General features: G+C 53.7%; 5 protein-coding genes across 6 annotated transcripts; 1 reads left to right on the top strand and 4 right to left on the bottom strand.

Moving 5' to 3' along the window:
• Positions 1-5,229: 5,229 nt before the first annotated feature.
• Positions 5,230-30,285, bottom strand: LOC101407307 (BPI fold-containing family B member 4). The gene is made up of 16 exons (XM_004442467.3): positions 30,180-30,285; positions 29,144-29,206; positions 28,291-28,810; positions 27,229-27,333; positions 26,300-26,443; positions 23,023-23,086; positions 22,520-22,580; positions 21,316-21,407; positions 19,499-19,702; positions 18,019-18,072; positions 15,296-15,466; positions 13,032-13,099; positions 11,553-11,595; positions 10,483-10,546; positions 8,415-8,491; positions 5,230-5,253 (listed from the first exon to the last, which is right to left on the bottom strand). Exons 1-16 carry the CDS (start codon positions 30,283-30,285, stop codon positions 5,230-5,232), a joined length of 1,860 nt encoding a protein of 619 aa, XP_004442524.1.
• A 7,798-nt stretch (positions 30,286-38,083) lies between these two features.
• LOC101407576 (BPI fold-containing family B member 3) lies at positions 38,084-54,912 on the bottom strand. Of its 2 annotated transcripts, none has more exons than XM_004442468.3 (15): positions 54,801-54,912; positions 53,914-54,070; positions 51,671-51,775; positions 51,027-51,167; positions 49,507-49,570; positions 47,605-47,665; positions 46,739-46,830; positions 46,422-46,601; positions 44,630-44,683; positions 42,482-42,652; positions 41,604-41,671; positions 40,353-40,395; positions 39,527-39,590; positions 38,915-38,991; positions 38,084-38,113 (listed from the first exon to the last, which is right to left on the bottom strand). In XM_004442468.3, exons 1-15 carry the CDS (start codon positions 54,910-54,912, stop codon positions 38,084-38,086), a joined length of 1,419 nt encoding a protein of 472 aa, XP_004442525.1. The 2 variants fall into 2 exon arrangements, with proteins under 2 accessions (XP_004442525.1, XP_087301013.1); XM_087444887.1 differs by having other exon boundaries at positions 46,416-46,601.
• A 7,686-nt stretch (positions 54,913-62,598) lies between these two features.
• BPIFB6 (BPI fold containing family B member 6) lies at positions 62,599-74,830 on the bottom strand. The gene is made up of 15 exons (XM_014796806.2): positions 74,716-74,830; positions 73,302-73,401; positions 72,127-72,231; positions 71,516-71,665; positions 71,294-71,357; positions 70,779-70,839; positions 69,902-69,993; positions 68,889-69,065; positions 67,696-67,749; positions 67,143-67,316; positions 66,295-66,362; positions 64,788-64,833; positions 63,944-64,007; positions 63,454-63,530; positions 62,599-62,797 (listed from the first exon to the last, which is right to left on the bottom strand). The coding sequence occupies exons 1-15, from the start codon at positions 74,813-74,815 to the stop codon at positions 62,765-62,767; spliced, it is 1,365 nt and encodes a 454-aa protein (XP_014652292.2). The 5' UTR covers positions 74,816-74,830; the 3' UTR covers positions 62,599-62,764.
• Positions 74,831-81,341: 6,511 nt separating this feature from the next.
• BPIFB2 (BPI fold containing family B member 2) lies at positions 81,342-98,569 on the bottom strand. Its single transcript, XM_004442471.3, has 15 exons — positions 98,461-98,569; positions 96,107-96,200; positions 94,306-94,410; positions 93,272-93,418; positions 91,802-91,862; positions 90,405-90,465; positions 86,236-86,327; positions 85,786-85,971; positions 85,500-85,553; positions 84,764-84,934; positions 84,441-84,508; positions 84,244-84,289; positions 83,422-83,485; positions 82,982-83,058; positions 81,342-81,383 (listed from the first exon to the last, which is right to left on the bottom strand). The coding sequence occupies exons 1-15, from the start codon at positions 98,567-98,569 to the stop codon at positions 81,342-81,344; spliced, it is 1,377 nt and encodes a 458-aa protein (XP_004442528.2).
• A 3,841-nt stretch (positions 98,570-102,410) lies between these two features.
• SUN5 (Sad1 and UNC84 domain containing 5) lies at positions 102,411-119,555 on the top strand. Its single transcript, XM_004442472.3, has 13 exons — positions 102,411-102,496; positions 103,855-103,913; positions 104,124-104,198; positions 105,249-105,315; positions 106,222-106,283; positions 109,819-109,868; positions 111,227-111,261; positions 111,863-111,971; positions 115,904-115,982; positions 116,879-116,994; positions 117,570-117,737; positions 118,254-118,340; positions 119,424-119,555. The coding sequence occupies exons 1-13, from the start codon at positions 102,411-102,413 to the stop codon at positions 119,553-119,555; spliced, it is 1,125 nt and encodes a 374-aa protein (XP_004442529.3).
• The last annotated feature ends 16,408 nt before the right edge of the window (positions 119,556-135,963 follow it).

Below are 135,963 nucleotides of genomic sequence, written 5' to 3' on the forward strand. Positions count from 1 at the left end.
AGAAGAGCGGCCCAGTTAACCCACAGAAGCATCAATAATAAATTGTTGGGGTTTTTAAATCCATTTTTTGGGGGTGGCTTGTAATGCCATAATAAATAACTGAAACAGAGAATTTCCTAGGAATCAGCAACCCCAAAGGCAATTTTATCAAACACACCAGCAGCCCGTGTTGTGCCCACTACTGCAGGCTGGGGGATGCCCTTCCCTTTTCTGAACCTCTCTGGACTCATCTGAAAAATGGGAGGACTGGACTAGAACAGTACTCTTTCTAGCAGTGAAGCCACAACTGGGATTTTAGGTGTGGGGCTGAAGGTCAGGGTGGGAAGGTAGGAAGGAATGAAGCAAACTTCAGAGGCGGTGGGGTCGCTCACAGGTCTCCATGCCATTGTGACAAGACTCTGATGAAGTAGGAACCGGGAAGGGCCTTTGTGACTGCCTTGACTAAATTAGTGTAACAGAAGTGACACAACAGGACTTCCAAAACTAGATCATAAAAATGCCAGGCCACTTCCATTTTGTGCCCTCAGGATGTCACTTTTGAACCCAGCACGTGGACAGGCCATGTGTCGGTGTTCTGGCTGACTGCCACCACCAGACAGGTGAGTGAAGAGGCCTCAAATGACACCAGCCCCCCCATCATCACCCCCAGCTGTTCTTCCAGCTGAGGCCCCGACATCTTGGAGCAGAGATTAGCTGCCCTGATCCATAGAATCTAAATTTGGATTTTGTGCCACTAAAATTGTAAGGAAACTAAAATTGTGTTTTGCGCCACTAAGTTTTGAGATGGTTTGTTACTCAAGATTGGTAGCAGAAACATCTACTAAATGAGCTCTTTGAAGGGCTTCTAGAGTTTCTTAATTGTCAACTCCAGCTGAAGTGGGACATTGAGTGGAGTTACATGAGAAGTCTTACGGCATATCCCGCCATGAAAGCTGCCCCCATCGCTCACACGCAGAGCCGGAATCCCTGCAATGCTGAGGAGCATCGGTGGTTTATCAGGGAAGCCTTGGGATCCTCCAAAGCTGCTGGCGATGCTTAGTACTGGCTCTTCTTATTTTAAGTTTAAAACAACTAATCATTTGGTTTCATCATCGTCAACTCAGGATGCAGTGATGGTTTGATTGACTTCATCACAAGCAGGAGGAGAGGGCAGTGTGGTCCGAGGCCTGGACAATCAAGCCAGGTGTTGAAGACTCTCTCATGCAATCCCATCATGCCTCACTCCTCTGTTAGTACCTGTCACCTCCCCAGAAGTCCGAGCATTCTAGACCATCTATCATCATTTGGACCTTCAATCCCATGCTACTCTGCACAAATTCTAATCTGATCCAGTCTCCTCTCTTCCTCCTTCCCTATTCTTCCAAATCCTTCCATTTTCTCTCTTTGAAAGAATGCCTGAGTGTGTCTGTTGACTTTTGAGAAATCATAACCAGTGGAAAATGAAATGAGTTATTTATAACCTAAAATTTTCCAAAAAAAAGTTTCAAACATCCTTCAAGAAATTGAATAGAAGAAAAAATTAAACTTGTTGAAGGATGTGGGTGCATTTTAATGTCTGAGTAAAGAGTGTGCGGGGCCCATGGAGGGCTGCACCACCCCTCGTCCAGCAGAGGACCAGGGGATAGATGGGGCTGGAGAAGGGGGTGGGGCAGACCCTGCAGGGCCTTGTGGGCAGTGGTGAGGGGTCTGGATTTTGCTTTGGGCGCCATGAAAACCCATGGAAGGCTTCCCACACCTACCCACTGAGTAGAGATGATGAATTCATGAGAATTTACAGAAAGTGGTTTGTTTTTTTTTTTCCATTTTTATTTATTTATTTTTCCCCCAAAGCCCCAGTAGATAGTTGTATGTCATAGCTGCACATCCTTCTAGTGGCTGTATGTAGGACGTGGCCTCAGCATGGCTGGAGAAGCAGTGCGTCGGTGCGTGCCTGGGATCCAAACCCCGGGCCGCCAGTAGCGGAGCTCGCGCACTTAACTGCTAAGCCACGGGGCTGGCCCCAGGAAGTGGTTTTTATATGATAGAAATAGGGACAGCGCAGCCAGGACCCCCAGACCTGGGAATCAAGTTCTGGGATCCCTCTCCAGGCACCGCCCTCTAAGGCAGGACTTCCTCCCCTCTAGCCCTTCCCAGGGCAGGCTGGACAGGAAGTCCTGCCTTACTTCTCTCTGAGCCCCTTCCTCCCTCCCAGGGGCTAGGATTTGGGCATTACCAAGGAGACCAGGAGAGACAGAGGCCTGGATTCTGGGGAGGGGAAGGGTGATGGGCTGTGAAGGCCCTCACAGGGGTCTCTGATGATGTGTTTCCTCCTCAGAGAGGCCTTCCTTGATCATCTTACGGTGCCTCCCCCGTCCCTCTTCCCTCCCTGATGTGTGTCCCTGTTTATTTCCTTTATAGCCCTCAAGACAATCTCAAAATAGCCTCTTTGTTTACTTATTATTTTCTTAGACCTTATTGTTTAAGGTCTGTCTTGTGGACTAGAATCTAAGCTTCAGGAGGGCAGAATTGGTAGGCACTGAATGAATGAATGAATGAATGATGCAGCCAGGAATCCAGTATTGAACAAGACAACCCAATAGTTTAGCTCCCTGATATTTAAGTAAAAATAAAAACAAGACATGGAAAAAGGAATCTTTTTAAAAATTACTAGGAGGAGAAAAAATATCTTAATTGCATAAAACGGACTTCAGAGGCAGCCCTGATGGCCTAGTGGTTGAAGTTTGGTGCACTCTGCCTCAGTGGCCTGGGTTCGGTTCCCGGGCATGGAACCACACCACTCGTCTGTCAGTAGCCATGTTGTGATGGCCGCTCACATAGAAGAACTAGAAGGACCTACAACTAGAATACACAACTATGTACTGGGGCTTTGCAGAGGAAAAAAAAAAAGAGAGGAAGATTGGCAACAGATGTTAAGATCAGGGCCAATCTTTCCCTGAAAAATACAAGAGGGGGACTTCAATATTTCTGCACCCCCATGGGCGTAGAAGCTGGGATCAAATGATTCTGCTACAAAGGCCCTAAACGTGCCCTATGGCTCTAAACTCAGAGCTGTTTGGGAAGCAGCCCCCGTCTTGTTCTGAGTGGGGGCTTCTTGGGCACCCTCTTGCCAACATGCCCCCTCTTTCCTCAGTTAGCTTTGATCAGAGGCAAGGCGTGCCAAAGGCTCACACTTTAGAAATTAGCTGACTGTTATTAACCACAGCAAGCACATATTGAGCACTTACTGTGTGCCAGCCTCAGCGCTAAGCACCTCAGAAAAAATGATCTAATTTAAATATCCTCACACTCATCTTAGAGAGTAATTACAATTATTATTATCCATTTCACAGATGGGGAAATCGAGTTTCAGAAGGTTAAGGGCATCCCCAAGTTAACGAAGTGGCAGATGTAATTTGAGCCCCGTCTTCCTGACTCCAAAATTCTTGCAGTTTAGTGACCTCCTGATGCCAGAGTTGAGACTGGTGATGTCCAAAGCCATCCTGTTTGCAGGGGACCTCTCTGTAGAATGCTGTCTGATTGTTTCTAATATGAAGAGAATGGCTGTCTCCCTCACTGTCCCGCAGAGCCTTAGGGTGGGGGTTAGGGGAGCGGTTACTCTGAGCAGCCAATACGTGGCCAGGGTCCAGGCTTCCTTGAGTGTACAGTGGTTGGGCTTCATTTCTAGAAACCAAGGACATGCTCACAAAGAACTGATTTGGGAGCCTCTCTACTCATTGTCTGGGCTGTTGCATCTGTACCTCCCCAGCTTGGACCTGAAGGCATGAGTTGCCTTGTGTTTCTGCGGAATCTCTACGGCAACAGGAGCCTCGTTCCCCCTCAGCCACTTCTCCAGCCTCACCCACCCGGAAGGAGAAGGGAGAGTGTGGACGACGTTACTTGTGCTCACCAATATACCTGGTTTCCTCCCCTTCCTGGGCACAGGACAGGATCACACTTGCCCTCCCCTTGAGATCAGGCAGGGTCATGTGACCTGCTCTAGCCAATGAAGTGTGAGCAGAGGGGATGTGCTTCTCTTCCCAGCAGAAGTGTTGAATGCTGGTGCGGGACTCTCTGTGCTTTCTTTGCTCTGGGGTCTGCACAGCTTTGGGGCCAAGTTCAGCCTAGGGCTCCCCCCTGCAACTTAGGAACAGAGGCAGTGTGGTGAGTGGTTAGGGTGTGGGCACTAGAGCCAAATCATCACGTTCAAATCCCAGCTCTGCCACTTAGCAGTTTTGTGACCTTGGGCAAGACACTGCATCTCTCAGTGCCTCGGTTTCCCCATCTGCAAAATAGGGACCATCCTGGTACCTATCTCATGGTGTTCTCGTGAGGATAAATGATCGAGTCCCAAAGCCTCAGTGCTGGGCTAACCAGGTAGTGAGCGCTCAATAAACATGAACTCTCAGGAGGATGGGGCAGAAGGGTATCTTTTTTGCTCCTTTCATCTCTCCCCTGGGACTGGGATTCACCCATCTACCCTTCGAGACCTGGGCAAGTCACACTCTGGGAAGACGGAAGAGGAGGGGAAGGGAGAGGGCAACTGAAAGCCGAGAAAGGAGAGGAGACCCTTGTCCTCATGGCACAGGAGTTAGGTTATAAGGCAATCCCTCTGGCAGTGTGAAGTCTGACGATTTTGAACTTGCTGCTTCTGAGTCCTGGCCCTCCCCATGTGCTGAGGAGTGGGGGGGAAACTGAGGCAAGAGGGGTCAGCCAAGGGGAGTGCTGAAGGAAGGCAGTGAGAACTGAATTAGAGCCCCCTCCTCCCCACCTGTGGGGTCCCTGAAGGCATCTCACTTTTTCAGTCGTGAACTGAACCATCCTCTGTCTGGTTGTAGCTACAACTGCCAGGTGTCCCCGGTCTGGGGAAGAGGGGGAAGAAACATCCAGACCCTGAGGGAGGGTCCTCCATGGAGACTCGCCCCAACTGCAGGGAAAGTGGAGTCTTTTATTGAAAGTGTCAAGTACACAGGGTGGACGCCGGCATGGAGTCCGAGAGGCCCCGGTCCTCGAGGTCACCTCCCGCCCCCTGCGGGGGGCTGACGCTGACTGACCGTGGATGGGATGGTTTGCCAGTTAGGGGGCAATGGCTGGATCTTTTCTCGGGGTGGGGGCAGGTGGGAAGAGGTTCAGAGGGCTGGGGAGGGACCGGATTTGGGGGGCTGAAGGGACTCAGGGCTGGGGACTATGTCAAGCTGAGCCCCCCAGGGCTGGTTCTGGCTTCTTCCAGGACTGCATCTCTGCCTCTGGCATTCAGGTGCTCAGCACCAGGAGGTCCTTGGAGGGCAGAATAGAGAACTGGTTAGTGAGTGTGGTTGCTTCTGGCTACACCCTCAGCCAGACAGTTGCCTGCCTTTGGATGGGGCAAGTCACATTTCTGAGAAGCCGTAACTCTGAACAGCAATGACGATTGGGGTCAAAGGGCCGGAGGATCACCCTGGCTGTGTCATCAGCTTTCCCCTGCACAGGGGACCTCGGACAGAACACTTTCCTCTCTGCCTCTCATCTCCTTCTTCCCCCAAATAAGAGAAGCAGGCCTGAGCCCCTCTCTACATTCTTCCAAAATCCAGTTTTCATGATTAAAAATATCTACAACAAAATAAATAATAAAAGTAATTGATTTAACCCATAGAACAAAATAAATACCCATGAGTCCATACTGATATAAATAATTGAGTAAATAAATAAATAGGGGAGAGGGGATGGCTCTTCCTTACAGCAGAATTCCAACTAATAAATGTAAAAGGAATTATAGAAATAGAAAATCACCAGGAGGCAAACACCACAGTAATAACTGTTGCAGGCAAGAACCATTAATGAATGCCAAAACTAATGGGAGAAAGTGGAATGAGAAACAGGACATTTACATGGTCTCAAAGGATCTCCCCACAAGGTATTTATTTATTAGTCACAAAGGGAAAAATAGTAGCAGTGGAGGAACCTGGCAGGAATCGCCTTAACCACACAAAGTCAACATCTCCAGGAATAAGACACAGCATCACTTTAGTGGTGGTCTTGTCAAAAATGTATAACCTCAATCTAATCATGAGAAAACATCAGTCACATCCAAATGGAGGGACATCCCACAAAATGGGCCAGACTCATTGGAAATGTCAAGGTCAAAACCACAAGGAAAATTGAGAAACGGCCACAGATTGGAGGACGCTAAGGAGGAGTGACAGCCAAATGCAAAGTGGGATCCTGGATCCTGAACCGGACTGAGGCCATTACTGGGAAAACTGGTGAATAAGGTCTGTAGATGAGCTCATAGCTTTGTATCATTGTCAATGTCCTGGTTTTGATCATTGTACTCTGGTTATGTACGATGCTAACTGAGGGAAGAGTATTCTGGAAGTCTCTGTATTATTTTTGCAACTTTTCTGTAAGTCTAAAATTATTTCAAAATAAGAAGTTAAAATAAATAGCTAGATGCAAAAAAAAAAAAAGAAGAAGAAGAAAGAGAATAGCTACCATTTACAGAGGGCCTACAAGACCCTCTGAGTCTTCTTTAAACCAGTGGTTCTCCACCTTTCAGACCCAATACCCCGTTTTACATTTTGTTACAGGTATTTGAGTTATCTCCTTTATTATTCCAAAATAAAAATCATAGATTAAATAATCTACTTACACATATATTTTTAAAACCAGTATAATTCCCTTACTGGAATATGAAGGAGAAATAAAATGTAAGTAATTTATAATAAAATAATATGTATTTTGATATGAAATACTCAAGCATGATTATTCAGAAAGAAAAACTCATCCCCACTAATTTCAAAAAGGACCTCCGGTTGGGGAGGGGGCTGCGGTGCTGTCCTGGTTGAGAACCACTGGTGGAGCTGCCTCCATTACGTCAGTGCAGTCTCTACCTCTCACTAGCCGGGCGACTTTGGGCAAGTGGCCTACCCTCTCTGATACTTAGGTCCTTCACCTATGATGGGAGGGCAAACGTCAACCAGAGCATGGTAAGGCCCAAATGCATATAGAACAGGACACAGGGCACCACACGTGCTTGGTAAATGGTAGAGATGATGAGGATAAGGAAGAGGATGATAAATTTGTGCCAATCCCATTCATGTCCCCTAACCCCTTTTTAAAAGTGAATAACAGGTAACACTAAAACGCTGCATCTCATTTAATTTCTCACCACAAACTTCACGAGGTGAGTATTGTTGTTCCCCATTTTCAGATGGGAAAACTGAGGCTCAGAGCAGTACTGAGCTCCTGCTCACGGATGAGGGGAGACTAGGACAGGCACCTCTGGGGACTGTCCCAGGGCCTGCATCTGACCCCTGCCCACACTGCCCATCCAAGGGCACTGCCCACCTCCCTTGACTGTCCCCTAAGGTGGTAGGAGCCACCCCGGGGCTGTGGCCGAAGCCTGCATGAGTGTGAGGAGCCCAGCTCTCTGCACCCTGCTGGAGGCAGCGTGAATGGCACCACCTTTTGGAAAGGAAATTGTTGAGCTGGGGCACAGGCCCATTCCTTCCACTTCTGAGAGTTTGTCCTAGGGAACATCCTGAATCCTGAATCCAGAAAGAGTTTTGTGCCCCGAGATGTTCCCTGAGCATTCTTTATTATAATGAAGACACGGATAATGATGGACACTTCCAGAATTCTCACCATGTGCCAAGGGCTGTACACGGCACTTTACACGCAGAATCTCACGTTATCCTAAAAACAGCCCTATAGGTAGGTACTGTGATTAGCCCCTTCTTACAGAGGAGAAAACTGAGGCTCAGAGAAGTTAAGTGGCTTGCCCAGAGTCATCCAGCTGGAAACTGGCAGTCAGGATTTGAACCCAGCCCGTTGGGCTCAGTGCCCTCATTTGTTCACTCCAGTGCTCTACTGACTCCCAATCAAAGCCATGTTTAAAAATAAAACTCCAGAAAGACTGAATGTAAAACAGCAAAATGTTGTAAGTGGTAATTTCTGGGTTGCAAATATATCTAGGAGGATAAACGTGTGTTTGTTTAATCTTTTCTGTATTTTCCAAATTTCAGATACTGAGCCCATGTGGCTCTTTATAATGGAAACAAGACTTTCTGCATTTGAATCTCAAGGCACCTGCCGTGATGATAATTAGCAATTACTTCAGAAACATTTGCCAAAGGCCCATCTCCCCACTGGCTGGGAGAGCTTTGCAAGGGCCAGGACTGTATGTGTTTTGTTCATTGCTATATCCCTAGCCCCTTGCACATTGTCTGGCACACAGTAGGTGCTCAATAAAAGCTTTTCCAATGAACACTCCCACTCTGGGAAAGCCCCTTATGGCTCTGAGCCTCAGCTTTCCCATCTGTAAGATGGGGGCACTGAGATCTGTCATGAGGACTAACTGAGATGGTGGGTGTGAAATGCTTCATTCAAGGTTTCTTAACAGCTTTGTATTTTTGTTCCTCAGCCCCATCCTTGAAGGAAGAGGCCCCATCTCCCCTTACCTCCAAGACGTCGATGTCCGCATTGCTGAAGTCGATGTTGAGGATTTTGGGGAGAGGGACACCAGAGCCCAGCACAGCTGTGAAAAGAAACCGGTCAGGCATGGTCAGAGTGGCCAAGAGGTATCAGCCTTACGGGAAGACACCAGTATCTGCAAGATGACTAGCCATTTCTTTTATGCCTCCAGACCTCCGTCCTTGCAGTTTCTCCCGCCTGGAGCACACTGCCTCGCCCTTGCCTGCCTGCTGAGCTCCGAGCCGTCCCTGGGATGCTGTTTGGATGTCACCTCCTCCAGGAGGCTTCCTCCACCCAAGGCCAAGCAACTCTGGGCTCCGGCTGCTCCTCCTGAACTCCTCCACCACAGAAATCACAAAATATTGATGCTCTGTCTCTGCGTCTGTCACCTCGCCTCTGCCAGTGAGCTCCTTGCAGGCGAGGACTGTGGCATCACCCAGCCCTGGGCCAGGCACAGGGGAGAGGACAGATGTTTGCTGAATGAGGCGTGGAAGGGTGCACGTGGGGCCCCAGCAATTGACCACTACGGGATGTACTGTTTGTTTTTAGATTGTCGGAGCCTGAGCAGATTGCTGATTAATGTTCTAGAAAGAAAGAAGGAAGGAACGGAGGAAACAAGGGAGGGAGGACAAACTGGAGTAAGTGAAGTTGAACAGACTCCTGACTCCAGCAGAACTTTTCAGAGAGCTAAGGACCTCGTGAATCTACCCCAGAGGGATATGTGCAGTGTTTCCCAAACCTGTTTGGCCATGGAACCCTTTTCTCAGAATATCTCGTGGGACTAATTTTCTGTGGAACCCACTCTGGGAATCATGGATCTAATCCCATCCCTCACTTTTGAGAATGGTAAATTGCATTATACTGAGATTGAAGGACTTGCTGCCAAGGTCACAGCACCTCTTAGTGACCAAGCCAGGACCAGAGTCTCCATCTCTTGCCCCGCAGGTCAGCCCAGCCCAGCCTAGCTCCTGACATCGCCCTCTCCTGCTGGGGAACGTGCATGGGCTTGGTGACCAGTGCTTCCCTGTGACTGAGATTCAGCCTCCTCTGGTGATGGTTCCCAGAATAAGGGTCTGTTTGACATCTAGAGCTTTCCAAATGAACCCCAGCTGGTAGAGGCAACGGCAGCCCCCCTTCATCCTCTCTTCTGTGAAGTGGAAGTGGGGAGAGGGAGGTTGGGGTCAGGTAGCATGAGGGCTTGCGGATTGAGGTTTCCAGGTACAACGGGGTTACTGATGGAGCCTCCAGTGGCCCCACAGGTCAATAAGTAGCTTCCTGATAGCATCCCTGAGGCACCACCAAGAGGTCTATTCTCTTTATGAAGTTGGGTGAGAAAACCCTCTTCGTGATAAGGGGTCAGATTCTGGGTTAGGAGGCTGGGGTATCAGCAAGAGCAACCTTAGCTTTATCTGTGCTGATTGAACTTTTTACAATACTGATGTATTCACATAGTCCCTGGATAAGTAAAAATAAATACACGATTAAAAATAAGTTAGGGACATAACAATGTGAATATAGTTAACAATACAGAACTGCGCACTTAAAAACGATTAAGAAGGTAAATTTTATGTTATGCATATTTTACCACAATTAAAAATAAACATATAAAAAATAAATCAGGAAATATCTTGGACTGTATTGAAAAACAATGGGGAGAGAAGAGTTTAGAAGGAACTATACCCAGATGCGGAGATTAACTGCCTCTGGGGGGGTAAGATTAAAAACGGCTTTTTAAAACTGTTCCAGACTTCCTCAAATTTACATACATATAATTTTCATACATAATCAGAATTTTACATAGATAATCAGAAAAACAAAACAATCAGCCAGATAAGAAAAAAAAAAAAAAGAATATAGCAGAAGCAGCAAATAAGGAAGTTGATGGACCTTTGGGGCAATATTTGCATTCAGAGGCTTAAATAAATAAGCGTAGAATGACGTTCTCAGAAATGTTAATGAGGTAGAATGGCTGTGCGTCAAATACGCCCAACAAGGCAGCAGCCACCGTGTCCCCAAGCCACACGCCCCGGGGGAGACACAGGCACCCGCTCTCACCGTTCATGGCGGGCATAAACGCCAGGTCAAAAATCTTCCCCACCAGCACCTCCATGAGGCCGACCTGCAGGGGAAGAACGAGAGCTCAGCCCAGGCAGCAGGCTCACTCCTTGAGGCCCTGCCCTGTGGCCCGAGAGGAAGCCCCAGAGCTGCCCCTGGAGGCTCTAACAGCCGGCAGTCAGAGCCCCTGTAACTTCAGAACCACCCAGCTGGACAGCTCCGAGGCACATCTGGTCCGCCTGCTCTCTGTCCAGGTGGGGAGGCTGGGACCCAGAGCCAGGCAGCGCTGGTCCAAGGCTCAGGGTGAGGCAGGGACTGAGGGACACTTGGTTCCTCCCGGGAGGCGCAGAGCACATCTAGGGCAGCTCTCTCTCAGGCCACGATGATGTCACAGAAGGCCCATGGGCCTCACAGCCAACACTCCAGGATCCCATCCCAGCTCCGCCTCTGTGGGCCTCTGGGCAGGTTCCCTCACCTCTCTGACCCTCAGTTTCCTCAGCTGTAAAATGGGCCAGTAAGCCCAGCTTGCAAAGATGCAGTGAGGATGAGGGGCAGATGGTGTAAAACAGCAGGCCTTGAGCCTTTTCACAGGTTGTCTCTCTTAACATCTCTAAGCCGGTTTCCACATCTGAAAATGGGGGCGAACAATCCTTACCTCATAGGGTAGTTGTAAAAACCAAATGTGAGCTCTTACATGTAAAGTACCTGCCATGGTGGAGGGCCACGTGGTACTACAGTGACAGGAGCATGGGACTTGCACCCCAGCCCTGCCTCTTACCGGCTCTGTGACCTTGGGCAGGTCACTTAACTTCTCTGTGTTTGACTCTCTTATTTGGAAAATAGGCTAAAAATTGTACCCAAATCGTAAGTTTATTGGGAGAATTAAAAAAGAAAACCTTATTTTAAAAAGAGCTCAATTTACTGCCTGGTGCACAATCTCTGTCGCTCCATAAATATTCATTAATTTCTGATGCCAATGCTTTGGAATTCACAAACTCCCGGGGCTGCAGCCAGCCCCATGGGGATCCATTCCCAGAAGCTCGCACCCTGGACCTGAGCTCGGTACTTACGTCAAAGTTGCCCACGTTTGAGGTTCTGAGGTTGAGGTTGGTCCTGCAAGTGAAGAAAACAGCCTGTTAGAAGAAGTGAGTGCCTGAGAGTCACAGGGGCTCGCATTTCAATAAACGGCCAGAAGCTCCTCCACCAACATCCTCAAGAAAGTTTCTCCTGATCTGGGGGAGTTAATAAGAACCATGCTGGTCTCCACGTATTGAGCACTATGTACCAGACACGATGCCAAGGCTTCATATACCGTATACACAAGGCTCAAATCGTAGCTGTGCCTCCTACTAGCTGTGTGTCCTTGGCCAAAGTACTTAACCTCTCTGTGTTTCAGTTTCCTCAAAATGGGAGGCTACAAGGACTAAGTGAGATAATTTGAGTAAAGCCCTTAGAACCGTGCCTGGTCCATGGTGAGCGCCATGCACGCGTGAGCCATCGTACCTCACTGAACCCTCTCAGCAACCCCGTGGAGGAGGAGCCTGAGGGTCCAGGGGTAACTCGTGGTGGCCACAGAGCTCGGGAGGGAGAGCCCAGGACTCGCACTCGCAGCCTGAGCCTGTGCTCTTGGCTCTTGTGCTATTCTGGGCAGGGAAGCCCAAGGCCTGGGTTCAAGGTTTCGCTCTGCACTGTGAGGGCCTCAGTTAATTAATAAATATTTGTTGTAAGAAGAAAAACACGACAAACTAGGCATACGCTGAAAATTTTACATACAATCTCATTTATCTTGAGATGGGAATAATAACAGTACTTCCTCCATAGGCTGATGTCAAGAATTAAGTGAATTAAGACACATTTAGGGCTTAGCTCAATGCCTGGCACACAGAAAGCATCCAATAAGTAATAGTTATTATTACTATGAGTCCTATGAGGTAGAGACTATTATCCCCATTTTCAGACGAGAACACTGAATTTCAGAGAGGTGAGGTCACTTGGCCTACGTCACACAGCAGAGGTCACGTTAGGATTTGAACCCACACTGCCTGGCTCCAAAGCCTGTGCTTGTAACCATTCGACGCAGCTCGAGGTGAGACAGACCTGATGGGCTCACAGCCCCTCTCTGTTGTCACCGTGTGGCCTGGAGTAAGTAAATCCACCTCTCTGAGCTCTAATTTTCTCCTCTCGAAATGAGAGAAGAATAGCCCCGACTCTGCAGGACCAATGTGAGGCTAAACAAGGTAATACATACAAGCACCCAGTGCAGAGCCTGGCACGGCGTCATCCCCAGCATCGTTATTATTACTGATGTTGTTGTTGGCAGTCGGTTCCTTTTATTGAGCTCACGGCCTCACCCCCCTGCCTGGCTCGTGCCAGTGGTGTTGGCAGTCACGGCCCATTTTCACCTCTGCAGCCTCTTGGATTTACCCAGCCCAACAGCCATGCTGGAGACCACGAAGCCCTCTGTGTCCCCCCGGTGAGCTGGCCCCGGACACAGCAGCACTGAAGAGCCCTTCTGAGGAGCAGGAGCCCGAGGTAGCACACCCCCTTACTTGTCAAGCTTGGCATCGATCATGAGCTTGTCACCCTCCACGGAGAACGTGGCCAAGAGTTCTGTGTCCTGGAGGAAAGGGGAGGGGGTTGAAACGTCACTGCCGTCACTATTGGCCACTGCTGGCTGAGGCCCAGTGTGCCGGGCGCGGGCCAGTTTCTTCATTAACGCTGAGCATGATGACAGGTTCCCTGAGCTCTCGGTCAAACCTCCTCGCATAAGCCGAGACCCCCCCATCAACCCTCACCATATAGTGGAGCCCCCATCCACAGAGGGAAGGAGTTGGGAATAACAAATTGCCCACATTAACTATTGCTCACAAGTAAGTCACAGCAGGGGCTGCGTGAAGGTTCCTCAGAGAGACAACTGTCACAGGAAGCCAGCAACTGGTCGGCTGGTGGGGGTTTTAGCAACTTTCTCTGAGCTTCTCAGAGGGGAGCCCACAGCCTATGAAACCTGCTCCAGCTGAGCCACTGCAGATGGGATTGGGCGTCATGGCTGCCAATCATAACCGCCCCGCCCCCCCCGCCGGAGACGGCATGAAGGGTCCAGACTCAACCCCCTTTCCAGCAGAAGCCTAGTTGTAGGAAAACCCCTCTTTGCTTCCCTGCACCTCCCAAAATAAAATACAATAAGTTGGTCTTTTTTAAAAAAAAAATGGAAGCTCCCAACACATTCAAGTGATGTTATTAGTAGTAACAATAATAACAGTAATTGGGATGATGGAGAAGAAGTGGGGACTCTGATGTACATGGCAGGGACCTATGTGATGTGGGAAATCACTCCATCCTTTCATGAGGAAATGCATCTGAACTGAGGCCTGAAGGATTGGGCCAGATGAAAAAGAGAGTGTGAGAGTACTCAGCAGTGGGAAGGGCATGTGCAAAAGTCCTGGGACAGGGAAGAGGTTGGCAGAGGGAAGGGAAAGAAGGCCAGAGAGTGAGGAGGAGAGAAGACTCCAGGAGGCTGGAGTGGGGTGGGGCCAGACCAGGCTAGTGGGCGGGAAAGGAGTCAGGCTGCACCCCGGGGTTTTGGGGGGTCACAGCAGGGCTCTGAGCTGGATCTAACAAACTTTTGGGCTGTTGATGGAAAAATTTCCACACAATAGGGGCCAATCAACAAGGGACTGGATCCGGGCAGCCGTGTCCACTCCCCGGGTGAGAATCAGCCCTTTAATCTCTCATCGGACACTGCCCAGAAAGGACTCCACACACGCTCCAGCAGGGAAGCCCGCTTGCAGACCAGAGGTGGCCCATTCGGTCTCGAGCCCCGGGAGGGGAGACTGGGAAGACACTGCAGATGGCTCAGAACCCCGAGTGTCTGAATCTGAAGCTTTAACCAGGGATGGGAAAACGGCACTTAACACAGCCTGACACATTCCTCCTATGCGCCCGACCCTGTGCTCAGGGGCCAGGCAGTCATGAGACAGTTCACCTCTCCACCCAGCAACAGACTAGCAGACAAGGCATCGTAGAAGCCAGGTTATGGCTATGAGCAAAGTAAAGCCAGGGAGGCAGAGAGACACCGGAGGGGTGGGGACATTTTAGACAGGTGGTCTGGGAAGACCTCTCTGAGGAGGTGACACTTGAGAAGAGACCTAAGGAAATGAGGGAGGGAGCCATGCAGAGATCTGGGGGCAGAGCATTCCAGGCAGAGGGAACAGCATGTGCAAAGGCTCCCAGGGGGACTGTGCCTGGCATGCTGGAGGAACAGCGAGGAGCTGAAAGGTGACCAGGGGACGATCTGGAAGGACTTGGTGGGACATTGTTAGGGGACTGGCTTTTGTTTCAGGACTGAAAGAAAGCCTTTTGAGAAAGGGAGTAACAAAATTTTAAAAAGATTCCTCTCTATGAAATAATTGTGGAAATTGTATCTGTCCCCTGCGGGGTCCCAGGGACAAGGGAGCTGGTACCATCTGTCTTGTTTCCCTTTTTCCAGCTTCTAGTAGAAACCTAACACATGGGAGGTGTCCGATAAAGATTGCAGAATGCATGACCATACAACCTGGGAGAATAATAACAGGCAACACTTGCAGCCTTCACCGTATGTCAGGTCCTGCTCTGAGCATCTTATTAATGCCCGCTGGCATCGCCAGGTGGTAGAGGAGAAAATCAAGCCCAGAGAGGGGAGTGACTCGCTCAAGGTCACACAGCTAGATGTGCTAAGGACTGAATTTGAATTGGATCATCTGGCCCCAAAGTCAAGCTCATAGTCACTATGGGGGGGACCTCAGGAGACCACAAGGCCGCCCGCACCCCCACTCACCACGTCGATGAGGCAGATGGTGGTCTCGACGTCGTTGGGCTGTGAGACCATGATCTCGGAGGTGGCGAACACCTTCACCAGAGCCTTGTCCTTCTGCAGCGTCACTGAGGGTGGGTTCGGCACCTGGATCCGGATGGTGAGTGGGCGGGACTCGGGGTACTGCTGGAAGACCTGTGGGTGGACACCAGGCCAGGTGAGCGGGGCCCTGGGCAGGGGTGTGCCCAGGGGGCTGCCAGCCGACCTCTAAGCACACAGCACGGGGTCCCACACTGCACACCTTCAGATTCAACAACATCATTTGAGTCCTGCAGACCACATGCAAAGGCCCCAACCCACTGTTGGATTTGAGCAAGAAGGGGCTGCCTCTCCGAGCCTCTCGTATAGGGTTCTCGTGAGGACTAACCGTGATGATGTCGGCAAAGCTTAGCGCTCAATGCCTGGAAGGGCTCAAAACCTGGTACTGAGCGAGATGGGGTCGCCCGCACATTCATGATTTCATTGAATCATCACAACAACTCCCCGGGGTATTTTTTCTCCATGTTACAGATGAAGAAAACGGAGGCTCAGAGGGGAACGGCAGGCAAATTCCCTGAGGCCAGCAGGACTGTTGAGATTCCAGCCCAGGTCTCAGAAGGGCTGTGACTCAGAAGCCCAGGCCCTTTCTCCCCTCCCGCTGCCTCGGGACGCCCAACCTGGAATGAGAAGGTGCTGGATGGGCGTCTCACAGTGAAGTCCAGAGCAAGGCACGGCCTGCCCCGCTGCCTGGACTGGCTCTGGAGACCCACAGTGGGAGGGATCTGACCCTGCTTGCTGCAAACTGATTCTCCAAAAACTAATTTACTAAAGAGACAATTCATCAAATGACCAGTTTCCCATATTTGCTAAATAACTGATTTACAAAACAATTAATTTTAAGGAACACTTTTCTTAAATACATTAAATGAGCATAAATAAATGGGGAAAACCACAAAATTACTTTAAAAAGAAATCCATTTAAATGGAAACTTTTCCACACACAATGCAGCAGAGGGGGTCCTGGTCCTAAGAAGACTGTCCATTTTCTTGAACACATTCAGGGTGAAATTCTCTTGAACAAGCTCTTGGTCAATTGGCAAATCTAGTAAATTCGGCCAACTGACCACTCAGTGGATTCACCTTTTGGCAAATTGGCTTCCAACAAATCGATGATGGTGACTTGGCTTTTCACAGGCGATTTTCAGGATGCTTCCGCTGAGGGGCCTGGCATCCCAACCGTCCCCACTCCAACTTACAGAGTCTCCGAGAATGAGCAACACCATCCTTCACAGGGACTTGAGAGGTCACTGCGGACTCTCTGCCCACAGCAGCAGGAGCCCCGGGGAGTCCACCCCAGCTCTGGTCAGGCCTCTCCTGGTGACTCCACCCCAGCCCAGGTCTCCAGGAGACATTCCTCTGTGTCTCTCCTGAATCCTTCCTGCGGCAGACTCAGCCCCACCTCAAGGCCTGAGTCTCTGCTGTTGCCCAGCTCTGCCGCTGCCACATTGTGTGACCTCTCTGAGCCTCTGTTTCCCCATCTGTAAAATGGGTTGCTCATCCCTTCTGGCCCCATGAATGAGGGGATAATTAGAACCAAACGAACGAGTTGATTCTTAAAAGTTGTCACAAACTGTAAAGTGCAGTGCACATAAGAAGTGGCCCAATAAATAAAATGTCCTGTTGGCAGAGGAGTCCGCCTGCCTCCTGGAGCTGCCACTGTCTGTGACATTAGATAACGGTGCTCTGCCATTCAGCTTTCCACCACACGAGGGCGACAGTGACCATTTCTTGAGTTCAGTCTCCTTTCCCACCTCCTTTGAATTTCACCCAGAAGGAGACTCGATAGGCAGAAAAGAGAGAAAACATGTTTAAAGTGGCTGCAGAGGACAGCAATCCTTCGCACCGGCATAACGCTTACTACGTAAGAAGTTCTTTGCTGCCAGGTGCAGGGTGACAGGCCTGGGACCAGAGCTGGGATCAGAGAGGCCTTTGTTCCACCTGTATACAGCCACTAATCCGAAAAGAGCTCATTTGCTCTTTTTCTTTTTTAAGAGTTTGTTATTATTAATAAGAACAATAATAGTTAACGTTTATCAAATGCCTACTCTGGGCTTAGGTTCAAATCCCAGGTCCACAGCCACTCTGTGAAGTGGGCATTGTTGCCCCATTTTCCAGATGAGAAAACTGAGGCTCAGAGTGACGAAGTCATTTGCCTAAAGTGGTACGGTTGGGTCGTGCCGAGTGGGAACTCAGATTTACATCTGTCTGCTCCGAAGATCTGGCTCTTTCCCTCTAAGCCGCCATGCACCCCCATGTGCCTGGCCCTGTGTCAGCATCTTCACAGGCATTATCTCCTTCACCTCCTTTATCCTCCTAGATGAACCTGTGGAGGAGGAGTTGGCATCCTTTTTTGACAGATGAGGAAGCTTAAGCCTCAGAGATGTTAAGACTCTTGCCAGAAGACACACAGCGAGGAAGCGGCCAGGCCAGGATTAGACCCGTGCAGGTCAGTCCACCGCTGGAGCTCAGCCTCTTTCCACCTCAACCCTCCATGTCCTCCTCTCCTATGGGTCTGGCCTCCAAGCCTTTGTCTCTGCACTCCCCAGGGGGGTCAGAGCAGCTCAGCCTAGTGCCGAGGGCCTTCCCTTCCCACCGGCTCCTGGGGGGAGGGGAGGCTGAGGAAAAGGGGACACACCCGCCTTCCGTACCTTAGGAATCAGGGCTCCCAGCGTGGATGTGGTGAGTGGAGGAAGCTCTTCGAACTGCAGGGCGAGAAGAAGGGTCATGTGAGTCCCTGAGGCTGTGGGGACAGGCTGGAGCTGCTAACGAGTGATTAAATTCCTACACACTCTCAGGCAAGCAGTGGGGGCATCTTCTCCCCTTAAAGACCCCTTGGGAGGGCCTACCTGTCCAACAGCGGCCGCCACGCAGACCACGGTAGCCGCTTTGTGGTTAAGTGCACAGGCCCAGCCACTGAAGCTCACCACAGGCACGCCTTAGAGGGCAGGAGGCAAGACCTGACTCTCTCTCCTCCGAAAACGTGATTCGTTATTAAAACATGGTGAGCGTCAGTGAGTCCACTGCATAACCCAGTCGAGTGCATAACCCAGGCTCCACTGAACGTGTGATTCTGCCCTATCCCAGAACCGCCCGCTCTGTTACTCACTTACCATCTTCCTTAGATCAACTTGCTGTCTAAAACCTCAAATACAAAAAAGTGCAAAGCCAGTGCCACTTGACGGAAAGAGATGACAACACAGATGTCGTTGTCTGTGGAGGGCTGTGGGTGTGAGTCCTGCTCTCTCTTAGTTAAAAAGAGGATGCTTAAAATGCAAGAGAGGGTGACTATACACTGGCCCCACATGGAGACTTTCCTCTTGATGGAATCAAAGATTCACATAATTCCTGTGGTGGTGTTTTGGAGATTATCTTGTTCTTTTGGGATACATATTGAAGTGAAATGTCATGTCGTCTCCAAAAACTCAAATTGTTCAACGATAGATAGATAGATAGATAGATAGATAGATAGATAGATAGATAGATGATAGATAGATGGGTAAATAGACGGATAGGTGGGTGGGTGGGCAGAAGGATGAACGGATAGATATGAAGCAAATATAGTAAAATATTAACTGGTAAATCTAGGTGAAGGATATTTGGGTATTAATTGTACTATTTTGCAACTTTTCTGAAGGCTTGAAATTTTTCAAAAGAAAAGGCTTGGAGAGAAAATAACTGTAGAGCACACCCAAGGGTATTTTATTCTTATGTATCTTTTAGCTACTTAGCATCCACTTAGTATCCACCATACTTAGTATTCGCTTAGTTTACCAAGTGAAAGGGTTGTGAGCATTTATATTGAGATTCATGTAAATGACTATATATTATACTTTTGAAAAAGTATTGGAATAAAATTAAACAGAATTGAGTGGGGAGAAGCTTTCTCCCCATGTGATTGAATGTTGTTTAACGCCATGTCTGTGACTCACCTAGAATCCTCCCAGGCCCCATGCTTTGGTAAACACTGACATAATTGCTACACATCTGTGAACTGGAGATGAGGCAAGGGGTGGACTGTCTACAGCTCTTGCTTTAAAGCGATTTCCCCAAGGCCATGGGGCTAGAGAGGATCAATGGGGAGCTGCTTGCTGCCCAGCCCGCCCCACCCGGGATGGGGTGGTGACTCACCATGCCGTCGGTGATGTCAATATCCAGCGCCCCCTGTTTCTGCAGGAGAGTCAGCACTGAGCCCAGGAAGTTGGCAGAAATGGCCAGCTGGGAGTTGGTGTTGTCGCCCATGGGGGGCAATTCTGGCATCTTTTGCCTGGGAGCCATGGCCGGGCGCCCCAGCGGATAGTCGATGAGCTCCCCTCCAGCCTCCCCAACCAGAGTCTGGGGAAGCAGAGAGGAAAGGGGTCACAGGGGGTGGTGCCGGGAGAAGAGTGAAGGGAGGAGGCCGAAGGCTGGGGTGAGGCACTGAATCTGCCTCCAGGCAGGTTTCTTGGATTAAACCCACTGCATCTGAGTGACTCTTTCGTTTATAGCCCTCAGAAACTCAGTTTGGGATGGAATGGAATCTCTTGCAGTTCCCGCTTTGTGACCACTTATGATTATAGCCGTGGTATATCACCATGTATTTAAATACACGTATGACATAGACTCCCCCCTCCTCCAGCCAGGCCGTAACAAGTTATCAGGTTTATGCACCCGCAGAATATGCATGGGCGTATCTACTCTCTAAAGACCAGACCCCTCTCCATGGCCTATGAAGCACTGTGTGCTCTGCCCCAGGGACCTCTCCACCTCAACGTGAGGCACTCTGCCCCATCCCCCCTCCTGCAGTGCAGCCACCACCTCGGGCCCCCACCATGGCACTTCCCACATGCTGTTCCCTCGCCCACATTCTTCTCTTGTTACGTCCCACTCTTCTGGCAGGTCTCAGCTCAAGTGTCACTTCCTCCAGGAAGCCCTCCGTGACCTCCCTGGGTACATCACATCCCCCAGCTCTAGGCTCTGACAGCCTGGGACCTTCTTTCACAGCGCTCCATTTGAGTGACTCTTGGACGGCCCATCCCCACCAGTAGACTGTGAGCTCCATTCGGCCAGGGATCCGGCCTTGCTGACCACTGCCCCTCCAGCCCCGGCCCAGAGCCTGGCGCACGGCAGGTAACCCACGGCCACCTCCTGAGTGGCCGGTGTTTATGACTGCCCCAGGTGTGCACGTACACATCCTCACAGGTGCTGTGCATGTGAGAGCACAGGTGGGCACCTGCAGTCTGTATCTGACGGCGCACGTGGGGAGGCCCCCGTGGTCGTGCAGCCCAGGGGGAGGAGGTACGTGAGTGTGTGCCGTGCACAGTTAGGGGCCACACTTGGGGTGTGTGGAGCCAGCTCACACCAGCTCACACGAGCAGACTCCATCCATCTCTTCCCAAGTCCACTTTCAGTGACGTCCTGTTGGTAGCTTGAAACTGGCCATGGTGGGAGTATCTGCACCATGGAAATCAGCAATCACTACAAATCAGGACTTTCATTTTAAATCATGGCGAGCCAGTTCTTAATGCTTACCAGCACATTACTGGCCAGATTCATTCCTCCAGCCAACCCAAGCCCGTAGCAGCAGCTCTAGTAGCTAGAAGCCAGATTGCCTGGGTTTAGATCCTAGGTTCACATTTATTAGCTGTGTGACCTTGGGCAAGTGGCTTAACATCTCTGTGCCTCAGTTTCCTCTAAGAGTGCCTGCTTTAAATGGTTCCTGTGAGGATAGGCTGAGTTAGTCTACCTAAAGTGCTAGGAATGTGCCTGGCACCCAGTGAGCGCTTGAGCAGTGCTGGCTGTGGTTGTGTTTTCTAACACGGCCCCTAGAAGGTCCTCATCTAATCAAAAAAGGGTCCTGTTCAAATGTTGCTTCCCGGGCATCCAGCAGAGCCCCGGGGCCTCTCGCTCACAGCCTGGCCTGTGCAGAGCGGGCCGCCCCTGCCTTGCCCCGAAGCCCAGGCACTCACGTTGAGGTCCAGCTCCAGGAATTCCCCAGTCACGAGCGGGAGGCTGGAGAAGGTGTACTGGACGCTTCCCAATATCCCCAGAGGAATCAGAGCTGCAGGCAAAGGTGGGGGTCACGGGGAGGTCCCCCTACCCGCCCAGATGCCTTCCCTCCTTGTGCCCTGAGGGGGTGGGGCGGCGAGGCTCCAGCTCCAGACACCATGGAAAGAGCAAGAATTCTGGGTTCAAATCTCAGCTCTGCCTCTTCCTTGCTGGGTGACCTCAGGCAAGACACTGCACTTCTCTGAACCAGTTTTGTTCTCTGTAAAACGGGCTTATACAACTCGTTAGACTATATCTGGGGGGACAATGAGATCCTGGATATTGATAAGCTTTGTAAACTGTGAAGTGCTGTGCATCAAGGAAGAAGTTTTAGGGTTCCACAGTGTGCTGCTTCATTGGATCTGGCATTTCCCTGACTGCTTATGATGAACAGCCCCACCTTCTGGGCTCTTCATCCCTTGTGCCTGGCCACATACAAGAGAATTTTACCTGTGTGGAAAGCCATCCTCAAACTGCCTAGAGTCCCAGAGAAATGGGAGCACATCAGAGGGCTGCCCTGTATGGCTGTAGGGACTGTGCACTGCACAACTCAGATGCCACCATTATGTTGTGGTCTATACGAAAGGAGGTCCCTGGAGTCATGCAGTGCACGAACTGCACAGCTCTCTGGGGCAGGTTCGCCTTCAGGAATCTTCACCCAGAAATCCTGGATCAGAGATGGTGCTGGAGCCTGGTTCTGAGGACTCGGGCCGTCTCCAGGGTGTCTCCTGGATTCACTCTCTGTCCCTCTGAGGGTTGAGGCCGACCCCCTCATTTTAGAGACGAGGAAGCTGGGACGAGTCTCTCCAAGTCCCCACGGCTGCTGGGGCTCAAACCCAGCCTCCCAACCCAGGCCAGAGCTGTAGCCCCCACCCCGTCCCCCACCCCCACCCATTCTAGGTGGGAAGCTCCTTCCTCTGGGACTTGGGGGGATGTTTGGGGACAAAAGGAAAGGCCAGGTGGCCTCTCTCTCATGGCATCAGTGGCACAGCACTCCAAGGAAGGGTCTGCCACCCCCCACACTGGGCCCTCCTCCCTGGCGTGGCTGTGTCCCGGCGCCTCCTGTGGGGGGGCACAGATCGGGTGCTAGCGGATGGGCTGATTCAGCAAGAAGGAAGGACTTACAGTCCACGAGACCCAGCTGGTCGTTGACGAGCCCCAGCACCACATCCACGATAGGGCAGAGCTGTGGGGAGAGACGCGTGAAGCTGGGTGACCGTGCGGGGGGTGGGGTGGGGGAGCGCGAGTCACAACAATAACGGTAGCTAATGGTTCCTGACGCTCTGTGCTCCTCCCCACAGCCGTGTGGAGAAGGCTCTCTCGTCACCCCCATTTCATAGCTGGGAAAACTGAGACTCCAAGAGGGCACGTGATGTCACACAGGCTGGAAGGGCTGGAGCTGGGTTCAAACCCGGAACCATGCGGTTCTCAGGCTCCCCCTCCTTATCCCATCACTCATCTGTCCCCACGTTCCTCAGGGTCCTCCAGAGCCCCAAGAACAGGCCCCAGCCCCTGGCTCCCTCATCCTCTGGGTCACCTGCATGCCCGCAGGGATGGAGGCCGGACTGTGGCCCCTCGGTCTGGGGGAGTCTGTGCTCCCTGCTCCCCGTCCCGGGGCCAGTTCTTACCAAGTCAGGGAGGACGTTGGCCAGGACTCGGTTCACTAAGTTGTCCACGAGGTTGGGGAGCAGCCTGGGGAGAGAGGAGTGGACGATGGGGCTCACCAAGCTTGTCCACACCTGGAGCCCTAGCCCAGGCTCTGAACAGCTCACGTTCCCCTCGACGTGGCTGGACAGGCTGCCCAGGCAAATTGCTTGGCTTTTCATTCATTCACTCACTAGTCCATTCATCCATTCATTCATTCATTCAACAAACAAATGCTTCCTGGGTTCTATGATGGGCCAGGCCCAGGCTGGGATGCTCCTCATTTTTAACTGCAAGAGTCGCCCCCTCCTGCTCATCTGCCCTTCTGATGGGCTGTTTGCTGCGCCTTCGCGTAATCTCCCCAAAGGGAAAATGAACGTATTACTTTATCCAGGCACCTGGCACAGTGTCTCAATAAATACACGTGCTCAATAAACGTTTGTGGATGGAGGGAAGGAGAAATACCGGCCCGTAAAACGTGCTCATGCGGTCCACGAGAACACGAATTGTGGGTTCTGCAAAGATTGGGAGACATGATCCCTTCCACAGACAGGGAAACTGAGGTCCGAGACGTGACCCTGAGCAGTTCCAGTGCGTCACCCAGCTCTAAACCAGCTCTCCTAACCAGCTAGTTATTGAGGCTTAGACAAGACACACAGAGGGGCAGACAGACAGACTTGTAACCCACGTATTTGTTCCTGAGGCCCTGCAGTGACGAGCAGATGAGGGAAACGCGGCCATCCTAACACAAAGCGCCACTGCCAGCAGCTTGACCCCTTACAAATCGGCCCCTCCACCCCCCTGAACACTGCCCCGCTGGTGCGCCCCCCTCCCGGGTCATAGCTGACCCTCCAAGGCTGTGCCAGTTTGACAAGGCAAAGCATTTCCTTTTTTTTTTTTTTTTAAAGATTTTATTTATTCATTTTTTTCCCCCCAAAGCCCCAGCAGATAGTTGTATGTCATAGGTTCACATCCTTCTAGTTGCTGCACGTGGGACTCGGCCTCGCGCTGGACGGAGAAGTGGTGCCTTGGGGCGCGCCCGGGATCCGAACCCGGGCCGCCAGCATCAGAGCGCGCGCACTTAACCGCTAAGCCACGGAGCCGGCCCAAAGCATTTCTTGAGATAAAGTTCTAATTAGGGGCCGGCCCGGTGGCGTGGCAGTTAAGTGCGCGCACTCTGCTTCGGCGGCCCGGGGTTCACAGGTTCGGATCCTGGGCGCGCACCGAAGCACCGCTTGTCAAGCCATGCTGTGGCGGCGTCCCATGTAAAGTAGAGGAAGTTGGGAACCGATGTTAGCCCAGGGCTGATCTTCCTCACAAAAAAAACAAAAAAAAACAAACCAAGTCAAACAAAACAAAACCCAGAAGAAAAGGTATTAATAAAAATGATGAATTCAACTTCATTAAAAAAAATTTTCTTTTAAATCCTAATTAGGTTGTATCCCCCAAGCTTACAATGCATTTTGGTCTCCTTCTTAAGGGGTCTTATCTTGGTTCCAATTCTCCTTGGATGATAAGGCCCGTGAGAACACACATGCGTGTCTACCTGTGTGTGTGTGAGCATGTGTATGTGTGTGTGTGTGTGCGTGTGTGTGTGTGAGCTCAGTGGATAGTTCAAAGTTAATCTGTGTCTATTCAGGCCACAGGCTATTTTCTCCTTCTGGGAAATTATCCGACAGACACATTGGCCCACATGTGAAAAGACATAGGTAAATGGTTATTCATTGTAACCTTATTTGTTAGGGAAGATGAGAGAAATTGCAGTGTCCAGTATTAGGGGACTGGGTAAATAAACGATGGTTCGTCCAGGTGATGGAATATTACGCAGCTATAAAAAGGTAACAACAAGGAAGCTGTCCATGTTTGGATACAGAAAGATCTCCAAATAGAGTAAACGGAAAGAGAAAAGAAAAGAAAAACAATGTTGAAGTGTGTGCGCCTGTTTGCGTTAAAATGACGGCGGGCAATGAGAACTGCACTCCTCTTTGCTTCTTCCGGACAAAGGAACTGGAAGGAGAATCAAGAAACAGCCAGGATGAGCTTGACGGGAAGGGGGCGGCTGGGAGACGAGATGCGAGGGGAGCTCTTCCCGACTGTACCTTTTTATCACTTTATATTTTCGAACTATGTATTACCGAATATATCTCCTAGTGACAATGCGAATTTAAAAATCTGTGAGGTTTCTGAGTGTTTCCCTCCACCTCGTCTCCTCACCAGACCACCAGGGGCCGGCTTTCTCTGCCTCCACCCACCCTGGAGCAGAAACAAAGACTCAGGGAGGCCCGCATGAAGCAGAAAGTTTTGAGTTCAAGTTACACAATGAGTTCCTTTGCTCCCAAAGTCTAGATAAGGCGAGGGCTGGGGGGACTGGGCTGCGAGATTGATGAGACAGGAGGAGAAGAAGGCGGGGCTAGAGGCCTCAAAGGGAGAAGATGAAGAAGAGTCTTCCATGATGAGGGCCAAGGAATGACGAGAAAGGGACTCAGCTCTGAGCTGCCCTATGTGCCCTCATCTAAGACCATCACCTGGGGGCAGCGTACCAGCCAATACATGACACTTGAAACCTCCCTGGATGGAGGACGGGGACTTGGCCACTGTGGGAGAAGTGTATAGTAGAAAAAACTTATGTCCTAACCAAGGCTGCATTGAACAGAATCAGTTGGGAAATTTCCCTGTGAGTTGGGGGTGATGGACATAAAACCCCTGTTAGATATATAGTCACAAACTCTTAAAATGTGCCAGATTCTTCACTAAGTGTTTTACATTCATTATCTCAATTCCAAAGGCAAGAAGAATTACCCCCATTTCACAGATGAAGAAACTGGAGCTCAGAGAGGGCAACAGAGTTGCCCAAAATCACACAGCAAGGAATAGTGGAGGTGAGGTTTGAACCCCAGGTTGCTTTCAGAGCCTCTGCTCTTTTTTTTTTTTTTTTTTTTTTGGTGAGGAAGGTCAGCCCTGTGCTAACATCTGCCAATCCTCCTCTTTTTGCTGAGGAAGACCGGCCCTGGGCTAACATCCATGCCCATCTTCCTCCACTTTACATGGGACTCCGCCACAGCATGGCCTGACAAGTGGTGCGTTGGTGCGCGCCCGGGATCCGAACCCGCGAACCCCGGGCCGCCGCAGCGGAGCGCGCGCACTTAACCGCTTGCGCCGCTGGGCCGGCCCCCAGAGCCTCCGCTCTTAACCATATGGTTTGCCAAAGACAGACCACTCCACCCCCACAAGGCACCCCACCGCCCGCCGGTGCCCACTCACCCGCGCAGCAGCTTGACTTTGATGCCCCCCAGGAGGGTGTCACACCGCTCGATGACCAGCCGTGGGTAACCCGTGCGGTCCATGGTCAGCCGGGCCTTGGCCGTGATGTTCACCTCCACGGCGATGTCCAGGACGCCGACGAGACTGGAGGAGACCGGGGGGCCAGGGAGACGGAGTCAACCCCCAACGCCAGGCAGCTCAGCCTCCGCCAGCCTGCCCCGCACGTCCCACCCTGCCGGCCCTGCCCCTTGCTGCTCCGGGTCTGTCTTGCCCCTTGCTCATCTCCAGGGTCCCAAACCGGGAGGCTTCCCTGGTCCCTCAAGTGCTCTGTGAACAAGTCTGTCTCCCCCTCAGTCTACGGGAGCTTCTGAGGCTGAGAACAGGGGTCAATAGAAGAACCCTATGTATGAACTCTTGTTTCCACGGTGACCACCCGGTGACCTAGCTTTATAGACACGACCTCATCCCAGGGGAGAAATCAATGAAAAGGCCACGGCTGAGGTCCTCTGATGAGCACCTACTATGTGGCAGGCACTACGTGGGGAGGCATTTCCCTCATCTGTGGCCATAGCCACCTGGAAAACGAGGCGTCATTATGCTCATGACAGATGAAGACACCAAGGCTCAGTGAGGTTAGGGGACTGGCCCGAGGTCACACAGCTTAAAAGAGTCAGGATTCAAACCCAGGCCGTCACCTGACTCCAGCCTCCCAGATCTCGACAACCACACAGCCCGCCTTCTCTGCTGACAGGGACCGCGGACGACCTGAGCCCAAGGTGTAAGCCAGGCGCGTGCTGGGGCCGCATTAGGTCTTATTTGTCCCCGAATATGGACAAAGAGGCTGAGATGCAGGAGGGGATATGAGCCGCCCAAGATTTCCCAGCCAGGACATGGGGCGGCAGGGAGCCCTCCAGGACCCAGGGCGCTACCTCTTCCCGTTGATGGCCACACGCGTGTACAGGTTCAGGTAGACGCCCACGCCGGGCAGGAGCCGCACGGACACCCGCGGAAGGGTCAGCTCCACGATGCGCAGCCTGCACAGCACAGAGGGCGGTCACCCCCGCCGCACGCCACCCCACTCATCCGGGAGTGCCTGCCCTCACATCCCCCTTCTCTGAGCCCCATTCACTCCTCTTGACTCTAAAGAGACCTGAGGTTCATGGATAGAACTTGGAAAACAGGGAAGTTAAAGGGAAAAAATGCCACCACCCATACTCCCACTGCCCGGAGACCCACTGTTTAATCTCCATGTCTTTCCTTTGAGTTTTTCTTCCTGTAAAGATGCCATTCCCTCCGCTTGTCCCTGCCCCTCTTTGCCTGGTTCCCTCCTATATAATCTTCAGCTCAAGGTCCTCTTCCTCCAGGAAGCCTGCCCTGATCTCCCCCACTATACACTTCCTCATTTCTCCGTGAACTTCTTACCACTGTTGTAATTGTATGATGATTTCCAGGCTTCTTTATCAATACCCACATACCCCACCAGCCTGCAGGCTCCAGGAGGACACGAGATGTGTCTTCTCTTGGCTAACCGTGGGGTCATGTCCCCAATGCCAACACAGTGCCCCATACATAGTAGGAACTCTAAGTATTTGCTGAATTAAATAGTGAATATGAGGAGGAGGCTGGGCATAGTTGAAATTATAATATATATGCATAATTTTAAACCCTTGGGCTCTTTCCACTTAAACTATATTCATGTGACCATTCTACGGATGAGGACATCGAGACTCAGAGAGATGAAAAGAAAGGCCCAAAGTCACACACAAATATAGAAGGTTGAGCTGGGACTCACATTCAGGACCATTTAATGACAAGACCCCACATCATACAACTTGGGACTCAAGACATCCTGAGGCCAAGCCCTGAGGTGTACGGGACTCTGAAGACCCTCCCTTCTCCCTCCCTCCTCCCATTCCAGGCCTCTGGGGGTGACCACTCCTGGTTAGAGGTTCATCAGGGGGCTTGATAGGGAGAGCCCAGCCCCTCCTTACCCCGTAATGCCCTGCACAGTGCTGAGGATGCCACCCTCGCCGAGCACGCCCAGGACGCCTCCTCCTCCAAGAAGTCCTCCATCACCTAGGAGACCTCCTCCGCCGAGCAGGCCACCTTGGCCTGACAGGATGCCATCAGCTGCCAGCATGCCCCCCGTGCCCAGCAAACCACCTGGACCCAGCGCCCCTGTGGCTACACCGGGTGGGATCTCTCCGGGCCGCAGCTCTGGCCGTTGAAGCCTGCCGACGGTTGCCACACCTTCTGCTGACCTGTACTGCCCACGGCCCCTGTGGTCGCTATATGCATTCTCGGCACTGCGGTAGTTGCCATTTCGAAGGTCCCTGAGGCTTCCATCAGACTCAAGGATCTCACCGTATCGGTATTTGCCCCCAAGCTGAGCAGTGTTGTCGTTGGTCTCGATGTGACCATACTTGTAACCGCCACCAAGCTGCTTGCCATTGGTATATTTGGGGGGGGGCTCTCGGAGGTGGAAGTCATTGTAGGGAACGCCACTGACACCTCGGGGGAATTCAGTGTGTTTGTAGTCATCGTAGTGGTGTCGGCCACCACCCAAAAGACCACCACCACCACCCAAGAGACCACCACCACTGCCACCCAGCAACCCACCACCACTGCCACCCAGGAGCCCCCCACCACTACCACCACCCAGGAGCCCCCCACCACTGCTGCCGCCACCCAGCAAGCCTCCTCCAACTCCACCCAACAGGTCTCCACCACCCCCTCCACCCCCACCACCAAGCAGGCCTCCCAGAAGACCACCTCCCCTGCCACCTCCACTTCCACCAAGCAGACCCCCCAGGAGAGGCCCACCACCATCACCAGCAGCTTTACCCACGGGCACCTCTCTCAGGGCCGAGTGGAGAGCATCGCTTTGCTGCAGGGCGCCCGAAACGGCTGCGGAGAAGCAAAGGTGTCCATCAGGCTTCTTCCCCCTCTTCCACACCCGGCCCCCAGGCGCCGCCTCGGAGCCCTGCTCGGCTCTCCCGGCCCGCTTTTCCCCATCGGTAAAATGCCGAGGTCAAATGGAGAGACTCCTCCAGACCAATCCAGCCCTGAGGTCCTGGAGAGCTCACTGGCGGCAGGCTGACCTGCTCGCACTTGAACTGGATTTCGACAGCATTCAGCCAAACCTGGTTAGATTTTCTTCATGACCCTCCCTCCCAAGGGCTCCACACTTCGCAGCTTAAAAAACCTACTGCCTCGTGCATTATACCAATGGATTCCTGGGAGATAGTCAAGGCCAGAATTATTGTCCCCATTTGATGCACGAAGAAATTGAGGCCTGTGACACTCAGATAGGAAATGACCTCATTTTTTATTCTCATGCCGGCCTTGGACAGCATTGGGACAGGGAGTGTGTGTTCGTTTGCTAGATGACGAAAGTGAGGTCCCAGGAAGTGGAGGCAGGAATAATTACAGCGCCCACTTTTGAGGCCTTCTATGCAGCAGGAACTGTGCTAAGTTGTCAAACGGTCGTTCCTGTCGTTCTCACATCAATCCTCTGGGTTGAGGACTGTAATTACACCCATTTTGCAGATGAGGAAACTGAGGCTCAGAGAACTCAAGTCATGGACTTAAGACCACACAGTCAGTATTTGAACCCCAGGAAGGCTGACTCCAGGAACCAAGCTCTTAATCACTGCCCTCTACTGCCTCAAGCATCAAGTCCCCAACATGGTGTCTGGCACATAGTAGGTGCTCAGGGAACGGTAGTCAAAAGAAAAGAAGAAACTAAGGCCCAGAGAGAAGTCACCCATGCTCCTGATGTAGAATCTGCCAGTGAGGAAGAGTCCTTGGGGACTTCAGAGTTGGCTGGACTGCCCTACCCGCCCCATGCCACCTCCCAACCCCCACAGGCTGGACTCACCGCTGCTCAGCACTTCTTTGGAAACCCTGAGGACAGTGTTTGTGTCTTGGCGGTCACCACACACAGCCGCCACGGACAGAGCAGCCACACACCATGCCGTCCACATGCTGCTCTGCTTCTCTGCTGAGGAGACAGTGAGTCAGATGCCGTGGCCAGGTGTCACTGCCCTGGCCAGCAGGTGGAGCTAGGCACCCCCTGCCAAGGGTCACGTCAGGACCCTGAGGCCCAGAGACAGGGGAAACCCACCACCGTCACACAGTGGGCAGGGTCCAGAATTCCTGACATCACCTTCTGAGTTTTTCAGACTGAAATGAATCCAGAGACACAAAGCAGACCCATTAACCAAACTCTCCCAGAGCATGGATGTTTGATTATCTCCCAAGATGAAATTTCCAAATGGAGCCTCAGGGAGAGAGCGAGCAGTGAGGATTCCAACCAAAATAGCAAACTAGTAGCAGGCAGGCTCTGGAGAAATGTCTCCAGCATCTACCCATCTATTCACCTGCCCACCCACCCATCCATCCTTCCTTCCATCCATCCATCCATCCATCCATCCATCCATCCATCCACCCACCCATCTATCTGTCCATCCATCCATCCATTCATCTATCCACTTATCCAAACATCCATTCTCCCCCTTATTCATCCATTCATCCATTCATCCACCCATTCATCCATCCATCCATCCACCCATTCACCTATCCACTTATCCAAACATCCATTCTCCCCTTATTCATCCATTCATCCATTCATCCTTCCATCCATCCATCCATCCATCCATCCATCCATCCATCCATCCATCTATCCACTTGTCCAAACCTCCATTCTTCCCCTTTTTCATTCATCCATCCATCCATCTATCCACCCATCCATCCATTCATCTATCCACTTATCCAAACATCCATTCTTCCCCTTATTCATCCATTCATCCATCCATCCATGCATTCATCTATCCACTTATCCAAACATCCATTCTCCCCTTTATTCATCCATCCATCCACCCATCCACCCACCCACCCACCCACCCATCCATCCATCCACCCACCCACCCCTCCATCCATCCATCCATCCATCCATCATTCCTGCCATCTTTGTTCCCATCTACCCATAATCCATCTATCCATCCATCCGCCCTTCTTCCCATCTATCCATCATCCATCCATGATCCAGCCAGCCAGCAAGCCAGTCAGGTATCCATCAATCTATTCATCCATCCACCTATCTATCCTTCCTTCCTTCCATCCATCCTTCCATCCTTCCCTCCATCCTTCCATCGGTCTATCCACCTATCAACACATTCCTCTAGCCACACTTCCATGCAGCCAGCCAGCCAGCAAACACCCTTTCCCACCTCTTTGGAGGAGACAGTTCTCCACCATGTGGTTAAGATGAAGGGTTCTGGATCAGAGCTATCTGGGTTCTAATCCTTAGGCAAGAGACTTTACCTTTTTGAATCTCTGCTTCCTAGTCACTAACACACATATCTGGCACATAGTAGACATTCAGTAAACAGCAGCTGTTGTTATTGTTTTGGGACTATTATTTCAGACCCCTAAGAAGTGGGTGTGGGATGTTGTGAGAGTGGAGGGGTGAAGCATGCATTTTGGGATGGGCAGGTCAGCCTCCAGGAAACTTTATTTTGCTGCCTCTATAACCCTCGCCCACTCCGCTCACTTCATCAGCCCAGTCTACCCATTCACCAGCCTCAGAGAATGAGAGCAGGACATGGCCTCCCATTTGGGCCAAACTCTGAAATTGTTGGCTTATGCCCCCTCCACTTATGCACCCTCCTGCCTTTTCCTGCCCCCACTTCTCTTTAAGTTCACAAAGCCCCCAAGTTCTTTCCTCACTCCTATCAACTCCCAGGAGAGAATCAGAGGCGCTAATTTATACTAGAATATTAAGGACTAATATGTGCAAGAATTTTTTTTTTCTGGCTTCCTCACCTCATCCTAATCCCCTTCCCAGAGAATTCTGTGTTTAAAGAGGGATCACCATCTTCAGTTAAAAAGATGGGCACGAATGGAGGGATTTCTGGCATCAGTAAGCAGCTGAGGAGTCTCAGAGAGGTAGAGAAGTCCCAGGTACCCAACATCCCTGGGAAAGATGAGTGCAGCTCTGTTCACCCATGTAATTGCGTGAGTCAGGCCCTGAGAGGTTCTCCCAACTATGCCCATATTACAGGCAAGACAGCTGAGGCTCGGAGAGGGGTCACCCTGGCAGGTCTCCAGTCTGGGACATTCCTCACTGCCTCCCCGGGCCTCACCTCCCCCTGCCCAGACACTGAATAGAGAAGGGGCTCCTCCTTACCCTGGTAGGTCCCTGACGCTCAGTCTTGAGAGGTCCTGTGCACCTGGCCCTCTGCTGTTGGCTGAATCTGGTCACAGCCTGGGCTTATATAGCATCTGGAGTCTGAGCCCGGACCCAGAGGGGAAATGCCATGTAATTACCGGACTAGAATCCAGATTTGCTCTGCGAATTGGGCATTGAGCCCCAAAACCACAAGGGTTTGCGGTTTATGGCTAATTCTGAGAGTTGTGTTCAGCCCCGGATGGTGTCACCTGAGCTGGGGTTTATCAGCCCCTGGTTTGGGCACATTCCTGGAGACCCCAGCTAGGCCCCCAAATGGGAGAACTGCAGACACCCCCAAATGCATCTGATTTCCAAAACAGGCACTGCCCACTCCAGATGGCCTGGGCAGACAGGACGTGCCCAGACTGGACTCAGCATCAGGCTGGCCCAGGTTCAGACCCGCTCAGCCCCTGACTCCCTGCATGACCTTGGGCCAACCATTTCCCTTCTGTGTGTCTCTCATTATTTCCATCTGTTAAATGGGTATAACATCTGCCTTACAGGACTGATGTGAAAAGAACAAGTAGATGGGCTTCTTTTGACCTGCAGAAGGTTTTCTCCCACTATTTCATTACGCAATGTTCACACAAACAGCAAAGTTGAAAGAATTAACAGCAAACACCCATATACTGTCACCTTACCCCCACCAGCTACATCTGCCATTAACGTTTTCTTATACTTGCTTTATCGCATATCCACCCATCCATCCATTAATCCATCTTTTTTAAAAACATATTTCAAAGTAAGTTGCAGGAAATAGTACATTTCTCTCTAAACACTTCAACACGTATGCCATAAGTTTTTTTTTACACGTAAAATTTACATACAGTGCAATGCACAAATCTTACGTGTTTTTGTTGAATTTTGACAATTATATACAGCCACGTAGCCCACACCTCTATCTTAATAAAGAGCATTTCCGGCACTCCAGAACGTTCCCTCCTGCCCCTTCCCAGTCAATGCCTACTCCCACCCTCAGAGACAGCCACTGCCCCATCCAAGACCTGTGGGACACAGCCCAGATGTCTTCCTTGGCATTCAAGGTGGATCTGCATTCCACATTCAGCCCCACTCCTCTGCTCACACAGTGCTGCTCATTCCTTTCACCTCCCCCAAACCCCCAGTCTCCCTGCCTCTGGGCCTTTGCACGTGCAATCCCTGCCATCTAGAATACCCTTCTCCAGACTTCATTGCTCAAACTCGTGCAAAAATGTCAGCTGCTCTGGAGAGCTTTCTGTGACAATCGCCAACTCTGACTCTCCCCCCGGACCACCCAGGGCCCTCTGCAGCCCATACTGAGGTGCCATTCCTCTGGGCAAACCAAGCCTGCGCCCCACTCCTAGCCCAGCCCAGGCACAGAGGCCAGTGTAGCGAATGAATGAATGAAAGAATGAATGAATGTTCTTCCTCTCCGCTGGATGGGGAGCTCCCTGAGTCCTCCTTGCTTCCCAGCCCCCAGCCCGAGCCTAAGTCCTACCTCCATGTTTAATTGATGCCACCTCCTGCCTGCCCCCACCAGGGCCTCCTGAGACGTCCTCTGGGGTCAGGGGACTCATCACACCCCCCTCAAGGCCTGCTCTCAAGTCGGGCTGAGAATAATGTGTGTTTCCCTGAACTCTGCAAGAAGATGCCTCCTCCCGCTCCCTGGAGGCAATGGGGGCTCTGAGGGGAGGTCTGGTTGATGTCAAGTCCTGCTAAGCTCACTGATGTCACCACCGGCCCCTGGGCCAGCCCCGTCTCTGGGACTCAGTTTCCCCATCTGAAGTGGCTGCATCGGTGGAACAGGTTTTGGAGCTGGATGCTGGGTTTGAATCCTGCCGCAGCTCTCTCCAAGCCTCTGCGTCTTTGGTTTTGAGCCTGTGACTGGAACGGCCCAGCCCCGAGAGGATGTTGTGAGGGTGGAGTGACCTCATCACGAAGGCACTGAGAACAGGGCCCGCACACAGTGGGTGCTCAGGAGGTGGCATTTTTATCCCCGTCATCACAGTTCTCTACTGGCTCCACGTGGCAGCAAGTCTGCGAAAGCCGTGAGGGGCGTGAGGAGGCACGAGGAGATGCTTCAGCCCCGGCCCTGGGCCACTGTATCCTCTGCGGGAGCTGGAAGGGCTCTGGGACAGGGACCCCAAGGGCCACACACACCTGTGTTCTCACACTCCGTCTGCCCTCTCAGCCCCAGACAATCACTTCTCCTCCAGGGCCTCAGTCTGGCCATCTGAGAAATGGACATAATCGTACTTCCCCAGCAGGGTTTGGAGGATTACGTAAGAAACGTCTGGAACATGCCTGGAGGCCCCTTTTGGCTCCCCATTACCTGGCACTTAGTGTGATATAAATGCTTGTTAAACAAGTATATTATCTTTTGAAAGTGAAATACAATGCAAAGAGGACAACTGTGCTTTTCTCCACCTCCTCCTGCCCCCCACCAGAGAGCAGGGATCAATGCACACTGTAAACTGTAGAGGGCGGTGCACACATGGAGGTGGTTACTGTCAGTCACCTGGGGCTCTGTGCCTGTCTTCCGTCCTGAGACCAGCCAGGGCTGGTGGCCACGAGGCTGGCCCTCCCCTGGGCTCCGGGAGGATTAGCGCAGCTCTGGCGCCGGGAGATCACCTGGGCTTAGCGTCCCAAAGGCACCTTTGTTTGGAGCTGGAGGGACCCGGCCCTGGGAGGTGACTCACCCCGAAGGTGACTGAGCCACACAAGGGGCCATGTGGAGGGCTCACACAGGGGGCTGTAGGGACCAAGAAACACTACCAACCCCTCCACTCAGCCCTCGTCCCCTCAGGAACTGTCAGCTCGCCAGGGCTGCAAGGGGGCTGCCCAGCAAAGGGGCTCCCTGCCCGTCTTGTGTCATCCCTCAACCCTAAGTGCAGAGGCTCAGAGCCCGGGCTCTGGAGTCAGGGGGCCTGGGTTCAAATCCTAACCTCATCACTTCCTAGCTGTGTGGCCTTGAGCAATCACTTAACCTCTCTGGGCCTTAGTTTCCTCTGCTATAGAATGAGGGTAAAAAGAGTTCCTAGAAAGCAGGGTTGAATCAAGGAGTCAATGGCATAATGTACATAAAGCATGTAACCGTGCCCGGCACTAAGTCAGCATTCAATTAATGAAGCAAGTATTACGTCTATAGCACAGCAGTGAAAAGTCCGGGCTTTGGAATTAGAGTCCAAAGGATCTGGTTCAAATCCTGGCTCTGCCACTTCCGAGCAGTGCAGTTCCATTTCTCTGAGCCTCGGTTTCCCCATATGTAAAATAGGGTGATAATACCCACTGATGACAGTCGCTATGCAAATTGAGTGAACAAAGGGATTGTCAAGCATCTAACACGGTGTTGAGTATACAGTAAGCACTCAGCGGAGGTTAGCTGCTCTCAGTGCTACTCTGTGCAGCCTGAGGACCCCCCACAATGAACAGATACCATCCCGGACCTTGAGGAGCTCTTAAGGGACCCTGCCTAGGGCGAAGTGAGGCTGGAGGCTGCGTGGCCCTGCGTATTGAGGGATGGTAGGAGTTTGCCCGCACGCTGGGGGAGGGGGGATGCTCCAGGAAGAGCTAAGAGCCATGCAAAGGCCTGGCTACACACGACTGCACGTTTACGGGCACTCTTCTCAGTACCTGACAAGGACCATCTCGTTCAATCCTCAAACAACCTGTGAGTGAGTCCTATTCCCATTTCACAGATGAGGAACCTGAGGCCCAAAGACAACTCTGCTCCCTCCCCATGCTCCAGGAAGAATCGGCTGAGGCCAGGTCATAGGCAGCCTGGAACCCCAAACCTGGGAGTTTGGATGATTTCCTGTTGGGCAGTGAGATCCAGCCGCTGAAGGGCTGTCAGCGGCAGTGACAGACAGCGAGATGAGGTCAAGGTGGGATGGAAGAGAGAAGAGTGGGAGGACAGGGAGGGGCAGCTGCGGTCCTCCTGAGAGATGAGGAGGGTGTGCTGGGCGCCGGTGGAGAGGAGGGAACAGAGGGAGGCATGGCGAGGAGCCAGAAGAATGCGACAAGAGCTAACCGGCACTGACGGCTTCTTATGGGTGAGTCACATCCGGAGTGCTGGTTTACCCCTCAAAACCTACTACCACCATCCTCAAGTTACTGACGAAGAAATCGACGCTCAGAGAGATTGAATGATTGCCTAGGCGGCAGCTGGGATGGGATATGAACACAAGCAGCCAGCTCCAGCCACTCATTTAACCACTGCGCTGTCACAGATGGGCGTCAGGAGACACGGGAAGTGAGCAAGGAGTCAAAGATAAATCCTACATGACACTCAGCAGTAGGCCTGGCATGTAATAGTTACCAATTAATGTAGGATGGGTGGACGGAAGGGGGGAGGGAGGGAGGAAGGAGGGAGAGAGGGAGGAAGGAAGGAAGGAAGGAGGGAGGGAAGGAAGGAAGGAAGCAAGGGTAGATGGATGGAAGTGTGGGTGGGTAGATGGATGGGTGGGTGGATGAATGGATGGATGGGTGGATGGGTGGGTGAAAGGAAGGAGGGTCACAGGGTCATTCTTATTGGTGGACAAACATCCAGATGGGCTCCAACTCTCCTCTGTCCCCCCAGATCCTCTGAGCCAGTTCTCAAAACTTTGTTGGCACCTCTTCACTCAGGTCCACTCATAAGTGCCAACTTGGGGCCATTCCCCAGAACCAAGGAGGCCCATCCTGAGCAGCGGGGAGGAACTCAGGGCTGAGAGGCAGGACCCTCGGCTTCCCATCCCAACTCTGCCCCCGTGTGGCCTTGGACCAGCCAGGTCCCTCTCTGGCTCCAGCTTCTGCACTGGCACTATTATCCATCGGCGTAGCTTTGTTCTGAGGCCCATCCTGAGGTGTGTCCGTGGCTGACGAGCAGCCAGCAGGGACTCCTCCAGGGCAGGGCGGGGTCTCACTCATCCTTGCTTCCCTGGCTCCTTCTCTCCCTGGAAAACTCCTATTCACCCTTCACAATTCAGCCCGGACATCACTTCTGAGAAGATCCAAAGTCAGAGAGACAGAGACAGCCACAGACTCAGAGAGACAGAGTGAAAGATAGAAGCATTTAGAAAAATAGAGAGAGAAGAGGGGAGCGGGGGGGACCCAGGGACCTCGAGGCAGAGACAGAGGAAGGCAGGACAGGACGGGACACAGAGGCTGCCCAGGCCAACCAGGTAAGTTTGGGATGCAGAGCTACAATGACTAGGGCCCAAGTCCCTTCACCTCCCAGAAGCCCCTGCCTGGAGCTGGGGAGGGCACCGGGGGCAGAGGTCAAGGCAGCGCCTGTGACTGGGAAGCAAACGAGCCGGGAGGTGCTGAGATAGACAGTGGTTTATTGAAAGCGCAGGACTTGCACTGAGGCCCGGAGCTCTCTCCGAAGCAGAGGCCTGTGGCTGGCCCTGCAGTCCCCACCTCAGACAGGGGCAGAGCTGCAGGGCCGGAGCACCTGAGTGGGCCTGGGGGGATAAGGGACCCTTATACTGTCACTGATACAGGCTAGAGACTGGGAGGGAAATTGAGGCAGCGTGGGCAGGCGGGCAGGACGCTGGCAGTCGACAGGGAGGGAGGGCGGCCACTTCTCAGCCTCAGGATGGCACGGTCAGCACAACGGCATTCTGCAAGGAGCAACGGCTCTCGGTTATGCCCTCTGAGTCCTGTGCCCGACGCCCCCATCCCCGCAGCCCTCTCTGTCCCCCTGTGCCCTGGAGCCAGCACTGTACCCAGAACGCAGCAGGCACTCAGTAACTGAATGAACAAGCAAATGAATGAGTGATGAATAAATGACGTCCAGTGTGGGACAGGTCACTGACTTTGGGACTCAAGAGACCCAAGTCAAGGGCCATTTCTGCTGCTAATTTACTGTGTGACCTTGGGCCAGAAATCGGACCTCCTTCAGCCTCGGTCCTCATCTGAGAAATGGGTCCAGAACTGCCTGCTCTGCCCACCTCCCAGAGCTCTTCCAAGACTCAGAGTTGTGCTGGATTGAAAAGGACTGTGAAGCCATGTTGATCTTTAGCCAGAAAAAGTGTCACGATCTATTAGCCAGGCCTGCCACAGGCACAGGATGAGGAGAGACCCCACATGTGTTTGCCACCCCTGGACCAGGGGAACTGTGATTCTGTGAGTGAATCTGAGATTCCATCCTCTAGGCCAGACATGTGTCTGGATTTAATAGGAAAGAACTCTATGATTGATTGGCAATGTCTGCCACCGGCAGCTAAGCAAGGAGTGGTAGCACACATGTCATGTATTTGCCATTCCTGAGTTAAGCAACTTGTAATTCTCTGAGCAATTTAGAATACGGTGTAGGGACAGACCAGATGATGAGGCAGAGTGTTCCCCTCATCAGTTTCAAGCAGGGCTCTCCAGAGATAAGCTTAAGGCCCACCTAGGCCACACCAGCATGGGACACTCACCTCTATGATCTCCAGGGCCGCATTGGCAAAACTGACATTGAGAACTTTAGGTAGGGGAATTCCAACATCCAGGTCCACTGTGAAGAGGGAACGGTTGAAAGCAAAGATATGTGGGGGGCCAAGGTGGGACCTGCTGACCCTATGTCACCACTTTCCTTGAGCCAGCAATTTCTCTTCTTGTGGACTCACTTTCCCTTATTGGAAGACTCCTACTCATCCTACTAAACCCAAATGAAAATGCCCCTTTTCTGTGCTGTCATAAGTGGCTCTCCTCAGGTTCTGTCTGTGCGAGGTTGTGTCAGTCCCTTGCACACTCTGGGCCACCTATATCCTAATCACTTGTTTATATGACTATTTCCCTCCGGATTGTGAGCTTGAGGACAGGATCCAGGTCAGATAGCTCTTGGGGCCCAGAGTCTGGCGTGATGTAGGTGCTAATGAACATTGTTTGAACGGAAACCTTGGTGCCTTGGTTTCTGCATCTTAGAAATGGGAATCAACCCCTCTCCAGTCTCAGCGTCTCTAACAGAACAATGGAGAGAGGCAACAGATTCGACAATCCCAAGTTCAGACACTCCACGAGTCCAAGAAGACAGCACAGGCTGCCCATACCGTTGAGCTTCGGCACATACGCCACCCGGACCACATGGCTGAGCCATTCTTCTAAATGGGATGCCTGCAACAGAGCACAGGAGGGCAGGAGGTGTGGCTTCGCAGGGGGCGGCGCACCCCTTCCCAGGAGGAAATTCAGGGGGCCAGCTGTCCCAGCCTCCCCCAAACCTGAGGACACAGCTCCTGGTGGGCACAGGGGCCACTGGGGTGGCTGTCCCCAGTGACCCCAAATGGGACTCTGTGATTCATGCCGGCTTCACCCTGGGCCCCATGAGCTTGGAAGAGCTGCCTTCCCAGAGGAAGGATCTGTGGGGTCTGGAGGGAGGCAGTGCCTGAGCAAGAGGGAGAAAAATGTGCCCAGCTCCAGTAGAACTCCATGTGGTCTGAGCTTAGATTCCTATCAGTTTAGAAACTCTTAGAATGTTCTAGAATGTTCTAGAACCTAAGACCATCACGAGATCCCAGAACCTCAGAACTCTGTGAGAAGCAGGAAACTAAAGGCTCTGTGGGGCTCTGAAATGTTAGAACTTTCTGAGTTCAGGAAACTTATTACTTGCGTGAGGTTCTGGAATTTTGACCCCTTGTGAGAGTCTAGACGTTTACAACTTTGTGAGGTTCCAAGACTTTGGAAGATCATGAGATTCACATTCCTAAGGTGATGACTATTTTACACACACACACACACACACACACACACACACACCCCTGCCCTGATTTTGCCCACTCTGGCTTGTTGGGGCAGAGCCATGACTCATCCCGCCCACTTTCCACCCCCCACCTGAAGACCCTCACCACTGCCAAGCTGCTCACCCTCCCAGGAACTTACGTCAAAGGCGTGGGCAAAGGACGAGGCCAGCTTGACACTGAAGCTGGCAGAGAGAAGACACATGTTGAGGGGCCCTAGCTCCCACCACACCACCTGCTGAGCGGTGCTCTGCCCGACCCCCAGCTCTCCAGGATCAGTAAAGGGTTACAGGCTCAACCCCGCCTCTATCCTCAATCAGAGACTCAGTTTTCCCACCTATAAAATGGACCTGGAGGGATCTAACCTCCTTCTGAGATATGACCACCACCTCTGACTCCCTGGCCCTGGAGCCTCGGTCTGCCTCCCAGCTGTTGGACCCCAGGCACCTGGCTGAACCTCTCTAAGAAGTGGCCCTCCATAGACTGAGCACTGGACACAGGGTGCCCTGCATCCAGCAGGTGCTTGTTAAAGGCAGCAACGCTCTGATGGATCACAGCTGGCCCCAATGCACGTGCAGGGCCAGTGCCTGGACACATATCTCTGTCTCCCGAAGGGCTGAGGCGTGAACTGCCGCCAGGAAGGGGAGACGGACCCAGGCGCTGGGTGAGGCCTTTTGTCAAGGACAGAAAGGGGTAGAGCCTTGCGGGGGGCAGTGGTAGCCTGAGGGGCCTGAGGGGGCACTAAAATGGGGTCAGGTGAGCACTGGGTGCCCACGGCTCAGGACAGGCAGATCCCAGAGGCTCTTGGGAAAGCCCCCGCATCCAGGGCAGGGTCACACAGGCCCCAGGCCACGGTGAGAGCACTGGGCCCAGAGAGCGGAGGCCCAGACTGCAGACCTGCTTCCGGAGACAACCCACTGTTCGAGCCTGGGCTTTGCAAACTGTTAAGTGCCATGCGTGCGCAAGGAAGGACTGTCATCAACATCACCATCTCGGTTACTACGACTATCATGAGGCCTCATCACCACGGGGATGGAGAAGCTAGAGAAATAACCAGTCCACATGAATACACGGCATTTTACAACACTCAGGGACAGTTGTCTGCGGGGCTGATAACTCAGGAGTGTGGACTCCATCTCCGGCGTACGGATTCGTCTGCAGGGCCAGGCTCTGAGCGGGCGCAGTGGAAGAGGCCCGCTCTGGAGCCTGCTTCTCTGAGCCCCAGTTGCCTCATCTGTAAAATGGACCAACACCCTCCCCTCTGCGCAAGTCCTGGAGGCCAGGAAGATGTTGGTAAAACACCTGCCACTTAGTGGATGCTCGGTAAATGGGAGGTGGTTCCAGCTGGTCCCTGACTCTGGTTCCTAAAGACAGGCCCGAGACCCCACGTTACCGTTCCAACGACAGGGAGAGGTGCAGCTTGGTAGCCGAGGGAGCCAGCTGGGCATTTAATGTCATCACCTGCGTGGGAAAAGCAGACGGAGGAGGCGCCTGAACTCGCAGAAGGAGCTGGAGAACAGGTCTGCCTGGGCTGACAGGTGAACTGCCCCCATTGTGCCCCCCACTAAGCCACTGCGGCCCTGCCCGGTGTCAGCATCCAGGCTGGGCTCTGAGGAGGTGACTTGAAGGTTCTGGTGTTCAAGAACCAGAATATTGAGGGCGATCAGTGTTGTATGAGAGGAAGCTCGGGGGCGGAGGGAGCTTGGAGAGACCCTCAGTCCTGCCTGCACTGGGGCGAGGGAAGGCGTCCCCAAGAGGTGACACCTGAGCCAAATCCTGAGTGAGGAAGAGTTACCCATGGGAAGGGGAGAACCACATTCCAGGGGGTGGACCGTGCACGGGCAAAGGCGGGCAGGCGGGGCTGGTCGGCCGCAGGGACTGAGGCTCAGGGCGCAAGGACGGGACAGGCGGAGGATGGGCAGAGGGCACTGCATGGGGCTTGGTCCTGGGAAGCCAGGCAGAGAGGGAGCAGGGGAGGGCCTCCGCCCAGACGTGGGTTTGGGAAAACTAGTAGAGGTGGGGTGGGGGGAGCAGACTGAGGTGGGGGACCAAGAGGAAGCTGGAGGGTCACCCAGAAGATATGGGAGCAACTCCCGAGATGCTGAGGAGGCGGAGTGCACAGGGTCTAAGCCCGCACTTGGGTCTCAGCTCAGGTGGTGACAATGGGGGATGGGACTTCCTGTGCTGGGCCACCTGGGGCCTCCCACTCACAACCCCCCAGTCAGCCCCACTCAGAACCCCAGTGCCAGGCTCCCACCATCGGCCACTCACCCCGTTCAGCTCGAAGAGGGCTTCAGGGGCCCGTTTAGGGGGGTAGGACAGCACGTGGATGTTGGCCGCGATGGAGACTGTGGCCTTCTTTTTCTGGAGCGTGACTGTGGGTGCTTCTTTCACTCGCAGCGAGAGTAGGAGTGGCTGGCCTGCGGGCAACCTCCCCAGGGCCTGAGAGAGGCAGGGGCAGAGCAGGGGGCACGAGGGCAGCTTAGATGCCCCACTAACAAGATCAGGCAGTCAGTCAACAAACACTCACTGAGCACCTAACGTGCACCAGGCACCAAGCTGGGCGCTGAGGTTACAGGTCACAACCAGACAGGCCTGGTCTAGGCCGCCATGCAGCTGACATTCAGGTGGGGAGACACCAATCCATGGAACAACCTAACCAGACTCTTGTCTCCCTCAGAGTCAAAGTGCCCCCGAGGACACACTTTATTACACAATATAACAAAACAAAAAATCCACAGGCTCTGTGCGATCCATCCTTTGCCCTCCTCTCCACCTCATCTCCCACCACTGGCCCCTCATTCTCTCCTCCCCAGACTCACTGGACACTTCGTTGTTCCTCCAACCTGCCAGGCATACCCCCACCTCAGGGCCTTTGCACTTGCTGTTCCCTCTGCCTGGAAATGTCTCCCCAGGTGCCTGCATGGTTCCCTCCCTCCCCTCCTTCAGCCGTCTGCTCAGACATCACCTCCTCGGCGAGGCCTTTGCGGAGCACACTGTTTAAGGCACGCCCCTGTGCTCCTATCCGCCTTCACCGCACCATTCTCTTCCACCTTCCGACACTGTTCATATCCTACTTATTTATTTGTTCCATGTCTGTCACTTCCACCAGAATGGCGGCTCCTTGAACACAGAGACTGCTGTCTACTCGTCACCTTCTGCCCTTCCTGCACGCCCAGCACCCAGCACAGGGCCTGGTACGCAGTAGAGGCTCAGTAGATATTAGTTGACTGACTGAATGAATCACACAGCCAGGAAACTGAGTCTCATACTCATGACGTCAGGGAATTACAGAAGTGCTGGAAACCACGGAGTTATGGAAGCTCAGAATTGCCTGAATGCTGGATTTGGGGGCCAATTCCCCAAGCCCAGCCTCCCAGAGCTGCAGGATAACAAAGACAGGGAACCATCAGATCCCACCCTCACATGTCCACAGATTCTGAAGCCACGGAACAGCCTCGGAACTGAGGCCACTGGGCTCTGACGCTGCGAGAACAAAGGCTTCGGGCTCCAGAGACGAGACACACCCAACCTCCTGGAGATGGAGGGACACGGCCCAGCTTGCCGCATCCGTGGCCCCTGCTCGGCCACCTCTGCCTCCCCCAAGTCTCTCTCCCCCATCTTACAACTCCTCAGAAGAAGGAGGTTCTTCTGAACATCTAGCCCCAATCTCACCCCTTGCCTGAGACTCCTATTCCTTTAGCCCAGGACTCCAAGCAGCAGAGGTCCCAACCAGGGCCCCTAAAGCGGCACTGAGTCACCACCTTCAAGGACTCACAGACTTTGTGCCCCCAAACCCAGCTGTGCTTTCCATCCCCTCTGGTGGAAACCCGGACTTCTGGGCTTCTTTCCAACCTCCGTCACAATCTGCTACTCCATAAGGACCTTGTTGTAGTCATTTCAACTTCAGTATGAATTTGGATTCTCATAGCTGGAAAGCAGCTGGTCCAGCCCCAGTTGAACGGATGGGACAGCTGAGGCCAGGCCCTGCGGTCACATGCTGATTGATGCCCACTAGTCAAACCCTCCTGAATCTTTTCCCTTCTCTTCCCTCCCCAAGGCCACTGCCCTGAGTCTTCTCTCTGGGGACAGAGAAGTCCAAGACCAGGATGAAGCAAGGCAGTTGGAGGGAGGGGGCTCAGTAACCCAGAAGGAAACTCCTGTGCACTGCTTGCAGCAACAGCCACAGGGCAAATGCTGCGCTGACTTCTGGGGCAGTTAATCCCTGGTCCTTCCCTCTCTAAGCAAAATCTGCTGCCAGGAACGGAGAGCGTGTTAGTCATTCACACTTCAGTGTGAATTTGGACTCAACATTCAATCGCAGCTGTCTGGAGAGCTGGATTGAGAAAGATTCTGGGATCTATTCAGGCTCATTGGGAAAGAACTACAGTGATCAAAGCCCAGGAGAGGGTCACTCACCTCAGGGACCAAAGCTGCCAGGTCTGTAGTTGTCAATGAGACGTTTCTGGGAACCTGGAATCAAGACCAAATGGATCGGGGCGTGGGGAGTGAACAAAGAGACAGGACAGGGATCCCTCAGCCCACACAACGCAGTTTTGTCCACACCCCCCCCCCCCCGCACATACACACATCTCTATAGACATTCATGTTCCTTCCACTGGCCAATGATTACTGAGCGCTTACTACCTGCCAGGCACACGCTAAGGGCTCTGCCTGCCTTCGCTCATTTCACCCTTACAAGAGCTCAGAGGTGGGTGCTATGATTACCCCCATTTCACAGATGGAGAACCTGAGGCCCTGCCTGGGGTCATAAGCTGGTAAGTGGTGCCCCCAGGATTTGACCCGGGCAGGCTAACTCCAGGACTTTTAAACCTCTCTGCCAGAGCTCACAATCTGAAGGCCCAGCGATCTGACCCCAGACATTTTGGTCTTTCACCCAAACCGTATTTTCAAAAACTATAAATGTGTTTCCAGTATTTATCCATCAGGAAATTTCATATAAATTTGCCAGTTTGGGGCTAAAATACTGGAAAATCGGGTCACACTGGGCCTGTACCCGCCCCCTTTGGAGAAGTTGAGTGGCTGGCCTGAGAAACGGGGCACAGGCTTCCCAGTTCGCCACAGTCCCTCCAGGCCTGCTTCTCTCATTCCGCTCGTCAATAGCAGCCCAGCCCCGCAGGGGGGCCGTGAGGCTCTGATGCTCCAAGGCCAGCAAATGGAGAAGACAGGCTTCAGCCACCGGAGGGGCACGGCCTCCCCGAGCTCGTGTTTGAGACCCCTGAACCGCACACATCCACTTCTCCGAACAGGCCTGCGCACGCTGCAGAAACACACGGACACTCTCTCCTGGTCAGAAGGATCCCCACACACCCACCCAGCACACAGCTATCGCCTCAAGCGGGTGGACAGCACAGGACGGGGCACCCTCTCTCCACTATACTCGCACACACACACACACACACACACACACACGTCCACAAGCTGCTGAGACACACACATTCCCACACTCAGAGCCTCTGCCTGGCTATGACGCCCCCAGCTACAAGACACCTCCTCCCAGCTCAGAGCCCTGCTCCAACCTCCCAGAGGCCTTCAGAGTGCTCTCTGGGCCACCTACAGGAAGAGAGTGATCAAGCCCTGCTCCCTTGGGCCTGAGCTGCAGGTGGGGAGCCCAGGTGGCTCAGACCTCACTGCCTTTGGAGAGGGCTAAGACCAAGGAAATGCCTCTGGGTGAGGCTGCTGGGGGTTGGGCCTTCCAGACATCTGTGAGGGTGAGAGAGGGACCAGAATGGAAACAGAGGTCTCAGAAGCTTCAGAACAAATGTCCAAGCAACCTTTGGTATAGTCCAACTCTAGTTTTCTTCTCTCCAACTCAAATCTGCTCTTGAGAAAGCAGTAGAAAAGTTAGCCATTCACACTTTAGTGTAAAACTGGGCACTGACTCTAGAAAGGCTCATCTAGTGCAGGAATGGAAAGTTGCCTCCATTTCATACGCCATTTCTGACCAGTTGAAAGTAGCTTCCTGGAGTGCCATGTTAAGAGGGATTCAGAAGCCCCTTTAGAGTTTGGCCAAGTAGAGGGTCATTATCGGTTAGCAATGTCCACCACAGGACAGGAGTGCACACGTACATGCTGTAAACCTGCCCAGCTCTCTCCGATTATACAGAAGAGGGCTCGTCAAGGCTGATCAGTGATGATGTGACTAGGTCACCAGCATTGCCAAGGCCCAGCAGGGCAGGTTCACACTCACCAGCACAGAGGTGATGTCCATGTTGAGGGCACCATTGGTCTGTAGGAGCCCAAATATGGTGTTGAAGAGGTACAGAGGCACGGTCACCTGGGATGTGTGGTCCTCCTTGGGGGGCACTTTGATGGGGTGGCGGGGCTTGGAGAAGTCAATGATGTCACCAGCTACGCTCTTCACAATGGGCTGCAGGGGCAGGAGACAGGGTGTGGCAGGGTCTCGGGGCTGCTCACCCACCTGGCTCAGACCCAGCGTCTCCTACTCGGCCCCCAGTGGTACCCTACCCCACCCTTGCTGTGGGCAGGGCCTCGGTGGGCACTCACGTTGATGTCCAGCTCTATGTACTGGTTAGAGATGAGAGGCAGCGTGGCCAGAGAGAATTCCACAGACCCAAGAGCCCCAAGGGGCACCAGGCCTGCATGGGGAGGGAAGGAGGGAGCAAGACCCCATGAGGCCAGGCCCCTATAACAAGAGCCCCTACTTCCATTTATAGACAGCCTGCTGAATGCCTAGCGCTGTACTAAGTATTCACTCGGGCACTACTGCCATCCCCATTTTACAGATAAGAAAACTGAGGTTCAGACAGAGGAGGTCACCAGCCTAAGGCCACACAAGCTACAGAGTGGCAGAGACAGGATTCCTGTTTCCCATAGCTGGTGCCACTAACCGTGTTGTGGTCCTGCCTCCCTCACATGATGCCACACGTAGAGACGTTTCTGCCCCAAGGTTTCTATTCTCTCCTTATCCTGCTTATGCCTTTTTACACTTTTCAAAGACCTTTTTTGGACATAAAAGGCATCCACGTCTCCATAAGGCTCAGAGAGACTGGGGGTGGCTGCAGCCGTGGTGTCTTGGGTTCCTTATCTAAGCTCCGGGCCTCAGTCATCTTGTCTGTCCAGATAATAATAATATCTGACAGTGCCGGACACATCACAGGTGTTCACTAAATGGCCGAAAGCCCCCAGCAGATGGAAACCTAGATGCTCTGAGTCTCCACGTCCTGCTGAACTGGCCTCAGCCCAGGACTCCACCGTTAGGCCTCCTCAGAGTGGCGGCCTTGTCAGTCCGAGGAAGAAGTGAATGGTCCCAGGATTCTGCCCCGCCTTCTCCCCTTGGTAGCCCACCTGCTGGGGTAATGGGAGGGAGGGGCAGGAGAAGGGGCACGCGGCGGGGTTGGGCCCCCACTTACCCAGCACAGTCCCCAGGAGCTCATTCACCACGCCCAGCCCAGTGTCCACCACGGGGCACAGCTGTGTCGGAGGAGACGGGTGTTACAGGAGGAAAGGGCAGCCCCAGCCTGGCACGGGGAACGGCTGCATTTTCTTCAAATGATTTGCTGCGTGGTCTCGGGAACTGAAGCAAGGCAGACTATGGAGACGGACGGGGGCACACGGTGACAGGTAGGGGAGGGGCTGGAGCCTGAAGTGTCAGAGGGGTAGCGGGGGGGACGGAGGGCCAGTTTCTGAGCCCCCTCAGAAAATCTCGAAGGATGCTGGGAGAATGGGCGAGACACATTTCAGAGGCCAGTCAGGGTTTGGGGACAAGGCCCTCCCCCCGAGGAGACAAAGGCAGCTGTCCCTCCGAGGTCTCAGGCCCCTCCTGCCATCCAGATGGGCACTGGGAGACCTAGAATCCAGACCCTGAAGAGGGGCGCCTCCTCCCCGCCACCCAGACAGTCAGGCTTGGGCCCGGGGCGTCCACTACCCACCCCACTGTGTGTTTACTGAGAACCGTGTGCTGCGGGAACAGGGAGCAAGTGGTTCGGCTTCCAGAACTCCGAGTCTGGGAATCACGGACTCTGAGCCCACCAGAGGAACCTCAGAGGTGACCCAGTGCAGCCCCTTCATTCTACAGTGGCTGGAGAAGAAAGGTGACCTGCCCAAGGTCCCAGCTGTTCTCAGAGAAACAAGAGACGGCTGCCTTTTCTTTCTTTCTTTTTTTTTTTGTGAGGAAGATCAGCCCTGAGCTAACGTCCCTTGCCAATCCTCCTCTTTTTGCTGAGGAAGGTTGGCCCTGGGCTAACATCTGTGCCCATCTTCCTCTACTTTACATGGGACCCCGCCACAGCATGGCTTGCCAAGCGGCGCGTCGGTCTGCTCCTGGGGTCTGAACCCACGACCCCGGGGCCGCCGAAGCAGAGTGCGCGCACTTAACCGCTTGCGCCATTCACTCTTATTTTTAAAACCTCTTTGAGTTACACATCCTGTCTTGCAGCCAAGTGTGTCCGAGACCCCACTTAGGGTCCGGGATTCAAATGCACCTACACCCCCTTGTTGAAATCCGCCTGAGATGGGCAGGGTGGGGTCCTTGCTGCTGGGAGCTTCCCTTCTCCCCAGAGCTTCTCTTCTTATTGGCTTCTTCAAGCCCAGGGCAGTTTTGCCAACCTCAGGCTCCGGGCCCTGGCTACGTCCACAGGTGTCCTTCACAAGGACCCACAAGAGGTCCTGCCAGGACTGCGGGTCAGGAGGCCGACTGCCCTTTACTGGCTGTGTGACCCCAGCGAGCCCCTCCCCTCTCCGGCCTCGAAGAAATGGGGCTTTGGTCAGACCAGCTTTTCTCAAGTATGGTTCATGTCCCCTGGTGGAAGCCAGGACAGCTGGGGTGGGCTGTGGACAGGCTCCTGGATGTGTTTAACTTATGACGTACTAATACACAGGTACGTGCTTTTCTGGACGTGTCTGCCAAGCACAGGGCTCAGTTTAAAATCCCCAAGGGACCCGACTTTAATTCAAAGCTAGTTTGAAGCAAAGCTTTGTTTAAAAAAAGCTTTGTTCAAAGCTAGTTTAAAGAAAAGTCAACAGCAATCCAGTTGGCAAAGACAGAGCAGGGGTAAGAAAGGGACCAGATTTGGGAGTGGGGACTCAGGTCACCAGAAGCTGCAGATTTAGGAGCCAGAGGTCTGGGGACAGAGTGTGCCACCTACAGACTCGCAGGGGCACCCGGAGGCCCGGGGGCCGGCGGGGAGGGATTACCGGGTGGGCGTGGACGGAAGCACAGCCTAATCCTGCCTGGCGCCCAGACCGACTCACAGCTGGGGGAGGAGAGGCCCAGCCCAGGGCAGGGGTGCCTGGCCCGCGGCCCCCACACTCACCAATGCCGGCAGCACCTTGGAGAGTGTCTGTTCCACGACCCCAAAGAGTGGTGCGGGTAGAAGCCTGGGCGGAGGGAGAAGCGGGAGGGTGTGGCCCCCACACGGGGACAGCACCAACCCAGGTGAGGGGCAGGGCCGGCACCGGGGCTCTGATAGCTCCTGTCTCCTCTCTTGACAGGTGGGGCTTGCTGGGCTTTGGAGACCTGAGTTTAAATCCTGGCTCTGCCTCTCCAGGGGACCTGGGGGGATTTCAGGTCCCCCCTCTGTACAGTGCCTGCCTTACGGAGTTGTTGCCGTTGAAATTAAATGGGAATGTATACATGTCTGGTATACAGTCTGCGCTCAATAAATGTCTGTTCCCTTCATCTCCTCCAACATTTGTGGACAAGTGACATTTGGGCCTAGAACACCACCTGGCGTAAAGTGAGGGTTCAATAAATATTTGTTGAATGAATGAATGTTTGTTCGATGAATGAATGAATCAGAGGGTGGTCTGAGGATGCGAGTGCATGTAGGTGGGCTTAGGTCTGTTTGGAGACTCTGAGGGTCCAGAAGGAGGGGTGACGGCAACAGAACCATGGGACACCAACACCATCCTGGGCTCCACTCCCTCCAAGGCCCCCTCTAGCGCAGAGGAGCAGGGTGGAGCCACCGGGATTTAAGGAGCCCAAAGATCCTACCTGGAAACCTCTTTTTAAGGCCTTTCTGGAGACAGGAGCAACCCTGGTTCACCCTGTTTCTGGAGCTAAGCCGGAGCTGTCTGACCACCCATCACTGCTCAGGGCCGCCCAACCAAGATGGGGTGTGGGTGTGTGATCCTGCCTGGGATGTAGAAGCTAATGGGGGTTGACACAAAGTGTGGGGTGGGGAGGGGCAGGTGCCGCTGGGAGTGGGTGCAGAATGCTGAGGAAAAGCCTTGGACCTGCCCATCTCCATCCTTGCCTCAGTCCCTTGCCCTCTCTGGGCCTCAGCTGTCACATGGGAGTGAAGATTCAACACAAGTGCAGGGACGGCCACCGTGTCCTAACAGTTGGGGGAAGAGAGGGATATAAAAGCCATAGAGCCTTCCATATCATCAAATTTAGGTTCTCATTATACAGATGGGGACACCGAGGCCCAGATGAGAGGGGGTTCCCCTGGGGTCCCGCAGCAAGTCAGGGGCTGAGCTGAGTCTCTGATGTGCTGAGAGCAGGAACTGAGACGCCGGCAGATCGAGGGACCAGACAGAGAAGGCCCCTGATCTATCTGGGAGAAGGGCGGCAGGGAGAAGGGGGACGCTCAGGAGTGGGTGGTGCGCGCTGCGGGCTGGGCCGGAGTGCCTGTCCGTGGTGGGTCTCAGTCTGCAGGTCTGTGGCTCGGGTTGATCCGGCGGACCGGCGGGCGGGGGGGGTGACTTCAGGCCCCGCCCAGCCGGCCGCTCCCCGAGACCCACGAGAGGCTCTGTGCGCGCGCGTGCGATGAGCCCGAGCAGGTTGGGGCGCGGGGGGCCGCCCAGCGCGGGCTCGAGCCGGCGGACTCACCCCGAGTGCAAGCTGATGTGGCCCAGGAGCGTGCTGCAGCGCTTGATGATGAGGATGGGCGTGCCTCGCGCGCTCACGCCCAGCGCCACCCGCGACGACACGTTCACCTCGGCCCCTAGCTGCAGGAAGCCCCCAAGGGGGCTGCGAGACCCGGCGCTGGGGGCGTGGCCCACCTGCCAGGCCCCACCCACCAGGGCCCGTCTTAGCCACGCCCACCCAAGGGCAGCCTGGGCCTGATGAGAGGCGAGTTGGGTGGCCCTTTGAGTGGCCTAGTCCTCACGCCCTCCTCTTACCCTCTGCCTCCCTGAACGCCCCCCATTTTGCACGTCCCCCATTTTGCACGTCCCCGCGCCCTCTTCCCCCACCCCCTCCAGTGAGCTCCGGGCAATGGGGTAGGGGTCCCCAGGGAGAGTGAGATGGAAGTCCCTGGGGGTCAATGGGATGGAGATCCCTGGGGAGGGGTGAGGGGTGGGATCCAGGGAGGGAATAGTAGGTGGGAGTCCCCTGGGGAGGAAGTAGGGTGGGAGGAAATAGGGGGGCGGTGGGGTGGGGGTGCAGGGACAATAGGGTAGGGGCCCCCAATGGGGCAGTGGGGTGGGGTGGGTGCGGAGCAGCAGGGTGGAGGTTCCGAGGGGCGCACTCACCCAGAGCAGTGCAGGCCCACCTTGGTGTGCAGGCTCAGCTGCACCCCAAACCCTGGGAGCAGCTTCAGCGACAGCTTTGGCAGTGTGAGTTCCTCAATCTTCAGCCTGGGAGCCGAAGAGAGGGCTGCTCACTACCAGACACCCCCCAGCGCCAGTCCCTTAGTGCCTGGACCACCCAGGGCAGGCGGCACCTAGAGCCTCTCTTGAGTGTGTCCCCCATCCCAGCCCTAACCCATAAAACCAGCTGTGGGCCCTTGGGCCAGTTACTTAACCTCTTTGGGCCTCAGTTTCTTCATCTGTAAAGTGGGGCAATACAAGTACCCACTTTATACGGTTGTTGCAAAGACAAGTGAGATAGTGTAGGTGCAGAAGCTGGTACAGCATATGCTCAATAAATGTCGTAGCATCACCCTCCTAGGAGGCTCGATGAATTAAAGTGTTCTCCTTAGCCCTGGGTCAGTCTCTGGCCTGGATCATTGTCTCCTACTTCCACCCCCTAGGCTCACACACACGAAACCCAGCTAGATTCTCAAACACAGCTCCCCACGGGTTGTTGTTTTCTCTGTCCTCTGAGCCTTTGCCCAGGCTGTTCCCTCTGTCTGGAACACCCTTCCCTTGACTCTCCTTCCACTCTGCATCCACCTTCAGCTAGCTGACTCCTCCCAGCTCTCCTGATTTCAGCTAGGGTGTCCCCTCCTCCCAGAAGCCCTCCTTCCTACTTCTGCAACCCAGGCAAATGCGCTCCTCTGAGCAACTTGAACATCCTGCCTGGGCTGCCTCCGTCACTGCTCTGAGCTCACAGGATCAGCACTGTGGGGCTCTGCCTCATGTTGGGGACTCCTTGAAGCAAGGACAATGTCTAGCTCAGGTCGGAGGCTCCAGCTGCACCCAGCAGGATGATTCCACAGTGGGAGGGGGACTGGATCTATTAACAATAGTTGTTCATATTTATTGAGCATTTACCGCATGCCAGGCTCTATTTTAGCTGCTTCACACAGATTCACTGTCCTGGCAATGAGTAGCTGCTCGTAGTGCAGCCAGTAAAAGCCAGACGGTTCAAATCCCATCTCTACCGCTGACTGACTGCGTGACCTTGGGTGAATCGCACCGCTGCTCCAGGCCTCAGTTTCCCCATTGGTAAAATAGGGGTATTGACAGTATCTACCACAGAGCGACACGACACAGTGACCCTTGAGCAACACCAGCCCTGACCAGCGCCCTTTCCAGACGTCTGTTTGCAGGTCCATCCGTCCCCCCTTTGCCTCCTTTCCTCCTGTACATTGTCCTTTCCCACACCCCGGCTCCCGGCCTTCAGCCTTCCCTGGGGCCTGTAGTTTGACTTCCCCTGATCCACCACCGGCCGTGGACTGGCTCCTGCCCACCAGGGCAGGCAGTATGGCCTGTGATGAAACACCCAGGCCCCCCCACCCATGACCATTCCCTGGCTGGGTGAGCTGGGGCAGGTCCCTTTGCTGCCCGGGGCTTTGATCTCCTCGCCTTTTAGATGCTGTTGATAACAGGACCTACCTCTGGATTCCATGGGATAGTCACTTACAATGCCCAATACAGTGCCACGCACACAGAAAACTCTAGCGAGGTGGTCATTAAGTTATAAGTATTAGCTGTTGTGTGACTTCATTCATTGATTCAAAAATATTTTTCAAGCATCTATTAAATGTCAAGCACTGTTTATGATACTGAGGACACAGCAGAGAACAAGCCAGACAAAGTCCTCGCCCTCCAGGTTTATCATCTAGCAAGGGAGACGAGAAACAAACCAGTGAAATATACGGAGTGAGGGGAGGGATTCATCCCCTGGAGAACCTGAGGGCAGGGGAGGGGACAAGGAGCGGCCCGTCAGGGCGGGTTCGTCGGAGCAGACACTCGAAGAAGAGAAGGAAGAAGAGGAGGGAGGGAGCCACGCAGGTACCTGGATTAGTCCAGAGAGACTAAGCAACTTGCCCCAGGTCACACAGTGAGTAACTGGAACCAAGCCCAGAGCTGGAGCCCTCGACCCCAGGGATGTGTTGCCGCTCCTGTCTGGCCTGGCATGCAGTAGACTCCTTATTTGCTGACTTCAGTCCTGGGTCTCCCTATCTGGGGTTCCCCACGCCACTCCCACTGCCTGCCCACAAATTAAAAAGAGTCCATCTCCCCTCTACTCCCTGAGCAAAGAAAAGACCAGCCTTCCTGTAGGGCACGCGGTAGGTGGGCAGGCAAGAGGCCACACCATGGGGACTCACCCGGAAAGCTCCTCAACGACGCCAAAAACCCCTCCGTAGCCCAGCAAGCCACCTCCTCCGAGCAGCCCCTGGGAGCCCAGGAGGCCCTGGTTCACGCCTGTGACCGTTCCCAGCACGTTCTGCAGAATGGGCCCCCCGACCAGCGAGTTCTGGATGGCTGCAGAAAGCATAGGGGAGGAAGGTTCATTTTACAGACAGGGAAACTAAGGCCCAGAGAGGGGCAGAGACTTGCCCAAAATCGCACAGCAAATTGGGTTTGGGGCCAATAGTGTGACTGGGGCTCCTGACCCTGGGCCGCCCTGGAGCACTGAAAGGGAGGGCAGAAGCAGAGGAGGGAGCACACAGCCACTAGGGCTTGACCAAGATGGAGGAGGCAACCTCTGCTCCTCCTGGGCACCCCTGGCCTGACTCTGAATTGTGAGAAGGGCGAGATGGAAGGGACCGCCTCGTGGAGGTTGGGGCAGACCGGGGTGGTGCTCCTGAAGCATTCGCTGTTCGCGACTGTTCTACAGTCTCCTTGAGACTGTCACTCTGGGCTTTGGGCCCTGGAGGACCACGTGTCTAGAAGAGTTCCCCCGCCCCAGAAATGTGGGGCAGAGACACTGCCCAGCCAGCAGCCTCCCCTGGCCCTCCCCAACTCCACCGCCCCATCCCTGAGGCAGACACAGCCCCCACACGGCCCCAGCCCCCATCGGCCAGTCCACCTCTCAGCAGTGAACTGGTCAGCCCGGCAGAGCCTGCGAGCAGACCTATAACCCCCCAGCTCTCTAAGCTGTTGAGACTCGCAGCCTCTTCTCCTCTGTCCCTTAGAGCAGATGCTCTGAGCATATCCACGGGGTTGTTCATCCTGAGGCTGGACCCCTCACAGACTGCCCACCTTGGCTCACCTTTGCCCAGCTCATCCTTATCGATCCGAGCGAGCGTGCCCACCGTCTCAAGCAGCCCCTGGCATGGAGTCGCCAGACCCCAGAGCAAAAGCAGGGCCCACGGGCCGGACATCGTCGGAGGCGCACCTGTCAGGGGCGGAAGCAGGACCTCTGAGGGGCTCCTGGTGCCCAAGCCTTTCCCTCCCTGCGCCCATCACCCACCTGGGGCCCTCCTGCCCGCCTGGCACAGCCCGAGTCCAGCTGCACTCCCGGGAAAGCCCTCTCCATCCAAACACAAGCAGCGGCTAACACATCGGACTTAAAAGTCCTAGTCCTCTGCGGCCCCGGTGAACCTGGACCTGTCTCTGAGGGAGAGCGACAGAGGCGCCTTCCCTTCCAGGGAAGCAGGATGGCAGCTCTGTTCCCTGGACCTGCTTTCCCACTGGCTCGTGAGGCCACTTCAGAAGGTGTGGCTGGTTGGAGACATACAACGTTTAGACTTGACATGTCCGGTTTCTCTCCTCCCCCACCGCAATCCTGAATGATGTCGAAAGGGATGGGATGGGAGGTGAGAGCATGGCTAACTTACAGTTCCACAGAATGGGATTTTTCTTTATGGAGTTCCATATCTGCCAACCCAATCCCATACCCATCTATCCCCTCATGTCTCCTCTACTTAAACCCCTCAGAGGCTCCCCACTGCCCTTGGGATAGAACCCAGGCTCCTTACTGTTACTCACCAGGTCCCTGCCTGCCTCTTGGCCCTCCTCAGTCTTAAACATGACAAGCCCCTTCCCACCTCAGGCCCTTTGCACATGCTGTTCCTTCTGATAGGAAGGCTCTTCCCTTGGTTCTTTGCATGACTGTCTCCTTATCTTTCAGGTTCTGAATAAATGTCATCTGCTTGGAAATGTCACCTCCTTTACCTTGTCTAAAGAAGCCCAGCTGTCATTAATATCACCCAGAATATTTATTTTAGGGCACTTATCACAATCTGCAATTATGCATCCTGTGTTTGCGTCCTTGTTTGCCATCATCACCAGGCAGGGACAGTGTCTAGAACTTCTCTGCATGATTGTGTGCTGGAGGGGGGGGCATCTGCTGAGGGCGTGAAAGGGGATGGAAGTTCAGCCCCACATCATTCGCCAGCCATTTGCCCTGGCACAGCCTGTGTCCGCCAGGAGAAGGCACCTCTTCCTCCTTTGCACGATGGTACACGTGGGCACCCTATGAACCAGCAACAGTCTTGGCAAGTCTGTCTTTTTTCCCTAAGACGTGTCCCAGAGCAGCTCCCTGTAACCTCTGGGTCTCTCCCAGCAGGAAATAGTCCCACATGGGAAGCCATTGGGTTTCTGTGGCTTAGAGGAAAATGGACCCCCCTCTGGCCCTCTTCATAGAACGATTCTGTCCTCAGCCCACCCATCACTGCGGTTGCGCCTCTCTGGGCCCCAGTTTTCCCATCTGTAAAATGGGTTTTTTTTCTTCCATCATCCTCGGGGTATCCGCAGTGCCCTCCTAGGGTGAATTCCTCCTGTGCCCGTTATTCGGATGGGACAGCAGGATGGTCGCAGGTCAATGGCTGGGGACCTGGAGCTGCCTTACCCACTCCTGCAGCTGCACGAGGGGCAGGTGGGGGTTCCCGGCCTCCTGTCGGCTCCTCCACCCGCTGGGGCCTGGGCGCAGCCCTTATATGCCCATAACGGCTCTGGGGACACAAAGGGGGCACAGCCGCCAGAAATCCGTCAACGTGTCACGCCAGAAGTAAATTGCGGTTTTCCCCGCGGGGCCTGGGCTAAGCCTTCCTTCTGGGGGAGAGTGAAGGGGGAGTAAGGGGGCTGGGGTTGGTGCCCCGGGGCAGCAATGAAGGCGTGGGGGCTGCCTCTGCAGCCCCCTCCCCCAGAGCTGGGGGCAGGGGTGGGGATTCAGCCCACCTTGGGGGTCTCCCTCCAGGGTTCCCCAAGGGCCACTCCAATGGCACAGAATCCGCTGTGCCTCCCCCGTACCCCCAAGGCCCAAGGAGGAAGGAAGGAGCTTAAGGCTGCTGGATCCTCTGACCCTCTGCCACCCCCCACTCAGGCCTGGTGTGGATCAGCCATGGGGCCTGCAGAGAGGAACTCCGGGCGGCCTTGGGGAAGGGACACCACCCACCTCCACCTCCCACGGCCCAGTGTCCCTGGCGCGCCGGAGCAGGCTGCTTTGTCCCCTTCTTGAGGCTGGTGCGGATGACAGTGGAGAGAAATTCATTCATTCATCCATTCATTCATTCATTCTTCAGCAGGAGTGCCTACTGTTTGCTAGGTGCTGGAGAGACAGCATAAACAAAAGAGACCAGTCTGCTGTCCTGAGGGAGGTGACCAGTGGAAATACAACACAATTTAAAATTTTTTTAGTAGCCACATTTTTTTAAAAGAAACAAGGGAAATTAATTTTTGTGTGTGTGTGTGTGAGGAAGATGAGCCCTGAGCTAACATCCGATGCCAATCCTCCTCTTTTTGCTGAGGAAGATCAGCCCTGGGCTAACATCTGTGCCCATCCTCCTCTACTTTATATGGGACACTGCCACAGCATGGCCTGATAAGTGGTGCGTTGGTGCGCGCCCGGGATCTGAACCTGCAAACCCCGGGCTGCCAAAGCGGAGCACACGCACTTAACCGCTAGTTTAACCCAATATATCCAAAATATTATCATTTAACATTTAATCAATATAAAATTATTAGTGAGATACTCTAGATTCTTTTTCTCGTGCTAAGTCTTGGAAACCAACTGATGGGTCACCAGATTTGGCCTCGCCACATTTCAGGTGCTCAGTTACCCCGTGTGGCTATTGGCCATTGTACTGGACAGCACAGCCCTGGAGGGAACAGATGAGCATGTGATACAGTCAGAGGCTGATGGCAGAAATCAAGCAGGGAAGGGGCTCAGGAGAGTGGGGAGGGCGCAGTTCTCAATATGGTAGTCAGGGGAGGCCCCCTCTGGGAGTAGGGGTGTCTTTCGACCCACAGGAGGAGAGGGAGTGGCCAGGGGGATATCTGGGGAAGAGCCGGCCAGGCAGAGGGAAGGGCAAGTACAAAGGCCCTGAGGCAATGTACACCAAGAAGACAGGAGGCCTGCACGGTTGGAGGGGAGGGAAGACATGGGCCGAGTAGGTGACGGGGCCCTTCAGGTTACTATATGGATGTACAGACTTTGGTTTTCATTTGCAATTCTTCTGCAGGTACTGGCTCAGGCCTTGCCTCCTCTGGGAAGCCTTCCTGAACCCCAAACTGGGTGGGGCACCCCTTCTGGGCCCCTGGGACTTCCTCTCTCAGAGACTGTGACATGCGGGCTGTAACCATGTCTCTGAGTGTCTGTGGTCCATCTCCTATATGTGGTCCTGAGCCCCCGCCCAGTGAGATGGGGAGGAGGGATGGTATTGCCTCGTTCACTTCACAACCTCTGAACCCCTGACCAGGCAACCCTCACCCTGACGACTTTAGACACTGAGCCAGGTTACTCAACCACGCCACTTTTTAAAAAAATAAACTTTTTATTGAAATATAAAGCACATACAGAGAAGGGCCCAGATCGTAATTTTCACAAACTGAGTACTCCAGAAGCCCCCTCGTGTCCCCTCGAAGTCCCTGCCCCCCAAGGGTGACCCCTGCCCTGACCTCTGACACAACGCCCAGGACGTGCCCAGGATGCTCTTGAGGCTCACGGGAATGGAAGGCACACGTGTAGGCTCGTGTGTGCGGCTTCCCCCACGCTCTGAGTCTGCAATTCACTCACGTGTGAGACAATGCTTTGTCCTTTGCTGTATACCTCTCCGTCACGTGCACACGCAGTTTACCCATTCTCCTGTCCAGAGCACCTGGGCTTGCCAGTTGTTGGCTGTTGTGAATAAGGCTACTGTGCACACTCTTGTCAGGTCTTTTTGGGGACGTATGTTTTCCTTTCTCATTTCTCTGGGGTGACGAGCCAGCACGGCGGTGCACGCACACGTTCAGCTTTTCTAGATACAGCTGGGGCTCTCCACAGTGGCTCGGCCACGGGGCACTCCCACCCTCGGTCGGGGAGAGTCACTGCGTCCTCGCCAGCACTGGGCACCGCCATTTCTTTGCAGGAGGAGGAGGGAAAGCGAGAACTTAGCGTTTATTGAGCACTTACTGTTTGCAAGGCACTGACGTGTATGAATCCGTATAGTCACCACAGCGACAGTGAGATCAGCGCAATCGTCATCGCCCCTTCTTAAACTCGAGGACAAGGCTCTCCAGGGGAAACTGCTGGCTCAAGTTCACAGGAGTCCAGCCGGGCCGTCTGACTCTAACACTCGCCACTGCCCGGCTGGCCCTGTGGAAGGGAGAAGAATACCTAATTTCTGACCTGCCTTATCTTCCCTGATGCCTTCCAGACCCCACCGCAGAGGAGACTCCAACCCCACCAGCTCCCCAGGCACCTGGAAGCCCCCTCATGCAGCCAAGCCAAGTCAGGGTTGCCCATGGGAAGGGATTAACTCAAATACATGTCTCGAGGCCCCACCTTGCAACCCTGACTCAACAGGCCAGGGGCGGAGGGCCCGGGAACGGGCATGTTAACAAGCCTCCGGGGGCAATCTGGTGTGCAGCCCTGTTGAGAGCCCTGGTGCGGGTGATGGGGAGCCAAGGAGGGGATTAGAGCAGGGAGGGACTTGAGGAGGAGAGATGCCCCTGGGTATTAGCCTCTAGAGTGACGGCTCTGGAGCCAGAATGCCTGGGCTCAAACCCTGACTCTGTTACTCACTGTCGAGTGACACCTCGCAGAGCTACAGTTTCCCCGTCTGCAAAATGGGCTGATATTAAAGGTGCCCCTCCTCACCTGCCTGGTCTGGCTGTGAGGACAGGCATCCTGGAAATGGAGTTTAGGGCATCAAGGAAGGGGTGCCAAGGGTGCCAGAGAAATGCAGACGATGGCGAGACCCCTGGGAGGCCTTCCCGGAGGTACCTGAGCTGAGAGTGGGCTGGGAAGGGAGAAGGCGGGGGCGGGGTGGGCGGTGACTGGTGTGACACAGATGCGGGAGTGTTGAGGGGTCTTCATCTTCCCGGGAGTGGGCTACCTGGCGTCAATAGCTGCGAACCCAGGATCAAAGACCTGGCTCTGCTCTATTCTTGCTCCATGACCTTGAGCCAGTCACACACCCTCTCTGGACCTCGGTCTCCTTAAAGGAGGATGATGCATCCCGCTGCTGAGTGTGGTGAGAAGGAGCAAGGAGGAGACGTGGACTCAGGCAGCCAGGGTTCAAGTCCCGTCTCCACACACACGTGTGCCCTTCATCTCTCAGAGCCTCCACCTCCTCATCTAAGGTTGGGAGTCTTGGAAGGTGAGCAGAGCCCACGGGCACAGATCCTCCATCACTGCCTCCCCTGGGGGTGGGGTCACGGCGCAGGGCTCTCCTTGCCGGCCCAGCCCCCAGGGTGAATCTGGGGTAACTGACCCCCCAAGAATGTTGAAATCAGATTAGAGGTCAGAGCATCCAATCCCTCTCCCATTTCCCAGATGGGAAAACTGAGGTCGAGAAAGGAGCTGTGGCTTGTCCAAGGCCACACAGTGTGCCCCTGGTTGCACCAAGGCGAGAACCCAGGCCTCCTGACTGTCACAGCTTTGTGCCTTGGTTTCCCCCATCTGGGCATTGGGCTGAGGAGGGTGGCACTGAGGCTTTGCATGGCCATGTGAACATCCAAAGGCGGGATTGGAGGAGTGGAGGGGCGTCTCTGGCATGCCTAGGGTTGGGCGTCAGCCACCCACGGATTACCCAGGAGTCTGTATCTGCCAGGCCTGTCTCAAGGCTGCCATTGTCCCAGAGCCAAGGAAATGATGGGTGATAGGATTAGGGCCAACGGTGAGGGACAAGGGGATGGCCCTGGCATCCGGGCCAAGGCGAGGGAGGGTCCTCCCTCCCTCCCCTGCAGCGTGGACGTGGGCCAGGCTGCAACAGGGCCGACCTGTTGGGGCCCCATAGGCTCCAGGAGCACCGGCCTCCGGAGCCAGCCTCCGAACACCCCACACCACCCACAGACACCTGTGTGCCCAGACACGGACTCCCCACCCTCACAGACCCACCCAGACCCCCCGCATACAAAGACTCACCCCCACAGAGACAAAGACATCTGACAGACGCACACACCAATACACGGACACACAGACACGGCCATCACCCCAACAGTTTCCAGGGCTGGCGCACCAACTGATCGTAGGAGGACCCGATGTACAGTTTTTTTTCAAAGTTATAAATTTTTTTTTTTTACATTCTAGCAAATGACAATGATTTTCAGGGTCCGCTTAGAATACATTTATTTTAAAACGTATTTCTAACTTTACTATATATAAACATACATTTACTTTTGTTTATTTTTATTTATTTATTTTTAATTGAAATAGATTTGATGTATAACCTTGTGTAAATTTAAGGTATACAACGTTTACTTTTTTTTTTTTTTTTTTTTTTGCTGAGGAGGATTAGCTCTGAGCTAACATCTGTGCCAATCTTCCTCCACTTTATATGTGGGTCGCCACCACAGCGTGGCTGACGAGTGGTGTAGGTCCACACCCAGGATCCGAACCCGCGAACCTGGGTCGGCCAAAGCGGAACGTGTTGAACTCAACCACTGTGCCACGGGGCCAGCCCCAACATTTACTTTCAAAAGGAGTCGATTTAAAGAATCGTGTCAGCATCAATCCCAGGAGAGGTGACGGGGCAGGTATGACAAGCATCAGGAGCCGGTCCTCACATGAATTCGTCTGTGAGACTTGGAAACACCCTCGGCACAGACGACGTAGGAGTGAACATGGGGACACAGACACCACAGGTCTCTCCACACACGGCCCTCCGCAACCGGACACACCGGCTGCAGACGCCCAGGCTGCCCTGACCCACAGGCTGTGCGTACGCTGACACGTGCTCGAGGACACACACACTGGCACGTGGTCTCGCACAATTAGCATCCTCCCCCCTGACTCCTATGCAGACACGCCTGTTCGCGTCTCTCAGCCTCAGAGACTCCCCCGTGGCTGACATTTACTGAGCACTTCCTGGGGGCCCGGCGCTGTGCCAAGCACTTTCTGTGATTTGATTCATTCAATCCTCACAACAACACTGCCGAGGTTGGTACTGCCATCACTCCCATTTTACAGGTGAGCAAACAGGCTCAGAGAGGTGAAGTGACTTGTCCAGGGCACACAGCAGTGAGGAGGCAGAGCCAGGATTTGAACCCAGGCAGAGTGGCTCCAGAGCCCAAATTCCGATCCCAGCTCTGTTCCCTGACTTGCCAGGTGGCCTGGGGCCAGTTGTTCCACTTCTCTGAGCCTCACTTTCCTGATCTGTGAAATGGGGACAGTCCACACCTCCCTCAACTTTGTGAGGATTGAAGGGGGTGACTCGGGCGGAACTCCTGGGAGCACCCCAGGCTTCTAAAGGCTCTCTCAAGATGCCAAGATTTGGGGCAGGCAGCTAAGATGGGGGTGGGGGAGGAGGAGAGCTTTGCCACTTGCTAAACTGTGTGACCTTGGGCAAAAGAGTTGACCTCCCTGCCTCAGTTTCCTCATCTGTAAAGTGGGGACGGCAACGATTGCCCTCCCACCATGGGGTTATTGTGTGGATGAAATGAGATGATGCAAGTAAAGCCCCGAGCAGGGCATTCAGCAGGTGCTCAGTATGTGCTCAAGCCTGCCCCCAAGGCTGTGACCAGCCTCCGTCAGACCCCAAGCCGGTCTTAGACCCAAAACCCACCAAAGGGGAAGAAAAGCCACCCATCGATTTGCTACAAATAAAGAGCTGGAAGCACCAGATGTTTGTAAGGGCCTTTCTCCCGTTTATTGCCCAGGCCCCAGCCAGGCCTGCCCGCTCACGCCTCGTCAGAGGCAGCGGCCACGGGTGGGACGGGCCAGGCCACCCGGCGCCAGTCGGAGGCTCCTCCACAGGGTGCAGCCGGTCGGCAGCGTGTGCAGGCAGCTGGCGGGTGAATCCCGCTGAGTCAGTCCAGCTTCAGGTCCAGCAGCAGGGCGTTCTGGCAGGAGGCAAGGGGCCAGGTGGCAGTGCCGGGAGCAATGACGGGGGCCACCCAGGTGCAGGATGGGATGGAACGCGCCGTGGCCGGGAAATGGAAACCAGCGTGGTGTTTAAGAGCAAAGGCTGAACTAGACTCGCCTGGTGACCCTTCACCTCTCTGAGCCTCAGTCTTCTCAATGGTCAAGTGGGGACAAGCACCCTGCTTCCCAGAGGGGAGAGATCGAATGAGAAAAATGCACGTTTCATGCTCCAAGCACAATGCTTGGCATGCAATGTAAAGCTAATGCTTATTGAGCACTTACTGTGTGCTTTTAGGTGAATTATCTCAGTGAACCATCACAACAGCTCTCCGAGGTGGATACACATATTATCTCCCCATTTTAAGCAACAGAAAGTAGAGGCATAAAGAAAGGTGAAGTAATTTGCCCACGGTGGCAGGGACGGAGAGAAGCAGAACTGGTTTCCTCCTAGGGAGCCCCTGGCCAAGGGGGGCCCAGGTTCTCAGGGGCAGGGTCTCTTGCTCAAGCGACTGGCAGGACTGTACTGACGGCCACTGCCCTTCTCAGCCCTGCTCCCTCCAGGATGAGAGCGGCAGGCTTTTGCTCATCACTCACTGGCTGAAAGTGTTGACCCACGAGGCCTTCCCTTCCTCACCTCCACTATGTCCACCTCGGCCAGGTTGTAATTCATGTCCAGAAAGCCCGGGAGTGGGAGCCCAACTTGGAGCACATCTGAGAAACAGAGTCATTTCAGCCTGACTGCTCTGCAATTGATTAAGGAGTGGCTGCCTGGAGCCCAGTAGTGGGGAATAGTGCGGTGATTGACTCGTGATGTCTGCCAGCTGCACAGGCATAGAAAGCATAAGCAGATCACCATGTGTTTACATCCCAGGTCTGGGTCAAGATCTGACTCATGGTGTGGGGTCAGGGGTCAAGCGTCCCAGATTATGGGACAGGCCTTTAGTACCCAGGGAGGTGACATTAAGACTTTATCACCCTCAAAGATTCAGCAATGACCATCCACTCCCTTTTAGCCTCCCCCATCTGGTGTCAGTGGAGGGGCTTTGAGACCACCCAGGTGGCATCCCTTCCCACTTAGAGTGCTTCTTGGCAGCAGCACAATCAAGGCCTGTTGGAGCCCTCACCGTTGATGACCGGGATGTAGGCTTCTTGGAGATAACCCTTGATGAAGCCAGTCAATTCCTTCACCTGGGGGAAAGAGAGAAAATACCCACACCCCATCATTCACTTCAGTTCAACAGATTTGTTCGCTCCAACTGGGTCCGGGGACCACAGGAGTGAATATGAGAGACATTGTATAGTTTGTCCCCCTAGCATCAGAATGAGGCCTGACCCTGTCTGACCGTAGGCTGATGCCCTTCACCTCTGCTTAGTCCCTGTGCAGGTGACATGTGGGCCTTGGCTCGTGTGCAGGCACGGAGGAATTCAGGACACACTGAGGGGACTGGGGACCCCATTCCTGCTCCTACTGAAAACTCAGTAGCTTCGATCAGTCATTCATTCACGACCTCTCTGTACCTCAGTTTCCCCATCTGTGAACGTGGAATGTAATAGCACCTACTCACAGGGATTCCATGAGTTTGAGTAAAGCACATAGTGGAGTAAGTGCTATTGTTGTTATTATTATTAGCACCAGCTGGGTCAGCTTCTGGGTTGGACCCTGAGGCTACAGAGACTAATAAAAATGACAGCTGGGCCAACCAAGCCAGCTCAGACTGCTGCTACACATGACAATGTTTTAAAAATCAATCCAGGGAGATGTCCAGATTCTATCCAGACAAAGAAACAGACCCAGAGAGGCTAAGTGACTTTCCCAGGGTCACACAGCAAGTCAGAAACCCCAGGCCCCACAATGACCTGCTCTATTCACTCTGCCTCCGTTGCAGGGCCTTTCCCTGCAGTCTCAAAGGAGAATAGACCCAGTCTTGCCCTCAAGCCAGACCAGGCAGAAGCACTTGGGACACTTACATTGAAGGTGCCAACAGATGAGGATGCCCGGGACAGGCTCAGCAATCTGCAAGGGAAAAGGAAACAAGCAGCGGGGAAGGCAGTCAGAGCCACCGCCCCGGCCCTGGAGAAAGGGGATCTCAAACCCCCCCAACCCCTCCCTGATGCAGAACTCTCCTCTACAGCCTTCAGAGCCTGTGCTCATAAACCTGCATGCTACCTATGAGGGGGCACTCACCACCTTTCATCACAGCCCATTTTGCTTCCCACAGCTCAAACCACCGCCTCCTCTCATCGGTCCTGACTCTTCCCTCTGGGACCCCTGGCCATGGCTATTGCTCCCACCCGAGGCCCAGTATGCAGAGGTTTGTGGCTCAAGTAGTCATTCCCAGATCCTTGCAGGACACAGAACTGGGGCCCCTCGCCTGGCCCCCTCCCCTGCACAGCCTCCACTGGGCACTAATACATGTTGGCACCAGAACTGGCCGTGTGATGGTCATCTGGTGGCTCTATCTTCCCAACAGCTCTTCTCTATTCCAGTAACAGACCCTCCATTTTCCACTCTCATTCCAAGGCATTCAGGTGGGGCTGAGCCCAGAGCCCCTGGGTGAGCACATGACCCAGGCCTGACCAATCAGAGCATTCCATCTCTTGAGTGACAGTGATTAGCTTAGGGTAGTCATGTGATCAATGTTAGACCAATGAGAATCAGCCTTGGTAACTTTGTTAGAACTATTGGACAAGGGGCCTCTCTTGTTGTTGGGGTCACTTTGCCACCACCTGGGGAGAGGCTGCCTGGGAATTTAGCCAACAAAGTAGACAGCAAAGGCCAAGGAAGGAGAGAGACAGATTTTTGAGGACTTTGCACACCTAGATCCAGCCATGCCTGAAAGCAGTATACCCCTAGAGTTTCAATCATATGAGCCAAAGGATCCCCTTTTGGGCTTAAGCCAGTTAAAGTTGGAACTGTCTCTTGCAACTGAAAGCATTCTGGCCTAATACAAGTCAGAGCAAAGATGAAGGCCAATAAAAAAATTAATGAGCAACTGAATATAAACTAGGATGTTGAAGTGGGATGATGATTATAATGTGTATAACCAGTGCCTCACACACAGACAGAGCTCTATGAATGTTAGCTGTTGTTAGTATAAGGAAAGGCTTCCTGAAGGAGGTGGCATTTGAGGCAGGCACTGACTGGCAGGTGGCATTTGGATGGCATGGACAAAAGCCTATGAGTGGAAAAGGGGACATGGGCCCGTGATCAGACTCACTGTGCAAGGGCCTAGTGGAACGGTGGGAGCAGCGATGGGAGAATTTCAGAAGGGCCTTGAGGGCCAGGATTTGAGAAAAGATCATGCAGACAATGGGGAGCCATTGAGAGTTCTAGAATGGGGATAGTGAGCAGAGCAGCCTGACAGCATGGGCCATGCTGGATGGATCAAAGGGAGACCCAGGAGCAGGAAGCCAAGTGGTGTTGGTAATGCCCAGGCAGGGGGACAGGGATGCCGCGTGGGCAGCAGACTCCTACCTGTCCAGAGAGGTGGCCATCTGCAGCCTGTCCTCGCGGACTGAGTACTGGATTCTCAGGTTGAAGTGCTGGCGTGGGGGGAAGCATGGAGAAGGCAGTAGGTCCCCCATCAGGGCTCATAAAATCACGGGCTTTACCACCTTCCAAGCACCCCACCACCGCCTAGACAAAGCAGGGTCTTCTTCTCTGCCCATCCCACCTTCAGGAACTGAACCCAGCAGTATCCCCATGCCACTAGCCCAGGCTCCTCCTCTTCCCTGTATCTGGCCCAGGACAGCACTCTCAGAAATACCTGGCGTGCCTGTGGTCCCTGTACACACTGTGTTATTGCCTCAGACCTTTGTACATCCTATGACCTCTGCTTGGAGTGCCCTCCATCACCAGCCTTCCCAACATCAACCCTTTCCCTGGCCAGCTCCTGCTCAACCTTCAAAACATAGCTCAGGCATCACCTCCTCTGGGAAGTCCTCTATGATTTCCTCACACTAGATTTGGGATCTCTCTAGGCTCCCACAGTCCCCAGAGTGAGCCCTTCACTGCCCTTATAGATGGTAATAAATGTTGGAGGGAGGAGGAAAGGAGAGAGAGAAGGAGAAAGAAAGGGAGGGAGGAGAGAGAAAGGAAGGACTAATCTACTGATCCTCCTTTTGTTGATCTTTCTAGCTATTCAAAGGTTCAATGGCAGAGCCAGGATCAGACATCAGGAGAAGTGCCCCGGAGGTTAGGCTCACACAACTGAGATTAACTGAGAACCCTTCACTCCATTACTTGGCTATCAACTGAAATCCCCAGCTCCAGCCTTGAAGATCCACGAGGTTGGGCCTAAACGGGGAACAGACTCCACTCACAATTTCCAGGAGAAAGAGGGACATGGGAGCCCTGCCCCGCCGCCGGGCAGCGAACATCTGCAGGGTGCCGTGGAGGTGCAGCAAGCTCTTGCCTGTCTTCGCGGTGACTGTGGGGGGCTTGTTGATCCTGATCTGGGCCACTAAGGGCTTCGGCTTGGGATAGGCCTCAGCCACCTACAGAAACCAGGGAACTCCCCTCAGGGCCAACCCTCAGACTGTGGCTTCAGCTGAAGCCAGGACTCCCTCAGGAAATAGGTGATTTCTACCTTGAACCCAGGAAGCACGACATGCAAAGGCTGGGATGTGTCTATCAGGAAATAAAAGAAACAAAACAGACAATCTGGCTCTTTCTACGTTGGACATAGAAAGCACAAAGCATAAAAGCTGAGCTGTTTCTGTGCTGGGCCAAGAGGGTACTTTATGGAGAAGTTGGACGATTCCACATTGGCCAAGGGAGACGTGGCACTGAAAAGCTGCCTCCCAAAGCCCTGTCCCTTCGCTGGCGACCGTGGCAGGGCAGGGCACGGTGATGGCGGGTAGTCAGGGCACTCACTTCAGGGATGAAGGCAGCCAGCGTCTCGGTGGTTTGTGAGGGGAGCTTGCCAATCTACAAAATAAAAGCTGAGGTTAGGATTACTGAGGCCTTCCTGACCCATCCTAACAAACACCTCTGACTTAATAAGGTGTGCCCTCTGAGCTTCCCTTCATCAAAACACTTATCGCTCTGTGATTAAGTAGAGAACGTGCTCCTGGGTAGCCCAGACTGTGGCTTTCACATTCCAATGCCCACAGATCTGAGCGGAAGGTCAAATGCTGAGAAAATGCTGTTGGATGAAAAAGTGGGAAGATAGATGGGAGAGCGCGTGGATGCGATGGAGGAGAGAGGGGTGAGTGGATGGATTTGTGGATGGATGGATGGATGAGGATGGGTAAACTGATGAGTGGGTGAATGGATGGGTGGATGGATGGATGAGTGTTTGTGTAGGAGAAGGAACAATAGATAGATGAGCAAGTGGATGGGTGGGTGGAGGGATGAAAGGAATGATGGATGGAAGGACGGGTGGATGGGAAGGTGGTGGAATGGTCTGATAAACGAATGGGAGAATGGATGATAAATGGATTGATGAGTGGGAGGATCACTGGGAAGGTACATGGATGGATGGTGGGTGCATAGATGGAGGGATGAATGGGATCAGTGGGGATGGATGGATGGATGGATGGATGGATGGATGGATGGATGGATGAGTGGATGAGTAGTAGGATGGATAATGGAGAGTTTGGTGGGTAGATGGGTGGGGAGATGAATGTTTGGGTGGTAAATGACAGATGCATAGATTCATTCATTCAGTAGTGTCAGGCCCTGTTCTAGATGTGGATGATATGAAGGGAGGAATGGATGCTAGCTGGAAGGATAGAGTCTAGGGCATGAATACATGGTAGCGAGAGAGATAGGTGGGCTGATTATGACTAGATAAAAAGAAGGTGGTTGAACGGCCAATGCATGAGAGTTGTGGGTTGGTGAACCAATACCTGGTTGTATGGAACTGGATGGATGGATGAGTAGATGGTGGTTACAGGGACAGAGAGATGGGTGAACTGATAATAGAAACCCAAATCAGTCCTGGCATCTCCCAGTCCTAGTGTTGCCCACAACCACAGGATAATTCTCAGAATGGACACACCAGGCAGGGGCTGTCATTACAGGGGGCAGATGCAGACGGGGGACAGGGGGCCTGGGCAGCTCACCACCATATCCTGGACGTTCACATCAAAGGACTTCTGCAGAAGGGCAAGCTCTGCTGTGAGGAAGGCGGCCGAGAGCAGCAGCTGTGAGGAGCCTTTAGCATAGTCCTCGGGGAACTCGAGGGGCTCCCCGGCATCGGCAGGCTCGATGGTGTTGCCCTCTTGCTGCTGCACCACAGGCTGTGGGACAGCCGGGAGAGAGACACTCAGCCTTGGCCATGAAGGGCGGTGGCCGGAGTGAGTCTCAGTCCTCCAAACTAGCGGCGCTCAAACCAGCCCAAGGCAGCAAGTGAATAGATGTTAGAGCCGGAGCCCTCAGGCTTCAATGGCTCAACTCTCCCCATGTGCAGATGGGTAGACTGAGGCCCGAGAGGATGAAGGAGTCCACTGGCGGTTCCTCCCGGGACTGCTCAAGTAACCTCCGTTGATCTGACTCGACTGATGGGGCCCTCATGTAGGCAGAGCGTGTTTTCTGTTTATTCTCAGGAGAAAGAGGTAAGTGGAAAATAGTGTGGGGTCTGTAAGAACCACGCCAAAGGAGGACTTTACAGGGAGACGACTTCTTGGGATTTGTCTTCCCATTCCTGGAAGATGCATCTCACCTAGTCACCTGGGGCTCTGGAGACCTGGGTGAGGACCCGACTCTGTCACCAACTCATGGTGGGACCCTAGCCAAGCGCTGCCTCCCTGCTGCGCCTCAGTGTTCCCCTCTGTGCAATGGTGGGGTACAGCTAGGTGAGCCCCTCATTGGGAGGAGCAGACAGCCTTGGGAGAAGGGAGGAGTGTGGAGGTGGCAGTCCTGGAAATCAGCTCAGGATTCAGGGTTCATGTTAGAGCAGAAAGGAGAGGGCCCTGCTGTCAGGGAACACTCTCATGGTGGGCCTGGTCTCCCAGGGCCCGAGGGGCCCTCCCACCCCCACAGCCCCAGTCCAGCCACCTGCCTTGGCCGGAGTGGCCCCCACCACTCAGGTTGGTGAGCTGAGACCCCAGCCCCCTGGTGGCCCCCTGGTGCTTACATTGAGGTCCACTTGGATGTAGCTGGCTGTGGTGGTCGGGATGGATGTCAGGACGTATTTGACGGTGCCCACCTGGCCCACGGGCATGGGGGCTGTGCAAAGAGAAGTTTCCACTCAGGCGCCAACTCGGGTGCATCCCAGAGAAGTCAGCATCAGCCAGATGCTGAGCCTCACCTGGGCCCCAGGAACCCCGGCGCTCTGTGTGACCCAAGGCAAGTTGCTTAGCATCTCTGGGCCTCAGTAGTTTCATCTGTAGAATGGAGGCATGGTGCCTGACCTGGAAAATCACACCCCCTCACATCACTCTGCAGGCACAAGCCTTGAGTTCACCAAAGGTATCACAGCTTGGTCCTCACAACAGCCTGGCGGGGTCAGGATTATCGGCTCTATTTTACAGATGAGCAGACTGAGGCTTGGAGGATGAAGTGACTTGTCCCAGCCCACACTGCTGGGGATGTGAACCAGTTTTCTTCAGTCCCACCCATTGGGCTTTCCTCTCCCCCACACTGGGGAGCCCTGTGGACCCCTAGATGATGGAGGCAGCAGATCCCCCTGGCAAAGGAAGGAGCCGGGTATCACCACCGTCGAGAATACTACTCTGGCTGCGCAAGTAACCAGAATGGCTGCAGTCCTTCGAGTCTGGGGGTGATGGATAGAATATTGAAGGAGGGCTGAGAGGCGAGGACCCCACAGTCCCTCAGGGCCTCAGGCTTCCTAACTGGACAACAGGGGGATGGCCAGACACATGACATCAGACCCCCTCTAGTCCCAAGGCTGGGCTGGGAGCAGTCACTTGAGTGGGAAGTGGAGCATCAAAGTCCGGCTGCCCTCGTGTCCCCATGTGGGACCAAGGCATGGCCAGGGCTACTACACTCACCACTCAGGTTGGCCCACTTCCTGTTCACATACACCAGGACCGCATCGATGGCTGGACACATCTGCAAGCAGAGAGGGCGCTGGGCTGAGGGGGCCCCTGCATGGAGGGCCTCACTCCTCACAGCTGAATGCTACTCCACCGGGAGTCCCAGGAGCCCTGGCGGGACAGGGACTGGATGGGAAACCGAGGCCACAAGTCACAGGGAAAGTCAATAGGAGCCTGGACTAGAATCCAGATCTCCCGACCACAGCCAGCAAAATTGGTGAGGACTCATTCCCCAGGGACTGGTGATCTAGGCAGGGTCGGCAAGCGGTGACACACAGCCCGCCATTTCCTCCTCCGTGCTGTGGCAGACATCACTAGCTGATCACAGCACTTTCTCCCACTGAGCCAGCACAGCCTCAGTATCCCGTCAGCCGCTCTCGGTCAATCAGGGCCAGCACGGAGATACAGTACACCTGCCGGGCCTGGCGTAAGCGCACGGCTGGGGGTGGAGGCTGGCTCCGGGCACTCACCAGGCCGGGGAGGACCTTGTGTAGGGTGCTGTACAGGAACTTGTTGACCACCTTAGGCAGCATGCTAGACACAGAGGACGGGGACGGGGCACAGATGGCAGGAAGTTAGGTACAGGACGTGCAGGGACATGGCTAAGGAAGTGCGGTGGCCCAGGAAGTGGAGTGCTGGGCCGGGGTGGCAATGCAGACCCAGCCGTCCTCCCCAGCCCCCGAGCCCCTTACTTGCTAGGCAGGTTGGTCTTCACGCTGACCAGGATGACCTCACAGCCCTCACTCTTGAACGTGGGGAGGCCTGTCTCCTTGTCCTGCAGAAGCCGGTTGGTGGCTGTGATGTTCAGGACCACGATGATCTCCATGTTCCCTCCCATGAAGCTGGAGGAGGGGGCAGACAGGTGTCATGGGCATCTCTGTCTCCTCTTTACCCACAGTCTCAGCAGCTCTGAGAGAGGGAAAGATGGGGGACCACCCCACAGGACAGAAAGGGGGATGGGATCTGTCCAAGGTCACACAACCAGCCTTTCCTCTCCCCTCTTGCTTTGGTGGACTCCTATGCATCCTTCAAAACCCTGCTCTGTCATCATCTCATCATCATCAAAGCCTTTTCTGATCCTACCCCCTAACACCCCACCAATGCTTCTTCTGTCCCAGGCTAATCCCTCAGTCTGTGATCGTCTGTGCTCAGGTCTTGTTCCCATCAAAGGTAGGAACCAAGTTTGCATCATCTCAGAGCACAGCACCCAGGTGGTACACAGTAGGTGCTCAATAAATGTGCACGTAAGGGTGAGACAAGGAGGCCATTCTCCTTCCCTCCTCCCCTCCCCCGCCATGCTCACCTCTTGCCCGTGATGGTCATGCCCGTGGACACACACTGGAAGATGCCCACCCCAGGTATGAAGCTTAACGTGATGACAGGCAGCTGCACGTCCTTCACTTTCAGGCTGGGCCGGGAGAGATATCCGCAGCAATGAGCACCAGGCGGCGAGACCCAGGCCCTCAGCCTACTCCTCCACCTCCTTGCTGGGAGGCCTTGGGTAAATTCCTCAACCCGTGCCACAGGGATAAGCCTGCCTCGTGGGGCCATCGTGAGACACAAACAGAAGGCTGGACATGACCCAATTTGTACGCAGAAAGCACTCTTGTGTGAGTCAGGACACTTATCTTAATGTGTGGCCTTGGGCCGCTCCCTTCCCTTCCACAGGCCTCAGTTTCCCCGTTGGCAGAATGGGGAGGTTTGCTTAGATCCAAGTTTCTCAACAGCGGCACTATTGACATTTTGGGCAGGATAATTCTTTGCTGTGGGAGGTTGTCCTGTGCGTTATGGGATGTTTAGTAGCATCCCTGGCCCCTACCCCCTAGAGGCACTAGATGCATCTCCCCTCCCCTCCCTGGCAAGTCGTGACAACCAAAAATGTCTCCAGACATTGTTAAACGTCCCTTGGAGGCAAAATCACCCCTGATTGAGAACCACCAGTCAAGATCCAGGATAACAAAGATATGGCACCTCTACCTCCAGCTGCCCATCCTGAGCTCTCGGCAGACATTGCTAATCGATCACAGTCCTATTTCCTGCTCAGTTCAGCGAGTGCCCTAGGACCCTCCTCAGTTCTTCATTCCAGGCAGACTCTACCAATCAGTCCCATATGACACTTGCCGTGGAACCAGTTTGCCCCGTCATTAGATGATTATCGATACCTTGCCAGCTCTGCCATTTGAGGATTTCTCGTTCAATGTCACACACATTCAGTGAGCTCCTGCTGCAGGCAGGAAGTTGGATTTTGGCTTATCAACCTCACTGCCTCCTCCGCATGACCCTACTCACAACAGGACAGGAATTGTCCCCAGTGGGTGACTGAGAAGACAGAGGCCCTGGCAGGAGGAGTCACCTGCCCCAGGTCACACAGTGAGCCAGCAGTAAGGCAGAAGAGGTCCCCACCCTGCTCCAGCTCCCCTCCTGCCTCCTCAGGTCCCAGCCTGCACTCCCCACCACCCTCCGCACTCCCCTGCTCACTTGGTGATGCCCTTGATGGGTTTCACCCCTGGCCGTTTCTTGCCCGCCTCAGCTGCCATCTTCTCCAGGATGTGACTCTCATCCATGGCACTCTGGACCTCTGGAAAGGGGGAGGGGTCCGGAGAGACCCTCAGCTGGGCTCCCCACTCCTTCCCTGCCCTGTGCTACTCTCTCAGGCATCTCAGGCCCATGCCACTTACAAGTGGCACCACTACATGCCCCAGTCGCTGTGCCCCACCCTGGCCTGGGTGATCTGGGGACCCAGAGATGAGTCGCGCCCAGTCTCTGCCCTCCTCCAGCCTCATGAGGGAAATAGAATCACCAGCAATGACAAAAACAAGTGACAAGAGCCATAACAAGTGCAGGCAGCTGGAGGAACCACATGAGGGGTTTGGGCCAGGAAAGGAAGAGCTGGGAAGGCTTCCAGAAGGAGGTGACATATCAGTTGGTACTTGAGGGAGGAATAGGAATTTTCACCAGGAAGCAAATGGATAAAGGGGCCACTCTGGGCAGAGGGCACAGCAAGTGCAAGGGCGGGGAAGGGGGAAGAGGGCAGCACGGTGAGGGAAGAGAGAGGAATACAGCACGGCTGGAGGGCAGGGAGACACGACAGAGAAACTGGAGCAGTTCTCAGGGGGCACATCGTGGAGGCCTGAACCCCAAGCCAGAGTCGACTTTCTCCTGTGGCCCAGCCTCTCTCAAACCTGGGTGACTAGGGAACTCATCCAGGAGCCTGTTAAAGTGCTCATTCTGTACCTGCAGCAGAGACCTTCTGATGCCCCGGGCCTGGAGGCCCCAACCCCCATGACGCCGCGCCAGAGACACCTCCATCACAGTCCCAGGCTAACTCCCAGAGAAGGGGCAGACACTGAGCTGTTAGAACTGTCATTAGCCCTTGCCCTGGAGGTGACTTCATTTCTCTAGAAGTCCTGGAGCTTAGAGGTGGAAAATAAATGTTACTGAAGTCCCCTCAGGGAATTTTAATCTCACATTTCATGGGATCTTGCCAAGAAAGGACTGGTCACCCTGTTTTACATTTCTTTACATTTTACATTTACAGATGAGCAAACAGCAACACAGAGAGGGTAAATGACTTGCCTGAAGTCTCACAGCAAATTGTTGGCTGAGTGGGATTTGGCTCATGTTTGTAACCCCCACAGCTCACTTGTGGCCACCAACTCCTGCCATCAGGGCCAAGGAGAGGCTCCAAGGAAGCAGGATTTCCAGCTCTGCCTCCAACTTGTGGGAGGACCTTTGGCAAGTCATCGCATTTTCTCAGGAATAATAATAATGTATTGCTTATAAGTTTACTTTGAGGATCATAGGATGCTCAAGGCCATGCAAACATGAGCTGTGACTACCTACCACCCACCCCCTGTCCCGCCCCGGCCCCACACCCCACCCGCCAGCTCACCGCGGTTCATGATGTCCATGCCCAGCCGCAGCAGTGCCCCAGGGTCTGCCCGTGTGCGGGTCAGCAGGCCGCAGAGTGCCAGACACAGGATCCGCAGCATGGCTCCACCTGTGCCACGGGGCCGGAAATGGGTGCAGTCCACCAGGCCCTGGTTCCCCTGGCACCTCCCATGCCAGAGCAGACTGGGCCCCCTGTATGATCTCAGCTCAGTGAACCTCACTACTGCCTTCTCCAGAGGAGTCTCAAAGAGTGTCCAGATGAAACACAGGGCCTCTAGAGTCGCTCTCTCTAAGGCACATCCCTTCCCCTCCAAGCCTCAGTTTCCTCATCTGTGGGCACGATGCCTTCCGACCAGTCTGCATTCTGGGTTTGCTGGGAGGTTCAGTTGCAGTTTTTCATGAGTTCAAGTGTGGCTCAGGGCCGGGCAATGCTGGGACCATGGAGGGGATTCCAGCCTGGTCCAGGTTCAGGGAACACCCAGGGCAGTGTGGGAATGGGGGACCCTCTGCACCCCCTACCCTGACACTCCAGCCAACGGCACCCTGCACCTCCTCCAGTGCAGTCTCACTTCCGGAAATCTCAACTCACAGCCCCATAAGGCCCCTTGAGACACCGCCTCACCAGTAGGGAAACTGAGGCACACACCCAGGGTCTCCGGCCAGTGAGTGAATAGAGAACTGAATAAGGACCTCCCACCCCAGACCCTTCAAGGTTCCCAGGAAAGCCCCCTCCCACCCCTAGGTCCCCAGAAATCCCTCCCTCCTACTTACCAAGGCCAACCAGAGGCCAAGCGTTTACTTCCTGTTTGAGCTGTGGCTGAAAGAATCAAGGAGGGGCCACGGCCTGGCCTGTGCCGCAGGAGAGGGGAGTTCCAGCTGGGCTCCTGCCACCAGCAGGCTCGACCACAGAGGGCTCCATTGATCCACAAACAGAGGTGGGACCTACTGGGGGCCCGCCTCCCCAGTCTGAGCCCACGCCTGCATGCATGCATGCATTCATTCATTCATTCAACTCGCATTCACTGAGTGCCTGCTATGTTCCAAGCAGACTGGGCTACAAGTTCACATGACAGAGATAGTACTGCTCCTCTTGAATTTTAAAGCCATCAAACGGGATACAGTGTGTGCGAGGAGGGGGAGGGGTGTCAGGGAAGCAGGTATTTAGGCTGAGACCTAAAGGACGGGAAGGAGCCAGCGTATAAAAAGCCAGGGGAGGCCATTCAAGCCTACCATCAGTATTTGCTAAATGGAAGTGTGATCCATTTCTCTCTTATCCCATTCCGTTTTTAAATGTCTATCTGGGCTTGAAAATAACCCATCTTGGTGTTTCCTCAATCGCTATGAACACACACACATGTGCCACGGGTGTGTGCCCGGCACAGGCAGGCCCAGAGGGACTGTGGAAGTCAGCGCCAGGGCCACAACGCTGGAAGGGGCTTGGGAAAGGTCTCTCCGGCCCCAGCCCCATCTCTCATTGGGAAGCCTGAGCCCCAAGACCAAGCACCACCCTAGCCCCCCAATTCCCAGGCCAGAACTGATGCCAGATGTTAAGGCCACGTGGGTTGGATTTCTTGCCCTCTTAGAATAATGAATGGCTCGGGGTAACATGGTCATGCGGGTGTTTCTGGGACAAACGGTTCATGCCAGGGTTTTGTTCTGACTGTGCTTATGCTGTTGCCTGAGCTGTCCCTCCCTCCACCCATCCATAACCTGTTCATCCCTCAAGTCCTAATTTCAGCCCTTGCCTCCTCCACCAGGAAGCCCTCCTTCAACCTCCAAGGCCCCCAGCCTCAACCTCCAGTGCCCACAGTTTGAACCTGACTGTCAACCTAATCCATCCCACCCAGGACGAGTGTTTCCTGCCACCCCTGCCCCCATCCTTTACTCACACATTTTCCTCCATCTGGAAATTCCTTCCATCTTCCCTCCTCTCTCTGCCTGGCAAATGCTCCTGGATGCCCCCATCACCCCATTGTCCCAGCTCAGCTTTGAGCTCCTGCAAATCAGGGCCTCCCTGGTCTTCCCTTGGCCCCAGATGGAGCCCTGGGAGGCTTCTCAGATCTGCCGTCTCCTTGATCTTGCCTAAGTCCTAGAGCAGCTGAAGATTGCCATGCCCAGTGGCCTCCCATCAAGTGGGGAGAACTGGGCGGGGGTCAGACACAGATCCAAGCCCTGGCCCTGCCACCCGGTTGCTGTGTGACCTCAGGCAAGTCCCTTCCCCTCTCTGGGCCTCAACGTTCTCATCTGTAAAGTGGCAGGACTGGGTAAGACGCTCTCTGGGGAGAGTTCCACAGGTGGGGCCTGTCCTTACCTTGTGGAGACTGGGGACAGCCTGCAGACAACTGACCCCTGCCTCCCAACCCTGGGACAAGGAAGCCCTTATATTCAGGAACCTGATTAGCTGCTTGGATAATTAAGGGTTTGATAAGGCCCAGATGGTTATCTAGAGACCCGAAGAACAAGAGTCCTGATGCTCACGTGACCCTTCAGTCTGTTCCAATGTAAATAGTGTGGAGGACAGAGGACGGGGGTGGCTAGGGAGCCTGGGTGGCTGCACAGGGCGGGCACTGGGGAGGGCATGTGGTTGCCAGAGCGGGCATCAGGGCTCGCACTGCCCCCTCCCCTAGACCCAGGGCCTCCCACAAGGCTGGGCACACAGTTGGCACTCATCCATTCCTTCCACAAACATTTATTGAGCACCTACTGTGTGCCAGACCTGTGCAGGGTGCTGGGGATGCCACAGCAAACAAGCCAGTTGGGGTTCTCGTCCTGAGAGGGCTCCTGGAGCCTTCAGGGGAAGACGGGCGGTCCACAAGTCAACAACCACAGCACCAGATCATTCCTGGGGCAATATAGGAAGTGGCAACCACTGAACCAGAGGGACAGGGTAAGGAGGGAAGAATAGGTTTTTTGTCAGAGCTGAAGACCCCTGGAGCAGGGGACATTGGAGCTGACACCTGAGAGGTGAGCAGAGCCAGCTCTGCAAGGCAGGGAAAGGTGTTCCAGGCGGGGGCCGGCAGGTGCGAAGGCCTGGGAAACGCTGGCTGGACCATCTGGACTTGGGTCCTTTGAGACTCACAGCGGGCAGGAGGGGCTAACGGCCCAGCAAGGGATCCTCAGAGGGACCCTCCTGGAGGAGATACTGCGAGGTGGTAAGTGTAACGACGCAGGGGGGCTTTCTCTCCAGGTCCAACCTTGGAGGACAAAGAAGGCAGGGTGACCCCCGATCACACAGCGAGCCAGCCACAGAGCTGGGGCTGGAACCCAGGCCTCAGGTGCCCAGTCTCTGCTCTGCTCTCCAGAAGGCCCTCAGGGAGACTTGGCTGGGGCCCCTGGAGGGCCTTTGTGCTTGATGAACAGTCCCGGGGTTGCCGCTGGAGGACTGGGATTTTCCTCATCCACCCCACAGGGAGCCCATGGGTCTGGAAGATCCATGAAGCTACTGTGCCCATTGTACACACAGGGCCACTAAGGCCAGAGTGGGGCAAGTGCCGGCCTGAGGTCAGCAGGGCTGAAGCCAGGCTGGGACAGGGTGAGAGCAGGACCCAGGTCAGCCCAGCCAGTCTCCCTCCTGATCTGGAGGAGCCAGTCTACAGATAGCATCATTTTATCCCTGTGGATCCACCCACCTCAGAGAGAGAGGGACAGGCAGGCCTCGCCTCCTTGCGCACGCAAATCCACCCCAGTGTGCTTCCAGCCACCTGGCCCTCCCTGCCTCCCCCAGGGCCATCCTGGGTATTGGGGGGAGGGGGAGGCAGGAAGGTCATGCAGTGGGGGAAGCTGGAGGAACCCCCTTGCGTGGGTTCAGGGATCTGGGGCCCAGTCCCGGTCACTGCCCTCACAAGCTGTGTGGCCTTGGGCGGCTCCCTCAGCCTCCCTGGGCCGCTGTTTTATCCTCTTTACGATGAGGGGGCAGAATAATAATAGTAATTCTGGGAGGAATAAGGGCAGTCACCCCATCCCCTGTTCCCTAAGTTCAAACTAAAGTGGTCCCAACCAAGTTCCAAAGGCCAGATAGGTGGCAAGCTCCCTAAAAATAAAATTATTTTAAGGACACAGAGAGTCTTTCCTGGGGTACATGGTCCCTCTGCAACCTGGCAGCCTCAGCCTGGGCTCAGGCTTTCCTGCAGCCCTTTCCTAACACAGACCCGAGGCTTCACCACACCCCCCGCAGCTCTGGCCTCTCCACCTGAAGGCCTCTTGGCCATGCTGGTGCCCGGACTCGCTCTGTAAGTGCCCTGCACAGCCACACACGGAGCAGCTTCTACATCTGCCAGCCGGAGCCCCACCAATCCCCAGAGCTCCCCCTCCCCCTTCCTCCCCCCCCTCCCCCTCCCCCATGCTGCTTGCGCGTGGGCTCTGAAGGTCTCAGCTGCCTATGGTTTGCCCAGCAACTCCAGGCCAGCTGCCACCTGGCCAGACCAGCAAACTTCTCTGCTCTCCAGCAGGCTGAACAGCACCCTCTCCAGTGAGGCCCGAGCCCTCTCAAGTTTTTCCATCCTTGGGTCCTCTCCCCCAGCCCTAGAATACCATAAAGAGTTTCCTTCTAGCTTATAGTTACTCTTTCACCATAGTTAACAATTCTGCATATTAAACTTTCCCTGTTTGAGCTACTGTGTGTTTCTGTCTTCTGACTGGACGCAGACTGCTACACTCATCTGTCCCTCTCAGCAGCCAGCAGGCTCCTAACTGAATGGCTGAGTGGTGTCCCTTAGGGATTGGGATTCTGGCAGAACATGGCGTCCTTCTGGGCAGGAAGTTGACTCAGGCGTTTTGTCCCCCTCCTCTTAAAAGAACATATATCATAGAACCGGGTGTATCATGGGTACAAACAAACACCTAGCTGGTTGGAAAAAGTGATTGGATAAATGAGTGGATGTGTGGATGACAGGATGGATGGACAGATGGATGGATGGATGGACGGACGGATGGATGGATGAATGGACAAATGGATAGGTGGTGTATGGATTGATAGGTGGGTACATGAATAGATGGATGGATAAATGGAAGGGTGGATGGGTGGGTGGAAGGAAGGAAGGAAAGGTGGTTGGATCGCTGGACTGACTGCTTAGTGGACGGGCCCTACGCGCTGAGCTCGTGCTCTTTCTCTAGATTATTAATTTCCTTTATGGGCTGAGGCTATGTCTTAAAACTTTTGTCTCCCATATTCCAAACCACCTAGCCTTGGGCTGAGCCTATATTAAGTCCCAATAAAAGTAGGATTAATGAATTAATTAAAAGCCATGCCGTCCTGAGCTAAATCACTGGGTTGGATTTTATGGTCTTCCTCTTGCCGCTCTCTCAGCACCACCCCCACCTCCTCCCCACCACCAAGGCTCCGGGCTTATTCCAGGCCCCTGCGCCTGTCACACTGCGACTTCAGGGATGAGCCCATAACCCTTGTACGGGGGAGGCTAGTGTCACACTGTACCAAAGGCTTTGCTTACTGACGGTGGAGAGTCGGGCACCTTCTACTCCCCGAGAAAACGTGAACAGAACCTGAATCCTGTGTATCTGGGCAGGAAGGAATACTGCGTCCGGCGAAGACATTAGCTTCTCAGGGAAGAAAAGCTCCTGGCTTCGGCTAGCCAGAGTTTGCATCACTCGGTCTCCCCAGGCCATCTTGTATGTGACCCGCGGGTTTGGGGAGCTTTCAGAGGGAAAAGGAATTAGACATGTTCCGTGAGGCACAGGAGGAGATCCCGCTTCCCTCAAGCAAGAAACTTGCTCGTGACCTGAGTGAACCAAAGGTGAGAAACTGCTGGAGAAGGTAGTGAGCGCCCTGTCACCTGAGGCTCGTGACCCAAGGACAAACTGCAGGTGAGAATGGAAGAGGGAAGTGGGCACCTTCTGCCTGGATGCTAGGAAGGTCGCAGTCCTGGGGATCTGCCACCATCCAGCTCTGAGACTCTGGGCCCAGCCATCTCCTCGCTGGGCCTCAGTCCCCGCATCTGTGAAATGGAACTCCACACCCTGCCTGCCTGCCTCGCAGGGCTATCATGAGGCCCAGGAATAAGATGGGATGTGACACTGAGGAGAAGAAATGCCACCAGGTGAGGGCACGGTGCCTAAAGTGCCACCATGGCATTTGTGACTCTCAACTTGTCTGTATTGCGCTCCAGGGTCCTCTTTCAAAATATGAGTCCCCTGGGCAAGGAGGTGATGGACTCGACAGATATGGTCAACAGAGATGTGGCCACATCTTTTCCGAGGAGGCTTTGGTGGCTCCAGGGACAGACAGGACCCACGGACTGCATGCAGGCCACTGGCCTCAGGTATGCAAAGAGTTCACAGGGCCTGGCTGGAAGTTGCAGCTCAAGAGAAGATGTTTAATGCAAGAGGGAACAGGTCTGCACAGTCTGGAGGAGCCATCTGCTCCCCACAGGAAGGGGATGGAGGATGGAAGGGGGAGGTAAGGGAACGGTGGGAGAGGAAGGGGAAGAGAAGGGATGGGAAGTGAGGGAGGGGAACCCAGGCTCTCAGTGAAGATTAAACAGCTTGGCTGGGCCGTCCGGCTTGCTGGTGATGACTAAGTATGGCTTTGCCTCAGTTTCCCAAGTGGCTTGAGACAAGAAGTTCCCCAGAGCAGCAAGCTGGCCCACTCTTAGCCCTCCCAGTGGTCCCGCCTCAGCGCTGGTAGAAGAGTCCGCTGGATATCACAACGTAGCCCTGAAGGGCAAAAAAAACCATGGGCCAGGTGAGAGGCCACACGAGGACCAGTAGGACCCCCAGCCACCCCATCAGCCTGACTCTGAGTTCATCCTCTGCCACTCTTGCTGTGTGTCCTGAGGACGGTCCTTTGCCTCTCTGGGCCTCAGTTTCCTGCTCCGTCACTTGTGGTTGGTAACAGCACCCACCTCTCAAGGCTGGTACGAGGATGCAGGAAGACCACGTAGGCAGAGCACTCAGCGTGGGCCTGGCCTTTGATGCATGCTCCGTACACAGTTGGTACCATTGCTGTTTTATGACTGGGAGTCCAGAACCATCGAGTATTTTCTCCAAGTCCAAGTCTCCCCAGCAGAGTCAGGCACCCCCCCCCCCACACTGCACTGCAGAAAAGTCCCGGGGGCCTGCTGATCTTTCATTCATTCATTCATTTATTCAACAAATCTTCACTGAGCCTCTACTATGAGCCAAGGCCTGTGCCAGATGCTGGAGACCTAGCAGAGAACAAGCCAGACCCAGTTCCTGCCCGTGTGCAGCTCATATGTGGTCCAATACAGTAGCCATTACCACATGCAGCTAATCACATTTAAATTAATTACAATTAAATAAAATTTAGAATTCAGCTCATCAGTTGCAGTGTACACATTTCAAGTGCCTAATAGCCACATATGCCCAGTGGCTGATAGTGGCTACTGCGTTGGATAGTGCAGATTTCCATCCTTCCAGAAAGTTCTATCAGACAGCGCTGATCTAGGGACCTTTGACTCCGGATCCAGTTGGCAGGATTTGTGAGTGCCAATGTGGGTCAGCCCTGACCGCACCTGTTTGGGGAGGGTCTTGGGGAAATTCATGGTAACAGCCCTGGCTCTGACGTGTGCCAGTTGTTCCTTCTTGCGGGGGTGGATCACCCAGTTGCCGTAGGACCACAGTTCTTAAGCAACCAGGACATCCTCCCTGGAAAGACACCAGCGAGTCCCACTGGGGGTGTGACTAACACGCAGACGATGGGCTCGAGGGATCTTGATTAAGCTTCTGTCCTATGTATGTCTAGCTGCATGAATTAGGAAGAATGTTATGCTTTTATATCCCAGGTGAAACAAGGAAGTTTAGGATCTCACCCGGGGCAGTGGTGACTGAATTTCACCCTGCGCCCACAGCTTCTGCTCCAGGGAAAGCGATTTTAGTAGGGCCAGGAACCCCTCCCTCCCTCCAGCCTGCAGGGGTTTGTGTACAAAGCTGGAAGGAGCCCCTCGGCCATCCTCCCCCAACACCAAAGGGCCGTGCCTCTCCCAGCGCACAGATCATGGGACACTGGAAGGCCTGAATCCCCTGAGTGTGGCCTCGTGTGACATTCGATGAGGACTAAAGGGTGAGTGAACCCCTCGCACCAATGTCTCTTGACATCCCGAATTTTCCATCTCGTTGCAGCTAAGGATTCATGGTGTGGTCTTGGCAGGAGCAGGGGGAGCCCCAGGCCTGGCTGACCTGAGACACTGCTGCCTGCACTAGGGAGGGAAGGAGAGAGGGCCCCCTGCCTCACTGAGTCCAGCCTCCCTCCAAGGGTGGGGGAGACCCCTCTGATCACACCCAAAGGCTCTCACCTCGTAGACAAAGACCTCAGGAGTGATGTAGTGGAGGTTGACCACATTGGGGAGGGCAATCCCCATGCCCAAGAGAGCTGCAGGTGGAAAGGAGAAGTCAAGTTTAACCGGGAGGCGGTCACGGAGCACCACCTGGAGCCAGCCCTGTGCTGATGTCCTCATGTGCATTGTGGCACTGAGTTCCACAGACACCCAGGAGGTGGGAGCCAATGTTATTATACCCACTTTACAGAAGGGAAAGCTGAGGCTCAGGGAGAGAAAGGAACTTAACTAAGATCGTACAGCTGCTAAACAGACACACACACAGGCAGCTGGACTCCAGAGGCCACCCCCTTAGCCTCCGAGCCTGGGAGGTGGGAAGGGGACGGGGATCAAGCCTGGAACAGGTGCAGGGCAGGAGGGGGCCAGGGGTCCACACTGGGGTGGAAGGCAGGGCTCACCATTGAGGTGGTCCAGCAGAGGCTTCTCGAACACGGTGCCCATGAGTGCGTGAAATTGATCCGTCTACAGCCATGGAGACAGGGAGATGGGGGACCATAGGCCCACCCCAGGGAGGCCGGGAGAGAGGGACAGGCGGCCACACATGAGCACACAGACACACAGACGGCAGAGGCACAGGGGAGGGGGAGGGCAGGTCACCCCTGTCCTGGCTTCAAGCAAAGCCCAGCTCCCCTGGGCTGGGGCAGCCTTCTGAGCACCAGGCACCCAGGAGCCACAAGCCTGAGGGGAGGCTGAGACCAGCACCTGAGTGACTGACACTTGCTGTGCAACCAACAGGTGACTGGTGCCCGCCTGACGCCAGGTGACTGGCTGCCCTCTTGGCGCTGACCATCGGACAGATGGACTGACCGTGGACAGAGCGATGGGACATACTGACTGATGGGCCAACCGACAGACGGATGTGTGGCGGCTGGTGGCCCAGCCACATCATGTGACTGAAGGAGCAGCTGACCCTGCCGGACGCTGCATGTCCAATTGACCAGGGGACTCAGTGACTCTTGGGCTAATGAGTCATCGACCACAGGCAGAGTGACGGGCAGACCGACTGAGTGACCCCACTGAGGAACTGAGGCTACTGACCGGCTGACCAGCAGCCAGGCAGCCTGGGAAAGACAGACTGTCCCCGCTGACTGACCGCTGTCCCTGAGCACCCGGGAGGAAGCCTGGTTAGGGTGGCACATACAGCACATGCACCCCTCCCCGGGCTCAAGGCCTGCCCCACCCAGTGAGGGCGGCTCTGGAGACCCCAGCTCCATACTCACGTCAATGAAGCCCACGTTGGAGGAGGCCACGCTGAGCTGGACGGCCCTGAGAGAGAAGCAGGAGGGTTAGGGAAGGGCCTAGTGCCCCCACCTCTGCTGCATCCCAGGCTCCTCTGACTGATGCTATGATGGATGGTCTTGGGCCCATTGCACAGAGGAACACACTGAGGCTGCTGGGTCCAGCAGGCCTTGCTCACCCCAGCACAGACGTGGTCCCCTGAAGCTTCACCTTGGACACGGAGAGCTGGAGGCTCAGGTTCACTACCTGGGTGTGTACGGAAAGCAGGGTCAAAGGGCACAGAGCCACACGGGAGCTACCCTTGCCTCCCACCCATGCACCCACTCACTCAGGTGTTTGTGGAGCAGCCGGGGGAGCACTGGGAACACAGTGTGAATAAGACAGACCAGGACCCTGCCCTTGGGGACCCCCCACAAGCCAGTAAAGGCGAGTGTGGGGGGAAGTGAGGTGTTGAGAGTCACCCACACTCCTGGCCAGCCCCACCCAGCCCACCTCACTCACCACATCGAGGGAGAAGAGCGACTGGAAAGCCGAGTTGGAGGTTGGAGCTAGGACCTCCACGACAGGCTGTAGCTGCAGTGTGGCGTTGTTGGCACGGAGTGTGGCCACGGGCTTGGCACCCAGCCGCACCTTGAGCACCACAGGCATAGGCTCTGGGAACTGGCGTGCCACCTGGTGAAGCAGAAGGGGAGAGAGAGGAGGGCACCTGGGGGCAAAGGCTGGGTGGGCTCTCTTCTCCCCATTCCTCAGACGCTGAGCAAGCCACCGTTTGCACATGACTGGGCACAGGGGTGGATCCCCCCAGGCCTCTGCCCTCGGGGATGCCCAGTCTGAAGGGTGGTAGGTACGGAGACAGGCACAGCCTGCACCATCTGTGCTGGGAGGGAGGGAAGCTCAGGGGCCATGGGAGCTCAAGGAGGCCCCTGGACCAGAACACAGGTTTGGCCCTCCCGCAGGAGGTGATCTCTGAGCTTGGTCTTGAAGATGGTTAAGGGAAAGGAAGCAGAAAAGGCTCTCCAGGCAGAGGGCACTGCTTAGGCAAAGGCCTAGCGAGGAGACGATGGTGTAATGTCTGGGCGGAAGGAGGGGCCATCCTGAGATGGAGGAGACGCAGACATAAGGGCAGGGGCCGAACCCCACGCGGGACAGATAGAAGCCAGCAGAGATCCCACAGCCCAGAGAGCCTCCCGCCCCACTCCTGGTCTCAGCCACTGGAATGGCCAGAAATGTCACCAACCTCGGGGATGAGCCGGCCCAGCACGGAGGTGTTCAGCGGGTTGTCATCTGAATTCTGAAATCGCGCCCCCGCCATGATGGGTTTTAGGGCTGCCGCTCCCCAAGCTACACAACCTCTTGCCTCCCCACGACCCCCATCTAACCTTTCCTGTGTCAGCCACCCTGTGGCCCCAAAGCTCCAGCTCTCCCACCCACCCACCCACGATTTGGCTTCTGTGGGGTCTCCCCAGGCTGGGCCACAGGGTGCGCCCACCCCACATGCCCTGGGCAGCAGGTCCAGCCCTCACCAGCTGCCCCGTGATGTCCAGGTTGAGGGCACCAGCCTTCTGCAGCAGCAGGAGGGCAGAGTCAAACAGGTCCTGGGAGAGGCCCACGGTTGCCATGGCACCGTCGGTGCCCACATGCTGTGGCAGTGTGAAGGGGGTGACATCCACGGGCAGGACGATGGGCTTGCCCAGCAGGAGGAGAATAGCCTGGGGGGAGGGGGGAGAGGGAGAAAAGCAGCAGGGTCTCAATAGAGGGTGACTCGTCACAGAACCTGGGCTCTGACATGCTGCCCACCCCAAGATGCCACACGTTGTCCAGCGTCACACCTTTGCCTGTGTGCCATGCTCCCCCCGGAATGCCATTCCAGCTCCTCTCCCCTCAGTTCCCCTGCTCCTTTAGGAATCTTCCAGGACACCAAGGACCCCAGAGGCAACAAGACCCCAGCTCTGGGCTGACAAGGTGGCACTTACGTTGAGACCCAAGGAGATGTAGTCGTCAGTGATGCTGGGCACACTGACCATGGAGTAGCGAATCTGCGACTCGGGACCCACAGGGGTGAGGCCTAAATGAGCCCAGAATGAAGAGGAAAAGTCGGCATGCTTGGCATTATCTGCCAATGCCTCATCTATCCCGAAAACTCAGTTATCTGACTGCCGTGGTGAACCAGGCCAGGCCAAGAAACGAAAGGGAGGAAAAGGCCTCTGAGCCAGCAAATTTGAGTTGCAAAGTGCACACACCCAAGGTTCAACCACTCACAGCCTATCAACTCTTAGTTTAGACACAATTCTAACAGTGGGTTTCTGCTTTCCCAATCAGTGGAAGACTAGAGACCCCAAACTAGAAGGAAAGATAAGTGTCACTCTAGGCACAAACACCCCAGACAAAAGGAAGAAGGAACCACAGAAAAAGCACAGAGCTCACGTTTCTCAAGGTCCAGACATGTGACTTACACTGTCTTGTTCCATCCTCACCACAGCCCTGTGAGGTTAAGAGCCCACTTTACACACACACACACACACACACACACACACACTCACACACACACCCAGTTTAGTGAGCTCAGCTGTGCCCAGGATCGTATACCTGGTCCCCCTGACTCCAAACCTACGCTCCCTCCACCGAATCACCCTGCCTCCTACAGGAACTCAAAAGGCACACGCCCCTGGGGCCATTCACTGCGGAGAGGGCAGTCCGGCTCCCCCACAGACTCTTAGGGCCCTCTCAGGGAGGCGCAGCTGAGAGCCTGGTTCCTCTAAGGTGGGTTCCTTCAAGGCTCAGAAGATTCTGATTGGGGTGGTGGGAAAGGGTGAGTCACTTGTGGGAACCACACCCCTGGACACAGCTAGATGGCGTGGCAGATGAGGAAACCCCACCGTCAGGAAAACCCAGTGCTTAGCAACAGCTCCTCCCCCCAAGGCTCTGGATAACCAAGGTTCCAGTGTGTGTGTCTGTGTGTGTGTTTGTGTCTGTGTCTGTGTGTGTCTGTATATGTGTGTCTGTGTGTGTCTCTGTGTGTGTCTGTGTGTGTGTGTCTGTGTGTATGTATGTGTCTGTGTGTGTGTCTGTGTGGTGTCTGTGTCTGTGTCCATTCAGGTTTCTGTCTGATTTTCTGTCTCTTCTGTATTTAATTTTATTTTCCCTAATATTTTAGAAACTTCTTATGATTGTAAAAGCAATAGAGTATGATTTCATTTCTACAGATCAGTGGTTGTTTAAGATTGGGGTGGGAAAAGGGGGCAGCTCAAAGGGATTTTAGGGGCTGGTGGGATGCTCTGTATCCTGAGTGTGGTGGTGGTTACACAACTGCATGCATTTGTCAAAACTCACAGAACTGGACACTAAAAAGGGAGAATCACTGTATGTTTTAAAAATGAATAAAAACATTAAGAATTTTAAAATAATAGTACATAGTCATTGTGGAAGTACAGAAAAATTTTAAAAGATGAAAAAATATAACCCAGAATCTCAAATTTCTTTCTTTTTCAGTATTTTCTTATGCAGAGATAAACTTCTCTTTCTCTCTCTCTCAGTACAGCTGGAGTGGAGCTCTATAGAGCTTCCTGTCCTTCTCTTTGTCTTTACAGAGTGGCCTCATAGCTTAGTTAGGAGCACAGCTCTCAAGGAAGACTGCCTCAGTTTCTTCATCTGTAAAATGGGGCTAATAACACTACGGTAAATATTCGCTTTTATTCTACTGTATTTTGCCAGGCGTGTTGCTCGGTGATTAAATGCTCCTTGAAACCAGGCTTTTTGACGGCTCCTGTCGCCCCATGCTCTAGGTGTACATGGCTCCTGCAAACAGTCCCCTGGGGCTGGACACTTAGCTTTCCTTTGCTAGACTTCTTTAATTCCTCAAAGACAAGAGCAAAAGCTGGTCTTTGGTATGAAGGCAATCTCAAGGCATCTTGATGGAGAAAACCCCACTGAGGAAGAAGGGAGGGACGTACATTGAGCCTGTTGTACGCCAGGCACTTAACCTGCACTGTCTTGTAGCAACACACAGGAGAAATAGGAATTTTGATCCCTATTTTTTGAATGGTTAGGCTCAGAGAGATGGAGTGACTTCCCTAAGGTCACACAGCAGGTGAGCAAGAGGGCCATAATTCAAACTCATGTTCTTGGATACCAAGTCCAGTTTCCTTGGCTACTTAGGGCCTCCTGTTAAGGTAGCAGGGGGGTTAGGGCAGTGAGGGGAGTGGGGGAAATCAAGGAATGTTCCCCAGACGAGGTGACTTTGAGCTGGCTGTGAAGTGTAGGCAGAGCATTGAGTGGACGTGTGAATCGGAGAAAACCAGGGTGTCAGATCATGGCGGGCTGTGAGCACCATGCTGAGGATTTTAGACTTGGAGCCTCTGACTTCCGTCTATAAATTGGGGATAAGGATGCCACCTCACAGGACTGTTGTTAAAAGTTTGTACAAGAAAGCCAAAGCTACCCTGATATGAAAATATCACTAAGGAACCCACCAGGGATAAATGTGGACCCTGCCAGACATCCCTCCTGGCCTAACACCAGCGTGCTGCCACGCCTCCTGCCCCCACACCTCACACACCCGTCCCACGCTGTGTGAGAGGAAGATGTAAACTCTGACTCAAGCGCAAAGCCAACCGATTGCAAAGTCCAGCTGCCACAGTCCACAGCTCTGGCCTCCACAGTCAGGGACGGTGGCATGGGAGAAACCCCAGAACCCCAGGCCATGCCGTCGGATAGGAAAAGTGTGCTTCAAACAGGAGCAGCTTCGGAACAGGCTTGTGAAAAAACAGAGGAAGCCCCTGATTACGCTCAGGGCTCACCAAGAAAATATCACCCCCCAAATCAACAGAGGATGCATTTTTTGATCATCCTGGGAATGGGTGGGTAATTGCCAGTGTAGTTCTTAAATATTGCTAAATGCTGCTAAAAAGAAGATGAAGTCAGCCTACTTTCATAGCTTTTAGTTTTGTGTTGTAAGACGAAGTCCTGATCGAGCCTTGTTCAGGAGGCCACTGTGGCCACAGTTCTAAGTGGGCTATGCCGAGCAGCTGCAAGTACCTGGGATCCATCTGCATGATGGAGGAAGGTGTGCAGGGCGGTGGGGAGGTGGCCAACGGCTGAGGGGAGTTGGCGGATAGAGACCCCAGCTCCTGCCCTGCCCTGGGTGGGATGCTAGGCATGTCCTATTCAGTCTCCAAGAGCTCCCTAACGGGAGGGAGCCCCAGTTCCCACAATAGTGCCTGCTCGTTAACACACATTCCTCGCCGGCCTCACTGCTCCCCTCCCCAACCAGCGCCCCCAGGACCACCTCCCATTTGAACCACTTACTAAAACCCTCGTCTCAGGGTCTGCTTCTAAGGGTATTAGCCTAGGACTGTGGCCTTCTCCTAGGTTACTCCTAGGACTCCTTGGATAATGAGGACCCCCGGAAAAATCAGAGGTGGAAAGAGCCTGATGGGAGATGGAGAGGAGGGGGAGCCTCAACCCTGGGCCCCTGTGGGATGGTGGGTGACCCCTGGAAGGGAAACAGGAGCAGGGGCACCCGGGAGCAGAAGAGCTTGAGTTCTGTCAAGGACATGCTGAGTCAGAGGAGCCCGCGGGACCTCCAGGAGGAGGTATCCAGGAGGAAATGGAATATAAGGGCCTGAGCCCTGAAAGTGTGGGGCGGGGGGGTAGGGAGTCAGGCAAAAAATGTGGGAGACATGGGAACAAAACCAGGGGAAAATGGGGTGTCTGAATCTCCAGGTGGGGGAGGAGGCAACAGCAAACTGAGCGTAGTCCCCCTACACACACACACAAACATACACACGTGCACTAAACATTTAAGACTTTTTTTTTTTCTCTTTCCCAAAGCCCCAGTAGATAGCTGTATGTCATAGTTGCACATCCTTCTAGTTGCTGTCTGTGGGACGCGGCCTCAGCATGGCTGGAGGAGCGGTGCGTCAGTGCGCGCCCGGGATCCGAACCCAGGCCGCCAGCAGCGGAGCGCGCGCACTTAACCGCTAAGCCACGGGGCCGGCCCTAAACATTTAAGACTTGATTCTAGAATTTGGATTGACCTCCCACAGGTGGCCCCTGATGCAGAGATGTGGGTCTTTGAAGGGTCTTGGGGGCCCAGAGGGTCTCCGAGGCCCCAGCCCCCTCCCCCTGGGCCCCCAGGTCTCACCAATTAACGTGCCCAGGTGGACGTTGAGGCCCTGCACCAGGCTGGAGACACTCAGGCAGAGCTGCGGTGACACAGAGGAGACTGGGTTAGGACGGCCCTCGAGGTGGGCGGATCTAGGGTCCCGGTCTGGAAGCCTCTCCCAACCCGCACCCCAAGGCCTGGAATCTCTTCCTTCCTCCAGCACCCAGTGGGCATCTCCTGGCACGCCCTCCCGGCACTGGGGATTCAGAGGGGCAGCTGAGGCCCATGAGCATCGAGGAAAGAACAGGGGCGGTGGGACGCAGCAGAGGTGGCCACAGCTGGGCCTGGGCAGTGGAGGCAGGGGGTCTGCTGCTTCAGGGCCCGGAGGGCCAGCTGGTGGAAGGGCGCTACCCGCGGTGGAGGCGGGCAGTGAGCAGCAAGCCAGGCCGGGGAGCCTGGAGTTCTCCTGGGCACAGTGGGCAGCCAGAGAAACACATTAGGCTGGGTCAGTGTGATAGGAGGTGGGGCAGAGGAGGAGAAACTGCAGGGCCGGGATGGTCACAGCCTTGTCCAGTCAAGAGCTGGGGAGGCTGGGCCCGGCGAGGCTGTTCTGCCTTCAGCCCTCGGGCCTCAGGTTTCTCATCTGCAGGATGGAATGCTGAAGCCCTCTGGGGGGCATGGGATGGCACACAGTGGGTCGATTTGGTCTCTGCTACTGCGCCTTAAAGGAGGTGGGGTCGGGTGGGAGGGGCAGAGATGGAGAAATGGCTCCCCTCGGCAGTGGGATCCCGGCCTCTGGGCACCATCTCTCACCAGATCAGCCACAGGTGGCTAGTGACAAGAGCAAAAGTAGCAATGGTAATAGCAGCGCTCCCTCTGCCACCGCTGTCCTAAACGTCTCGTGGATGTTAGTGCCCTCGACCCCCGGAATCAGCCCACAGGGGACGTTTACTCTCTCTGCGTTACAGATGTGGACTTGGGGGCAGAGGGGAGTTGGGTGCCTTTTTCAAGGTTCACAGCTGGGAAGGAGGGGAACCAGGATTCAAACCCAGGCCACCTCTGGCTCTGGTGCCCATGCCCTTGTCCTCTCTCGTTTTGTCTCCTTTTCATAAGTCATGTGGCCCCTGAAAGCACTGCCCTCACCCCACCCTCCAGCAGGGAATTGGGGCTGGCCCCAGAGGACGAGCCTCCCTCCTCTGTGACCCCCCAACCCGCCCTCGTTTGTGCCTCCCCATCACCGCCCTGGACCATCACCCAGCCTCTTCCCCGGCCCTTGTGGGAAAATTGGAGGAGCCCCGTGAAGGGCCTTCTACTAAAAAAAAAAAAAGAAGAGCAATACAAATCCCAGGCTCCCTGTGCCTGCAACGCCCCGTCTGTTCACCCTGCCTGCTGAGCTCCGGACGCGCTCTTTCTGAGGGTCCGCGGGAGGGTCTCACCTTGTTGCGCAGGACGGCGTTGATGTGCTGCTGCAGTGGGACCAGCAGTGCGGGGGTCGAGCTGAGGAAGAGACACAGAAAGGTCCTGGGCACTGGGTCCACACGTTCCAGCCACTTGGCAAAGCCACAAGTCGGGGAGAGAAGTCCCTCCCTCAGCCGGGGACCAGTGATGCCCACTCCACACCTGCCACGGGCTGGACACAGTGTGGCACAAGTGTCCCCCCAGACGAGAAACTGAGCCTCAGTGCAGAGGTCATTGGTCTCAAGGTTTGGAAGTGATAACAGGGCCAGGCCTGGGGGAGACAGAGAGGGCCCTGCAAAAGCCCAGCTCAGCCATGTCCTTGGCCTGTGGCATTGTAGCCACTCTGAGCCCAGTGAGGCAATGGTGCTTCCTGCTTGGACTCCAGTTCTCTGTGGCATGCCTAGTCCCTTTCCTGGCTCTGGGCATCAGTGTGCCCTCTGCACGATGAGAGATGATCTAAGTTGGTGTTTCTCAACCGGGATCCTAGGAAACTACGGGCCCTTGGTTTGCTAAAACGTTGATCCAAGCCACAGCGCACACTCACTGAATCGCCTCCTGGGCGGGGCCGGGGGGGATGGCATCCGTGGTTTTAATGCCATCAACCTTAGGGCTTCCGTTTCGGGAGCAGCCCCTGCCTGTGAGGACTGTGAGGGGTCGTGAGTTACACAGGGTGGTCGTGGGACACAGGTATGAATGGATTTACACTCAGCCCTTCTCTGGGGTAACAGTCTGGTCCAAAATGCTCAACCGCCTCGCAATGAGCCCCGCCCACACGGGGGAAGGTATAGACGTAATGCAGGGGATTCACAAGCAGTGGGGTTAGTCAGGCTGTGGGGGCCTGAACCTGGCTCCACCGTTTGTCAGCTGTGCGACCTTAGACAAGTCACTTAACCGCTCTGTACCTTCTTTTGTTCTCCTGTAAAATGGGGAAATACTCACACCTTCCTCCTAAGACTACCTTGAGGCAATGCTCGATGCTCAGGAAGGGCTAGAACACGCCCAGTACACAGCTCTGGAGGCGGGAGCTGCTGTTAGCTGTAGATGCAGACACGAGTGGCCACCTGACTCACGGGGAGAGCTGGGCAGGTCCCTGCCCCCCTGGGGCTCAGACGCCCCATCTCTGCAGGAAGGGGCAGCCCTCTGAGGGCCTTAACAGGAGCATCAGCCCAGAATCCCTCCCCAAGTGGGATGCAAATGGCTAGTGTGTATTGTCACGTGGTGCGGGGTGGGGGGTGGAGGGGACACGGGCTCTGGCTGCACACTCACTCTGTGACCTCGGGCAAGTCTCTGCCCCTCTCTGAGCCCCAATGTCCTCAGCCACAAAACAGGTGTGATACTGGGGGTCTCTTAGGCCCCTTGTGATGATTGGACAAAGACTTGAGTGGGAAGCTCAAGAAACGGCCGTGGTGTCTGGGATTCCTACGGCCCAGCCCTCACCAGGCACCCACCTGTTACTGCCATCAAACGCGATGGCATTGTCGAAGAGTGAGAAGCACGTGGAGATGCTGACCACGGGGGTCCCAATGGAGCCCTGGGCCACACGGGCGTCGGCCTGGAGTACCACAGGCAGCCTCAGTTCCAGGGGCTCTGGGATCCTGCAGGGATGCCAGTCCTGAGCCCCAGGGGCACCGCCCAGCAGAGCCAACCTTGACCAATGGGAGACCCGACAACCCCCCCAGCCCGAGCCTGCCCTCCACTTGACACAGGCAGGACCCCCACTCAGCATGAGCTGGCCCCACGTTGGGCAGGCCTGGAGCCCCCCAGACTCCACTCAGGGTCACAGACGTCGCAGCGGATGGCGGGAACTCTGGCTCCCTGCACTCTCTCACTGCGAGACCCTGGGCCGGTCATTCCCCACGCTCAGCTTCAGTTTCCTCTTCCGTAAAATGGACATATGATGAGTGGCCCCTACCCCACAGGGCTGTGCTGAGTTTCTATGAGGTAGTCGTGTGCAAACACCCTGCTTGGAGCCTGGCCGGCAGTCAGCACTCATAAAATGGTCATGTCAGGACAGAGGAGTTGAAATAAGATATCCCTCTGAGTGCCCAGCTCATAGTTTGACAATTAAGAGCATGTAAAGTGACTGATGCACAGAAATAATTCCAATGGCTACATGTATTGAGCACCTACTGTGTTCCTTGTGCTGTGAAAGGGGGGACGTAATTTTAATTACAGCGATGAATCCATTTGCCGCCACCCTCGTAGCCGTGCTGCCAAGTTCCAGCCTATTTTACAGAGGAGGAAACTGAGGGTTGGAGAAATGAAACGACTCTGCCCAACTGCAGAGCTGTTGGGCAGGGTCTGGGTTCTCAGAAATTCTCTCCCTGTCTCGCTCCTCCACTGGAGGGCAGGAAGGAGGGCATTAGACAGGGAGTCTGGAGGCCTGAGTGCAGGTCCTGGGAATTGCTAACCCCCTCCCCTCACTCTGCCCCTCAGAGCATCCCTGAAAATCCTCCTGCCCCCGAAAAGGAGAGGCACTCACCGAAAGACCTTGAAAGTAAAATCGGCTGCTGCCAACAAGTGTACCCCCAAATCAGCAATGAATTTCAGGTCGAGGCGGGACACACGGACATTCAGAATCTGGATCCTGTGGGTTGGGGGAATGGAGGTGATAGGGTGACCCCTGTGAAACCATGGAATCAATTCTGGAGAGGGTGCTCTGAGCCACGTCCACACTGTTGGTGTTATAAAGAAGGACTTTCTGACAATTGGAACCATGGGATGAGGAATAGGTAGTGAGTTCTTCAACACAGGAGGGCATGCAAGCCGTGGTTGGACAACCAGCTAATAGGGAAAAGACTCAGAGAGGACCCCAGCATTGGGTGGGAATTGGTTGAGATGATTGCTCGGGTCTCGGAGGGATTTTAGTTTCTGACAGAGGTCTGGAAAACGGGAAGGTGGGAAAAGAAAGACTTTGTGATCCACCAAAGGCAGAAATCCCCTCTATAGCATTCTAGTCAACAGCTTTGGCTTGTAGCCCTCCAGCAACAGGAAACTCACTCCCTTCAAAGCCGCCTGTTCTGATTGCTAAGCACTCCCAACTAACCTATGATTTCTTTTTTTCCTAAATGAAAGTCATTTTTTCCCCTGCACAGTAGTTGAGGGGGAGTAGGAATTCAGACACTACGAAATGGTGTAAATTTTAAGAGTCACATCAAAACTCCACCCTCTGGGACCAGTCCTGTGGCGTTGTGGTTAAGTGCACACGCTCCACTCCGGCAGCCTGGGGTTCGAGAGTTCGGATCCTGGGCGCGCACTGACGCACCACTTATGAAGCCATGCTGTGGCGGTGTCCCATATCAAGAAGAGGAATATGGGCACGGATGTTAGCCCAGGGCCAATCTTCCTCGGCAAAAAAGAGAAAGATTGGCAACAGATGTTAGCTCAGGGCTAATCTTCCTCACATACATGCAAAAAAACACTCCACCCTCAAACACTCGCACTGTTAGCACTTGGGTGACGTCTTTCTACCACTCTCCTTTGGACACAGGCCGACCTGGAACCTGCTTCTTTTCACTCGACAACCATCCTGGGTGTGTTCCCACATCTACACACAAGGACCCTCAGTGCTGATCTCAAACAGCCTCGTGATGTCCGTTGGGTGGCCAGACTGCAGGTCATTTAGGGATCCTCGATGTTGGGTATTATGTCGTTCCCAGTTCTCCGCCATTACCAACCACGCCGTGCGCAGCATTCCAGCCCCACCCGAGGGGCCTCAAACTGGGGGCCTCCAAGCCAGCTGCTTCTTTACACACCCAGTGTTTTCAATATTTTTAATTAGTTTCCATCATTCAAAACTTGATAGATTTTAAACACATATGTATGACTTATCTTGGGAATCCAGAGATCTGGCAATAGTGAATCTGTGTCCCCACATGGATGGGGACAATTGGCCCTGAGTTCAAGATGCCACTGCCTACCTCTGCCTTTAAGTCTCTATGCATTATGGGGGGCACGGGTGGGTAGATTAGGCTCAGACTCGTGTTTAAATTCAGGGCCTACTTTTTGGAGCAAGCTGAGGGTCTTGCCAGCTCTGGGGACTCGGGAGCCACAGTCTTGGAATCTACTAATTCAGAGGCAGCAGACCCCCATGTCTGCACCTTGGTCCCATCTCCCAAATCCTCTTGTGACCACTCACTAGTGGCTGGGAGTGTCTCATCTGGTGAGGGAAGCCCTCACCTGTAGACAGTGTACTCATCTAGAGGGCTAGAACATTTTCCCCAGTGGGTGGGAGCACTCACCTGGCAACAGGGGCACCTTATCTGGAGGGCGGGAGCACTCACCTGGTGGGCTGAAGCCCCTCTCCACTCTGGTCCAGGAAATACGGAACAGTGACCTGCAGGGCCCGCTGGAGAGGGGCTTTTCCGATTTCAGACACTGTGGGGCCAGAGCAGGGGGAGGTCAGGCTGCCCCAGGGAGCCACCGAGTGAGACCGCATCACCCACCATCCGCCCCACATCTTGGGCCGAGAGGACTCAGAGGCTGCAAGGGGAGGGCTTGTCCATGGGCACATGGGAGGCCAGTTGGCTCCCCATGGGCCCACCTTGGGTGCACTACTCACACGAGGCCCTGCAAGGCATGCCTTTCCTCTCTCACTTCTACCTCCCCAAACCCTACTTGTCTACCCCCTCCTCAAAAACAGTAACATCCTCTGTCCTTTTGCAAGACTCTGGGTGGACCCCACCTCCTCTGGAGCATCCCGGAGGCCCCAGGCAGAGGGAGCATTTCCCAGTAGAGTAGGGGTTGGAGGGACCTGGGGGGCCAGAGCCTGAGGACTCTGGAGTCCCTCAGATTCTGGGTGCAAATCCCAGCTCTGTTACCCACTATCTTTGTGGCTACTCTGTGCCTCAGTTTCCCCACCTATAAATCTGCAATGATTATGATGGTACCCGTCACATAGGGTCCTCGTAAAGACTCCATGAACAACAACGTTAGCTCTTACTGGCGCTATTTGTTTTTGTGATAACAATGGTATCACTTCTACAGTGCTCCCTTTGTGCCAGACACTGTTCTGAGTGCCTTGCTGTTCCTCACAATTCTGTGACGGAAGTACTGCCCAGTTTACCGAGAGGTGAGGCCTCCTGGCAAGGGGAAGCCAGATCTGGGCCAAGGCTTCTGGCTCCTAAGCCCCTGGACTTCCTCCCTCACCTGCGCTGCTGGGCCGAGGGAGAGGCTCATTAAACAATTAAACGTAAGTGGAATTAACATGAGAGGTAATGGTGCTGGAAGGGAGCAGCAAATGAGAGCTCAAGAGGCCGGAACTCTGCTCAGACTCACTGTGGCACCCCAGAAAGTCCCTGGGCCTCAGTTTCCCCAGCCCCGGAGCCTAAGGCAGCGGTCTCTCTGCTCCCGATGCCCTCTCCAGCCTGACCATCTGTGGCTGAGCTGAGACACCCAGGCCTCTGGACTCCATCTACAGCACTCTCCTGACACGGGGCTTGAACACTGGGGTTTGCGGGATGGGACTGGAAGGACACTCTTAAGAAGCCGCCTGGCCAGCCTTGGAAAGGGGTGCGTGGGGCGAGGACGTCCCGCTGGATTTCCACTGAAAACAAACACAGGCAGGTGCACCTGGGAGGGCTCTCCGGAGACAAAGGAGGCTCACGCAGGAACAGCAGGGGGTAGGTGGCCAGCGGAAGGCATGGCCCTCACATCCCTGCCTGCAGTCATCCGTTCACAGCTCTATGTGACAGTCACACTCTAACACGGGTCACTGACCCCGTTCACTGCCTGCCCATCTGCCCGGATACAAGGTCCCAGGAGGCTGTGTGTGCACCCCGGGGACCCTGCTGCTTCCCTGAGCCACTGTCTCACTGCTTCGTGACCTGGGCCACTGAAAGTCCCTTCTACTGTCTCGCCTGAGTCCCTCACACTGCAATCTGAGTTTAGTCTGGCCTTGGGGGAAACAGCTTCTGATTTCTCCCCCTGACTCAGCTTCTGTGGGATCCCAAAAGCCTCCCTGGGGGCAGCTTTTGTCCCTCCCTGGGCCTAGGTTTCCTCATTGTGCCCTCCCCAGGGGATGCCTGGGGCAGGAAAGATGGAGCAGAGACATAGGACAGAGGCCTCACCCAAGAGGGGCCCAAAGATGGGCTGGTTCTCACTATGGGCCCAGTGGGGATCTAGGACTCTCCCTCCAGGGCTGTGCCAGACAAGCCTCTCCCCAGCACACATGTGCACACAGACCCCCCACGCACACCTGTTCACCCAGGTGTGCAGCACACCTGCACACACATCCAGGCCATGGCACATGCACACATGCCCACGGTTAGGCGCCCTCCCCGACACTCAAGTACCTACGTGGGCACATCGCAGTGAATTTCCAAACTCATGCAGACACACACAAGCAAAAGTGGCCACACAAACTGACCTACACGCACAATCACGCGTGCACACACACAGAGTGGACGTGACATACACTCCCACTCCTGCATTCATTTAATACATGTTTGTTGAGCGGCACTGCGTGGGGCACTGTCGGGGGGCGGGGTGCCAGGGACACATCCGGGTCCTCATGGGCCTTTTGAGTTCACAGATACACACGCACATTTAGGGTTGTACACACACGTACAGACACGGATCCACGTGCACCCGCTCGTGCACAGACACAGGCGGGGCAGGCCAGCGGCAGGTCTCTTACCAGAGCTCAGCACCGCCTTGTTGAGTCTGACCACGGTGCCCGGCATGGAGGCGCTGACCATGGGCAGCAGCAGCGCCAGCAGCAGGCCCAGCCCGCACGCCCGAGCCATGGCGCTCCTGGCCGCGGCCCCCAAGAGCTGTGGGCTGGTGTGAGGACAGGAATCAGGGAGCTTGTCCATGAACCACGCTCCCACTGGGTTGCTCGAACCGCACCTCAGTCCGGAGGTCACAAGCCCTGAGAGGTGATCCCAGCCCTGCCAGAGACCCCCACACCTCTGCATAGGGCTTCATCAGGAACCACGGGGGTATCTGGTCTGGAAACGGCCTCAGGGCCCAGAAAAGACACGGCCTTGCCTAAGGCTACACAGCAAACGTGGGCTGGGTGCAGAGCCTGAGCCATACCAGAGAGGGACAGTGAGAGTCCCGGATGGGGAGACTGAGGGCAGCTCCCTGTCCCACAGAGAGAGCCCAGACCCACCACCCCAAGGCCCACGGCTATGTCACCTGATGCCAGGAGTCCAGCCCGGTGTGACAGCCCAGCTGGTGTCCAGCTGTCCAAACCCAGCCAGGGGAGGACCCAGGGTGGCCCCTGTCCTCATCTCATCCTGTGCCAGGTAAGGAATGTCCTGAAAGCAGGCATCTCACATGGCCTTCCAGTCCCTCCCAACCCAGCCAAGTGGGCAGACCTGTCTGACTCGGGGAGAGAGAGCTAGGCGGGAACAAGGGGCTACTGCTTCGGTGGGTTCGCTGAGGCCCAGCAAGGTGGCACTTGCCCAAAGTCCCACAGCGGGACCAGAGATGGACCCTTCTGCAGAAGGCAGTTGGTAGCAGTATCCCCATTGAACAGATGGAGAAGTCGAGGCTCCTCCTTGGAGGAGTGCCAGCCCCGGCCCCATTCCTACCTTGGGTGGTGGACTCAGCCCCAAGCCCTCCTCTGCCCCAGGCAGGTGTGGAAGCCGCCTTATGAGGCTCCACTGTGGGAAGACATGGGGAGGGGCAGGTTTGTTTGCGGTTGTGAGTGTTTTCCCTGCAAACATGGCCTGTGCCAGTGTCTCATCTCACATGTGCAGTGGGGCTGCCACGTAGCCGTGCCCGGCTGCCAACCACTGCAAGACCCTGGGGTTGGGCAGCCTTGGGGCCTTGAAGGCCAGGAGATCTCTGGAAGGAGGGCTGCTCCCAGGAGGGTCCCCTCTTCACCCAGCCAGGCCTGATGAAGCCCAGGAGGAAAGGGATGCCCAACATCAGGGGGGTGGCTACAATAACGTCTCAGGCCTGCTGCCTCCAAGCTGTTCCAGAAACACGATCCCTTTAGGAAGGGCAGGAGGCTACCTGAGTGCCAACCCCACTCATTGACTGAGCCATGGTCCTGGTCACACGCTGAGCCCTGACCGTTGTCATAGACTGAGCCCTGATCCCCATCAGACATTGAGCCCTAACTCAAAGGGCAACAGACAAGGGTGTTTATTTTACATGACCCAGTCCTACTACTTAACACCCAGCCTCTCTCCAAATGCACACCCCACTCACAGTGGAGCTAGCCCATCATCTCTTTCTGCGTTCTAAACTCTAGGCTCTGCCTTTGCTATAGGGGGCCCAAGGAACTGTGTGTGCATGTGAAGGAGTTTGTATATACTTGTGTATGAGGGTTATGTATGTGTTTATATGTGTGTGTGGTTGTGTGTGCATAGTTATGTGTACACGTGTATATTAAGTCATAATTACTGGCATCAGAGGAAAGTGTGTGTCTGCATGTGAGTGTGTACATGAAAGGGGCATGTTGACATCTTGGTTTATGTTGTTATAAGCCTGTTGACATGAACCCACATGCATGCAGGTATGGGGAGTCTTGTGTACAGTATGTATACATGGGCTTGTATACTGAGTGTCTGTGGGTCTGTTATGTGTATGGTTTTAGGGGCGTGTGTGTGTGTGTGTGTGTGTGTGTGTGTATGGTGGACTGTTTCCTGGTATTGGGGGGTACGTATATGTGTTTGTGTGTGTACATACACGTGCACACCAGAGGTGATGGCGTGACTGCAGGCAAGGCCCCTCCATTTCTCTTCATGGCTCACCTGGCATAGAGGCACAAGGAGAGCCCTCCCCCACTCCAGAGCCCTCCATGGCTCCCGCTGACTCCACACCAGCCCAAATGCCAAGCACAGAGCCCAGGCCCACCCTGTGCTGGGTCCCCACTCGTGCCCACAGAGCTGACAGAGTCCGCAGACACCACTGAGCTCTCCCCTGACAGGCCACAGCTCACATGGCCAGCCCTGCCTCCCAGCCCGTGCTCGCCTGCCGTACTCTATGGCCAACTGCGCACTCCCTAACATCCTCCTGTTGGCCTCAGTGGGTCCACTGATGCCGAAGACCAACCCTCTGGCCCTCACTGTAGCGGAAGCAAACAGAGACTCCGTGGAGAGGGGCGCAAATATTGAACAAAGCCACTCTCAGTGTTTGCTCTCGGCCTGAACACTTCCTCTTCTCGACATTTCCAGCTCAGGAGACACCGGTGGACAGCCAGCAGACACAAAGGAGGGAGATTCTCACCAGCCCCTCCTCCCTACAGCCATGGCAAGTACGGTTCAGTGGCAACTGCTCCGTGCAAGCTGTTCTGCCAACCACCTCACCCTCATCCCCAGGGATGGGGGCTGGTTCCGCTCACCCTTGTAGCCAGTGCCTGGAACATACCAGATGCTTAATAAGCATTTGCTGAATGAGTAAATGAATGAATGTACAACTGAAAGCTCTTGTAACAATTATAGTGGCAGCATTTAAGGGCTTCCCCTTCACCAAATGTTCTTGTGGGTACTGTATATGTTTCCTATTGCTGCCATAACAAATTACCACAAACTTAGCGACTTAAAACACAAATTTATTATCTTACAGTTCTGGAGGTCATAAGTCCAAAATGGGTCTCCCTGGGCTAAAATCAAGGTATTGGCAGGGCTTTATTCCTTTCTAGAGGCTCTAGAAGAGGATCCATTTCCTTGCCTTCATTCCTTGTCTCATGGCCCTTTCCTCCATCTTCGAAGCCAACAAGTTGGACGGCGTGCTCCCCACGCTGTTATCTCTCTCCTCTTCTGCCTCCCTCTTCCATTTATAAGGACGCTTATCATTACCTTGGGGGGGCCCACCTGGATAATCTAGGCTATTCTCAAGGTCAGCTGATTAGCAACCTTAATCCCACCTGCAAGTTTTAATTCCCCTTTGTTGTGTAACCTAACATTCACATGTTCAGGTTTCAGTCCATGGGCCTCTCTGGCGGACAGTTATTCAGCTAACCACTGGTACTTAGCCTGCAATTTAAGCAACTGCCACCAGGGGGCAAAAGTGAATTCATTTTAGTTTCACAATCTAAATAGGCTCTTCACAGGCGAGATGACAGAAAAAACACAGCCAGACGTTTCCACTCTGTTAGGCTTTTATTTTTCCCTAGTAAAAAATAAACCTTTATTAAAACAACAACACATATACATTATTTTGTGTTATGCAAAATATCTACCAATGAGAAGCTCAGCATTACAAAACACATTCACGTACGACCTAGGAAGGTGGCAAGTCCGGGAAGCTTGGGCAGGAAGCGGTCTGCGAGCAAGAAAAAGCGTAGCCTGATATTGGAGCCTCAGCTCTCGCCCCTTCCCAGCCCCTGAAGCCCTGGCACAATCCTTCCTGTCTTGAGTTCTCAATTTTCCCATGTTAAAAGTGGAAAGCTGGTCAGAATGGGTTCATCCGAGGGGAAATTCCAGGGACAAGCTGGAGACTGGGCGGACCCCTTGCCCCCCTCCCACCTGCTCTGTGAGGTCACAGTGCCCACAGCTCCACCCGACCCGGGCAGATTCCATAAACCTTCCAGGGAACGCTAGGAGGCAGCAACAGCACCAGCCACTGCTTCCTCGCCAACTCCCAGCGAGCGCCCCTCACCACCATTCCCCGTCCCAGAGAAGGAAATCAATGCCACGGTCTTCAAGGAGCCACAGGGACCTGTGTGACCCACCTGAAGATGTGGCCCACACCTGCAGGGATGCCAGGTCCAGGAGGTGAGGACAGCAGCCCCTCCCTCTGCCCAGCCCTTTACAGTTTACAAAACACTGCCTCTCTGCCCTCTCCTTGGAGGTGAGCAGGCATGACTAACTGCACTTTCCAGAGGCAGCAACTGAGGTCAGAGGGGTTTGACAGCAGCCTCCCTCAAGTCTCTGGCCAGGAAGTGATGGAACTGTCATCCTTTCAGCATGTGTTTATTAAGCCCCGACCGTGTGCCAGGCACTGGGCAGAGTTTGGGGAGCACAGTGTTGCACCAGACAGACAGACATGCTCCTGCCCCCGTGGAGCTCACAGTCTAGAGAGGGAGATAGACATTAAACGAGGAAACATGCATCTCTGCCATCGATCTGCTGGAGGCCTCTGGTCGCAGGTGATGGAAGTTCCAGCTCAAAAAGATGCCTACCTCTGGGCCCCCAAAGCAGGGTGTATGTCCCAAGAGGGACAAAACAATCCATTGGGGTGAGGGGAGAAGTTATTAGAACTTCAGCGTATATTTTTTTTTAGCTCATCCTCTTTTAACTTATATTCCTCAGGAATGTAGAGATAAATTCGTACATTTGAAAGAGTAAAGAATATGTTAGCACACTTGGATATATAGATAGGGTATTATATGTATAATTTTTTAATAAATAAACACAGCACAAATACATTGTGGGGTATAATAAAAAGTGTTTGGAGACCACTGCCTTAAGAAATAAAGAAAATTTATCTCACATACCAAGAGGTCCCAAGACGTGGCTGGCTCCAGAGTATGCTAATTCTGCGGTTCTGCAGTGTCACTTAAGACCCAGGTTCCTGCCATCTTTTTGCTCTTCCTATGGCCTCCTCTCGCAGTCACAAGATGGCTACCAGAGTTCCAGGGGTCACACGGAAGCATGGCTGTAGAGGGTCCAAGGAGAGTGGGCATTGCCTCCTGCAGGTCTCATTTTAGCAATGAGAAAACCTTTCCCCTAGTCCCAGACCCCCATACCCACGCCCACCCCTCATCCCCGACCCCTCACCCCTGCGGACTTCCCCATCCTGAGGCAACACAACAAGGGGACTGGGGCACTATAACAGGCTTAGACCAATCAGGATCATCTAAAATCACATAGGGAGGCATAGACAAGGGACCAAAATCAGTCTTCTGCCAGCAAAGGGAGGGAGTGGCTTTGGGGTGACAACCACCTGTGACTGCCACAGCAAACTGAGTCTTTTCCTCAAGAGACCAGGGGTCAGCCAGACCTGGACCTGGCCCTGATTCACAGGCGCGTGGTCTGGGGCAAACTTCTCCGCAGCTCAGTTTCTCAGTCTGGAATGTGACACCACATTCCTTGTCAACTGTAAAATGCGATTGTGAATCTTGTCATCCCAGGGTCATCCAACGAGGCCGGAACACCTGCAGGATGACAGAGGAGCCCCCTCCAAACACAAGTGAGCAGGGAGGGGACAGGGGAGCCCTGGGGTCTTCATGGGCAGCGAGGGGCTGAGGCTCAGCGATGTCAGAGGGGTAACCCAGGGTCACCTGGCAAGGGGCAGGGCAGGGGGCAGGGATGCCTGCACCAACTCTGGGTGCCCCCAGGTGTCTGCAGGGGCCATATCCCAGAGGCTGGCAGTGACGTGACAGCCCTGTGCTCTCTGCAGATGATGCCTTCGTGCTGCCCATCCGCATCAACTCCCCAGCCCCAGGCCTGACTCAGTGCATGCTGGGATGTATGTGTACGTATATACTGAAGAGCCGCCTTGGCCATGAACATGGGCCTCGAGAGAGGGCTCAGCCTCAGGCCGGGCTGACCTGAGGGGGGTAAGGCTGCGCTGGGCTGCAGGGGAGGGAGGGAGCTGCAGGTGGAGCTCTGGAGGTCTTCCCATCAGAGGTGGCAGGGGCATCATTCCAGCCAGCATCTGTAATGGGTGGAGAGAGGAGGTGGGCGGAGACTTGCTGTTTGGAGGAGGAGCTAACTGCCAGTCCTCCCCTGCTCTGCCACCAGCCTGGCCCCTGGACCAGGAGGCCGTGGGTGAAGTCATGGGAACAGTTTGATGCAACTCACCTCATGTCAGGGACACGGATCTGACCACAGCCTAAAGATCGTCATTTACTTCTATGTTCATCCACTCGTCCCTCCACTTATTCATCCTCTCAGTCATTTGTCCAACCATCTGCCCATGTATCCATCTGTTGTAATGTCCGTGCATCCCATTGGTCCATCCATCCATCCATTCACTGAGTCAGCCATCACTTCACCCGTACCTTTATTTGTTAATGTTCACGTCCATCCCGTCATCAACCCGTCCATCCTTCTATCCATCCTCTCATTCTCCCGTCCTCTCATCCATCTTCCTAGCATCCATCTTCCAAGCCACTCTCCTACCCATTCTCCCATCCATCCGTGAGTCCTCCCTCCTGCTCAGCCATCCGGAACCCATACTTTTGGCCTAGCTCCATGCTGGGCGATGCTGGGCACCAGGGACGAACCAGACAAGGACCTTGCCCTTGAGAAGCTCCCAGTGTCTGGGAATGGGCACATCCCAGCCCTTCCATGCTCCTGAGTCACTATCAAGTATCTATTAACTGCCAGCTGCAAGTGGTGCTCACCTATAGGACCCGTACTCACTCCCAGTGGCACTTACCCTTAAGCAGAGCAAGGGGCTGTCCTGGGCTCAACTGGCAAATGGAGAGGCTCTCCCAGCAACAGGGTCTCACCCGCTGCGAGTGGTTGTAGGATGAGAATGAGGGTGTGGCTGCTCACTGCTCTCCTGTCTCCTCCGCAGCCTGGGTCACCTGCCTGGCCTGCTTCCTGAGGACTCAGGCCCACCAAGTTCTGTTCAACACCTGCAGGTGAGCAGGGGCAGGTGAGGGGAGGGTGATGGGGGCGGGGACCACTCAGCTGGTGCCCATGGCAGCCCCCTCACTGGTTTGGACCTCCCCTTGATCACCAGACCAGAGAAGCTATCCCAAACCCGGCTTTTATCAGATCCCCTCACCCCAGAGCCCACTGTGGCTCCCCATTGCTCCCGCACCTGCGCTGGGAGCCCTCTGGAATCCTGCCCCACCCTTCCTTGCCACTGCCCTCATTCTGCTTCCTGCTGTGGGCCCACTGAGCCAGCAAGGCTAGGCTTCTCCCTCCCTGGACCCCCCATTCCTATTCCCACCTCCACTCCTTTGTACACACTGTTCTCCTGCCTGAATGCCCATCCACCCTTTCTCTTTACCCTTCCTGCCCAGGCAAATGCCTCTGAATTCCTGCAGGGCTTTCCACGTCAGTCATTCATTTAAAGTTTACATTCTAAACGTTTCCTTAACGCCTCCTCTGGGCCCAGTCTTGGCCCCCACCACTCACGAGCTCCCAGTCTGGTGGGGAAAGGCAGACACCAAAAAATGCCAAGCTGGGAGTGTTGACTCTGGAGGTCGTAGGAGGAGGGGACATTTCAGCAAAACCCTGAAGGATGCATTCCCCAGGAGAGGAGAGGGGAGGGGACAAACAGTACCTAGACAGAGACAGGGAGTGAGGAGGACGCAGTGACCACTGTGAGCTGATCTCCGATGGCCCCAAGTGCTGGTGTAAGAGCTGTCTTTCCTCTGGGACACTGTGGAGCGACAGAACATGGTCAGCATGTTGGTGAGGGTGTCAGTGCCCAGAGAGGGTCTGTCCCTCAGGGTGGGACAGGGGCAAGGGCCAGGCCGGGACTTGCCAGTCTGTGCAAAGCCTTGCCTCGCCTTGACTACTGCTTCTCTGTCTTCCAGATGCAAGCTACTCTTCCAGAAGCTCATGGAAAAGACAGGTGTTCTGGTCCTCTGTGCTTTCGGTGCGTCTCCAGGGCCCTGCCCCATCCCAGGTGGAGGCATCCCTGGGCTCTCACCCATTCTGGGGAGGGAAAGAGTGAGGGCTCTGGCACTGACTCTGTGACCCTGGGTGAGACACTGCCCCTCTGTGAGCCTCAGTTTCCCCATCTGTCTAATGAGTGTTGCTGTGAGGATTAAATGAAAAGATGGCAAGTTGAAAGCTAGGAAAAGTTTTGAAAACTGTAAAGCTCTCCCCAAACCATGTTATGATAATTATTGTTCCTCTGTCTGAGTTTCTGTGGCTTCCTTCCAGCCACCAGCACCACCGCCCATGTCTTGGCTTTGCTTTCTCAAGCAGAGGAATCTCCTCCCTCCACTCAAGTGTACTGACCTGGGGCCGCGTTGGGGGTGGGGGGCAGGGAGTGAATTTCCTAGGAAATTAGAAATTTCTAGGAAACTTAACCCAACAAATAAGATTTTTAAAAATAATAGCTTTATTGAGATATAATTCACATACAACAAAGATCACTATTTTAAAGTGTATAATTCAGTGGTTATTAGTATATTCACAAAGTTGTGCATCCATCACCACTATCAAATTCCAGTATCTTCACTACCCCAAAAAGAAACTCCCCAGTCCCTGGCAGTCATTCCCCATTCCCCCTCCCCCAGACCTAGGCAACCACTAGTCTGTTCTCTGTCTCTGTAGATTTGCCTATTCTGGACATATCATATAAATGGAATCATATAATGTGTGGTCTTTCTGGCTTCTTTCACTTAGCATAATATTTTCAAAGTTCATCCATGTTGTAGAATATATCAGTATTTCATTCCTTTTTATGGCTGAAATTATTCCATTGTATGGATATGCCACGTTTTGTTTATCCGTTCATCAGTTGATAGATATTAACGTTGTTTCTGCTTTTTGGCTATTATTAATAATGCTGCTATGAAGCTCCCTATAACATTTTTGTACAGCCATGTGTTTTCAGTTCTCTTGGGTGTATATCTAGGCATAGAGTTGCTGGCTCATATGGTAATTCTATGTTTAACTATCTGAGGAATTTTCAAACTTTTTCCAAGGTGGCTGCACCATTTTACATTCCCACCAGTAATGTATGAGGGTTCCAAGTTCTCCACATCCTCACCAACCCTTGTTGTAAAATCTGTCTCTTATTTTAGCCATCCTAGTGGGTGTGAAGTGGTATCTCATTGTGGTTTTTATTTCATTTCCCTAATGACTAATGATGTTGAGCATCTTTTCGTGTGCTTGTTGGCCATTTGTATATCTTCTTTGGTGAAATGGCTATTCAGATCTTTGCCCATTTTTAAATTGAGTTGTCTTTTTATTAATGTTATAAAAGTTCTTTATATAGTCTGGATACAAATCCCTTATCAGATATATGATTTGCAAATATTTTCTCTCATTCCATGGGTTGTCTTTTCGCTTTCTTGATGGTGTCCTTTGCAGCACAAAATTTTTTAATTTGGGTGAAGTCTAATTTATCTATATTTTCTTTTGTCATTTGTGCTTTTGGTGTCACATCCAAGAAACCACTGCCTAACCCAAGGCCATGAAGATTTACTCCCAAGTCCCATGTTTTCTTCTAAAATTTTTATAGTTTTAACTCTTACATTTTGGTCCATGATGCATTTTTTTTTTTTTTTGTGAGGAAGATCAGCTCTGACCTAACATCCATGCCAGTCCTCCTCTTTTTGCTGAGGAAGACTGGCCCTGGGCTAACATCCGTACCCATCTTCTACTTTTTATGGGACACCACCACAACATGGCCTCACAAGCAGTGCGTCAGTGCGCGCCCGGGATCTGAACCTGGACCACCAGCAGTGGAGCACGCGCACTTAACCACTAAGCCATGGGGCCGGCCCCCGATGATGCATTTTTTTTTTTTAAAGTTTTTTTTTTTTTAAAGATCTTATTTATTTTATTTTTTCCCCCCAAAGCCCCAGTAGATAGTTGTATGTCATAGCTGCACATCCTTCTAGTTGTTGTATGTGGGACTCGGCCTCAGGATGGACGGAGAAGTGGTGCCTCGAAGCGCACCCGGGATCCGAACCCAGGCCACCAGCATTGCAGCGCGCGCACTTAACCACCAAGCCACAGGCCCGGCCCCCGATGATGCATTTTTGAGTTAATTTTTGCATACGATGTGAGGTATCATTCTTCATTCTTCATTCTTTTGAATATAAACAACCAATTGTTCCAACACAATTTATTGAAAAGACTATTCTTTCCCTGATTGAGTGGTCTGGCACCTTATTGAAAATCCATTGACCATAAATGTGAAGGTTTATTTCTGGACTCTCAGTTCTGTTCCATTGATCTGTATGCCCATCTGTTTGCCAGTCCAGTTACCACCCTCGATTGATTGCTATAGCTTTGTAGTAAGTTTTTAAATCTAGAAGTGCGAATCCTCCAGCTTTGTTCTTTTTAAGATTATTTTGGCTGTTATGTGTGCCTTACATTTCAATACGAATTTTAGGATCAACTTTTCCATTTCTGCAAAAAAGGCCATTGGGATTTTGATAGGGATTGCGTTGATCCGAAGATGAATTTGGGGAGTACTGTCGCCTTAACCATATTAAGTCTTCCAATCCATGGACACGGGCTATCTTTCCATTATTGATGGATATCTCCATGTCTTTAATTTCTTTCGACGATGTTTTGTAGTTTTCAGACTGCAAGTTTTGCACTTCTTTTGGTAAATTTATTCCTAAGTATTTTATTCTTTGAGATGATATTGTAAACGTAATTGTTTTCTTAATTTCATTTTCAGATTACTCCTTGCTAGTGTTCAGAAATGCAATGGATTCTTGTACACTGACCTTGCATCCTGCAACCTGGCTGAGCTCATCTATCACTTCTGACACTGGGCAAGACACCCAGTCTCAGACATTTTAGGATTCTATATGAAGATCACGTCATCTGCCTTTTTTTTTTCCTCGACTGATTAAACTCCAGGACGATGTTTGATAGAAAGGGCAAGAGCGGACATCCTTGTCCTGTTCCCAGTCTTAGGAAGAAAACATCCAGTCTTTCACCATGAAGTATGATGTTAGCTGTGGGTTTTTCACAAATGGCCTCTAACAGATTGAGGAAGTTCTGTTCTATTCTTGGTTTGTTGAGTGTTTTATCAGGAGCAACAAACAGGTTTTAAAGGCTTTTAATGATGGCTTCAACGGTGGTAATTCAGGCAGCAGAGAGATCATAAAATGCAGACGAGACCAGCTGCTTTTCTTCTCTTCGCCAATTATCCCCAGTAGGATTGGGACAGGAGAGGGCGAGGAAACATGGATTATTTGGTTTATGCAAGACACTCTGTGTACATGATATCATTCAATCACGAAGTAGATATTACTGTTACTCCCATTTTACAGAGGAGGAAACTGAGGTCTGGAGGGACTAAGTAAATTCTCCTGAAGTTTCACAATGCTAGTAAGTGGCAAAGCTGGTATTTGAACCCAGATGCCTTAACTGCAGAGCCTAAGCCCGTAACCTTTCATCTTAAATGGCTCCTTCTCATTCTCCCGGCCCCACAGGATTCTGGGTGTTTTCTATGCACTTACCGACCAAAATGGAAGTCTGGCAGGTGAGTGTGTGCTCTCTTCAGGCCCCACTGCTGACTGGCCTCATCCCAACCAGTCAGTGTCACCTCCATAAGTTCCTGTTACTCTCACCACATCTGGACCCTAATCAGTTCCTGACTCATCCCAGCTCCAAATCTCTGCCTTTGTCATGCCACCCACCTGGATTCATCTCTCCTGCCAAAATGTGACTCTCAAAGACCAGATGCAATAGTCCCTCCTCCAGGATGCCTCTCCTGTCACTCACTCACAGAGGCGACCCATTTCTCCCTCATCAAGGCTCCCACCTAAAGTGAAGACAGGGAACACATTTCTGTCTCTACTCAAGGCAGTTTGTTCTTCTGCTCAAACGAGATGAGACCATTTGCTTTGTGGTTCCTGGGGAGGAAGGAGGAGCTAATCAGTGGCCAGAGCTCTCTGTCTGAGGACAGCAGAGTCTCAGAAGGCCTAGAGAGAAAGAGGATCTGATAGGTCTGTCCCTCCCTCTTCTCTTCTTCCCTTATGGACTCCTTCATATCCTTCAAGATCCAGCTAAAATATCATCACCTCCAGAAACACTCAGGGAGAGGTGGTCACATTCCCCTCTCTCTTCCCGCAATTTTCTGTAATCACGAATGCAATTTTCTGTAAGTATGACTATTTCCCCAACTGTACTGGGACCTCTTGAAGGCAGAACCAGGTCTTATTCATTCCAGCAATATCCACCCCTGGGCCAGGCACAGGATCGCCACTATCAATGTTGGATGACTGGATGGCCAGATGGGAGTGTCAATGGAGGGAGAATGGATGAAAGGATGGAAATGAGGGATGTAGGAATGAGGGAAAGTGGATGAGGGGATAGATGGATGGACAAATGGAAGAGTGTATGGATGAGAGAATTGGTGGATGGGAGGGCAGATGGGATATATGGGTGGGTAAATGGATGGATGGATGGGTGGGTGGGTGGATGGATGGATGGATGGATGGATGGATGGATGGATGGATGGTTGGTTGAATGGGAGGGTAGATAGATGGGAGGGTGGATTGACTGATGAGAAGGTCGATGGATAAGGTAAAGTAGGTGGGTTGGAGGGTAGACTGATGAGGAAGGTTGGATAAATAAAGGAGTAAATGGATGGGAAAGGGTGGATGGATGGGAGTGGATGGGCAGGAGGATAGATGAATGTGGAAGTAGGTGGATGGATAAAAAAGAGGGTAAATTGGATTTCGGATAAATGGTAGGTGGGTGCATGGACAGAAGAGCAAATAGGAAGTTAGATGAATGGATGGATTTATGATGTGAGAGAATGGATGGATGAAGCTCTACTGGGCCGAGATTAGGCCATCTGAAGGAGATCCCTTGCTTTCCTCAACACCCTACCAGGATGACAGCATAACTAGTCCACTGCAGAGCTTGAGGTAAGAAGAAGCTGCTAAATAGTCCTATTATCACCTAAAAACCAGAGCTATAGCCAGGACCTGGTATGTATTGACTAAGAGTGTGGGCTCTGTGGTCAGACCAACCTGGGTTTTAATCCCAGCCCCCATACTTCCTACCTGGTTAACCTTATGCAAGTTCACTTCACCTCTCTGGGCCTTTGACTCCTCGTTTATGAGATGAGGCATAACACCCACCTTGCTCTGGGTAATTATGAGTATTAAAGAAGATGTAAACTATCTTAAATAGCTCCTGGCCCATAGTTAGTGCTCAGCAAATGGTAGCTGAGAAGAAATTTTAACCAACAAGATACCACCTGGTGGCAGCATCCTTAATTGCAGACAAAATACTCAGGAATATTTGGAAGGAATGAGCCAGGTTTAAGCATATTCCATACAGGAGGAAGAGCATGGGAAATGTTTTAGAGATAAGAACCTGCTGGGTATGTCGAGGGATGGGCCCAGGAGAATGGAAAAATGTGAAGCTAGTTCTTTGTGGGCTGACTGCCAAAGGTAGAAGCTGAGGGTAACACCAGCAGCATCACAAATCAGTCAGGCTGTGTTCTCACTCCTTCCTCATTAGGATGTACCAGGAGAAGGTGCGACATCACACTGGGGAAATCCAGGACCTCCGAGGTAGCATGAACCAGCTCATTGCCAAGCTCCAGGAGATGGAAGCCATGTCAGATGAGGTGAGATGCTGGCCATTCTGCCCCCAAACACCTAACCTCTCTTTGTTTGATGCCCTGTTTTCTATACCCAAAGTTTTGGTGGAGCACATCCCCCAATAACTTCCTGGAAAAGAATGAAATAAGTTATATTTATTTTTTTAGAACTTGCATGTTTGACAATGTCTTTATTTTACCTTTGCACTTGATGATAGTTTGGCTGGGTATAGAAATCTAGATAGGAAATAGTTTCCTCTGAGAATTTTGAAGGAAGTCCACTGTTGTGTTCTAGTTTAAACTGTTGCTGTCGAGAAGTCTAATGGCACTCTTACTATGGGCCTTTGAGTGTAGTCTGTTTTTTATTCCTGGGAATTTGTAGGATATTCTTTTTGTCCCCAATGTTCTATATTTAACTTGTTTGAGGGGTTGCTGAGTTTATTGAATCTATGGGTTGATGTTTTTCAATAGTTTTGGAAAATTCTTAGCTATTATCTCTTGTAAGATTTCTTCTCCCCCATTATCTATCTCCTCTGCTAGAACTGCAATTACATCTATGCTAGACCTTTAGAGTGTGCTCCACATAATTCCTGTGCTATTACCTGGTTTGTTTGTTTTTTCATTCTTTTTCTCTATATGCTTAAGTTTTGATATTTTCTATTCACATTTCTTCCGGTTCACTAATACTCCTGTATTCTGTTCTGTCCAATCTACTATTCAATCTTTCCATTAAGTTCTTAATTTCATATATTACATTGTTTCGTTCTAGAATATACGTTTGATTCTTTTTCATACATTTTAATTCTATCATGAAACTCTACAACATTTTATCTATCTTGTCCATCTTTTCCTTTATTTTATTTAACATATTGGTCATAATTATATTAAAATCCTCGTCTACTAAATCCAATAATTGGATCCTCTATGGTCTCCTTCTATTGTCTGTCTTTTCTTTGGGATATCAATCATACAGTCTTGCCTCTTCATGTCCAGTAGTTTTTTAGTGTTTTCTGAACATTGTAAACAAAAGAGCTGTAGATGCTCCACATAATTATAACTTCTACAAGAGAGAGTTCCCCCTTTTCTTTGTAAGGAAGATGAAGTACACTGATCACTTCTGTGAAGACATGATTTGAGCTGGTTCAGACCTGGATGGCAATTTTTATAAGAGTTAGTCAGGGGTTTTCAGGTTAACCCTTTAGCCTCCCGCCCATGCAGCTTCAAAAATTTGGTAAGTGTCTTGATGGAGAAGCTTGACCGTATGTTTGAGGCCTCTCGGGTCTCCAATTATGTCTCCCAGCCCTGCATGAGTGTGAAATCTCTGACCCCAGTGGCAGCCTTCTCTGCCAGGGGCAAGCTCGGATTCTCAGCCTCTAGTTGTGCCCATCATTGGTTTAGTGCCCCTGGGTGAAGTGCAGCTGTAGCTACTGGGTATTGATGCATCACTTCTTCTAGGGCAGCTGTTCTCAAAGTGCGGTCCCCATACCAGGCGCATCAGCATTACCTGGGAAAATGTTAGAAATTCAAATTAATGGGCCCCACCCAGACCTACTGAATCATACACTTTGAAGATGGGAACCAACCATATGAGTCTCAACAAGCCCTGCAGTGATCCTGACACATACTAAGGAGAATCACTGTCTTGGGGCTTTCATCTCTTGTTCGTTTTGCTTTGGCACCTCTCCCTCAGAGATGCTTGGTTTCCTCGGCATTGTGAGACTGGGAAGTTGTGCTCTGCCGTTCAGGAGATTTCAAAGCTCTTTAGCTTCTTAGCTAGTCTTAAGTTTCAGTTAACATCTTATGGAGAAAACTGGCCATATTTGAGGCTCCTCAAGTCTCCAATTTCTTCCCCTTAGCCCTTGTGACTGTTAAACACTTGACTGTTTTCTCCTTCACCAGCAGCAGCCCCTTGTCTGGCCTATGCCCAGAGCCTCAGCCCATGCCCAGAATCGTCGAATGCTCCCAAGGATTAAAAAAAAATTGTCAGCACGTTGCAGAATCATTCTCCCTTCTCTAGAGTTTTAGTCCATCTGGACCTCGTTGCTTCCATAGCTCAGTGATGACTTTAGAATGTGATTTAGTAAACTCTCTGGCTTTTTGTAGTTGTTTTCAGAGGGATCATTGGTCCTCTGCAACTCACTACATCTTACTTGGAAGCCTTACATCTTACCCTACATCTGAAATGTCATGATAGTGTGCCCACGGACTGGCCCCCTTGGGGCCTTTTCTATGGGGAATCTCACGTCCTTTAGTCCTAAGAATTAATGTCCTTTAATCATGTGATTAGATGCATGATATTCCCCCTGGCTCCGGTTGCTCTATTCTCATTTTTGAAACTCCTATTATTTGAATATCAAACTCCTGAACTAATCCTCTGGCTTTTTTTCTTTTGTCCCCATTTTCCTCTATTTGTCTTTTTGTTCTACAGTAGGGAAAATATTTTCGGCTTTATCTACCAAAACTTCTACTGAGTTTTTCATACCTGCTAACGTATTCTGAATTCCTAAGAATTTTCTTTCTGTGCTCTGGGTGTTCCTTTTCATAGAATTCTATTCTTGTTTCATGGATGCAATATCTTTTCTTACCTTCTGGAGCTCAGGCTGGTCATCAACGTCTCTGAGCCTCAGTTTCCACATCAACAAAATAGAGTCATAATCAGTGGCCCGTAACACTCTAGCTATTGTTTTAGTTACTACTGCTGCATAACCAACCACCCCAAACCTTAGTGGTGTGAAACAACCATCTGGTTATGCTCAGAGATTCCGTGGGTCAGGCACTCAGATAGGCCACAGTGGGGATGGTTTGTCCTTGCTCCGTGATGTCCGGGGCCTCAGCTGGGAAGGCTTGAAGGCTGGGGGTGACCTGACAGCTGGGATTGGAATCATCTGGAGGTGTCTTCACTCACATGTCTGGAGGTTAATGCCGGCTGTCAGCTGGGAACTCAGAGCTGTTGACGAAAGTACCCGAGTGTGGCCTCTCCATGTAGCATGGGCTTCCTCACAACATGGCGGCTGGCTTCCAAGAGCGAGAGTCCCCAGAGAACCAGGCAGTGCTGTATCACCTTTGAGGACTTAGCCCAGAAGTCACACAGCATCCTTCTGCCATAGTCACAGACCCACTCAGACTGATGGGGAGGGAAGAGCATCAAAGTCACATTGAAAGAAGAGTGTGGAATGGGAGTTCTTGTTGCAGCCATTTTTGGAAAATACAATCTGACACAGCTGTGAAAAGTCTAATAAAAATAATAACCAGCATTTATTGAGCACGGACTGTGCTAAGTGCTCTGCAGTCTTTATCTGGCAATAGAGTGTAGCGGCCAAGAACCTGAACTCTGGAACCGAACTGCCTGGCTCTGCCTCTTACCAGCTGTGTGACCTTGGACAAGTTTCCCTTTTGTGCCTCAGTATTCTCATCTTTAAAATGGGGATGATAATAGTACATGCCTCCGAGGGTTGCTGTGAAGGGATAAGAGTGAACATGTGTGAAGGTGAGGACAGTCCTGGCGCATAGGAGCGGCTTTGCAAGTCTTAGCTCTAATCCTCACAACGGTGGGAGGGGGGTGTGATTATCGTCCCCACCTTACCGACAAAAAAATCGAGACTCAGAGGGGCAGGAACTAGCCCAAAGCCCCACAGCAGTAAAGGTCTGTCTGACTGCAGGCCCCTTGCCCCTAACTTCACTGAGACCCCTGGGCCCACGTGTGACACCCTGTTACAGTGGGTGTGAAGCACTGAGGAAACCAGTGGGTGGGATGGGGGCGGCCCTGGGTCCCCTGGGCTTCCTCAGAGTATAGTGACTGGTGGTCCTGTGCGTGGACCAGCCACAGCTTCCAGGGGCAGGGGGAAGCAGTTGGGGACAAGAGGGTGTCCCGCAGCCACCCATCACCTGGCAAACACATGTGTGGACCACGATCTGTAAGAACACACCCACACAACAGCTTCTGTTTTCTGCCTTCTTAGCAAAAAATGGCCCAGAAAATAATGAAGGTGATACACGGAGACTACATTGAAAAGCCGGATTTTGCCCTAAAGTCTATAGGTAAGCGAACCCCCTTCACCAGTCAGCCCACCTCTAGTTTCCTCAGAAACTCTTCGGAGGGTGGATTTCAGTTCTGGTCTGGTGTACCCTCAGCTACCAGGAAGTTCATCTTCAGAGCTGACCTCTGCTCTCCAGCTGATTTTCTTGCTACAGTTTTCTCTAACGGGGGTTGAGGCAGAGAGGGGGAGGTGTGGCAAGGAAGTGCCAACCCCAGATCCCCCACCGCCCCTCCCTCCCCCATCCTCCAAACCTAGAGGTCAGCAGGGCCGTCCCTGCCCCGGTGGAGGAGACTGACCACCTAAACAAACCAACACAGGCCCAATTACAGTCAGGAATTGGTGCTTCAGAAAAATAAAGCAGGTGGCTGGGATAGAGGGGACCTGGGCAGAGGGGTGCGGAGGACACTTGGGTTGAGACCCGGTGAGGAGGGAACGGCTATGAAGGTGCCCCTGTGAGGATGCACGGGAGGAGGTGACGGGGGGCCCAGCTGACCTAGGCACCCCCCAGGCTCAACGAGATGTGGGGTCAGAGGGCGTTAGCTTGACCTCTTAGGGCCAGAGCCCCTCCTCTGTGGAATGGGGACAATAACAGCTGTAGTAATAATAACAAGGCTGACATGAGTGAGTGCAGACTCTGCTCAGGTGTCACTGGAAAACACTTTGGTGTATTAACTCATTTCAACCCCACAACAACACTATGAAGTAGATGCTATCATTACTACTATTATTGTTACTATTATTGCTCCCATTTCCCCGAGGAGAACACTGAGGTCCAGAGAGGGCCAGTGACTCATCCAAAGTGCTTGCCGGGTACATAGTCAGTGCCCGATCAGTGAGGTTCCCCTCCACCAGGCAGAAGCCGGGGTGCTCGGCTGAGAACCCCCTCCTCCCACACAGGGGCCTCCATTGACTTCGAGCAAACATCCGCCACATACAACCACGACAAGGCTCGCTCCTACTGGAACTGGATCCGTCTGTGGAATTACGCCCAGCCCCCGGACGTGATCCTAGAGGCAGGGGGAACGGGCCAGGGGAGAGCGGCAGGGGTGTGGTCAGGGGTCTGGGGGCAGGAGCTCAGAGCAGGGGTTGGAGTGAGAGCAAAGGGAGTGGGGCCTGGGGCGGGGCAGGGGTGGGAGCAGGAGACAGAGACAGGGCAGGAGGAGGAGGAAGGGGGCAATTGACGGGGGCGGGGGGGCGCTGGGAAGAAGTCAGGGGGCAAGGGCAGGAGGCGAGAACAGACAGCAGGGACCACTCGGGGGCTGGGCAGGAGCCGGGGATAGGCACAGGGGCAGGGACGGCCTGCTTTGGCACAGGAAGGGACCCCACCCAGCCCTCAAGATTTGAGGGTCAGGGAGCCCTCAGGACCCCCAAGCAGGCCCCTGCCCTCAGGGGTGAGGGGAAGGCTCATCCTTGCTTCCTGAAGTCAGGGGAGCTTCCTGGAGTTGGCAGCACTCGAGCCAAGCTTTGTAGACAGAAAGGATCTGTCTCATCCGGGGGGCCGAGGAGGTCCAGGGGAGCCGGGGCAGGATGAGGAACCCGCCCTCACCCACCCCCCCAGCACAGCCCCCATTGCGCCTGCCCCTTCCAGCCCAACGTGACACCAGGCAACTGCTGGGCCTTCTCGGGTGACCGTGGCCAGGTGACCATCCAGCTGGCCCAGAAGGTCTACCTGAGCAACCTGACGCTGCAGCACATCCCCAAGACCGTCTCACTGTCAGGCAGCCTGGACACCGCGCCCAAGGACTTCGTCATCTACGTGAGCTCGCCGGGCAGAGCAATGCTTAGCTAAGGGCCAGCCTCCTCGCGGCGGTGTTCCAGGCACTGGGATAAACTGTGCCCGCACAACTCATGAGGCTGGATGGGCCGGACGAGGCTTTGCCAAGGCTGGGAATGGCCAGGGTCAGGGTCAGATCGCAGCCTTCGAGGGTACGGGATAAACAGCTACTCTGTTTCATCCCAAGCTTTTCAGAGCCTATTTAGTCACCAGAGACCACTGAGCCTCCATTTTACTGATAAGGAAACCGAGGTCCAGAGAAGGGTTAGGGAAACACCCAAATCCTGCACGTCAATGACAGAGCTGGAAGTAGACCCTCAGCCTCTGACTCCCAGTCCAGGGCTCCTTCCTGTCCATTACTCTGTGCTGCAGTGGACCGGTGCCCAGAGAGGCAGGGAACCCCCATCCCGGGAGGTGTGAAGTCCCGGCTGGAGAGGGGAGACACCCGCTGAAGGCCCTGCCGGTACCTGACCTTCCTCCTCGGTTCTGATCCCACAGGGCGTGGAGGGCTCCCCCAGGGAGGAGGCATTCCTGGGGGCCTTTCAGTTCCAGCCAGAAAACATCATTCAGACGTTCCAGCTGCAGGTACCTGAGAAAAGCTGCCCGTGTTGAGCACCTACTGAATGCACACTGTGTGCAGGGCTTTACCCAAGGTCCCCACTTCGTCCCCCAACAGCCCCAGGAGGTGCACAACTGTCATGAACCCACTTGACAGACGAGGAAACTGAGGCTCAGAGTGATGGACCCGCTGCCCAGGGTCGAGAGCAGGACCCTGAGGAGACCCAGCCGGCCTCCGGCAGGCCCCCATTTGCCCGACCTGCCCGGGCGCCCCCCCACTGCGTTTCCTCCTGGGGACAGCAGACGTTGAGCAGGACAGGCCCGTTGGGCTGGGGTTGCTGGCTTCAAACTTAGAGGCTCCACACTGGGAGGCCCCACAATCAGCACCTGGTCCCACCTGACCCCGAGGCCTGGAGAGGCAGGAGCTGAGGACAGAAGCAGGACAGGAGCGGGGCTGCTGGAATGGCCCTGAGACTTGGCGAGATGTCTAGCCTGGCAATCAGGCCGACAGTGGCCCGATACCGACCCAGCCACAAATTCTGCGTGATCTGGGCCATTCCCTTCCTCTTTGGGCCTCAGTTTCCCCTTCAGTTAATCCCTGGGAGGTTGAGACCATCCAGGAGACCTCGGAGGCCAAGGCCCCCCTTTTGGCACTGGGAAGGGAGCGTAAAAACACAGGCTCCATCCCCTCTCGAGGGGCAGAAAGGGGAGAGGCTGCACAGACCGAGCCTCCACTGTGTGCCCCAAGATCTGCTTTCGCGCTCACAGCAGCCCTGGGAAGCAGATATTACCACTCCCATCTCACAGAGCGGGAAATTGAAGCCTAGAGACAGGCAGTGGTCTGCCCAGGGTCCCACAGCGTATACGTGCCAGGGCCCCACGTCTGGGACAGCTTCCCAGTCACAGTATGTCTGTCCTTCTGGCCTCAGCACCTTCCATCCCCGCCCCAGAACGTCAGCTTGCTATGTGGCCTTGGGACAGTCCATTCCCCTCTCTGAGCCTCAGTTTCCCCACCTGTGAAATGGGTCCCTTCCACTCACAAACGCCCCTCTAGCAGACCGAGTGGGGGCCCCTGGGGTGAGGCCCCATGTCTGTGACCCTCTCTTCCAGAACCAGCCCGCTCGGAATTTTGATGCAGTCAAGGTGAAGATTTCAAGCAACTGGGGGAATCCGCGATTCACCTGCCTGTACCGCGTGCGCGTGCACGGCTCTGTGACCCCGCCCAGAGAGCCACCCAGCTAGAGCCCCTGCCCCGAGAGAGATTAAAGTTTATTCTTCATGCCTCAGCCCAAGTCTGTGCGTCTTTGGCCCCAAAGAGTGAGAGAGGGTTAGCATTTGACGTCTGAGGACACGGTTAGCAATTATTGATCACAATTATTGATGCTGGGCACCCTGGCACCCTCACAACAGCCCCATGAGGCCCCATTTCACAGGGGAGAGTGAAGCCTCCAAGCAATGAGGTGACCTGCCAGAGGTCACAGCCAGTAAAGGGTGGCACCAGGCTTCAAACCCAGGCAGTCTGACTGGCCTCACGTTGAGCTCTGCCCCTGACCCAGGTATAACCTTGGACAAGACCCAGCCCTTTCAGGGTCTCAGTCTCCCCGTCTGCACAACGGGGATGGGATTACTACTGTTGTATCAGATGGGATGGGAAATGGGAAGTCCCATACCTCCCCACCTTGGAGTGTTTCAACATCATAACAGACAATTTACTGTGTGGCATTAGGCAGGACACATGCCCTCTCTGGACCTCAGTTTTTCCAAGTATAAACATTTCTGTTCCATTTTGTGCATCAAAGAACAATATCAACAAAGTAAAAGGCAACCCACAGAATGGAAGAAAATATTTGCAAATCATATATCTGAGAAGGGATTAATATCCAAAATATATAGAGAGCTGCTAAAACTCAACAACATAAAAAAAAACCCGATCAAAAATGGGCAAAGGACTTGAATAGACATTTCTCCAAAGAAGATATACAAATGGCCAACAAGCAGATGAAAAGATGCTCAACGTCACTGATCACTAACGAAATGCGAATCAAAACTGCAATGAGCTATCACCTCACACTCATTAGGATGGCTGCTATCAAAAAAAAAAAAACACACACAGAAAGTAATGTGTTGATGAGGATGTGGAGAAATTGGAACGCTTGTGCTCTATTGGTGGGAATGTAAAATGGTACAGCGCTGTGGAAAACAGTATGGCAGTTCATCAAAAAATTAAAAATAGAATTACCGTATGATCCAGCAATCCCACTTCTAGGTATGTTCCCAAAGACTTGAAAACAGGGTCTCAAAGAGATATTTGCACACCCATGTTCCTAGCAGCATATTCACAATAGCCAAAATGTGGAAGCAACCCAGGTGTCCATCGATGGATGAATGGATAAACAAAACGTGGTATATGCACACAATGGAATACTACTCAGCCTTAAAGTGGAAGGAAATTCTGACATTGGGTACAACACTGATGAACCTTGAGGACGTTATGCTAAATGAAATAAGCCAGCCACAAGAAGACAAACAAGGTGTCATTCCACTTATATGAGGTACCTAGAGCAGTCAAATTCATACAGAGTAGAGTGGTGGCTGGCAGAGGCTGGGGGTAGGGGGAATTGAGAGTTAGCATTTTTTTTTTTACATTTTATTTATTGATTTATTTTTTATTGATTTATTTTTATTTATTGCAGTAACATTGGTTTATAACATTGTATAAATTTCAGGTGTACATCATTATACTTCTATTTCTGCAAAGACTACATCATGTTCACCACCCAAAGTTAGCATTTAATGGCTACAGAGTTTCAGTTTTACAAAATGGAGTTATGGTAATGGATGGTGGTGATGATTGCACAATTTTTTTAATGTATTTAATACCACTGAACTGTACACTTAAAAATGGTTAAGATGGTAAATTTTGTTATATGTATTTTACCACAATAAACAAAATTGAAAAACGTTATAGAATACCTTAAATCCTGTAAAGGAGAAAATCTAGGATACTTTGGAAACATTATAAGAAAATCCTATAAATTCTGATAGCACGCTCCTATTACTATTAGAAACGCAGATGTAAATTTTTTTAAGTTTCTGTTCCCCAAACGAGTCAACCATATTTTGCGTGCGTGATCTTCGCTGTAGCTGAGTCCCCCCTGTTCCAGGATTCACTTGAGAGCTTACAGAATTGCTAAAAAGAAGTATCTCCTGCCAGTGTCTACAGTGACTCGGCCCACGGAGCTCTCAGCACAGAGCATGGCACAGTAGGTGCTGGGTAAATGATCACCAAGGTTACTGTCGACCTCCGGCGAGTGATAGGAGGCCCAGGCCTCCAGGAGGGGGTGACGCCGCCCCTAAGCAGGGTCCCAGAGCGGGGCAGGCTGGCCAAGCAGGAAAAGGCCCAGGAACCGGAGCCTGCAAGGGGCAGGCAAGTGGAGACACTGACAAGGGGCATTAGAAGGGCGGATAAATCGGAAATACACTTGTCTCCTAGGAGGGCACCCTAGGAGAGGACAGGGCCCCGCCCTGCTGTAGAGTCCACCCCTCTGGCCATCTGCCAGGCCTTCTCAGCAGCCCCTGGGGGCCCTCCAGTGCCCGGCCCCAGGGCCTGCCCTTCGATGGTCTCTATGGTGGGGTGTGCTTCAAGGCGTCACCTAGTATTCCTGCCACTCCCGCCTCCTCCCAGCAATCAGTGGACCTGGGAGCCACACATGTCTAGCCTGGCGTTATTTCCATAGTTTTTATGTGAAACATTCTTGTTATTAAAAAGCCAAACCATGCTGATGTTTGATGAAAAGCAAACCCAGAGACACCCCACCTCTCCCCTAAATCCATGTTTTCTCCCCATCATCTGTCTTTTAACTTTGTTTAAAGTGTCTTTTGTTCAAAAGATTTTTTTGAAAATGTTATGTAGTTAAATCAGTCTTTTCTTTTATATCTGTTAAGTTGTATACATTGTCAGGAAGGACCCAGCCAGTTCCAAAATTATAGACATATACTCCTATATTTTCTTCTACTAATTTTATAAAACATATACATAATGTATTATGTACAATATATATATACCTACACACTATGGATATGGATATAGATATATGCTCTTTAGCACATACACACAAGATTTAGATGTATAAAAGCTCTTTAATGCACCTGGAATTTATTTTTGTGCATGGTGTGAGGTAGGGATCTATTTTAATTTTTGCTAAATTACTACCCAAAGGCCACAATATGGTACCATTACAGAATAGTCCATCTTTCCCCATAGCATGGAAACACTGTCAATGCCCAGCTTCTGGTCTTTCCATGTCATTGAGGCCCTGTCTCGTTCTGCACAAACACCGCACTCTCTGAGGTAGTCTAGTTACTTTGGAATATGTGCTGGTTTGTGCCCTTTATTTCTCCATTTCTGAACATTCTTGGCTGTTCTCAGACACCTTCTCTTCCAGGCAAACTTTAGAATGAGCTTGTCAAGTTGCATTTTTTAAAAGTTGGACTTGCACTGGTTTTATGGATTTGTGTATGGAGAATAAATCTCTTGGCCACGTCAGTTCATTCTTCCTGGAACATGGAACCCTCTCTCCATATCTTCAAGTTTTCCTTCGATATCTCTAGTAAAGTGTCATCGCTTCTTCATATGATTTTCTTGTCAGATTTAATCCTGGATGTTTTACCAGTTTTAGGGTGATTATAAATGGGATCCTTACCCTCAGTGACATTTTCTATGGCCAGGGCTGCTGTCTGACACTCATGTGGCACTCGCCCCTCCTCAGGTCCCCACCCTCTTGAGGGTTCAAGTAAATTCTCCCGAGTGTTCCAGGTGGACACTCATATCATCCACAGGCATTCCATATTGCACAGGTGTGTTCACACCCATCACCACATCTGCTCACTATGAGATGGAGCATCACCACAGACTGGAGGAAACTGAGGCACGGAGAGGTGGGGCAACTTCCCAAGGTCGCACGGTGGGTTGTGGCGGAGCTGCAACGACAACCCAGACCTGCCAGGTGCCAAAGTGCTTGCTCTCACCTGCAGCCCTTCCCACAGTCATTTCAGATTCCAGTAGGTTCGCATGGGCCGACTGGGAACCGTGAGTGGACAGCAGGATTCCTGGGTTCTGTCCCAGCTGCGCCCTGGAGGCAGCCTGATGGCCCCACCCCTACCCCAGGGCCACTGAGACCATCACGCAGACAACGCAGGGAAAGGGGCAGAGCCTGGTAGGCGCTGCATCAATGGGGAGTCTCATTCCTCATGGAGCACCCATTGCATGAGGCTCGGCCCCCTGCCCCGATTATCAGGCTCCCCTTTACTCACCATGGATCTCTCCTTCACCCACCCCATACGTGTCCCCCCACCCTCCACAGCCCCTGTCCTCCAAGGTCAAGAAGCCCTGGGTGTTACAGCTCACAGTGCACAGTTTACCCTCTGCACAGACAAGGAGACAGGCTCGAGAGGTGCCCGGTCTCACCCTAGGCCCACGACAGAAACCTACTCAGCCAGCAGGGGCAGGGGCCTGCTCCTGCCCAGGAGGGGGTCATTTTGGGGGCAGCATCCTGTAGGAGAACAAAAGTTGCCCCTAGCCCTCACTCCCCCACCCCCATTCCAGGTCCACAACACACAAGGCTGGCCGCCTGCCCGCCATTGAGGCCACCCACCGGACTGGAGCAGAGGAGTGGGTGACAGGCCAGGGTGGGAGTCAGCTCTCTGCGGCGACCAAGACAGAACCGGAGGTACAGAGCGCCAAACCCCGCCCCCCTCAAAGCCCCCAGAGTGGCGCCTTCAATAATCCTACCTCAAGCCCCAGGATTTTTGATAATCCTGCTAATCCCTGGGCGCCAGGCCTGGTAGAGCTGGGGCAGGCAGGCGGGGCCCGGCTCCTCTGTGATTCAGAGACCCCTGGACCAATGATGAGACAAGGCCCTGGGCCCCATCCCTGCCCTGTGCTCCCTCCCTAGGTGACCTGGAGGGAGTCACTCTCAGCCTCAGTTTCCCCTACGAACCCAGGAGATGCTAGTCCTCATCTCCTGGCCAGAAGCGGACTGAGGCCCCCGAGATCTTGGTGTGAAAGTCCCTTGTTGACTGTGGCAATGGATATGAACCCCTCACACACAAAGTGAGGGAAGTACCACATTCTTTATTTCTCTAATCAAACCCAGGTCCAAGCCCCCACACACCCAGGGCAGCGGGGAGTCCCACAGTGGTTGTTTTTCAGGTCGCACCCTCCCAGGGCTCTGGGGATGACTCAGCCCTGAAGAGGAGGGGCCCAGGCTGCTGGTGGCCATGTGTCATGGTCATAGCCAGGGAGCCTAAGTTCGAGGACCCCCATCCAACCTCTTCTTGACCATGGGGCCCAACGGCTTATGGGAAGCTCTAGGTGGCCTGGAAGGCTAGCTCAGACTCTGGGGTCCCCAGAACCCCCACACCCTTCCTGGGTCTGTGGACACACAGAAGCTGCTCCCGCCCCTCAATGCTGGCAAAGAATCTCCTGCTCTATTCAGTTCTCAGGCGCTGGCCCTGGGCCAGTTCCCTGGGGCTCGCGCTCCAGGAGGGATCTGACTGGAGAAGGAGGGGCTGGGCCCGCCTCCTGCCCCGGGGTCCGTGAGCTTCTGCACCCCCCACAGTCCAGAGTCCTTTGATGCGTTTAGGTTTGGCACTGGGTCTGGAGTGGGGCAGGGGCCTTGTCACCCCCCAGGGCTCAGAATATCAGAGCTGGCCAGTGACCGCTTCCTTCTTGCCCTGCCAGCTTGTCCACCGTCAATGGCACCAACTAGCATGTGGCCAAGTGAGAGCGTCACCTCCAGAAGTCCCCTCTAGGACAGGACAGAAGTTCCTGGATGGCCCTTTCCGATTAGCACAGACATGCCAGGCGTCATTCCAGGAGGCTCTGAGACCCTGGGCTTTGCAAGGGGCATGAGCAATAAAAATGACAAATAACAGCGCCCTTCACAGAGGGCTCACCTTGCTGGGCCTGGAGCTAGGTGCTTGCTGTCTGTTCCCACGTCCACTTCTCCCGGCAGCCCTGTGAGGGAGGTATGACCGGAGGAAATGAGGGGGCGTGGCCTGCGTATGGTCACACCACTCGCTTGTGAGCTGCAGAGCTGGAATTCAAGGCTGGGCTCCCTCTGGAGTTCCTGCTGGTGGGGTGTCTGCGAAGGAAGGGCTGGTAGGGATAGGGGTCGGTGGCTGTGGATCCACAGGGAACTCAAGGCAGGAGGTGTTGGGGCCCCTGCAAGCTGGCATGGCTAGGTCTCTCCTGCGGCCTCTGTGAGGAGCCAAGGGAACACGGCTGCTCGGCCTGGCACCTCCCCATCCCACATCACTCTCCTGGGCAGAGCTGGGCCAGAGCAGGAGGCAAACGTGGACACCACTCAAGGAAGGACTTTCCGGCAGTCCGACTCTGCAGGAAATGCGCCCCCTGTCCCAGGAAGTGTGCAAGCCCGGGGGGGGGGGGGCGGCGGTTACTGAAAAGCCCAGGATTCGGTGGATTCTCTAACCTGGTTTTAGAGGCAGCTCCTTCCTCCTCCTCCCTCAGGGGTCGGTCCTCAGCCCTGGATTGTCTACCAAGTGCCACACACTGGGACGTTGGCATTTCATACTTGAATAACCAGGAGGGGCTGCCTTGCTTTCCAGATGAGGCTTGAAGAGATTTAGCCACTGGCCCATGGTCACCTAGCCAGCACGGTGCAGAACCCGGGGGGGCACCCAGGAGTGCTGGGGGTGGGGACAGCCAGGCGCAGGGTCCGCCTTGCCTGGGCGCAAATCCAGCTCTGGCTTCCGTGCTGGGTGACCTTGGGCAAGTCACTTGCCGTCTCTGAGCCTCTACTCTCTTCTGTAAAATGGGGGGAAGTCCGCCCACCTCACTGGGAATTCAGTGGGACTTGCAGTGCACAGGCCTCAGGACAGAAACCAGGGAGTGGAGCACGACGCCTTCCTTCCCTGCACTCCGGCTCCTGCACAGCAGCACATCCCACCGCCTCCCCCTCCTGAACCCTTCTCGCCCTCTGCATGTGGTTCCACCATCATGCTCGGAGCAACCTCCCCGCTGGCCCTGCTCCTATCTGACCACGTCGCTTCCCAGCTCCAAACCCTGCGACGGCCCCCATCTCCCTCGAGTACCCTCCAGACTCCCTTTCGTGATCCACAAGGCCCCGCCTGCCTGGCCAAACTCCCGTCCTCCGCTGCTCCCCCGCCTGCTGTTCCTTGAACGCTGGCCCCACCCCCACGGCAAGGCCTTTGCCTCAGCTGCGCCCCCGCCTGGAACTCTCTTCCCCCAAACGTTCACCTGCCTGGCTCCTCCGTCCTGCAGGTCTCTGCTCAGACATCACCTCCTCAGAGAGGCCTTCCCTGATCACGCGTCCTTATTAGCTCCCTGTCACCTCCCAGCCGGTCGCCTGGTCGATTGTCTTTCCCACCTCCTGCTTGATCTGTCTCTTAGCACTTAGTGCTTAATCAGACGTTATTTGATTATTTTCACTATTCTCCCTTGTTTGCTACACGTGAGGTCCCCGGGGGCAGGCACCGTGTTGGTCTCACGCCCTGCTGTGTCCCCAGAGCCTGGCATGGAGCCTGTCACATGGCAGGTGCTCCATCGACACAAGCCGGGTGAGTGAACAGCACACAAGAGGGGTGCAGACACCCTGAACTGCCCGGCTGGAGACAGCCCAGGCTCAGACTCTCGGCATCAGGGAACAGACAGGGCGTTTATTTGCAACACAGCGCTGATGTAACCTGAGGCCGGGTAAGGATGGGCAGGGCCTGGCACCGCCTGGCCGCCCCCAAGTTGCTGAGTCTGGAGTCGAGGTCCCACCAGCCGCACTCCCTGGAGAATATGACGGCTCACTCACAAATGGACAGGAGGGGGACAAGGGCTGGAAAGCGGGAGGATTAGGGTCCAGCCAGGTCCCTCTCTGGGCCTTAGCTTCCCCATCTGCACAATGGGTGCGCTGCCTCCTGCCCTTTGGCCTCGTCTGGTTGGGGAGAGGTAGGAAAGGCCTTTGGAGAAGCAGAATGCCGCCACTTCTCATCTAGGAGAACTGAGGCCCCGCAGGCCCGGGCTCTAAGAGAAGAGCCCCACGCTCCTGAAAGCAGGCAGGTCGGGAGTCAGAGGGTGCCAGGCCACGGGGGCTGACTTGGACAACCTTCATAGTGACGGCACCAGCTCGATATCCCAAACATCGGGCAGAGGGATCCACAGCACCAGGCAGCCCGCAGGGGTTGGGTGTTGGTGCAGGCCAGGCCCAGCTGCCCCTCCTAGCTCCCGACAGCTCCATCCTACAAGTGCCCGTTTATCTAATGACCACCTCGCCTGCTCCATCCCCTCCCGGACCCACAGCCTCCTGTGCCTGAAGGTCTCCGCGTGTGCTTGGATTTCATCTGCCTTGTCAACATCTCCTGTCCCCAAACCAGTCGAGAGAGGTGGGGGGTTACCCAGGCCTGTGTCTTCTCTAGCTGGGGGGTGGGGGGCATAACGAGGGGAGGGGCCACGAGGGTCCCCCGTTAGTCCTGCTGAAAGGTAGAATAGTGAAGTGATGGAGACGGAAACTTAGAACCCGCTCCTCCCCTGTCTGAGTGAGCCGTGACACCCCACTGACCCCCAAAACGTTCCAGGCACACAGCCAAGCCGGTGAGATGGGAAGTGGCAGGAGGGACAGGGTGACAATCTCTGCAGAGACCTGGGGACAGGAGACGGTAAAGAGATTTACCTATATTTTAACTGTTTCCATGCTAAATTGCATTATTGGGCAGAAGGCCAAAATTATGCTAATTTTGTAAGAGAACCAGAGCTTCTGTTGAGCTCCTTTGAGCTACACCCCCAGGGGCGTCGGCAGGGTTCCCTGCCCACCTTCAGGGATGCAGAGATCCAGCCCACACCTGCCACCCTTCTTACCACCAGCCAGTCATCCCTCCCTGCCCTCACTAGCTGGGGGACACCTGCCAACATCTGAGGGGCACCAGGTCCAGGCTCTGTCCTGGCATTCACGCCAGGCCAGGCTAACTCACCTCCCTTTCTTGAGTCCAGAGGCCACAGGCCCTTTTGGGAGGTGCCCCTTCCCCTGTGTCACCCTCTCTCCTGAGAGGAGCTGCCTCAGAACAGCCTGGGTGTTGGAGCCCCCGCCCTCACTCAGACACTGCTTGCTGTGTGACTGAGGGCAAGTCTCAACCTCTCTGAACCTCAGTTTCCATTCAGGTGATTAGAGACTCTGGGAGCAAGGAAGAGGCGAGCTCTGGCCTTGCTAGGCTTGGAGCCAGCCCCTCAGAGCCCCAGGGAACAGGGGACAGAGAGCTGGCAGCCTCCTGGTAACAACAACGAGAGATGGCTCCCTGGGTGACTGTGATGGGCTGAGCCTGTCGCCTGCCTGATCTCCCCATCCCAGGAGGGCAGTGCCTCCACTTTCCCCCATTTGACAGATGAGGCCACTGAGGCCCAGAGAGGGGCGGTAACCTGCCCATGTCACACAGCAAGTCAGGATTTGGACTCAGATCAGTCAGGCACCAAAGCTGGTGCTCTTAAGCCACAGAAAGACCCAGAGCCCCCACCCCCAAACCACGTGAGTGGCATCAGGACGGGACCCTCCATCCCCAAGGCGTCTATACCTGCAGGGGGTAGGGTATTCAACCGCCAGTCATTTATCCCCATTTTATAGATGTGGAGGCTCTGAGAGGTTCAGACACCTGCCCAGGGTCACACCAGGAGTGAGCAGAGAAGCTAGGATTTGAACCAAGTCAGTCCAACTCTGGAGCCCCCGTGTCAATTCTCCTGGGCACCAGCTCAACCCTGAGACACTACTGTTCCAGGGTACTTCCTGGACCTTGATCCCCACCCCCAACACCTGTAACCCCTTAGAGAGCCAGACAAAACCCACATAACCCCTCTGAGCCTCAATTTCCTCATCTGAAAGAGAGGGAATATAAAAATACCTATGGAGGGAGAGTCCATATGTGTTCACAGTTGAGGATAACAGGTGGGTTTTCCTCCCCTAACTATGTCCCTTCCTGGGACCCCCTCCCTACTTGGGGCAGCCTCTCCCATCTCTGCCTCAGCCTCTAGACACCCAAAACCTTTCATCTCCTCCCAACCTCCCAGGCAGAGCTCCAGAGCCCGCTCACCAAGGCAGGGGGTATCCTGAAGATGACTTTCTTGAGTGAGCCACAGTCAGGGGACTGTTGGGGACAAGCCACTGTCACTGCCTGCAGGGCCCAGGCTCTCCTGGCTCAAACCCACATCCTGACCTTTCCCAGGCAGGAAGATGGGGTCCCTGGCCGCAGCGACCCCTGGCCCTGGCTAGGAAGGTCGTCTGACTCCGTGGGCCCCACTGCAGCCACTCCATTGGGCAAGTCTGTGAGCCATCTCTCCTCCTAGTAACTTAACAGTTCTCTTTAATTGACTGTTTTTCTTTTTACTTAAATAAATTTGTTTTTAAAGGGAAAGTAGCTGCCTAATGTGAATGGAAAATCAGAATCATTCTCCAGAAATAAAAAAATGACTGAAGAGTTAATAAACTTCCCCCAAAATGTAATTAAATTGTAGCTGGATGCTGAAGGCCCTGACCTGCACTCGGTCTCTCTCCCTGGCTCTCTGTGTCTGGCTGTATTAAAAAGAACAAGTAGTGAACATCAGAGCTGTTTTTGGAGAATTGTCAGCACCGAACATAGACTCTCTTTTCAATTTTCATGAGAAGGACTAAAAGAAAATTGAAAATTGATACCTCCAGCTCTTTTGATCAGGGAAAAAAAGAGAAGATACAAATTACCAATATCAGAATTAAAATGGAACACCACTACAGAGCCTACAGACATTAAAAGGAAAATGAGGAAATATTATGAACTTTATGCCAATAAATTCAACAACTTAGATGAAATAGACAAATTTCTTCAAAAACCTAAATGATCAAAACTGACTCAAGAAGAAATAAAAAATATGAATAGTCTTTTATCAAAGAAATTGAATTTCAAGTCCAGATGTTTTCACTGGTGAAATCCAGCAGCCATTTAAGAAAAAAATACCAATTCTACACAGATCTTTTTTTTTTTTTTTTTTTGTGAGGAAGATCAGCCCTGAGCTAACATCCATGCTAATCCTCCTCTTTTTGCTGAGGAAGACCGGCTCTGAGCTAACATCTATTGCCAATCCTCCTCCTTTTTTTTTCCCCCCCAAAAGTCCCCGTAGATAGTTGTATGTCATAGCTGCACATCCTTCTAGTTGCTGTATGTGGGACGCGGCCTCAGCATGGCTGGAGAAGCGGTGCGTCGGTGCACGCCCGGGATCCCAACCCAGGCCACCAGCAGCAGAGCGCGCGCACTTAACCGCCAAGCCACAGGACCGGCCCCTACACAGATCTTTTAACACATCTTTGAACAAAAGAAAAGGAAATATTTGTTCTGTACATCAGTTGTTATTTAACCCCATGTCCATCCAAAACCACCTCAAATACCACGTATGGTTCAAGGTCCTCACTGTGGGAAACAGTGAGCTAATTCGAGCCCTACACGGCAAACTGAGGCCCAGAGAGGAGCAGGACTTGCCTAAGGACACCCAGCATGTCTGTGGCAGAAATGAGCAGGAACCCAGGCCTCCTTGGGCCTTTTCTTCTTGTAATTCTATCACTGAGATAAGGATTCAGGAACTCTGAAAACTGAACATGCTTAATAGTCAAATCCTGTCCGGGCCTCGATGCTAACAGGTTACACCAGAGGCAATGCTCAACCTCTCTGTGCACCACAGAGTAACTGTGTCCCTCTTTGGGTATATGGGCATTCCAGCCGGGGGGTGGAGGGCAGGGCAGGGAGGCAGGGTGCCACAGCTCCCCTCTGAACCTCAGTTTCCCAATCCATAAAATGGAGCAGTTATTTTGCCTGGCAGGGCTGCTCTGAGGCACAGACGAGACTACAGCCATTAGGCCGTGTGCAGAGGCACAGTGTTCTCAGCAAACACAGAGGGGCATTGGCAGGGCCATGTCATGCCTATGGCTCCACGTCAATCCCCTGCCCTTGTGGGTCCAGCCCTGGTGGTGCCCCATCTGCTTGCCCTCCCTATCTTGATTGAATTCTTTCCAAAAAGGACGTGGCTCCCCCAGCCACAGCAAGGAGATGTTAACCCCTTCCCTGCTAAGCCATGGGCCGTCTTCCACCCTCGCACCTGAGCTCTACTTCTAGTGTGTCTGTGCTCTGCGGTCCACACACCCCTCCTCTCAGCCTCCAGCTTGTTGCCTATAATAACAATGATGATCATAATAAAAACTACAGCTACTGGGCATCTGGTACCTTCAGAGAACCAAGATAATGTGCCTCTGCAGCCAGGCTTCTTCCTGGGTTTGAATTCCAGCCCCGTTACGAACCTATAGGACCCTTCTCTGGGCCTCAGTTGTCTTATCTACAGATTGGGATAATATTAGCACCCACTTCTTACAGTTCCGTGAGGATTAAAAGTAAAGACTTGAGAGGCTGGCACAGTGGCATAGTGGTCAAGTTCGCACACTCTGCTTCAGTGGCCCAGGGTTCACAGGTTCGTATCCTGGGTGCGGACCTACACACCGCTTGCCAAGCCATGCTGTGGCAGGCATCCCAAATATAAAGTAGAGGAAGATGAGTATGGATGTTAGCCCAGGGCCAATCTTGCTCAGCAAAAAGAGGAGGATTGGCAACCGATGTTAGCTCAGGGCTCATCTTCCTCACCAAAAAAAAACTAAAGACTTGAGAACAGTTCCTGGCACATCGTAAGTGCTCAATAAATGTCAGTCATTATTATGACTGCAGAGGCAGGATAGCGGGCTGCTTAGGAGTAGGGCTACTTCCCAGCTGTGTGGCCTTGGGCCAGTTACCCAACCCCTCTGGTTGTGAGGGTTGAATGTGGTCATGCCTGGCACAAAATAACTACTCAATAAAAAGCTATTACTTTTCCAGACATGGCGATGATCTCATTGAACTCTCACACCTCATGAGGCTTGTTCTGCCCTGCCCCAGCAGTGGTAAGGTGCTTATGAATAAACCTTTATTGACTGGATTCCTGTCTCCCCTCCAAACAGAGACACTCAGGAACCGACTTCAGAGCAGAGTTGGCCTCTCAGGGGCTAGGCAGCATGGATGGCTGAGTTTAACCTCAAGTGTCAACTGGGATTGATTGGAAGTGGCTGGCTGGGATAGGATTCTGAAGCTACATCCAAGCTCAGCAAGAAAGGGCATGATCCATTAGTGATGTCTGCCACGAGCAAGAGGTGGCAGGGAGGTGGTACACATGCCATCTATTTGCCCTCCTTCACCCTGGAACAAATAAAATTTAAAGGGCCCCCTCGACTTTAATATTTCTTAATTCTGTGTGTTAAGAAGTAGTGATTGAGGGGCTGGCCTGGTGGCGAAGCGGTTAAGTGCGTGCGCTCCGCTGCAGCGGCCCAGGGTTCGCCGGTTCAGATCCCAGGCACCCACTGACACACTGCTTGTCAAGCCATGCTGTGGCAGCATCTCATATAAAGTGGAGGAAGATGGGCACGGATGTTAGCCCAGGGCCAGTCTTCCTCAGCAAAAAAAGAGGAGGATTGGCAGATGTTAGCTCAGGGCTGATCTCCTCACAAAAAAAAAAAAAAGTAGTAGTGATTGGAAAAAGGGTGGGAGAAGAAGTTTCGGTCCAGTAGCTCCTGTGACTAAGTGGCTGAAGAGAGAATGGAGGCTGGAGTGGCCAGACAGGATGGGGGCTCCCAACTCGAGTCCTCAAATCAGAGGCCAGGTCTTGGGCCTCAGACCCCTGCAGCCCCCTCTGCCAAGGAAAGGGCTCATGGAATGGCATCTCCATTCACCAGGACTTCCCCTCCACCCACTCCGCACGTGCCCTCGCCCCAAGGTAGGAGCCCCAGCCCAAGGTCAGGGGGACAGACACCCTCTCAGAGAAAGTGAGTGACTCGCCCAAGGTCACCCGGCACACTGGAAAGCTTGAACAGCACCGTGAGGCAAGAGGACACTCCTCTTTCCCTGGCCTTTGACCTTGCCTGCTATGACAGGTGGGAGTCCCCTGTCACATGGTCCCTCAACTTTTCTGCCTGTCTCCAGCGTTCAAGGGACCCCACCCAATTACAGCACCCCCAAATCCTGAGCACCTTGGCCCAGAAGTAGCAGAAACACCTCACATCTCTGGTCGGAAACATAGCTCTGACACTTCCTGGCTCAGTGACCCTGGGCAAGTCATCATCCTATTTGAGCCTCAGTTTTCCCATCTGTTAAATGGGGATAGAATGACCTACCTCACAGGAACAGTGTGAGAAAATGTGTGTCAAACATCTGGCGAATTGGAGGGTTTCTTCCTCACCTGCCCACCCCCTCCCTCACCCCCCAGCAACAGGCTCCAAAGAGAAGAACTAGTTTCTCCACCAACCCTCACTCTCCTCGGCAAGCCCACCTCCTCTCCCTGAAGGAATGCCCTCCTCTGTGTCTTTGAAGGGGGCTAGGGGCTGTGACTGGATCTTGTTCCACCAGGGGGTGCTCCCTCCCAGCAGGAGCGCCCTAAGGCCTTGTCTCTGTTCGAGGATTCGCCAGCTTTCCCAGGTGAAAAAGCTCATCGAATGTACCCATCAATTGTGAGACACATCCCAATCCCTGAAACCTTTTTAAATTGTTTTTTTAATACAACTTTAAAATAATGTCTGAGAATTGAGGAAATCTGATAATGTTAAAAAGCTCTTGAAGTAAAAATGAAAAAAAAAAAAAGAGGTTTTGCAGGAAAAGCAGCCCAGAGCAGCCTGAGCTCGTCTCCTGCGCACCTCAGAGGCTCCCAGAGCCAGCTCCCGCCATCCGTGTCTGCGGCCCTCTGGTCCAGGCCACCCAAGGCGCCCCCACCCCCGCCCCTCACCCCCACCCCTGGTCTGCCAGAACCACTCCCGTCTCCACAGTCCATCCCCACCAGGCAGCCAGAGCAAGCTGTCAAGACACCAGCCAGATGGTGGTGCACCTTTTATTAAAATGCCCTTGGGACTCCCAAGAGAAAAAAGCCCTGTGTGACCGCCCCTCGGGCCTCTCCCCCACGCTCCTCCCTCCCTCTGTCCATCCACTGAGCCACTCCGGCCTCCTTGCCGCTCTCTAAAAATGCCAATCCATTCCCACCTCAGGGCTTCTTCCCTGGCTGCCCCCTCTGCTGGAAGACACCCCCACCACCGCCCCCCACAGCGACCTGCTGGCACTGGACTGGACACAGCTGTCACAAAGCCAGGACACTGTTCAGTACAACAGCGCCCTGTGACTGTGGCCGGGCATCTCCTCTCCCACCCCCAGGCTGCCGCCTCAGGTGAGGGACTCCTGAGGGATGCGTGCATGTCCTGGACACCGACGGGGCCGTCCCCACGGGCCAGCTCAGCCACACAGACCACCCAGCAGCCACCACTTCCTCATGGGCCCCTCGGCTGCCTAGAAGGGCCCGCCTGCCAGTCAGGCCCTCAGAACAATGGGACCCCCGGTCTGGCTCCTAGGCCCTCCTCATTGCCCAGACCTTTGCCCCTTGTTCCCCACCACCTGCCAATCCAAGACCTACCCATCCCTCCAGACCCCATCAGGACCTCCTCAGCATGGAGTCCAGAAAGAAGCCCAGACACCCAGAGCCAGGCGGGACCTCGAGGCCCTGGCCCGCTGTCCCTTCCCCAGCAGCTCCACCAGAGGCTCACAGACAGGATCTGGGCTCCCGCCCTGGGGAGGGACACTCCAAAATCCAGCCAGGGCTGGAGAATAGAGGACACACAGCCCAGAGGAGGGAAAACCAAGGCAAGATCAACCTCAGAAGCCCTCCTGGGGAGCTCAACTTGAGCTAATAGTCATGAGCATTTATTGGACAAATAGTTATCCAGCACCCGCGATGTGCCAAGCACAGGCATGGGAACTATTAACAAGACAGACATGGTCCTGCCCTGGGGGAAGGGGGCACAGTGACAAACAGATGCACAAAAAAATACCGTGAGGAGAATAAAGTGGGGCAGGGGGTAGAGAGTGCAGGGACGCTGGGCATTGAGGGGATATCTGAGCAGGGCACGAAGGAGAGGCCATTCAATTTGGGGGAAGCTCTTCTCAGGCAGAGGACAAAGATCTTGGCTGGCTCTGGGCTTAAGGGCCCCCTCCTCCAGGAAGCCGTCTCGGATTGCTTCTCCTAGTCCCCACTGCATCCTGTCCCATGAGCTCCATTTGCCTCCCGCTGGATGCCTGATGCTTGCGCTCAGTAAAATAATCTGTTGGATAAACCAGCGAGAATATGCATCCACCCTACCGGGGAGTGACCTGTGTCCCCACAGGAAAGGGCAAGGTGTCCCCAGGGCCCAGGACAGTGTCCAGTATACAGCAGATACTCAGTGAGCGTTGACAAGCACGACATTTGGAAGTGGTGTCAAGAAACGACATCAATGATGGCTTCCCTCTGAGGACAAGGCTGTCCCCACTCTCTCCTCGGTGCCCTTGTGCGCCATCTCCTGGTGGAGAGACACCCACCCTCAGTCTGCCAGCGGGTTCATGAGCAAATGTTTCTGCTCCACTGGAGAGAAATGGCTGTTCCCGCCTCTGATGGTGAGCGGTAGAGTTGTTCGGAGGCAAGCAGGAGTCACGTGCCTTCCTCCTCCTTCCAAGAGCAGCATGGCAGCAGCCCTGGATCCCGGAGAAGGTGACCCGGGGAGCGGCCGAACGCGGTGGACAT

The sequence above is a fragment of the Ceratotherium simum genome, chromosome 21, assembly GCF_057802395.1.
Source record: "Ceratotherium simum simum isolate JZ-2026a chromosome 21, ASM5780239v1, whole genome shotgun sequence".
NCBI classification, from domain to species: domain Eukaryota; kingdom Metazoa; phylum Chordata; class Mammalia; order Perissodactyla; family Rhinocerotidae; genus Ceratotherium; species Ceratotherium simum.

Excerpts from the sequence above, each read along its gene's own strand:
- SUN5 (XM_004442472.3), top strand. The coding sequence starts at position 102,411 with ATGCCACGGTCTTCAAGGAGCCACAGGGACCTGTGTGACCCACCTGAA. Across the intron at positions 102,497-103,854 it reads AGGGATGCCAGGTCCAGGAG|GGTCATCCAACGAGGCCGGA; the intron begins GTGAGGACAGCA and ends TTGTCATCCCAG. Across the intron at positions 118,341-119,423 it reads TTCAGACGTTCCAGCTGCAG|AACCAGCCCGCTCGGAATTT; the intron begins GTACCTGAGAAA and ends CCTCTCTTCCAG.
- LOC101407576 (XM_087444887.1), bottom strand. The coding sequence starts at position 54,912 with ATGTCCGGCCCGTGGGCCCTGCTTTTGCTCTGGGGTCTGGCGACTCCA. Across the intron at positions 46,831-47,604 it reads GCTCCTGGGGACTGTGCTGG|GCCTGGTGCCCCTTGGGGCT; the intron begins GTAAGTGGGGGC and ends CTCCCCATGCAG. Across the intron at positions 41,672-42,481 it reads CCCTCTTCGAGCTGAACGGG|GTGATGACATTAAATGCCCA; the intron begins GTGAGTGGCCGA and ends TTTCCCACGCAG.
- BPIFB2 (XM_004442471.3), bottom strand. The coding sequence starts at position 98,569 with ATGGCTCGGGCGTGCGGGCTGGGCCTGCTGCTGGCGCTGCTGCTGCCC. Across the intron at positions 94,411-96,106 it reads GAGGGGCTTCAGCCCACCAG|GATCCAGATTCTGAATGTCC; the intron begins GTGAGTGCTCCC and ends CCCAACCCACAG. Across the intron at positions 84,290-84,440 it reads GGGACCACGTCTGTGCTGGG|GGCCGTCCAGCTCAGCGTGG; the intron begins GTGAGCAAGGCC and ends CTTCTCTCTCAG.
- BPIFB6 (XM_014796806.2), bottom strand. The coding sequence starts at position 74,815 with ATGCTGCGGATCCTGTGTCTGGCACTCTGCGGCCTGCTGACCCGCACA. Across the intron at positions 67,317-67,695 it reads TGGCTGCCTTCATCCCTGAA|GTGGCTGAGGCCTATCCCAA; the intron begins GTGAGTGCCCTG and ends TGGTTTCTGTAG. Across the intron at positions 62,798-63,453 it reads CCGAGGTGGACATAGTGGAG|AACGCCCTGCTGCTGGACCT; the intron begins GTGAGGAAGGGA and ends GCCTCCTGCCAG.
- LOC101407307 (XM_004442467.3), bottom strand. The coding sequence starts at position 30,285 with ATGTGGACGGCATGGTGTGTGGCTGCTCTGTCCGTGGCGGCTGTGTGT. Across the intron at positions 26,444-27,228 it reads GTGGCCATCAACGGGAAGAG|TCTCGTCGGCGTCCTGGACA; the intron begins GTAGCGCCCTGG and ends GGTCTCCTCCAG. Across the intron at positions 22,581-23,022 it reads CCAACGTCCTCCCTGACTTG|CTCTGCCCTATCGTGGATGT; the intron begins GTAAGAACTGGC and ends CTCTCCCCACAG.